A 121936-nucleotide genomic window follows, 5' to 3' on the forward strand; every position below is an offset into this window, starting at 1 on the left:
AAAACTGGGTCTCCCGGGTCCGGTAGTTGTATGGTCATGGTGGGGACTGGAGTAAGGGCTACTACCTTGGCTGCCTGGTCAGCCTTTAGATTACCTCTAGCTACTGGGCTATCAGCTTTTTGGTGCCCTTGGCAGTGGATAATGGCTAGCTTGGCAGGAAGCCATAAGGCTGTAAGCAGGTTAAGTATCTCCTGCTTATTTTTATAGTCCGTCCTTCTGCCGTCAGTAACCCCCTCTCCTGATAAATTGCCCCATGAATATGAGCTGTGGCAAATGCATAACGGCTGTCTGTGTAGATGTTAAGCCATTTTCCAGCTCCCAGCATCAGCGCCTTGGTGAGGGCTATGAGCTCTGCTCGCTGGGCTGACATTCCGGAGGGTAGAGCCTCCACCCATACGGTATCCGTTTCGGTGACCACCGCTGCACCCGCATACCTGTGTCCGCCCCGCACAGAGGTGCTGCCATCAGGGAACCAAGTAGCCTCGGCATCGGGGAGGGGCCGGTCGGTCAGGTCCGTCCGGAATCCATGTACTTGTTCCAGGATTCCCGCACAGTCATGTAGTGGGGCACCTAGGTCAGGGTCGGGCAGCAGGGTGGCAGGATTGAGGGCTGCACTGGGGTGGAACCGCCCTCGTGGAGGGTTGAGTAGGAGGCTCTGGTAATGAGTCGCACGTGTGTTGCTCATCCATCTATCAGGAGGCTGTTTCAGGACCCCTTCAATGGTGTGTGGGTCGTGATCCAGATCTCCTGTCCTAGGGTCAGTTTGTCTGCATCCTTGACTAGGAGTGCTGTCGCCGCAATAATTCTTAGGCATGGCAGCCAGCCGGCAGCCACTGGGTCTAGTTTCTTGGACAGGTAAGCCACCGGGCGGTTCCAGGGGCCTAAGGCTTGAGTTAGAACCCCTTTTGCTATTCCCTTATGTTTGTCTACAAAGAGGTGGAAGGGCTTCGTAATGTCTGGTAGGCCCAGGGCTGGGGCACTTAGGAGGGCCTTTTTTAACTGATTAAAGGCAGTCTCTTCTTTTTCAGTCCATTTAAATGTTTTCCCCTCTTTGGTAGCTTCATATAGGGGCCTGGCGATCTCAGGAAAACCTGGAACCCAGAGGCGGCAGTAGCTGGCTGATCCTAGGAATTCCCTCATTTCTCTTCGGGAGGTGGGAGTAGGTATCTTTAGGACAGTTTCTTTTCTGGCATCTGATAACCGCCGCTGTCCACCCTCCAGGATATATCCCAGGTAACTTACCCTCTCCCTGCATATCTGAGCCTTCTTCGCGGATGCCCGGTAACCTAAGGCCCCCAGGGTAGCCAGCAGGTCCTGGGTCCCTCGCTCACAGTCTTTGGCTGTGTCGGCAGCAATCAGGATGCCATCTATGTACTGTAGAAGGGTGAGGCCAGGGTGCTCCCTTCTGTACTCACCCAGGTCCTCGTGTAGTGCCTCGTCGAAGATGGTGGGTGAATTTTTGAATCCCTGAGGTAGCCGTGTCCAGGTGAGTTGCCCACTGTAGCCCTCCTCCGGATCATGCCACTCAAAGGCGAAGAAGGGTTGGCTCTGGGGTGCCAGTGGCAGACTGAAGAAGGCGTCCTTTAAATCTAGTACAGTATACCAGACCCTGGAGGGCACCAAGGAGCTCAAGAGAGTGTATGGGTTGGGAACAGTCGGGTGTATGTCCGCGACCCTCTTATTTACTTCCCAGAGGTCTTGTACCGGTCGGTAGTCATTTGTGTGAGGCTTTTTGACCGGCAGTAAGGGGGGTGTTCCAGGGAGACTGGCAAGGAACTAGTACCCCTAGGCTTCGTAGTCTCCGGATGTGTGGCTGGATCCCCTTCCGGGCCTCCTGAGACATGGGGTATTGTTTGATCCTTACCGGACTCTCTCCTGGCTTGAGCTCTACCAGGACTGGGGTCCTGTGGGTGGCTAGTCCCATCCCCCCATCTCTGCCCAAACCGAGGGGAATTCTTGTAGCCATCTGTCTATATTATCCTCTCTCAGGAGCGCCTCCTGGTGGAGGAGGTATTCATCCTCCAGTTTCATGGTCAGGACCTGGATGGGGTGGCCCTTGCCATCGGTGACCTGAGGCCCCCCTTGTCTGAAAGTTATCTGGGCTCCATTCTTGGTCAGTAAGTCCCGTCCTAACAGCGGGTAGGGGCATTCTGGTATTACCATAAAGGAGTGGGATACCCAGCCTGTTCCCAAATCTACTGTTCTTCGGGTAGTCCATGAATACTGGCTCATACCAATTGCCCCTTGTAGGGACTGGTGGAACCAGGACTGGTGGAACCAGGACTTCTTGCTGGCTAGTTTTCCTTGTGGGGTGCAGAGGACCGAATGTTGCGCTCCGGTGTCGACAAGGAAGTCAACAGGGGTCCCCTCCACTTTAAGAGTTACCCTGGGTTCGGGGAGAGGGTCCAAACCCCGACTCCCCTAATCACTTAGTTCATCTAGCTCTAGGACTTTTACTCGATCAGTCTTGCTTCCCTTCCCACCGGCCCTTTTTGGACAATCTCGGGCCCAATGCCCTATCTCCTTGCAGTATGCACACTGATCCTTCTGCAGCCTCTGCTTGCCCCCCTTGGTGGTTCCTTTACCTTTTCTTGCGTCGTCTGCCAGCTGCCGGAGACAGCGGTCTCGTTCCTCGGGGGAGTCAGCAGTGGTAGCTGGTAGTATTCTGGCCAGGTCTCGAGTCTGCTTACTGCTGGCAGCCGCCATGGCTCGAGCCTGCTTGTCCTCAGGAGGCTCCCGGTTATTATATACCGTTTTGGCTACCACCAGTAAGTCCTGCAGACTTTTTTCTCCTAGTCTATCTATTTTCTGTAATTTTCTCCTAATGTCTATGGCCGATTGGTTTACAAAGGCCATGATAACAGCTGCCTTGCTTTCCAGAGCCTCTGGATCCATGGGGGTATAGATAGGTACGGAATGCCTCCATGATCCGTTCTAAAAAGGCAGCAGGAGATTCATCTTTCCCCTGTTGTACATTTCCTACCTTGGCCAAATTGGTTGGCTTTCTAGCAGCCATTCGGAGACCCCCCATTAGAGTCTGGCGGTAGACCCGGAGCCTCTCCTTACCTTCTGCCGTGTTGAAATCCCACTGGAGCCAAGTTAAGGGGAAGGAGGCATCTATCTGAGCCTGGTTGGTGGTGGGATTCCCGTCTGCACCCAGAACTAGTTTTCGGGCCTCATTGAAGATTCTTTCTCTTTCTTCAGTTGTGAACAGGACCTGCAAAAGCTGCTGGCAATTGTCCCACGTGGGCTGATGGGTAAAAAGAACAGAGTCTAATAATCAATAAGCCCTGCCGGTTTCTCAGAAAACTTAGGATTCTGAACTTTCCAATAGTAGAGGTCACTAGTGGCAAAAGGCCAATAGTGATGGGGCTGATTCCCCTCTGCGTCTGGGGGTCCGGTGGCTCGCAGGGGCAGAATAGTGGAGTCAGCGGTGGAGGCAGATTGCTCCCTCTGAGCCCTTTGTCTGGTAAAGGGCGGGCTTCCCACTGGAGCGTTTCTGCCTCCCGCTCTCGGAACAGCATCTGCCTCCCCTGGAGGGGGAGGATGGTGTTCTTCTGGCATCCTAGAGGGGTTATACGGGGGAGGAAAAATTAATTCTTCTTCAGTACCCCCCTGTAGGACAGGGTAGAGGGGTGCTGAAGGCTGGGTAAGACTTTTCTTCTTCTTTGTCCCCTGCAAAGCAAGAATGGATTTTGGCTCTAGAGGGAGCAGGGCTAGGAAGGGCTTAAGCCAAGAGGGTGGGTCTTCTACAAGGTCCTGCCAAGTGATAATGTAAGGGAGCTGATCAAGATGGCCTGTCTTAGGCTGAGAGATGATACTTCTGACTCGGTGGATGGTAGGGAGGTCGAAGTTCCCCTCTGGTGGCCATCCGACATTGAAAGTTGGCCACTTGCTAGAACAAAAAAACTGCCACCGACCCTTTCGGACTTCCACACTGAGGTTGTTAGCTCTTCCCCTCACATCCTTAAAGTGATCAATCATAATACTTAGAGGAGTAGTCTGAGTCTGTCCCATAACGTCCATCCAGTAAGTCCACAGAACAAAACAGAGAAACACAAAAACAGACAAACAGAGGGCCCCTAGAAAGTCTTCCAACTCCATGGAAGCAAAACCGAAAGCTAGCTTAGACATTTGAGGGGATTCCACGTCCCTCCAAAACCGATGAGGGGATTCCACATCCCTCCAAAGACAACGGCCTCACGCCGACCAGTGGGAGCGACCCGCCTCGTCTCGGACCTTTGAGGGGATTCCACGTCCCTCCAGAAGGGAGGATCGGAATGTCTTCTGAAACTCCCAGCCCGTGGTCCTCCAGTGCGTCCACTTAGACCGCGTCGGGCACTACCAGAATTCCAGAAATTAGCTCACACAGAAAAGACAGAACAAACAGACAGACACTAACCATGGCCAGTCAGGCTCTCCGGGTCGGGGGTCCCTCGGGGGTCTTCGGGATCCCGGGCTGAGCCCCCAAATGTTATGCCCAGAATTCGTGATCCCCAAAGACCACCAGGGAGCCGAGTCCGATGCAAAAGCAAAAGAGCCTTTATTTGAGCTAGCTCGAGCTCAATCCCCTACCTGCACCGACGCAGCGGTGAGATACCAGGGAGAGAGAGCGAGTTTCAAAAGGACAAAGGTTTTATTGGGGCCTAGGGGCAGTTGGTGAGGTAATGGCTATGGCCTCAGCCGATTGGCTGGGGAAGGGTCCGAGTCCTGTTAGGCAGGTGAGGGGGGGGGTTACTCAAGGGGAGGAGGTGTGGTCAAGGTGAAGGACACAGAACAAGATGGAGTCGGCCGGCACAGGCCCGCCCTTTCAAAACACACCCTACACACACTGGACACACAGAAAACACACACACACACACACACACACACACACACACACACACACAGAGTTGTTGATCAGAAATACCCAAAGTGAGAGCAAATTCACACATGCAACCAATACACACACAGACACATAACACAGATACACACAGATACTCCCACAGGGACACATGTACCCAAGAGACAGATAGTATAGTCACAGATACAGAGATTTGCACAGTGGATATATGCTCCTTCAGAGACACAGACACAGATACACATGCATACAGACAAACAACAGAGATAAATGATGAGGGAAAAAAGGCAAGCTGCAGGGCCTCAAACCCCCGCCCCCACCCCCATGTGGGATCTGTGTGATATCCCCTGGGCACTGCTGGCTGCCCAAGAACAAAGGAAAAGGAAAAAAACAAATGGTTAACTGATAGAGATCATAGTCCTGCAGGGCCTGTCTCCATCTATTTACAAATAACTTAATAAATCATGAGAAAAACACACTCTTATTAATAGACTAATCTCCAGAAATCTATGGACTTGGTTTCCTAGAACCCCAACATCATCCCTCCATAGTGATGTAGGAAACAAAGGCAGAAGGAAATGGCAGAGAGAATTAAATTTCCTTATACCCTGCAGCCCATTGACAGATACTTGAGGCCTGCAGACTAAAACATTTCTCTAGGAACTCCCTTTGTCTTGATGCTAATGTTTTGCTAGAGGGCAAACAAACCTAGTTTGACAATAGATAGGCCTCCAGTGTCCTGGGAGTCTCCTTTAGCATATGAAAGTCTCATTGGAAACTCCCCTGGACTTGACCACCCACCCCCCCATCTCCATGTATAACTAGTCTCTCCTCATGGCGCCTGGCCAGCTCTTTGGCCAAGAGTCCTGTCCCAGAGCTTTGATGAAATCACCTTTTTGCAACAAAGATGACTTCAAGAATTCTTTCTTGGCTGTCAGCTCCAGACACTACGAACCCCACTGTCACCCAAAACGTCATCAGAAAACATGAAAACAACCAAATATTAGGAAATTCATGTCCACAGTCAATATACCCACAGTCACAGAACTCAGACTCACAGATGCAAAATGTAGATTTCTCTCTCTCTCTCTCTCTCCAGAACAGTTCTGGCACTCCACGACAGGCCATTACTAGAAGGGGTGCACAGAACCTGGCATGACGTGTCCCATCTAAGTTGACATGGAAGGGGGTGGTTTCCTGGTTCCATCTCTGGGCTGGGCATCTGCCCCATGTCACTGCTTTATGGAGGGTTGTGCCCAGGCCTAGATTCCAGAGAGTGGCCAGAGTAGGGTGGCCACAGGGACAGGGGCACAGGGTAGAGACAGGGTACACTTAGAGTGGGGGTGTTGCATGGAGCCAGGTCAAGTGAGGGAGACAGGGGATCTTCTCCAGAGTCCTTGGGTGTGTCAAAGAGTGCTGCGCCCTCTCCCACAACACTAATAGCACTAATGGCATCATCAGGACTAGTATATGATAGCATTATCATCACCACAGAGATGAATGACCGTCAGCCTGAGGTGCAGGAACCGGGCTGTGACCTTGCCCTCTGGTTTGACCTCAGCTCTGTACAGGGTGACCTGGAGCAAAGCTGGGCTATGGGGCCAAGCATCTTTGTGGCCCTTGCTCCCTCTGGATTCTCTAGGCTCCAGCTTCCCACTCTCCCAACATCCCCTTCCAGACCCAAATCAGCAGTGAGCTTTTTCTCAGCCTGGGTCCAGCCTGCCCCTTGAGGGCTCTGAGCCTGGTTCTCCATCTGTGCAAGGGGTTAGAGATGGTATTGCCGCTGGGTCCTGAGCGCTGATGGCTGCAAAGGCAAAGGCTTGACACCGGCCTGAAACTGAAGGGAACTGTGGTTTTCCCCTTTGTTGCCTTTAACAGCTATGCAACTTCTAAGGCACCAGACTGGGAAGACATGCCCCAGGGAGGTGATGACGCTGATATCCACTAGTGCTCAGCACATGGCTTCATCTTGTCCTCAGCACAGTTCTGGACACAGACATGGACACTCCCATTTTACTGAAGGAAACCAGCCCAGGCTCACACAGCTGGTAAGCAGCACACTGGGTCTCAAACTTTAGGCTCCTGGCCCTGCCGCCAGGGGCAATGAAAGGCTCCCAAGATGGGAGGCTGACATTGGCTTTGGGGACACCTCCATGAATGATCTCACTTGTTCAAGGCCGCCAAAACTCTGTTCACTGCCTCTTCTTTCCCTGGTCCCTGCTCCCGTTATAATCAGGGTGACCCCGGCCACCCATCTTGGAATTCCCTAGGTCCACTTATAATCAATCAGGGCCTCTCTACCATTCTCTTTTGGGCCAGTCGGACTCCACCCCCTCTGGAGCTGGCCTCTCCTTGTATAACCTGGACAGCCCAACACTGGGGCTCTTTATCTAAAGGGAACGTAATACTATTGGTTTTTCACTCCTGTTTTGTTTCGGTTTTGGTTTTCGTTGTTTTGTATGATTTCTTTATACTTAGGTTGGAGACCTTGCTTGGCTATTTTAGCATTGCCAGAGTGGTTCCTGATAGAACTAATTCACATAAAAATGAAAGTGAAGGGATTTAGAACAATGATTTTCAGATGGCTAATCATTGAGTCAATCATGTAGAGAAACTATTTAGGAAGCTCAGCTCAGGACAGCCCAGGAGAGATGATCACAGTAGGTTTGTCTAGTCCCCTGGGTCCCTGGACCCTGCCCACCTGCTTGGCCCTCCCCACCCAGCACACCTGGCACTGCCAACATTCTGGGTGTTGTTGCGGGTCCCCCAGGAGAGACACGGATGAACTATTTCTCTTAAAATGCTGTCATTCCTGGAGATCGCAGGAGATCCCTATTGAGTCAGCTGGATTTCTTCTCTGACGACCCCCGCCCCTGTAAGTTCATAATGTACAGCCCATGCCAATAGGTAGGAGAGTCACACAGATCAGTGACAGATCTACCACTGTTTGTGGTGTTAAAATGTCTAGGTCAATTAGAGATGATATGGGGACCAGACAATCTTCTCCCACCAATATTCCAGGATATTGCAGGCCAGGAGACATTTTGGATTACAATTTTATCATGTTCATGTTAAAGTCAAATATAGCTCTGTTTCTTTGGGATTTCTTGACTCATATTCTACTTCTAGAGGAACTTCTCAATTTCTAAACATACGGGAATCTCTTTTTTTTTCTATATTTTTTATGAAATTTATTGTCAAATTGGTTTCAATACAACACCCAGTGCTCATCCCAAAAGGTACCCTCCTCAATACCCATCACCCACCCTCCCCTCCCTCCCACCCCCTATCAACCCTCAGTTTGTTCTCAGTTTTTAGGAGTCTCTTATGTTTTGGCTCCCTCCCTCTCTAACCATTTTTTTTCCTTCCCCTCCCCCATGGTCTTCTGTTAAGTTTGTCAGGATCCACATAGGAGTGAAAACATATGGTATCTGTCCTTCTCTGTATGACTTATTTCACTTATCATCACACTCTCCAGTTCCATCCATGTTGCTACAAAAGGCCATATTTCATTCTTTCTCATTGCCACGTAGTATTCCATTGTGTATATAAACCACAATTTCTCTATCCGTTCGTCAGTTGATGGACATTTAGGCTCTTTCCATAATTTAGCTATTGATGAGAGTGCTGCTATAAACATTGGGATACATGTGCCCCTATGCATCAGTACTCCTTTATCCCTTGGGTAAATTCCTAGCAGTGCTACTGCTGGGTCATAGGGTAGGTCTATTTTTAATTTTTTGAGGAACCTCCACACTGCTTTCCAGAGCGGCTGCACCAGTTTGCATTTCCACCAACAGTGCAAGAGGGTTCCCGTTTCTCCACATCCTCGCCAGCATCTATAGTCTCCTGATTTGTTCATTTTGGCCATTCTGACTGGTGTGAGGTGATAGCTGAGTGTGGTTTTGATTTGTATTTCCCTGATAAGGAGCGACGTTGAGCATCTTTGCATGTGCCTGTTGGCCATCCGGATGTCTTCTTTAGAGAAGTGTCTATTCATGTTTTCTTCCCATTTCTTCACTGGGTTATTAGTTTTTCGGGTGTGGAGTTTGGTGAGCTCTTTATAGATTTTGGATACTAGCCCTTTGTCCGATATGTCATTTGCAAATATCTTTTCCCATTCCGTTGGTTGCCTTTTAGTTTTGTTGGTTGTTTCCTTTGCTGTGCAGAAGCTTTTTATCGTCGTAAGGTCCCAGTAATTCATTTTTACTTTTAATTCCCTTGCCTTTGGGGATGTGTCGAGTAAGAGATTGCTACGGCTGAGGTCAGAGAGGTCTTTTCCTGCTTTCTCCTCTAGGGTTTGGATGGTTTCCTGTATCACATTCAGGTCCTTTATCCATTTTGAGTTTATTTTTGTGAATGGTGTGAGAAAGTGGTCTAGTTTCAACCTTCTGCATGTTGCTGTCCAGTTCTCCCAGCACCATTTGTTAAAGAGACTGTCTTTTTTCCATTGGATATTCTTTCCTGCTTTGTCAAAGAGAAGTTGGCCATACTTTTGTGGGTCTAGTTCTGGGGTTTCTATTGTATTCCATTGGTCTATGTGTCTGTTTTTGTGCCAATACCATGCTGTCTTGAGGATTACAGCTTTGTAGTACAGGCTAAAGCCTGGGATTGTGATGCCTCCTGCTTGGTCTTCTTCTTCAAAATTACGTTGGCTATTCAGGGCCTTTTGTGGTTCCATATGAATTTTAGGATTGCTTGTTCTAGTTTCGAGAAGAATGCTGGTGCAATTTTGATTGGGATTGCATTGAATGTGTAGATAGCTTTGGGTAGTATTGACATTTTGACATTTATTCTTCCAATCCATGAGCAGGGAATGTCTTTCCATTTCTTTATATCTTCTTCAATTACCTTCATAAGCTTTCTATAGTTTTCAGCTTACAGATCTTTTACATCTTTGGTTAGATTTATTCCTAGGTATTTGCTTCACAATTGCTTCTTGGTGCAATTGTGAAAGGGATCAGTTTCTTTATTTGTCTTTCTGTTGCTTCATTGTTAGTGTATAAGAATGCAACTGATTTCTGTACATTGATTTTGTATCCTGCAACTTTGCTGAATTCATGTATCAGTTCTAGCAGACTTTTGGTGGAGTCTATCGGATTTTCCATGTATAATATCATGTCATCTGCAAAAAGCAAAAGCTTGACTTCATCTTTGCCAATGTTGATGCCTTTGATTTCCTTTTGTTGTCTGATTGCTGACGCTAGAACTTCCAACACTATGTTAAACAGTGGTGAGAGTGGGCATCCCTGTCGTGTTCCTGATCTCAGGGAGAAAGCTCTCAGTTTTTCCCCATTGAGGATCATATTAGCTGTGGGCTTTTCATAAATGATTCTATGACGTTTAAGTATGTTCCTTCTATCCCAACTTTCTTGAGGGTTTTTATTAAGAAAGGATGCTGAATTTTGTCAAATGCTTTTTCTGCGATTGACAGGATCATATGGTTCTTCTCTTTTCTTTTATTAACGTGATGTATCACATTGATTGATTTGCGAATGTTGAACCAGACCTGAGGCCCAGGAATGAATCCCACTTGATCATGGTGAATAATTCTTTTTATATGCTGTTGAATTCGATTTGCTAGTATCTTGTTGAGAATTTTTGCATCCATATTCATCATGGATATTGGCCTGTAGTTCTCTTTTTTTACTGGGTCTCTGTCTAGTTTAGGAATCAAAGTAATGCTGGCTTCATAGAATAAGTCTGGAAGTTTTCCTTCCCGTTCAATTTTTTGGAATAGCTTGAGAAGGATAGGTATTATCTCTGCTTTACATATCTGGTAGAATTCCCCTGGGAAGCCATCTGGTCCTGGACTCTAATTTGTTGGGAGATTTTTGATAACCGATTCAATTTCTTCGCTGGTTATGGGTCCGTTCAAGCTTTCTATTTCTTCCTGTTTGAGTTTTGGAAGTGTGTGTGTGTTTAGGGATTTGTCCATTTCTTCCAAGTTGTCCAGTTTGTTGGCATATAATTTTTCATAGTATTCCCTGATAATTACTTGTATTTCTGAGGAATTGGTTGTAATAATTCCATTTTCATTCATGATTTTATCTATTTGGGACCTCTTCCTTTTCTTTTTGAGAAGCCTGGCTAGAGATTTATCAATTTTGTTTATTTTTTCAAAAAACCAACTCTTGGTTTCATTCATCAGCTCTACAGTTTTTTTTACAATGTATATTGTTTACTTCTGCTCTGATCTTTATTATTTCTCTTCTTCTTCTGGGTTTGTGGTGTCTTTGCTGTTCTGCTTCTATTTTCTTTAGGCATGCTGTTAGATTTTGTATTTGGGATTTTTCTTGTTTCTGGAGATAGGCCTGGATTGCAATGTATTTTCCTCTCAGGACTGCCTTCGCTGCATCCCAAAGCGTTTGGATTGTTGTATTTTCATTTTCATTTGTTTCCATATATTTTTTAATTTATCCTCTAATTGCCTGGTTGACCCATTCATTCTTTACTAGGGTGTTCTTTAACCTCCATGCTTGGAGGTTTTCCAGACTTTTTCTTGTGGTTGATTTGAAGCTTCATCTCATTATGGTCTGAAAGTATGCATGGTATGATCTCAATTCTTGTATACTTATGAAGGGCTGTTTTGTGACCCAGTATGTGATCTATTTTGGAGAAGGTTCCATGTGCACTCAAGAAGAAAGTATATTCTGTTGTTTTGGGATGCAGAGTTCTAAATATATCTGTCAAGTCCATCTGATCCAGTGTACCATTCAGGGCCCTTGTTTCTTTATTGATCCTGTGTCTAGATGATCTCTCCAATGTTGTAGTTGTAGCATTAAAGTCCCCTGCAATTACCACATTCTTATCAATAAGGTTGCTTATGTTTGTGATTAATTGTTTTATATATTTGGGGGCTCCCGTATTCGGCGCATAGACATTTATAATTGTTAGCTCTTCCTGATGGATAGACCCTGTAATTATTATATAATGCCCTTCTTCCTCTCTTGTTACAGCCTTTAATTTAAAGTCTAGTTTGTCTGATATACGTATGGCTACTCCAGCTTTCTTTTGGCTTCCAGTAGCATGATAAATAGTTCTCCATCCCCTCACTCTCAATCTAAAGGTGTCCTCAGGTCTAAAATGAGTCTCTTGTAGACAGCAAATAGATGGGTCTTGTTTTTTTATCCATTCTGATACCCTGTGTCTTTTGGTTGGAGTATTTCATCCATTTACATTCAGTGTTATTATTGAAAGATATGGGTTTAGAGTCATTGTGAAATCTATAGGTTTCATGCTTGTAGTGATGTCTCTGTTACTTTGTCTCACAGGATCCCCCTTAGGATCTCTTGTAGGGTTGGTTTAGTGGTGATGAATTCCTTCAGTTTTTGTTTGTTTGGGAAGATCTTTATCTCTCCTTCTATTCTAAATGACAGACTTGCTGGATAAAGGATTCTTGGCTGCATGTTTTTTCTGTTCATCACATTGAAAATTTCCTGCCATTCCTTCTGGCCTGCCAAGTTTCAGTAGACAGATCCGTCACGAGTCTTATTGGTCTCCCTTTATATGTTAGAGCATGTTTATCCCTAGCTGCTTTCAGAATTCTCCCTTTATCCTTGTATTTTGCCAGTTTCACTATGATATGTAGTGCAGATCGATTCAAGTTACATCTGAAGGGAGTTCTCTGTGCCTCTTGGATTTCAGTGCCTTTTTCCTTTCCCAGTTCAGGGAAGTTCTCAGCTATGATGTCTTCAAGTAACATATGGGAATTTCTAGTTACCTCTTTGTTAGTGATTTCTAGCACATTGTATTACCAAACCATGCTTTGTTTGATTTCCTTCCTCTCAAATCATTACATTCCTTTGAAATTTCCCTTATGACCATAATAAATATGGTGAATGTTTATAACTGTATCCTCTGTGCCTAAAGTGAATGTGTCCTTTACAGTGTATGATATGGATACAGATGGATATAGATACAGATACAGATATAGATATAGATATAGATATAGATATAGATATAGAGAGAGAGAGAGAGATAGCTGTGGGACTCAGATGGTTTGCTATCAAGATCTCTGTCTTATGGATGTTCTATCTGCTTTGACTTACTGAGAGAGGGTTAAACTTTCCTGTCTCCTTGCATATTTGATTGTTCTTGCAGTTCTGTCCTCCTTTGCTTTCTCAGTTGTTCAGCTATGGCCCATGGGAGATGGGAGTTCAGAAAGGAAGGAGAGAGCACTCAGAAGAGGTGACAGGGAACTGGGTTAGGAGGCCCAGAAATCAGAAGGCCAGCCAAGTTTCCAGAAAGGAACTGTAGTTGGGATGGCGCGTGGTGGTGCACCAGGTGGGAAGTGGCTTTTTAAAAATGAGGTCAAATGGGGTGTCTATATTTCTCTACCAGGGCTGAGGGCAGCTGGTTGGTCGAGAGAGAGTATAAAGGTTCTGGGTTGCTAAGGCAACACCCAGACAGGTGAGGGCTTGGAAGAAGGATCTTCCTCTGCTCCACCTGCTCCTGAGAGTCCACTTAACCTGCTGTTTGTGTCCTGCTCACCAAGTGATTTACTGACCTGCTAACCTACTAACCTGTCTGAACCCTCCTCCCTCCCCTCTTGTACTTGATCTGATCCTGGTACTGTCTCTGACCTCCTCTTCTCCTGACACTCCCCGTTCCTAAACCCACCCCATCTTTATACTCCTCCTGCAGCCCCAATTACCACCCTTCCCCCTTTCCAACCCCTCTCCACTCCTCCCTTGCCCACCTACACCCCATCCCCCATGTCCACCTCCTGTCAAGAATCGGGGCTTCCTGAGTTACCATAATTTGATATTTGAGCCCTTTTGGTCATTGGGTGAATTGAGCCCCTCAACCTTCCATGCTGTTCACTGCTATTTCAAGCAGTAACACCACAGTACCTCTTTTAGGTAGGAGTGAGGCAGAATTTGTTTTCATGACCCTGGCTTAAGTTTTATATCATTCAGTGTTGCCAGAGAGAGCACTAGAGGTTTCTCACCATGTTGAACAGTTGTGTTCCTCTTAATTCAGAGAATTTTGAAAGTGAATCTGGTGACAGTATTACTCTTCCATAAAGAAAAGTCATTCATTGGAGCAGTTTGGTTTGAAAGATTTTACACCTTCTTCACTTTTTCATTGTCATCCAGTCACAGATCCATTGTCTTGAAACCAAGATAGTTGCTCTGAAATACTGACACCATCCTCCATTCTCTTCACCTTTATTTCTTTATGTGTCTGGCTTTTCTGGCCCAAACTGGATCGACTGTTTTTAATGATACAGGGACTGACTGTGGGGTATGTTCTATTGACAATGCTTCTTTGTGACACATTATCCAGTATTTGTTTGGAAAGCCTAGTACACATTTTGTTTCTATCTTACTTGCAAATCAGGGAAAGGAAAAATCTACAAATAATTTGAAAGGTGCTATTTTCGTAAACATTTGAGAAGTTTCAGAAGTAAATTGCCTCTATTTCCTGCAGGATATCCATTGTACACTTTAGCTCTGAAGAAAAACAAATCTTTATGTCTTAGAATATTCGATTTACATGTTATCAACTGAGTGATCCTCTTCTTGGGAAGAAGTCACTAAAGAGAATGTTTTGCTCAGGTTCACCTCTCCCTTAATAAAGTTGATACCAACGGAGTGAAATCAAAGTTTGAAAAACAGACGCTCATTCAATTTCATGAAACTATGGGTGTAATGCCTGAGGCTGGGAGATTGGCAATTCCTGTTTCAAAAGATACAACAAAGACCCCTGTGTTTTTTCTATTAAAATTCAGGTCCTGCTTTACAAAGAAGGAAAGATAAATATGAGAATGTGTACATTCAGGGATCTACATCTAAGATCTGCAGATAATCCTCTTCCATTACAGGTAGACACACAAATGCAGCCACACAAATGTGTGCTCATCCAAGGCCACAGATGTATTGTAGAAGACAAATGCATAGAGGAGAACAGAAGATCCCTTTGCAATAACTCAAAATCACTTTGACATAGAGGGCAATCCGTTTGAAATTTGAAGAGGACACTGAACCATTAGAAACCAGCTGTGGTTATTATATATTTAGAGATGGTGTCTAATCTGCCCCTTGGTCTGAATGCTTTCCCTGCCCATCCTGTCCACTCCACTTTGTCCTTCCTAATGTCCCCTAATACACTTGTCACAGTTGTGTTTCTGTGTCAGCGTCTGCTTCCAGGAAGTTCGACACTCATTCCCCGTCAAGTGTATACTTTGGTGTTCCTGAATATGCAGTTAACCAACACATAGTATGTACAGGATTGGTGGAAGAAGACAGATCATTCTTTGGGGTTGTATTGCCTGGAAGGAACCTATAGTTCCATCTGAGGAGTTGGATACGTCCTTTAGGGAGCTCTGGTGGTGGTGGTGAATTCTGTACATAGCTACTCATGAGCACACGGCATGCATACTAGTAGATGGGGTTTGTGCTGATGAGCAGGGCAGGTATCTGTCTCCAGGAAAGGGTCTATTTTGATGGTGAGGAATGGATTCAGGAGACCAGTAAGGAGGCCCTGCATTAATTCAGCTCTTGTCCCCTTGTGCACCTTACCAGCTGCCCCCAATAGCAGCAATCCAGGTGGCCTCCAAGGGGGCAAATGGCGCAACTTTTGTGGTGAATCACATGATGTCCCACAAAGCTTCCCCTGTTGCCTTATTGAGGGATGGGGAGGGCAGAGGTCCATGGTCTGAGATAGGTTCCTTCGACACCACCCAGGAGAGTGGTGTGTAAGCCTATGGCTCCTTCTACATCGGCAAATCCAATCCACTTTGCCCCAGGGACCCTGAACCCTGTGAGCCCTTCTCCTCCCAGCTTAGGGAAGCAGACAGCCGTCCAGCAGGTTTTGGATCATGGCTGGGCCACCAAAGGTAAATGTCTGGCTGTCCACATGATACCAGCATTGCTATAGCAAATGTCAACGTGAGCAACTGCTGTACAGAGGATTCTCCTCCATTGTGATCGGAGCCTGGGACAAAACATGACAGGAGAAAGGGAGAGACAGGAGTGCCCTGTGCTCCTGGACAGGGCTGCATGCACATAGTAGATAGCCTGAAGCCTGGGGAGAGGTGGAGAAAGAGGCAGGCAGGGAGAGAGACACTGGATGAGTGATAGGGGATTTGGGCAAGTTCTAGACAGTGAAAGGAAGAAACAGAGAGAGAATTAGTTAGAAATAGAGACAAAGAGGAAGTAAAAGGAGGAAAGTAGAGACCTGGTCCAGGAATGTGGATGGGGTGAGATGGGCTAGGGGAGAGGGGATGTATGAAGTGGCTCTGAGTGCTGGGGCAGAAATGGCTGATATCATGGGCATCAGAGTTCCGTGACTCCAAGACTCTAACATCCCTGGGGCCAAGCTTTGCAGAAGCCATTGCATTTGAAAAGATGGGTATCCCTCATTTCTCCTGGAATTGTGACGCTCAGCCTCATGTTCTGTCATGGAGAGGGATGTCTTGAGGCAGAGTGTGCTGCTCTTTGGCAGGTAAACTCCAGAGCCTGCCCTGTGGGGAGGTGACCCGGAGCCATCTCCCTCACTGCCCCAGGCCCTGTTGGATTTCCCTCCTGGCCCCCACCAGCTGGTCTTCCTCATGTTCTGAACCGAGGCATCAGTCATTGTATTGCCCCCAGGTCCTGCAGTCTGGACCTGGCAGAATTGGACTGATAATATTGATAAAAGGTATTTGACAATAAGGTCCGTATTCTCCCTCTGGAACTAGCAATGTGCTAGTTCTTGGAACCCACAAGATCGTGGGTTGCTATCCTCCAGTCCTCTGCCAAACTGAGGATGCCAGATGGTAGGTGAACCCTTTAAAACCATCGTCTTCTCTTACATCAAATTCAAAGACATTTTCTTCTCCCAGCTTTCTTTTAATTCTGAAGAGATGGCAATTAGTAATTGAAGGCATAATGGTCCTATAGGAATTTGCCCTATATGACCAATGGACACTATTTCATCCATCTGTATCCATAAAGCACATTTCATTGGAAATATTAGCCAAGGGTACATAAATTCATAACAGATGTGTAGATCCCTGTAAGTTGTATTCTGACCTTGTCACATATGTGTCATCAAAGATATTATTAGTGACTTTTTAGATAAGCTCTCAACATCAAGATGGTGATGTTAGACACTCTGGAATAAATGGAATTTCACAGATTCTAAATTAGGAATGCTTTTTTCATTTATAATGTTTCTTTCTTTGTTTTTTTGAGAGACCCTGAACAGGGAAGGTGGGGAGAGAGCAGGAGACACCAAATCGGAGGCAGGCTCCAGGTTCTGAGCTGTCAGGACAGAGCCTGGCGCAGGGCTCAAACTCATGGACTGCAAGATCATGACCTGAGTGGAAGTTGGACGCTTAACTGACTAAGCCACCCAAGCGCCCCAGGAATGATAGTTTATTAAGAAGGAAGACATTAAAGATAGCATAAATGAATGTCGACTTTTAATTGAAGTATTGTTCACACATTTGTTGTATTAGTTTCAGGCATACATTGTAGTCATTCCATATGTCTATAAATTATGTTGTACTTAAGCACAAGTGTAGCTATCATGTGGAAGCATGCAACAGTATTATTACAGGATTGACTCTATTCCATTGGCTATCCCTTGTATCCCTAGGACTCATTCATTCCATAGCTGGAAGCAGTTATCTCTCTCTCAAAGGTGTCAATCCTTTATTTAACCTAAACACTTCGGTGGTAAACACAATTACCTCTTGTTCAGCATGTGTAAATTGGCGGCCTATTTTCTTGTGAACATTGCTTAAAGAATTACAAATGATGTCATTACGTTCATAAATTCGGTTTCATTCTTCACTCACAAGAAGGTGGAAGGAAAAGATTTCTTTGTGTCCTAGGCCCTGTCACTAAGACCCTTCCCATTGTGGAGAACAGGCTTAGTTGCCCAGAGCACCTTTAGTCCCTCAGCTGAGCGACCAGGGCTTTCAACATTGCAGGAATTCCCATGGTGGCCAGCAGAGAGAGCTCGAGCACCACACACCCGGAGGGCGGTTTCCTCTACCTGGGCAGTGATGGCCAGCAGAGGGCGCACCATCGGCTTTTCTGACCCAGGGCACCTCAGAGCAGGAAGGGCTACTATTTATTCCAGAGAACCCAGGGCGTCTGCTGCTGCCTCAGGACAGAGAGCAGAGCTGCCTTCCCAGCGCGTTCTGCCGCCCACCCCAGGGGAGACCTGGGGAGCTTTGCAGCAACTTGGCATCTCCTGAGTCACCGGAGAGAAGCTGCCTTGTTGTACTGAGTGCTGAGGAGGGGGTGCTGGGTGGCTTCCCTGGGCAAGCTGGTTGCTGAGCAGCACAGGCCCTTGCATTTTCTGGGCTGTCCGCATGTTTCATTCTTCCCCTTCCCAGACAGTATTTGAACAAGACGTATTTTACTAAAGGACTCATGGATTGCGGGGTCCCACGACATCACCTCATAGATGCAGTCGATGGTTTGTTCCAGATTCAGGCTCGTTTCCGGGAAGAAACCCTGACAGAAATTCAGAAGAACGGGAGCTGCATTCAGTTAGGACGTGAATACATGAAATGCTCATCTCAAGACCTTCTAGAAGAATGAGCTGGGAACCATTTTCCGAGTCCTGCTGGAACCAGAGACCAAGGTAAGGGCACAAACTGTCCCCCACATCATACATGCTTTTTAAAAATTTTCATGGTTATTTTTCCAATCTAGTGAAGTGATTGAAAACTACAGAAAACCTGGTAGGTCCCTGTCATTAACCTTATGTTATCTTTTAATGTAAATTCCAGTGAGTAAAGATACAGTGTAATATTAGTTTCAGGTGTACAATATAGAGCAACACTTCAACACGTCACCCGGAGCTCATCCCAGGTGCACTTCTAATCCCCAGCAGCTGTTTCACCCATTCCCTCACCTCGCTGTGGAAGCCCTCAGTTTGTTTCCTAGTTAAGAGTCTGTTTGTTTGTCTCCTTCCCCCCAACCCCTTTGTTTTGTTTCATTTCCACGTGTTAGTCAAATCATCTGGTATTTGTCTTTCTCTGACAGGCTTATTTCACCCAGCATAACATTCACTCGCTCCATCCACCTCGTGGCAAATGACAAGATTTCCTGTTTTTACAGCTAAATAATATTACATTCCATACACTACATCTCAGCTTATTCATTAGTTGATGGATGCTCGGGCAGTTTCCATAATTTGGCTGTTGTAGAAAATGCTGGTGTAAACATCAGGGTGCATGTATCCCTTTGAAGAATTATTTTTGTATTCTTTGTGGAAATACCTCGTAGTGAAATTGCTGGATTGTAAGGTACTTGTATTTGCAGGGGATTTTGGGGTTTTTTTTCTTTTGGTGTTTTTTTTTTTTTTAACGAATCTCCATGATGTTTCCCAGAGTGGCTGCCCCAGTTTGCATTCCTACCCACAGTGCAAGAGGGTTTCTCTTTCCCCACATCCCTGGCAACACCTGCTGTTTCAACATTCATTGATTTTAGTCATTCTGACAGATGTGATGTGTTATCTCATTGTACTTTTGAATTGTATTTTCCTGAAGATCAGTGTTGTTGAGCATCTTTTCATGTCTCTCTTGCCCATGTATATGTCTTCCTTGGGAAATGTCCATTCGTGTCTTCTGCCCATTGTTAATCGGATTTCTCCTTTTTTGGGTGCTGTATAACTTTATATGTTTTGGACACTAACCCTTTATCACATGTCGTTTGCAAATATCATTCTGTAAGTGTTTTAGTTTTGTTGATTATTTTCTTGGTGACAGAAGCTTTTCATTTTTAAGAAGTCCCCTTACTTTTGCTTGTGTTTCCCTTACCTCTAGAGATATATCTACAAAGATGTTTGTACAGCCAATGTCAAATAAGATACTGTCTATGTTAGTTATCCTCTGGGATTTTTATGGTTTCAGGTTTCACACATAGGTCTTTATCCATGTTGGATTTATTTTTGTGTATGTTGTAAGAAAGTGGTCCGTGGTTTTTGTTTTGTTTTGCAGGTTGCTGTCTAGTTTTTCCAAAACCATATGTTGAGGGGACTTTTTAAAGTTTGATTATTTATTTTTGAGAGAGAGAGAGAGCATGCAGAAGAGGGGCAGAGAGAAAGGAGAGAGAGAATCCCATGCATGCTCTGTACTGCCCTGATATCATAACCTGAGCTGAATTCACAATCACACGCTTTGTTGACTGAGCCACCCGTGTGTCCCAAGACTATCTTTTTTTCCACTGGATATTCTTTCCTGCTGTGTTGAGAATTAATGGACCATATATGTGTGAGTTCATTTCTGCGTTTCCATTCTACTGATCTCTGCGTCTGTATTTTTGTTGTTGTTGTTTTGCCAGTACCATACTGTTCTGTTCAGTACAGCTTTGCAATATAACCTAAGGTCTGGAATTGTGATGTCTCCAGCTTTGCTTTTCTTCAATTTTGTTTTTGATATTTGGGGTCTTTGTCATTCCATACAAATTTTGGGATTATTTCTTTAGTTCTGTGACAAATGTTTTGTTTGTGGGATAGGGATTTCATTACATGTGTAGATTGTTTTGTGGAGTGTAGACCTTTTAACAGTATTTTGTTCTTCCTATCCATGAACATGAAATGTATTTCCTTTTCTTTGTGTCCTCTTCCATTTCTTTCATCAGGATTTCATAGCCTTTAGAGTACAGGTCTTTCACCTCCTTGGTTAGGTTTATTCCAGGTATCTTGGGGTATTTGGTGCACCTGTCAATGGTATTGATCCCTTTTCTCTTTCTGTTAATTCATTATTCATCTATAGAAATGCAGATTTATGTAAATTGATTTCTGTATATTGTGATTTGTCGAATTCATGTATCAATTCTAGCAATTTTTATGGGAGTCTTTCATGTTTCTTATAGAGAGCATCATGTCAGTTCCAAGTAGTGAAAGTTCTACTTCTTCCTTGCTGATTTGGATGCCTCTTATTTCTTTTTGTTGTCTGATTGCTGTGGCTAGGACTTCTAGTACTATGTGGAATAACAGTGGTGAGAGGGATCATCCCTGTCTTGTCCCTGATCTTGGAGGAAAAACTTTCAATTTTTCCCCATTGGGGATGAGATTAGCTGTGGGTTTTTCCTAGATGACCTTTATTATGTGTATGTAGGTTGAGTCTCAATGTACTATGCTGAGGGGTTTTATCATGAATGGACGTGGAATTTTGTGAAATGGTTTTCCTGCATCTGTTGAAAGCATCATATTTTTCTTATCCTTTCTTCTATTACTGTGGTGCATCATGTTGATTGATCTGTGAATATGGAACCACCCTTGCAGCCCAGGAATATATCCCACTTGATTATTGTAAATGATTCTATTAATGTAGACTTTAATTTGAAGGTATTTTAATGAGAATTTGTGCATACATACTCATCAGGCTATTGGTCTTAAGTTTTATTGAAAAAATTTTAGCATATTTAAAATGTTTATTTATTTACGTGGAGCGATAGAATACATAAAAGAGAGGGAGGGGCAGAGAGACCGGGAGAGAGAAAATCCTGGCCATGCTCCACACTGTCAGCGCAGGGTCCAACATAGGATTCGAACCCACACACCGCATGATAATTACTTAATCCGAAATTAAGAGTTGGACAGTAAACCGACTGAGCCACGCAGGCACCACTGCAGTTTTTGGTTTTAGTGGATGCTTTCTCTCATTCTGGTATCAGGGTACTGATGGCCCCATAAGATCAATTTGTAAGTTTTCCTTCTTTTTTTATTTTTTTCATAATTTGAGAAAAATAGATATTACCTCTTCCTTAAATGTTTGGTAGAATTCATCAGTGAAGCCATCTGGCCCTGAACTCTTGTGTTGGAGGGAGAGGGCTTTTTGCTACTGTTCTGATTACTTTGTTTTAAGATTTTGTGTATCTTCCTGTTTCAATTTTGGTAGTTTGTGTGTTTCTAGAAATTTGTCCTTTTTTCTCAGAGTGTCCAATTTGTTGCATATAGTTTTTCATAATATTATCTTCTAACTGTATTTTTGTGGTGTTGACTGTAATTTCTCCTTTCTTATTTGTGATTTTATGTGAGTCGTTTCTCTCTTCTTTGTGAAAAGTCTGCCTAGGTGGTTTTCATATTGATTGCTGTTTTCCAAAAACCAACCCCTGGTTTCATTTATTTGGTCTAGTGTCTTTTTGGTTTCTTTATTCCGTATTTCTGTATTAATCTCTATTATTTCCTTCCTTCGGCTGTTCTTTTTCTTATTCCTTTAGTTGTAAGTTAGAATTGTTTGAGATTTTTCTTGCTCTTTAAGTTAGGCTTGAATTGCTATATACTTCCATCGTAGACTACTTTTGCCACATTCCAAAGGGTTTTACCAGTGTATTTTCATTTTCATTTGTTTCAGTGTATTTTCTCAGTGATTTCCTGTTTAGCCCATTCATTTAGTAGTATGTTATTTAAACTCCCTTTATTTGTGGCCTCACCCCCACCTTCTTTTTGTGGTTGACTTCAAAAACAACAGGTTTTGAAGGTTTGCTAGCTTTGCAGTCAGGAATGATGCTTGGTGTGATCTCTGTCTTTGGGTACCTCTTGAAGCCTGATTTGTGACCTAGAATGCGATCAATTCTGGAGAATGACCCATGTGCACTTGAAAAGAATGTGTACTCTGCCATTGTAGTATGGAGTGTTCTGAATATATCTGTTAAACCCATCTGGTCCAGTGTGTCATTCAAAGCCATTGTTTCCTTGTTGATTTTCTGTTTACAGTTTCTGTCCATTGATGTGAGTGATGTGTTAAAGTCCTCTACTATCGTTATATTATTATAAATCAGTTCCCTTATGGTTGTTGTTAAATGTTTTATATACTTGGTGATTGAATGTTGGGTGCATCAAAATATACAATCATTGGATCTTCTTGTTTGGTTGTCCCCTTTGGTATGAGATCGTGTCCGTCTTCATCTCTTGTTACAGCTTTATTTATTTTTTTAATTTAAGTCTTAGTTGACATACAGTGCATTCTTGGATTCGGGAGTAGAATTCAGTGATTCATCCCTTACATACAACACCCAGTGCTCATCACAAGTGCTCCCCTTAATACTCGTCCCCCATCTAGCCCAGCGCCAACCCATCTCCCTCCATCAACCTTCAGTTTTTTCCTCTAACATTAAGAGACTCATGTGGTTTGTTACCACGCTTCTCTTTTCCTGCTCCCTTCCCATGTTTTCATCTGTTTTGTTTCTTACATTCCACATGAGTGAAATCATATATTTGTCTTTCTCTGATTGACATATTTCACTTAAAATAACACATTCTAGCTCCATCCACATCGTTGCAAATGGCAGGATGTCATTCTTTTTGAAGCTGAGTTATATTTCATTGTATGTACATATGTATGTATGTATGTATGAACATACACATATGTATATATGTACATATGCGTATACATACTTATACACACACACACAACACACAACTTCTTTATACTTTCATCAGTTGTTGGATACTTGGGCTTTCTCCATACTTTGGCTACTGTTGATAATGCTGCTATAAATATTGAGTCATGCAATTTCACTAATAGGTATTTACCCAAATGGCACCAAAATAGAGTCTTGGTTTTAAAGTTTATTTTGCCTGCTATAAGTATTGCTACTGGCTTTCTTTTGACATTATTGGCATGATAAATGTTTCTTCATTCCCTCACTTTAAATCTGCAGGTGACTTAAGTCCAAATAAGGCTTTGTAGGCAGCATCTAGATAGGTCTTGTTTGTTGTTTGTTTGTTTGTTTTCTTTTTTTTTCTTTTGTCCATTCTGACACCCTATCCAATGTCTTTTGATTGGAGCATTTAGTTGATTTACATTCAGAGTAATTATTGATAGGTATGTATTTAGTGCCATTCTACTAATTGTTTTGCCATTGTTTCTTGATGTTTTCTGTGATCCGTTCTTGTCTGTAACACTTTTGGTCTTTCATTTCCACTCAAAGACTCTGATTTAAAAAAATTTTTTAATGTTTATTTCTGAGACAGAGACAGAGCACGAGTCGGGGAGGGGTGGAGAGAAAGGGTGACTCAGAATCAGAAGCAGGCTCCAGGCTCTGAGGTGTCAGCACAGTGCCCGATGCGGGGTTCAAACTCACAAACCATGAGATCATGACCTGAGCTGAAGTCAGTCTCTCAACCAACTGAGCCACCCAGGTGCCCCAAAGAGTCCAATTTAAATATTCTTTGCTTTTCACTGGTAGTACATTTCTTTACTTATTTTTAATATTTCTTCTTTTTAAAATTTAAGCCCAAGTTAGTTACGTTATAGTGGAATACAGTCTCAGGAGTAGAATTTAGTGATCCATCAAGTACTAAATATACCCAGTACTCATCTCAAGTAACCCCCCTAAATGCCTATCACCCATTTAGCCCATACCCCTATTCAGTTACCCTCAAGGAACCCTGAGTTTCTTCTCTGTATTTAAGAGTCTCTTAGGGGCGCCTGGGTGGCTCAGTCGGTTAAGCGTCCGACTTCAGCTCAGGTCACGATCTCAGAGTCCGTGAGTTTGAGCCCTGCGTCGGGCTCTGGGCTGATGGCTCAGAGCCTGGAGCCTCTTCCGATTCTGTGTCTCCCTCTCTCTCTGCCCCTCCCCCGTTCATGCTCTGTCTCTCTCTGTCTCAAAAATAAATAAATGTTTTAAAAAAAAGTCTCTTAGATCATTTGAATCCCTCTCTGTTTGTATCTTATTTTTGCTTTCCTTTCACTATGTTCATCAGTTGTATTAAATTCCACAGATGAGAGAAATCATATGATATGTGTCTTTCTCTGACATATTTTGCTTGGCATAATAAAGTCCGATTCCATCCACGTTGTTGCAAATAGCAAGATTTCATTGTTTTTGATCGCCGAGTAATATTCCATTGTATGAATATACCACATCTTCTTTATCCATTCATCTGTCAACGGTCATTTGGGCTCTTTGCATAATTTAGCTATTGGTGATAATGCTACTATAAACATTGGAGTGCATGTGCCACTTCGAGTCAGCATTAGTGTATCCTTTGGGTAAATACCTAGTAGTGCAATTGCTGGGTCTTAGTGTAGTTCTATTTTTAGTTTTTTGACGAATCTCCATACTACTTCCCAGAGTGGCTACACCACTTTGCATTCCCACCAGCATTGCAAAACCGTTCCCTTTCTCTGCACCCTTGCCAACATCTGTCGTTTCCTGAGATGTTAATTTTAGCCATTCTGATAGGTGTGAGGGGATATCTCACTATGGTTTTGATTTGTATTTCAGTGATGACGAGTGAGATTGAGCATCTTTTCATGTGTGACCATTCTGGATGTCATTTTTGTTAATGTGTCTCTTCATGTCTTTTGCCCATTTCTTCAATTGGTTATTTGGTTTTTGGGTGTTGAGTGTGATAAGTTCTTTTTAGATTTTGGATACTAACCCTTTATCTGATATGTCACCTGCAAATATCTTCTCCCATCTCATTCAGTTCTCTTTTAGTTTTCCTGATAGTGTCCTCTGCTGTGCAGAAGCTTTTTATCTTGATGTCCCAATAGTTCATTTTGGTTATTATTGCCCTTGCTTCAGAGACATGACAAGCAAGAAGTTGCTGTGGCCAGGATCAAGGAGGTAGATTGCCTGTTTTCTCCTCTAGGATTTTGATGGTCCCTTTCTTACATTTAGATCTTTCATCCATTTTGAGGTGTGTGTGTGTGTGTGTGTGTGTGTGTGTGTGTGTGTGTGTGTGTGGTTTAAAAACATAGTCCAGGTTCATTCTTCTCACTGTCCAGTTTTCCCAGTACCATTTGCTGAAGAGACTTTTGTTTTTTCCATCGGATATTCTTTCCTGCGTTATCAAAGATTACTCGGCCATATGTTTGAGGGTCCATTTCTGTGTTCCCTATTCCATTCCATTGTCGTCTGTGTCCGTTTTTGTGCCTGTACCATACTGTCTTGATGATTGTGGCTTTCTAATACACCATAAAGTCCAGAATTGTAATGTCGCCACCTTTGTTTTCTTTTTCAACATGACTTTGGCTATTTGGGGTCTTTTCTGGCTCCCTACAAATTTTAGGGTTGTCTGTTCTAGCTCTGTGAAGAATGTTGTTGTTATTTTGATAGGGATTGCATTGAATGTGTCGATTGCTTTGGGTAGTACTGACATTTTAACATTATTTGTTCTTCTAATCCATGAGCATGGAAAGTTTTTGCCTTTCTTTGTGTTTCTTCAATTTCTCTCATAGACGTTGTATGGTTTGCTCCTTTATTTTTTTTTTAATGTTTGTTTATTTTTGAGAGAAAGAGAGACCACATGAGCAGGCGAGGGGCAGAGAGAGAGAGAGGGAGACACAGACTCTGAAGCAGGCTCCAGGCTCCGAGCTGTCAGCACAGAGCCTGTCGCGGGACTCTAACCCACAAATGCGGGATCATGACCTGACCTGAAGTCAGTGTTTAACCAACTGAGCCACCTAGGCGCCCCTCTATTGTTTTTAGTGTACTGATCTTTTACCTCTTTGGTTAGGTTTATCCCTGGGTATTTTATGGTTTTAAAGCAGTTTTAAATGAGACCAGTTCCTTGATTTCGCTTTCTGCTAATTCATTATTAGTGTATAGAAATGAAACCAACTTCTGTATATTGATTTTATATCCAGAGACTTTCCTGAATTCCTGTATCACTCCTAGCAGTTTTTCGGTGGAGTCTTTTGGATTTTCCATGGAATGTATCACGCCTGTGAAGAGGGAAGGTTTGACTCCTACTTGCCAATTTGGACACCTTGTATTTCTTTTTGTTGTCTGATTGCTGAGGCTAGGACTTCCAACAGTATGTTGAATAACAGTGGTGAGAGTGGACATCCCAGTCGTGTTCCTGACCTTAGGGGGAAGGCTCTCAGTTTTTCCTCGTTGAAGATGATATTAGCTGTGGGACTTTTGTATCTGGACATACTGATATTGAGGCAAGATCTTTCTATCCCTCCTTTCATGAGTGCTTTCTTTTCATCAAGAAAGGATGCTGCATTTTGTCAAATGCTTTTTCTGCATCTATTGAGAGGATCATGTGGTTGTTATCCTTTCTTTTATCAATGTGATGTATCACATCAGTTGATTTGCAGATACTGAATCGGTTGTGCACCCCAGGAATAAATCCAATTCATTGTGGTGAATAATTACTTGTATGTATTGCTGGATCCGGTTTGCTAATTTTTGTTGAGAATTTTTACATTCAGGTTCATCAGGGAAATTGGTCTGTAGTTTTCCTTTTTGGTGGGGTCTTTGTCCAGTTTGGACTCAAGGCCAAGCTGGCCTCATAGAATGAGTTTGGAAGTGTTCCTTCCATTTCTCTGGCTATGACCTCATCTTGTTCTTTCATTTGGGATGCATTCCTCTTGTCTTGGAATTTTGGCTGAGTATTTGCTTCTCTGTGTTACAAAAGCTCATTATGTTACCTGCCTGTGAGATGAATGGCTTTATGAAGAGGAGGTCATCTAGTGTCCAGGGCCTGACACATCAGGGAGTGTCTGTGGTGTGTGTTGCATGCACTGTTTTGTGTTCTTGCTGCACTATTCTTCAGGCCAGTTGTATGGGCAATGTATGGTCCTTGGCCAGAATGTGCTGAGATTTATCTAGGTCTGCTCCGATCCGCTCGTTAAATGAGACTTGAAACGACTGCCACTCGAAGTGAAGCCCTGCAGAACTGTCTAGTCAAGAGAGGTGGTGTGGTCACGGGCTTCCACCGGTCTTCTGGGGAACCAGAAGGGGACACCTCCATTGGGACTGAGGCAAGCCTGATTGACCTAGAAGGCCAGTCTCACCAGAGCACAGGAATGTGGGGTTGGTGTAAGCAGCTTAGGCAGCCAGTGTGGGGATGGAACTGTTTCCAGCAGATGGCTCTGTGTTTATGCTGTGGGGAAGAGGAGGAAAATGGCGCCACCCAGCTCCTCTGTCCTAGCTCCTTTGTCCCCTCATTTTGAATACTGCCTCTTAGGGATGCTCTCCATGATCAGTGTATAATCTCCCCACTGTGTGCACCAGGCAATGTACAGACCACTGTTTCCATGCCATCTGCCTGCAAGTAGTTTGCTGCCTTCTCTCAAGGAGTAGGCCAGTGACCTCATGGCTGTATCCCAGCCAAGCCTGCTAAATTTTGAAACTCCACATCCTCGGGGTGTCTGGATGGCTTGGTTAAGTGTCTTACTCTTGGTCCTGGCTCAGATAATGACCTCGTAGTCGTGGAATTCTCTCTCTCCCTCTATTCCTGCCCCTACCTTGCATGTGCTCTCTTTCTGTCTCTCTCAAAATAAATAAATTTAAAACAAATTTAGTGGCATGGAATACCTTATTTAGGCAGGATTTCCTCCCTGAGGGGAATGGCAGGGGTCTATCAGTTAAATTTCCAGCACTGACTAGGAAATTCTTTGCTGACTGGTTAAAGGTTACATTCCTGCAGGAATGAAATTAGGTTTAGTGACATGGGGCCTTAACATAAGTAACTCCATGGTGGGCCTGTGATTTTTCTTAATGTTCCAAAACCAAATTTTTACACATCCATTTTTTTATTAAAATATAGCCCTAAGGGGCACTCGGGTGGCTCAGTCGGTTAAGCGTCCGACTTCGGCTCAAGTCATGATCTCACGGTCCGTGAGTTCCAGCCCCGCTTCGGGCTCTGTGCTCATGGCTCAGAGCCTGGAGCCTGTTTCAGATTCTGTGTCTCCCTCTCTCTCTGACCATTCCCCGTTCATGCTGTCTCTCTCTGTCTCAAAAATAAATAAACGTTAAAAAAATTTTTTAAATATAGCCCTAAATAATATTTTAGCCATCTACTACCGGCCTGATGATCATATCTTGTAAAACTGTAACCATCTCCTAATCACAGATGAAAATCAACTCTGGGCTCTAAGCTCTTTGTGGCTCTAAGTTTCTTTGATCTATGTTACTAAGATCTTTGTGATCTAGGTTACTGCTGGTCTTTTTGAAGTCTTTGACCCAGGGACCCCCAGCAGGTTGCTGAGCCATCACTTAGGCACAGAAGTATCCTTTCCAAGTCACCTCCCCCTAAAGTGTTCTTTCCCTCTTGTACTTCTGGGTCTTACCCTTTTGCAGATCATATGCTGTGATGGACATCCCCTCATGCAAACCTGTCAAAGTGGACCAGAGAAAACTGCTTGCCTGTGACTGCCACTTCATGGTCACATCTTTTCCTTCTGAAATCCTTTGAACACCGTGTCATTCTTCCAGTCTTTGAATATCTCTTTGATTTGGAATAATTTTATTCTCTTATACTGCTGCTAAAAATATGCGTGAAAATATTAAAGCAAGGATTATTTACAATAATTGAGCCAGTCACAGTTATCCATCTGGCTGTGTGTACATTTTTTTTTTTTTGACAATGTTCAGGCATGATGTGAAGTACATCCTGTAAAATCTCAGTATCATTCCTTATCTAGGATAACCACCTTTATGGAAAGCCATTCAATGACATGCTCGTTCAAGATGAGAAAAACACTTAATTTACATACCACATAATACAGTGGTATATACATACATTATTATCTTAAAATATGTAAAGTAGATGTTTCTATGAATCGTATATCAGTATTCAGTTTTCTGTAACATGAATGCTATTATTTAAATTAAACAATAGTAAGAACAACAAGAATAGGTACATGGCCATCACTAGTAACTAATACTAGAACTGGTCATATATATATGTGTTGAAAACATAAAACCATGATTACTAATAATCTGTTCATTCGTGATGGGTTTCTAGTTTCCAAGAAAATTGGGAAGATATTATTGAGTCTCCACATACATCAGACTGTCTGCTCACTATTGATGTCATATGAATTGGTACATGATCACAATCAGTATCCCAAAGAGATAGGGTAGTATTAACTAAAGTTTATATTTGTATTCAGATTGCTTCGGTTTGAACCTCTTCTGTCCCAGACTCATCCCAGCTGGCACATTACAGTCATCCTGTCTCCTTAGGCTCCACTTGACCATGACGATGTTTAGATTTTTCCATATTTTTCATAATCTGCAAAGTTTTGAGGGTACATCTGTAGAATGTATTTTGTAGAATGATCCCTGGTTGGGATATGTCTACCGTTTGTTCAAATGCTTAGGCCAGAGTTACCGTGTTTTGGAGCAGAAGATCCAGAGGCATAATGCCATCCATAATTATCACTTCACATAAAGGTTGTTTACTCTGAAGCCTGGGGTCTTTTGTGGTCCCATACAAATTTTAGGACTGTTCTAGTTCTGTGAAAAATGTTATTGGTATTTTGGTGGAAATTGCATTAATTGTGTCAATTGCTTTGGGAAGTATAGACATTTTCGCTATATTTGTACCTCTGATCCATGAGTATCCATTTCTTTGTGTCATCTTGAATTTCTTTCACCACTGTTTTATAGTTTTCAGAGTATAGGTCGCTCACCACTCTGGTTAGATTTATTCATAGATACCTTATTATTTGGTGTACAACTGTAAATGGGACTGTTTTCTTAATTTCTCTTTCTAATGCTTCATTATTGTTGTTTAGAAATGCAACAGATTTCTGTATAATGATTTTGTATCCTGTGACATTGCTGAATTCATTTATCCGTTCTAGCAATTATTGGGTGGGCTCTTTAGGGTTTTTTATATACAGTGTCATGTACTCTGCAAAGTGTGAAAGTTTCACTTCTTCCAGATTTGGATTTGTTTTTGTTTTATTTTACTTTACTTTACTTTACTTTACTTTACTTTACTTTACTTTACTTTACTTTACTTTACTTTACTTTTGTTTCTTTCCTTTCGTTTTGTTTCATTTATCTGCTGGCTGTGGCTTGGACTTCCAGTACTATGTTTATTAAAAGTGGTAAGAGTAAACATCCTTCTCTTCTTTCTGACCTACAGGAAAAGCTCTCAGATTTTCCCCATTAAGGTTGATTTTCACTGCAGGGTTTTCATAGATAACTGTTATTACATTGATGTATGTTCCTTGTAAACCTATATTAGGGGGTTAAAATCATGAATGGATGTTGTGGTGTGTCAAATACTTTTTTCTGCATGTATTGAAATGACCGTATTGTTCTTTTCTTTAAACGTTTATTAATTTTGAGAGAGACAGAGCGTGAGGAGGGGAGGGGCAGAAAGAGAGTGGGAGACACAGAATTCGATGGAGGCTCTTGGCTCTGAGCTTTCAGCACGGAGTCCAATGAGGGACTTGAACTCACAAATCATGAGGTCATGACCTGAGCTGATGTTGGACTGTTAAAAGATTGAGCCACCCAGGTGCCCAGATCGTACGGTTCTTATCCCTTCTCCTGTTGATGTATTGTATTGCATTGATTGTTTGCGAATATTGAACCACACTTGCACGTTGGGAATAAATCCCATTTAATTTTGCCCTTTACTGTTATATAGTGTCCTCCTCTGTCTCTTGTTATGTACTTATTTTTAAGTGTATTTTTTCTGATACAAGTATTGCTACTCCAGCTTTTGTTTTTTCATCCATTCTTACACCCTACGTCTCTAGATTGGAGCATTCATTCCATTTACCTTCAAAGAAATGATTGATATGTATGTATGTATTGCCATTTTATTACCTGTTTTCTTGTGGTTTCTAATGATTTTCTCCGATCCTTTCTTGTCTGTCTTTCATGTTTTGCTTATTTTCTTTGGTGATACATTTGATTTCTTTATCTTTATTCTTAGCATATTTATGACTGGTTTTAGTATATGGTTACTGTTAGGTGTTTATATAACCTCTTCTGCATTTAGCAGTTTGTATTAAGTTGATGGTCATTTACCTTTGAACCCATTATTTTCTCCTCCCTAGGCTTTTGGTAGATGTTATTATATTTCAAATCCATTTCTCTGAGTTCCTTAACTGATTTTTTACAGAAATATTCATGTTTTACTTGATTTGTGTCTTTTACCTTTATGCTGTCACTTTTGGTCTCTCCTTTCCACTCAAAGAGTCCCTCTTAATATTTCTTGCAGGATTGGTTTACTGGTACAAACATCTTTAGTTTTTGTTTGGGAAATCTGTGTCTCCTTCCATTCTGAAGGATAGCCTTGCTGGATAGAATATTGTTGGCTGCTGATTTTTCCATTCAGCACTTTGAATATGTGATGTCACTAGCTTCTGGCTTGCCAAGTTTCTGTTCAGAAATCTGGTAGCTAGCCTTATGGGTCTTCCCTTCTAAGTTAAGGTCTCTTTTGTCTTGCTCCTCTTAAGAGTTTTTCTTTATTGTCATTGTAATTTGCAAGTTTGCTTACAATATGTCTGGGTGTTGGCCTGATTTTGTTGATTTTTATGGGAGTTCTCTAGTCTCTGGGATGTGGATGTTTGTTTCCCTCCCCCAATTAGGGAAGTTTTCAGCTATTATTTCCTCAAATAAATCTTCTGCCCCCTTTTCTCTTTCTTCTGGGACTCCTACAATATGAATATTATTACGTTTGCTGTAGTCACTGAGTTCCCTTAGTCTCATCTCACGTTGCAGAATTCTTTTCTCTCTCTTTGGTTCAGTGTGATTAATTTCCATTACTCAGTCTTCGAGGTCACTGGTTTGTTCCTCTGCTTCTTCCATCCCTCTATTCGTTCCATCAAGCATGTTTCTCCTTTATTGTGTCCTCAGTGTCTACTGTGTTATATCTTATCTCTATGTCAGGGGTCTCATTCTTCTACTCATTTTGCAACTCCAATGAGTATCCTTATGATCATTGCTTTAAATTCTGTATCAGGTATATTACTTATATCTCTTTGGCTTAGATCTCTGGCTGTGGCTTTGACTAGATCTTTCATTGTGGATAAACATCTCAGTGTGTCCAGTATGTTTTCCCTCTGGCTCTATTTCTCTGTGTTAAGAAAGTCAGTTGTGCCTTCTGATCTTGAAATTAATGACTGTATGAAGAAGAGGTCCTGGAGTCCTCAGTAGTGCACGTCTCCATTTATAGGACCTGGACCTTCAGGAGGATATTGTATGGGTATTGTTCACGGCCTGCTGTTGTGTCTGAGTTTCTTTTCCTTTCAGTGCAGGTGTCTGCACTGATTGCATGCCTGTTGTGGGCTGTGCTTGCTCTCAGTGGTATTAGTGGGACCCAGGCAGGCCAGCTGTGGGGTCATATGCCCACTGGGTAACTTGGGAGCAGGGCAGGAGTGTTAGCAAAATTGCACAAGGCTACCAGTCCTATGCCAGATTTCCCAATATCCTTTGGTGGCTGGGGGCTGTGGACCAGCGGTGGAAGCTAGAGGCTTGAGGATATGCACAGAGCATGTCTGTGCCTGGGGACATGTGGCTGGGTGAGACAGATGAGGATGCCTGGATGTGCACAGCTGGGTGAGGTGCACATGTGCACAGTGTACTGTGGCAGCTATGCATGCTTGTCGGACAGGGTGCCATTGTGGTTTTAAGAATGTTTGCCCTGAGATCGGGAGGCTTGGTGTGGTGAGTCCCCCAGTGAACCCCTGGGACTGGCGCACTGCTAACAGGTTAGGTAGCAAGTGTCGGTGCAGCCTCACCCACTGGTAGGTGCTTCTATGCTTATTGTGGGAGGCTGGGGGAGAAGAATGGTGCCTGTGAACTCCCTCATTGTTGAAGTCCTCCAACACACTCAGGAATCAGCATGAATACATCTGTCTCCTGTTGCCTCGGCATTGTGTAAAATGCCACGTTTACATTGCCTCTCTACACAGGCAGGGACCTGGCTAGCACTCATCCTCCTGGATCACCCAGTGCTGGGTCAGCTGACCTCCAAAGCTCCTGGATCTAAACTCAAGGAAATTCAGCTGCTCTGGGTTTTAATGCCAAATGTTAAGGAGATTAGTCTTCTCAGTGTGAGCTCCCTGGTGTGAGGGCTCACTTTCTCTGCCCTCTCTGCAGGCAGCCAGCCTCCACCTTTCTGACCTTCCTAACCTTTCTGATGCAGCTTCTCTCTACTTCGGTGTGGAGTTTGTTCTGCCAGTCTTTGGATCGCTCTCTGGTTCATGGACTTGGATGTGGATGTTATGTAGTTGAACACATGGGACAGGGTGAGCTCAGGGTCCTCTTACTCTGCTATTGTTAAGTTTTTAAATGTCTTATTATTTTGTATTTTTGAGACATGGGCAGGCAGACTCATATCACCCATGCACTTCAGGATTTGAAAGGAACTTTCCAACATGTGCTTCTAGTATTTTATGTTTTGAAACTCTCTTTAATGAAGGATAATTTACATATAACAAATAGCCTCAAGTTAAAGGGTATAATTTGGTGAGACATGAGGGTACAGGACCATGTGTACAGGACCATGAAATCATATGGTTTCTCCCTAAACCTTCCATCATGATCCCTTTGTGTCTAACGTCATGTTGCTTTTGAAGTAAGGACTACTTTTTTTTTTTTTTTTCAGATATTGCCCAGGTGTCCGAAAGCCTGCATTGGGGTACCTCCTTTTCCAATAGTCTATATTCCCATAAGTTTTGCAGTCGGTCTACTTTGGACTTTTGCTTCTATTGTATCTCTCTGTATGTTCACATACTTTTGTTGCACCACTTTAATGATGAGGGCTTCATCATCACTTTAATTTTCACTAAATGGTATGAGCTGCAGTTCCACTTATGACAAAGTGCAGGCTTCCTGTGTTAGGTATTCAAGAGCAAGCCAGATATCCTGAGCACTTGAGCTGAGAATGTCACTCTGTCTTTTTGCCAGCCCTCTTCCCATCCCTTGAAGACAAGAATCTCCTTTTGTTCACACAGAAATGTGGGTGAAGTCAGTAGAAAACACTGCCTTCTCTCCTCTTCCCTTTATCTCTCAAACTCCTCTTCACTATCTTCTGCCTTTCCCTTTCTCTGACTCAATCTCCCAGGCCCACTGCTCCACTCCAGCCATGATCAGGGTGTCCTCCAGCTGCTGGCCTCTGCCCTATCCATCCCTCAGTGAGAAATCTGGAGTAGGATTATGGAGTTCACAGGACTGATCAAGAAATATGTAATCCTCAGAGCCCTCCTGCACAAGGTTGCTGTCTGTGGAGACATGGCATCCTGGGTGAGGATCTGACTCTATGTGTAGCCTCCTCACTCATCTCCCACAGTCACTGCTGGTCCCTGATCCTTACCCACCATTACAAATCAGCCATATTCTAGGGTCAGGAACCTGTCTATCTGACCCGAAGCACCAGGAGTCAGTATTTCTAAAATAAATGAGCACAAGGACTCCATGCATCTAGATATAGGAAGTTACCATCACCCCAGAAAACTCTCTCGGGCTCCTCTGCACAAAGGGTGATCTTGCTACTATCCTCCATCACATCAATTTCTGCTAGTTTGTTACCTGTGTGTATAGGAACCGCACTGTGTGCGTTCGATGGGGAGTGAGAGTAGGTCCTCCTAGAAGCAAACACTGAAACAGAGACAGAACAGTGAAAGTACTATTAAGGGATACTAAGAAAAACAAAGTGGAGAGCACCGGGTGGGCAGAGAAAGCATGCAGGCAGATCTGACACATTTTTAAGATATATAATCACCATACTGTCACCTCACACAGTCCTCTTCAAATTTCAAAATAGTTGTTGTATAAGGCAGTGAGATTTATGAGATTTGGGGTTATTTCCCTATGGTCTTATGTTTTCCTACATGCATTCCCTCTTCGGTACTTAATCTGTGGCCTCAGATGAACACTTTAGAGTGTGGATGCATCTGCGAGTCTATATGTAATGGAATATGATTGTCTTCAGACCTCAGATGTAGAACTCTGATATACACATTCTCGTAATTATCGTTTTCTTTCTTTGCCTGGTAGGGCCTGAATTTTAATAGAAAAAGCATGTCTTTGTCTTATTGTTTAAAATGGCGATTCCCAATCCCTTGGCTGAGGTGTTAACAGTCTTAGTTTAATGAACTTCCGTGACCATCTGTTTTTTTCTCCTGAAGTATCAAAATGAACTTATTATTTCACTTGTAGGCAGGTTCTACAGAATGGAGTCAAAGTAAAACAATAAAATGCATATTCAGTGCATGTGAAATAGGTACATATTCTACATACATTCATGCAAAAACATTAGTTAAAAAATTAAAAGTCTGATCTAAAATGAAATCAGTCTGTGATTGCCTAGTAGAAATGCTTAGCTCCTACTATGTAAATATCATGAATCTATATGAACTATTAAAATTTGACAGTAGACAACTGTGTCCTACATTTATGTTTATTAAAAACTGACATAAACAAAGCCTGTACAAAAAATATTCCAAATCACGTATCACTTTGAAATAGTAATCTTGAGAGACATTATCGCCTAGGACCCCCTCTTCCTCTACCCCAACCACGTCCTCTTCCTCTTCCTCGGCCTCAGCCTCTTCCTGCAACAGCTTCCCTTTTCTTGGATTTCACCTTCGGTTCAACATCCACAAGTAGTGTATCCAGAGGTAAGCTGTCTGGCAGTATAAAATATCAAATGTTATTTCCTCGAATACTCAGTGTTTCCAGTTATACTGGTTCTCTATCCTTCAAAGCCATTTTCACTGCTTTAAGATGTGTATTCATGCTGACATCTACATCTGTGATTGTTCCATGGACCTGTGTTCCATTCTTTAATTCAATGGTTACGGTTTCATGACTCAATTTCATCAAAAATCTTATGAGCTTCATCCTAGTGGTGCCGGCACTCTTTCGCAATCACCCAAGTCCAAAAAGCCTAGGAGTATGACCGTGACCATCTGTTTTTGATGATCATTTGTGTGGAGATATCTTAATTGAAACTGTGAGAAGGGTGAGTGGACATTTCACAGACATTTTGCAGATGCATTCTGTGTTCAATGTCTTCTTTTTATTATGCCCTTAGAAACAAATATTACCTCTGTTTCACAGATAACATAGCTCAGGCTCTGTGTAGGTCCCAGTGAGAATTGGTATTCTGGCTGAGACAGCAGAAACACAAGTAAATCCTCGGGATATTGTGAGAAAAGTTTAAGGAGATAGATGCAAAGCTGTAGTCAGGGTGATGTCAGGGGTCCAGCAGGGGTGGCATCTGGCCAGCCCTGAACTGTAGGTTGACCGAGGCTGAGGGCTAATGCAGGCTCTCAGCTGATCTAGATCCTGTCTTCACTTTTAGTCTCACTGAGGGATGTGAACTTAGGCAGACAAGGATTCCCTTAAGACCAAGCTAAATTTCCTATATGTCCAGGGCACTTTCTCACCCATAAATATCCAGAACCTTCAGACAACATGGGGAGACAACAACCTTTTTAGATGATCACCTAGGTGCACTTTGACAAAAATGACATTTCGGAGATGAACCCTGCACTGTGCACTGAGACTGATCCCACATAGCAGCTCCATGTGGAACTCATGCTTCCTGCTCAGGCTGTGGTCAGGAATGGCCTGCAACTGCATCTCACTGACCCCAAGACCCTCCCCTTTTCACCTCCTCAAACTCTGCTTACTGTCCTCAATTTCCCTTCTATTCCTGTGTGGTTCAAGTTTCCCCCATTCCTTCACTGGTGCTTCCAGGTGGTGAACACAAGGTCTGTGTTATATAATGCATGTGCCCCATTTCACACAGGACACCTGAGGCACCTACACTTAGGGTTGCATCTCATCCTTCACAGAACTCAAAACATGTGTAAAGTGTGCACAACTACTCACGATACATCTGCCTTTGTGTAAAAATCCTCTTTCTTTTTGACAAGAGAAACCTATAGCTGACCTCATTACATGGAAATGACACAGCACATTGTACATACATCCTGAGAAGCTGGAGATATGTTACACTGTCCTCAGGCAGGTTTGCAATTGAATTGCCAAGCCCTCAAAACCATCTCTATGACATTCCCACCAAGTCTTTCCTGAAAAAGATGAATATGCTTTACAAGTCCCTCATCCACTTCAGGTCATCTTACCAAATGGAGGAGGTGGGGGGGGGGGGAGGTCATAGCCCATGACTGGTGATGAAGGATGGTCCATAGGGTAGGACATGCAAAGCGGTCGTGGGTAAGGACCAGGTTCTCTTGTATACATAATGGCCCACAGAACATAAATTAAAGGTATAACGTTTACGAGGCTGTGTCATCCCCCTCTTTCCGAATAGTAGGATTAGCATTCTCATTTTTTCAGTAGAGCATTTAGGTGCTGAGCCTTAAGAGAGAAGTTTGGAATTCAGTTTTGAGAGTAGACAGCCATCCAAGAAAGCCTTCTAATTGGCTCTTAGTTTTAGGTTGTGAGAGATTGTGGATGCCTTCAGTCTGCCTGGGTCCAGATGTGGGCCTTGTTCTGAGAACAGGTGAGCTAAATACCTAACCTGAGTTTGAGCAAACTGCAGTTTTTCTTTGGAGACTTTATGGGCTTAAGTTGTAAAACAAAAAGTTTTCCCAGGGGGGTGCTGTCTTCGTGTGAAGAGGCATGAGCAGGGAAGCAGAGAAACAAATCATCTACACATTGTAACAAAGTAGAGCCTGCAGAACACTTTCCATCATCCAAATCAGCCTTTAAGGTTTGTGGGAAACATGAAGCACTCTGTGAAATCCAGGGAGGTTGCAGTCCAGATGTATTGTCATTCATTCCCTGCAAGTGAAGGCAAAAAGATACCGGCTATCCTTATAAACTGGAATGCTAAAAACTACACCACATAGGTCAAGTACATTGAAAACTTTGCTTTCAATGGGAGTCGATTGTAGGTAGAGTGTGAAGTTTGGGAAGAAGGGGATGTCGAGGGATTACAGTGCTATTTATTTCTCGGAGGTCTTGGACAAAATAATATTCTCAGCAGTTGGGTTTTTTCACAGGTATAACAGAGGTGTTATATGGACTACTGCAGGGGATTATGAGGCCATGAGCCTTGTAACATTCTATTATGGTGTTGATGCATTGGAGGCCTTCTTAAATTATAGGATATTGATTAATTCTAGGGAGAAGTTTTGCAGGATCGATTTGAATCTTGACGGGGGGTACACGGTGGATTCTGTAAGATCAGTTGAAGATGTTGCCCATAATGAGGATGGGAGCTGATCCAATAGGAATAAATGATCAGTACCTCCAGACTCAGCTATAGTACAAGCACAGACACGGCACAGAAAAGGTGCCAAAGGATCCTGTTACCCCTTTTTGCTATTTTGGTTACTGTTGTCAAATTCTAGAATTATTTTTCCCTTTTGGGCAAAAGAAATTCCAGCATGGTATTTTTCTAAGATATCTCAGTCCAGGTAATCAATACGGGTCGAAGAACTAAGTAGAATAGGGTGTATATCTCTCAAAGGGCCTTGATCAAAGGGAATAGGTTCAGAGGTAGGAACGTGTTGAAATCTAATAGATCCCCCCTAATTGAGCTGTTTTTGTACCCCGAGGCTAAGGCTGCTTTATAGCACTCGGGTTAGTTGCAGCTTCAGTAAAGACAGAGATACATTCATTCCCAATCTGGAGAGTAGTTTCGCCAAAGAGATTAAGACGGAGGCTTGGGAAGGGCTCCGTGGTTCCTTGGAATCCCATCTTTGGGAATTGGGAGGACATTGAAAAGGTTGGAAAGAGGGCTGCAGGGCCTTGAAGCTCTTACATTTATAACCATCGTTTTTCAATGTCCTAGTTCTTGCGGTCACAGCAGGAACTAGACTTCTAGTTTCGGGGGTGTCTTTATTTGCTGGAGTTGAGCATTGAAAATTTAATAGTCTTTCCACTAGATGACTAATCTTGGGTCTGAGCAAAGTGATTTTCCAGGTTAATTAAACCTGGAGTGGACATAGTTTCCCATTCTATTCTTGGTCCTTTTAACTAAAAGGGAAAGGTCCCAGACTAGCACATTAATAAACATGGATCTAAAGGAGGAGCAGAGTTAATTAAAGACAATTTAGAGTCAAAGGTGATAATCGTGAACAGATTCATGAGGCTTTTTTGGTATAAGACTGAACTTTCTTTCAACCTTCAGGCTTAGGAAAAGCCGTTAAAATTGTTCAGTGGAGGGGCATCTGGGTGGCTCAGTCGGTTAAGCTCTTTATCTTGTTGAGGTCCCAATGGTTCATTTTTGCTTTTATTTCCCTTGCCTCCAGAGACATGTCAAGTTAGTAGTTGCTGTGGCCAAGGTCAAAGAGGTTTTTGCCAGCTTTCTCCTCTAGGATTGTAATGGCTTCCTGCATTACGTTTAGGTCTTCCATCCGTTCTGAGTTTGCTTTTGTGTATGGTGTAAGGAAGTGGTCCAGTTTCATCTTTTGCATGTCGCTCTCCAGTTTTCCCAGCACCATTTGCTGGAGAGACTTTTTTCCATTGGATCTTCTTTCCTGCTTTGTCAAAGATTAGTTGGCCATACGTTTGTGTGTCCATTTCTGGGTTCTCTATTTGTTTCCATTGATCTATGTATCTGCTTTTGGGCCAGTACCATACTGTGTTGATGATTACAGCTCTGTGATACATCCTTAGGTCCGGACTTGTGGTACCTCCATTCTCCTTTCTTTGTCAGGATTGCTTCGGCTATTTGGGGTCTTTTCTGGTTCCATATAAATTTTAGGGATTTTGTTGTAGCTCTATGAAGAATGCTGGAGTTATTTTGATAGGGATCACATTGAATATGTAGATTTCTTTGGGTAGTGTCAACACTTTAACAATATTTGTTCTTCCAATCCATGAGCATGGAATATTTTTCCATTTTTTGGTGTCTTCTCCAATTTCTTTCATAAGCTTTCTACAGTTTTCAGTGTATGGATTTTTCACCCCTGTGGTTAGGTTTATCCCTAGATATTTTATGGGTTTTGATGCAATTGTAAACGGAATCAATTTCTTGATTCTCCTTCTGCTGCTTCTTTACTGGTGTATAGGAATCCAACCGATTTCTGTACATTGATTTTATATTCTGCGACTTTGCTGAATTCATGGATCAGTTCTAGCAGTGTTTTTGGTGGAATCTTTTGGATTTTCCACAAAGAATATCTTAGCAACTGCAAAGACTGAAATTTTGACTTCCTCCTTGCCAATTTGGCTGCCTTTTATTTCTTTGTGTTGTCTGATTGCTGAGGCTAGGATTTCCAACACTACGCTGAATAAGAGTGGTGAGCATGGACATCCTTGTCAGGTTCCTGACCTTAAGGGGAAAGGTCTCAGTTTTTCTGCATTGAGTGTGATATCAGAAGTGGGTCTTTTGTATCTAGCTTTCATGATCTTGAGGTATGATCCTTCTATGCCTCCTTTCTTGAGGGTTTTTATCAAGAGAGGATGCTGTATTTTGTCAGATTCATTCTCTGCATCTATTGAGAGGATCAAGTGGTTCTTTTTCTTTCTTTTATTAATGTTATGTATCATATAGGTTGATTTGCAGATATTGAACCAGACTTGCATCCCAGGCATAAATCCCACTTTGTCGTTGTGAATAATTCTTTTAATGTATTGTTGGATATGCTTGGCTAGTATCTTGTTGAGAATTTTTGCATCCATGTTAATCAGGGAAATTGGTCTGTAGTTCTTTTAAGTGGGGTCTTTGTCTGGTTTTGGAATCAAGGTAATGCTGGCCTCAGAGAATGAGTTTGGTAGCTTGTCCTCCATTTCTATTTTTTGGGAAAGCTTCAAAAGATTAGGTGTTAACTCTTCTTTAAATGTTTGGTAGAGTTCCCCTGAAAAGCCATCCGGCGGCCCTGGACTCTTGGTTTGGGGAGATTTTTTATTAATAATCCACTTTCTTTACTGGTGATGGGTCTATTCAAATGTTCTATTTCTTCCTGTTTCACTTTTGGTAGCTTATATGTTTCTGGGAATTTCTCCATTTCTTCTAGATTTCCCAATTAAATGGCATATAATTACTCATCATATTCTCTTAAGATTGTTTTTTTTATTTCTGCAGTGTTGTGATCTCTTCTCTTTCATTCTTAACTGTATTTATTTGGGTCCTTTCCTTTTTTTGTTGTCATCAATCTGGCTAGGTTTTTATCAATTTTGTTGCTTCTTTCAAGGAACCAGCTCCTGGCTTTACTGATCGGTTCTGTTTTCTTGACTTTGGTATCATTGGTTTCTGCTTAAATCTTTATTTTTTCCCTTCTTCTACCTGTTTTGGGCTTTATTTTCTGTTCTTTCTCCAACTCTTTAATGTGTAAGGTTAGGTTGTGTATTTGAGACCTTCCTTCTTTAGGAAGGCCTGGATTTCTATATACTTCCCTCTTATGACTGTCTTTGCTGCATCCCAGAGGTTTCAGGCTGTTGTATTATCATTTTCATTGGCTTCCGTGTACGTTTTAATTTCCTCCTTAATTTCTTGGTTAGCCCATTCATTCTTTAGTAGGATGTTCTTTACTCTCAAAGTTTTTGTGGGGTTTCCAACTTTTATCTTATGGTTGATTTTGAAATTCATAACATTGTGATCTGAAACTATGCATGGTATGATCTTGATCCTTTTATACTTGTTGAGGGCTGATTTGTGACCCAGTAAAGTAATCCATTCCAGAGAATGTTCCATGTACACTGAAGAAGAGTGTGTATTCTTCTCCTTTAGGAAGAAATGTTCTGAATATGTCTGTTAAGTCCATCTGGTCCAGTGTGTCTTTCAAAGCCATTGTTTCCTTGTTGATTTTCTACTTAGATGATCTGTCCACTGTTGTAACTGGGGAGTTGAAGTCCCCTACTATTATGGTATTATTATCAAAAAACTGTCTTTGTGTTTGTGATTAATTGATTTATATATTTGGGTGCTCTCACGTTGGGGGTTTAAATGTTTACATTTGTTAGCTCTTCTTGGTGGGTAGTCCTCTTAATTATGATATAATGCCCTTCTTCATCTCTTTGCACAGTCTTTATTTTAAAATCTAGTTTGTCTGATATCAGTATGGCTACTCGCTGTTTCTTTTGGTGACCATCAGCATGATAGATCCCCTTACTTTCAATCTGAAGGTGTCTTTAGGTCTAAAATGAGTCTCTTGTAAACAGCCTATACAGAGATTTTATTTTCTTACCTGTTCTCTTACCCTACGTCTTTTGATTGGAGCATTTAGTCCATTGACATTTAGAGTGAGTACTGAAAGATATAAATTTATTGCATTGTGTTGCCTGTAGAGTTGGAGTTTCTGGTGGTGGTCTCTGGTCCTTTCTAGTCTTTGTTGCTTTTGGTCTTTCTGTTTCATCTTTTCTCCCCTCAGCCCCCCTTAACATTTCTTGCAAGGCTGGTTTAGTGGTCACAAACTCCTTTAGTTTTTGTTTGTCTGGAAAACCCTTTATTTCTCCCTTATCTTGAATGACAGCCTTGCTGGAGAAATAATTCTTGGCTGCATATTTTTCCGATTCAGCACGGTGAATATATTCTGCCACTCTTTTCTGGCCTGCCAAGTTTCTGTTTACAGGTCTGCTGTCAACCTGACCTGTCTTCCCTTGTAGATTAAGGACTTTTTTTCCCTTGCTGCTTTCATATTTCTTTCCTTTCCTGAATTTGACTATGATATGCCTTTTTGATGGTCGGTTTTTGTTGACTCTAATGGGAGTTCTCTGTGCTCCTTGGATGGTGATGTCTATGTCCGTCCCAGATTAGAAAAGTTTTCCCCTACAATTTGCTCACATAAACCTTCTGCCCCTTTTTCTCTCTTTTCATCTTCTGGGACTCCTATGATTCGGATGTTATCCCTTTTTTTCTTTTTTAAGACTGATTTCTCTACTTCTTGCAGTATGCTCTTTTGCCTTTGTTTCCCTATTTTTTTCATGCTTAATTATTATCCATAATTTTGTCTTCTGTAATGCTGATTCACTACTCCGCTTTGTCCACTTTTTCCACCATGGCATCCATTCAAGATTGCATCTCGGTTATAGTACTTTTAATTTCATCCTAACTAGATTTTACTTCCTTTATCTCCACAGGAAGGGAAATGGATTCTATGCTTTTCTCAGCCTGTGCTAGTATTCTTATTATTGTGGTTCTAAATTCTAGTTCAGACATCTTACCATATCTTTGTTGAATAAGCCCCTGGCTGCCATTTCTTCCTGTTACTTCTTTTAGTTTGAATTCCTTCACTTTGTCATTTTGGAGGAAGTAAAATCATTAATTAAATAAAAATTAAGTTAAAAAATTAAAAACACAAAAAATCAAATAAAGGTAGCTATATCCTACGTGTGTTTCAGTCTGGTGGTTGAAAGAAGTTTGATAGAATAGAGGAATAAAGGAAATAAGTGAAAAAAATTTAAAAATTTAAAAAAGTAAGAAAAAGTTTAAAAATTTAAAACAAATAGATACAACAAAATAGAATAAAATTAAATGAAAAAATTAAATAGAATAAAAATATTTACCAAAAAATTTTTTAAAACATGGTAAAACTATTTTTTTTTAAAAAAGGAAAATAAAAATATTTTTTTCCTTTCTGTATGCAAGAAAAAGAAAAGAAAGATGGAAAAGGGAAAAAAAATCGAACACATGCACCAGCAGACAGAATGAAATCTGCATCAAGTTACATCCAGTTTCCCCTAGAACTCAAACTGTGAAGCACTCTATAATCCATACTCTAAGCAGGCAGAGAGGTTTGTGGTCATCTTCTAGGGCATGAGCTTAGAGGGCACAGCTGGGCAGGGCTTGATATAATGGCTCCATTTTCCACTAGGTGGTGCTGCTTTGCTTACTGGGCTGGACTGTTGTGGCATGTGAGCACATGCATGCACATGCATGAGACAGGTGAAACTGGCATCACCCAGCTTCCTAGTTTCTGGCACAGGAACCCTATGCTCTCACCCACCCGCAGTCAGGTACTCCTCCTTTGTCTCTGGCTTCCATCCACTCACCGCTTCTACACTGTCCATGTCCAAGCGGTCAGCCTGCCAGGTGGCACCTTTCTCTGTCTAATTTTATCTCAGATGGGGTTGTGTTTCCAAACCCCTCACTTCTGAGAACTCTGCTGCTTGGACCCACTCCGACCATCTGGGGAAGGGTCTCACTGAGCAATGGCTGGATGCTAGCTTACCCCAGAAAATGTTCATGCGATCCTTGTAGTGGCAAAGGTTCAGAGATTATGGCAAATTACAACACATAGCTGGCACCAGGTTTCACTCCACTCTGGCATCTTTGTTCCAATACCAGGAAATATGGCTGCTCTCCAGGGTCTGCTAGGACCTTTGCCTGTGGGGAGGCTGTATGCCCTCTACCAAATGCCCTCCAAGCAGGGGAACCACTTCTCCACATGTGGCCCACAGACCCCTCGGGCCTTGCTCTCTGCTATTGGGGATTCACCCATCCCACCAGAGCACCGCCAGGTATTCAGCTCTGGAATTTCCAACTCTGTGCTCCCCTGTTTATAGAGTGCTAATGGTATTGAAACCCTCTCCTTTCTCCCCATCAATGGGGAGCAGATTTCTGTTTGGGGAACAGATTTCTTGTTCAGTCCCTTATGGGTGTTTCCACTCTTTCTCTCAAGCACCTTTCAGGGGAGTGTTTTCCTGTTCTTTCCCAGGGCACCACACTCTCCCCCAGTTTCTCTGTCCTCTCTCCCCCAAAACAGCTCCTTACCATCCGCGGCTTCTCTCTCCCCCACATAACCTCTATGCGCCACGTACCTGCCAAGTCCTGTGGCTCAAATAATGCACATTGTTGTGTTAATCCTCAGATCAATTTCCTAAGTTTGCAAAAATGGTTTGGTGCTGATCTTGCTGCATTTCAAGGATGAGAGAAGCTGAGACCTTCCATGCTACTCTGCCATCTTGGCCCCACCCCGAGAAGTTTCTGTTTCTCTAAATCTAGTTCAGGATGTTACCAGTGGGAGAGTTTTATGCAATATTTGGCCTAGCCCTCAGCAACAAGCATGTGAGCCAACTGATAAAAATCTGAGAAACCAGGTTGGTAAGTTGGAATGAATATGTTAAATTGTTCAGCTAATGTATCATGGTCTTCAGTCACTTTAGGGTATGCTCTAACTCTGGCTTGAAATTCAGCTTTGGTCTTATGCACATAAATTACTTGGGGTCTGTTTATTTTGATGAATTCCAATAGCTTACTTTTGCTTTTGATTCCTTTGCCTTAGGAGATGTATCTAGAAAATTGTTGCTGTAACTGATGTCAGAGAAATGACTGCCTGTGTTTTCTTCTAGGATTTGTATGGATTTAGGTCTTTAATCAATCTTGAGTTTATTTTTGTGTATGGTGTTAGAAAGTAGTCCAGTTTAATTATTTTATATGTAGCTGTCTAGTTTCCCCAGCAGAAGTTATTAAAAAGGCTTTCTTTTCCCTATTGTATATCCTTGTCTCCTTAGTCATAGATTGGCCATCTACCTGTGGGTTTATTTCTGGGTTCACTATTCTGTTCCATTGATCTATGTGTCTGTTTTTGATCTAGTACCATCCTGCTTTGATTACTACAGCTTTATAGTATATCTTCAAATCTAGATTGTGCTATCTCCAGCTTTCTTCTTCTTCTTTCTCATTATTGCTTTGGCTACTTGGGGTTTTCTGTGGTTCCATACGTATTTTAGGATTATTCTAGTTTTGCACAAAAATCCTTTTGCTATTTTGATAGGGGTTGCATATGGACGTCCCAACAATGCTCATTATTCCAATCCATGAGCAGGGAATATCATTCCATTTGTGTTATCTGTGATTTCATCAGTGTTTTATAGTTTTCAGAATGCATGTCTTTCACCTCTCATAAAGACCTTTTGCACTACAAAGGATACCATCATCAAAACAAAACACAACCTACTGAATGGGAGAAGGTATTTGCAAATGATACTGTGATAGGAGTTAATATCTAAAATATAAAAAGAACTCCTACAATTCAACACCAAAAAACAACCCAATTAAGAAATGGACAGAGGACCTGAAAAGACACTTTTCCAAAGAAGTCATACTGATGGTCAACAGACACATGAAAAGATCAGATGCTCAATATCATTCATCAACAGGGAAATGCAAATCAAAACTGCATGGATACCACCTCAAGCCTGTTAGAATGGCTAAAATCAATAACACAGAAAACAAGTGTTGGTGAGGATGTGGAGAAAGGAGAACCTCATGCACTGTTGTTGGGAATTTAAGTTGTTACAGCCGCTGGGGAAAACAGTATGGTATTTACAAGCAAAATTAATAACACAAATACCACATGACCCAATAGTACCCCTCTTGATCTTTACTCAAGGAAAAGGAAAACACTAACTAGAAAAGATACACACCGTTATGCTTATTGCAGCACTATTTACAATAGCCAAGATATGGAAGCAACCTCAGTGCCCATTAGTAGACAAAAGGATAAGGGAAAATGGCATACATACATGATGGAATAATATGCAGCTTTAAAAAGCATGAGATCATGCCATCTGAGACAACATCGAAGGACCCGCAGGGCATTATACGGAGTGAAATAAGTCATGCTTAGAAAGACAAATACCACATGATTCCACTCATATACAGAATCTAAAATAATGAATAAGAAAATAAGCAGAATCAGAACTATAAATACAAAGAATAAAATGGTTGCCAGATGGCTGGGGGTCCAAAATGGAAGAAGGGGAGAAGGAGATACAGGCCTCCATTTGTGAATGGAGTAAGTCATGGGAATAAAAAGCAGAGCATAAGGAATACTTATTATGATATTAATATAATATGTAATATAATATATAATAATGTGATACTGTAATAGTGATGTAATGAGATAGGTGGTAGCTATGAGGTAGAGTCCCTCCCTAAGGAATGTGGTAGAGGACTTCTCAGAACAAAGGAAGGCAATATGGCCCCATGAACTCCCACACACATATGCATAGCTCTGACATAACTTTGTAACTTGGACTGGGTCCAATCAGACTATATGTGTCAGCACATATGGGAGACAAAGAAGTAGAAATTGCATAAAAGGCTACACCCCACTGTATTCGGGGTTCAGTTTTTCGAGTATGAACCCACTGAGTCTGGGCAAGCACGACGCAAAAAATTGCTTCCAGGACGAAGAAAGCCTCAGTGTCCTGTCTCTGTGCGAGAATCCTGCTATATTTCTTGGGGGCTTGCTTACAGGACTCAGGGATGGTGTGTTTCCACCTCCTTTATCACTGGGGTATGAACCTTGAATCACCAGGAGAAGTGACCTCGCCTGGTGCCAGCAGACCACTTGATTCTTAGGAGACTAGCCCCTCCCGACCCACTGGGGCAAGGACCCCAGATGCACAACAGAACCTGGTGAGGCCCAGGAATCAGCTCAGGGAGTGCGAATGGTCACACTGGTAAAAACCCAGGTTCGTTTGGTAGCCCTGCCCCTAAGAGTCAAGGGGAGCCTGATCACATCCCAGAGATGCCTGAGTAGTTCCTTAACGAATAAGGAATGAAGCCACAACTCTAAGGCCCTGGGCACCGGGCAACAGGCTGGAGTCACTCTATGACTGTGTGTGAATGAGACGGACAGTGGAAAGCTTCCGACCTGATGAGGCAGCTAAAGCGAGTGCTGAATCCCAATCCGTGGTTCTCTGGTGACCAATATGGCTTAAGGCGGTGTCAGAATTTCTCGGGAGTCTTATCTGGGTCAGGACTTGATATTGGACCTGCCAATGCCAAGAGGTGCCTGAAATACCTTCTGGAGAACGGAGATTCCTGGTCTCCTGAGGCAGGCATTCAGTGAGTACTATCTTAAAGTTCAATCTATATTGTTAAAGGGAGGGTAAATGGTCAAAATTTCCTTAGGTAAGCGTTGTAAGTTAAGTGCCAATCTTCTGGCCCATAAAGGGGCTGATAAAAGCAAGTTCTTGCAGACTTGCCCTCTGAGGGCTCTTCTCAGGAAAAGCCACCTGTGAGACCCTCATGCCCTCCTTATCCAGGATTGTCAGAGATGAAAAATCTTCCCCTCGAAAGGAAGACACATTCAATGTGTCTGTTGACTAAAATGCTTCATGGTGAATTTGATCCCATGAAGGTTCCATTTTCGTTGGAGTATCCTAAGCAAATAAAAAGACCTGAGAAAAGGTGCAGACAACCCTGATCAATATATAGAAGTGTTCCAAACCTATCCCAGGGTGTGGGGGAAGAAAAAGACACAGGCCATCCCTCGTAAAGAGGACTCTAACACTCTTTCACTGTTTTTCCTAATAGATTCCAGTTACTGTAACTGCATGTGGGGGCCTCTCGCTCATTCATTTCCTGGGTCAATGACTATGGTGATTAGAGCCAACTGTCTCTAGTTAGTCTACCTCAGATTGGAGGCTTTCAGGAATATTCCCAAGCCGCTGCCAAAACTCCTTTTAATCGGTGGAAGTTCTCGGTCTTCTCTAGCCCTACACGGACTGCCTAATTCCACTTGTTGGTGGAAAAAACCCTGACATCTGCTCATCTGTTCAAGTTGACAGACTTGAGGACCAGGAGACCTCTCTCTCTGCCCTCTAGGCTTTTATCTGCCTCAGGCTTTTAGGCAGAACCTTGCCTCTTCTGCCTTCCCCCCCTCCTCCTGTATCTGCACCACCTTCGGTGAGGCCTGCATAACTGGCTCCTATACCATCCTCAGTGCCTCAGGCACCATTGGTTTCGCCTCCCACCTTCTAATGTCAGGGAGTGAAGAGCATTCCCTTAGGCCACCCAATTCAGATCTCCCCACCAGTGTCCCAGGTAAAAACTGACAATAGGGAACAATTGAGTGTCTTTTAAGTGGATGCAAGAGAAACTTAATTAGGTATATAAATGTAAGTTTGTTGGCTTAATTAAAAGTAGAGTTATGAGCATTAAATAGAAAACTTTATCTAGGTTTAATAAAGGTCAAATACGCTCATGTTATCTGTGTTGCAATTTGTTGGAGAAAAGGTAACTTAAAATGATGGTTAATTCTTTCTCAAAATTTTCATGGATAATTGTGAAGATAGCTTCCAAAGTATTTGGTAACCTGAAATGTATCAGTTTTGCTAGGATGAAAAATTGAAATAGAATTCATTGGACATCTAGGTCTTTTCCAAACGAGATAAAGTGCTAAAGTGTTGACAATAGTCTTTGGATTCCAAGGCCAGATAAATATATGGGCCAACCTTCGGGTAGGCCTCAAGAAGCCTCTCAGGCAGCCCCCTTCTGCAAGGACATCTGGGCTTTGGATATTACATGGTGATATTCCACGTTCCGGGCTGAGTAATCTTGCCCCTCTTCTGGACACCAAGTGTAGGGTTAGCGTTCGAGATAGGGTTAGGGTTCAGTTGAGGGATCTGGTTAGGGTTAGGTCCTAGGAGAGCCCAGGGGCTGAACCCACAGCAGTGCACTTGTCTCCCTGAAGGGCTGAGTGGAGGGCACAAGGGAGGGTGCCGGTCAAGATTAGTCTTTGGGTTCCAAGGCCACACAACTCTATGGGCCACTGGTCGGGTAGGCCTCAGTAATCCTCTCGGGCTGCTGCAGCTGGGCCTTGGAAATGACATGGTGATGTTCCAGGTTCTATGCTGAGTGATCCTGCATGGATTTATGACACCAGGCATGTGGTGTTGTCAGACTTTGGTATTGGGTCCCCGTGGGGAGAGAACCTTAGCTAGGGTTAGGATTTGGTCCAGGGATGTTGCCAGGGCCAAAGTGACTCCAGTCTCATGATCTCCCTCGAGGGATGAAGTGAGGGCCCATGCGATGGTGCGGGTCAAGTGTAGGGTTCGGATTGGAGATGGGGTTAGTTTTCGGTTGAGGGTTCTGTGTAGGGTTACGGTGGGGTTACGATTAAGTCCCAAGAGGCTCCTGATCCTGAATCCTCAGCAGTGCAGTTTTCTCCCCAAAGGGCTGAGTGGAGGGTACAAGGGAGGGTGCCGGTGAAGATTAGCCTTTGGGTTTGAAGGCCACACAACTCTATGGGCCATGGTCGGGTCGGCCTCAGGAATCCTCTGGGGCATCTGCAGACGTGCATTGGAACGATATGGTGATGTTCCAAGTTTTATGCCGAGTGATCTTGCACCGCTTCTGGACCCCAGGAGTGTGGGGCTGTCAGACTTTGGTATTGGGTCTGCCTGGGGAGAGAGCCTTAGCTATGGTTAGGGTTCCATCCAGGGACATCGCCATGGCTGAAGCGACACCAGGCTCGTGATGTCCCTTCAGGGCTTAAGTGAGGTCCCATGTGACATTGTGGGTCAAGTGTAGGGTTAAGTTTTGAGATAGTGTTAGGTTCGGTTGAGGGTTCTGATTAGGGTTAAGTTTAATGTTAGGTCCCATGAGACTCCAGACGCTGAACCCACAGCAGTGCATTTGTCTCCCTGAAGGGCTGAGTGGAGAGTACATGGAGTGTGCCAGTCAGAATTAGTTTTTGGGTTCCACGAACCGACAACTATATGGGCCACTGGTTGGGTAGGCCTCAGGAATCCTCTCGGGCAGCTGCAGCCAGGCCTTGGAAACGACATGGTGATGTTCAGGTTCATGCCGATTAATCCTGCACTGGACCACAAGGGGTGTGGTGTTGTCAGACATTGGTATTTGTTCCCCATGGGGAGAGAACCTTATCTAGCATTAGGGTTTGGTCCAGGGACCTCACCAAGGCCATTGCGACTTCAGTCTCGTGATATCCCTCGAGGCCTCAAGTGAGGGCCCATGTGATGGTGCGGGTCTAGTTTAGGATTAGGTTTTGAAATAGGGTTACGATTCGGTTGAGGATTCTGGTTAGGGTTAGGGTTAGGGTAAGGTTAGTATTAGGGTTAGGGTGAGGTCCCAGGAGGCTCCAGGCGCTAAACCCACAGCAGTGCAGTTGTCTTCCCGAAGGGCTGAGTGGAGGACAAATACGAGGGTATGGGTCAGGATTAGTCTTTGGTTTCCAGGCACACAAATCTATGGGCCAATTTTCGGGCAGGACTCAGGACCCTCTCAGGCATCTGAAGCCAGGCCTTGGAAAGAACATGGTGAAGTTCCAGGTTCTATGCCGAGTGATCCTGCACCTCTTCGTGACCTTAGGCATGTAGTGTTGTCAGACTTTGGTATTGGTTCACCATGGGGAGAGAACCTTAGCTAGGTTTAGGTTTCAGTCCAGGGACGTCGCCAAGGCTGAAGGGAACACAGTCTCGAGGTCTGAAGTGAGGGCCCATGTGACGGTGCAGGTCTAGTTTAGGGATGTTTTCGAGATAATGTTAGGGTTTTGTTGAGGGTTCTGGTTAGGGTTAGGGTTAGGGTTATGTTCCAGGAGGCTCCAGGCACTGAACGCACAGCAGTGTAGTTTTCTCCCAGAAGGGCTGAGTGGAGAAAATGATGTAGGGTGCCGGTCACCATTAGCCTTTGGTTTCCAAGGCAAGACATCTCTATGGGCAATTGTCGGGTAGGGTCAGGAATCCTCTCGGGCAGCTTCAGCTGGGCCTTGGAAAGGACATGGTGTTGTTCGAGGTTCTATGCCGAGTGATCCTGCACCTTTTCATGACCCCAGGAGCGTGGTGTTGTCAGCCCTTGGTATTGGGTCCCCATGGGGAGACATCTTTACCTAGGATTAGGGTTCCTTGCAGGTATGTCCCCAGGGCTGAAGCGACTCCAGTCTCGTGATCTCCCTTGTGGGCTGAAGTGAGGGACCATGCGAAGGTGCGGGTCAAGTGCAGGGTTAGTTTTCAAGATGGGGTTAGGTTTCGGTTGAGGGTTCTCTTTAATGTTAGGGTAGGTTTACAGTTAAGTCCCAGAAGGCTCTAGGTGCTGAAACCACAGGAGTGCAGTTGTCTCCCCGAAGGTTTGAGTTGAGGGCACAACAGAGTGTGCCCTTCAGGATTAGTCTTGGATCCCCAGACCAGACAACTCTATTGGCCAGTGGTTTTGTAGGTTTTAGGTATCCTCAAGGGCAGGTGCAGATGGGCCTTGGAAACACATGGTTATGTTCTAGGTTCTATGCCGAGTGATCCTGCACCTCTTCTGGATCCCAGGCCCATGGTGTTGTCAGACTTTATTATTGGGACCCATGGGGAGAGAGCTTTACCTAGGGATAGGGTTCGGTCCAGGGATGTCGCCAGGGCTGAATTGACTCCTGTCTCGTGGTCTCCCTCGAGGTATGAAATGAGGGCCCATGCGATGGTGTGGGTCAAATGTAGGGTTATGGTTCCATATTGGGTTAAGTTTTGGTTGAGTGTTCTAGTTAGGATTAAGATTAGGGTTAGGGTTAGGTCCCAGGAGGCTCCAGGCATTTAACCCACAGCAGTGCAGTTGTCTCCCTGAAAGACTGAGTGGAGGGTACAAGGGAGGGTTCTGTTCAGGATTGTTTGTTTTCCAATGCCACACAACTCTATGGTCTACTAGTCCGGTAGGCCTCAGGAATTCTTTCAGGCAGCTGCAGACGCACCTTGGAAACATGGTGATGTTCCAGGTCTATGCTGAGTAATCCTGCACCGCTTCATGACCCCAGGCGTGTGGTGTTGTCAGACTTTGGGAATGGGCCCCCATGGGGAGAGTACCTTAAGTAGGGTTAGGGTTTGGTCCAGGGACATCGCCATGGCCCAAGAGACTCCTGTCTCATAATGTCCCTCGAAGGCTGAAGTGAGGGCCCATTTGACGGTGCAGGTCAAGTGGAGAGTTATAGTTCAACATGGGGTTTGGTTTCGGTTGAGGGTTCTGCTTAGGGGTAAGTTAGGTTTAAGATTACGTCCCAGGAGACTCCATACGGTGAACCCATACCAGTGCAGTTTTTTCCCCCAACTCGAGTGGAGGGCACAAGGGAGGCTGCCTGTCAGGATTATTCTTTGTGTTCCAAGGCCAGACAACTCTTTGGGTCACTGTTCAGGTAGGCCTGAGGAATCCTCTCGGGCAGCTGCAGCCGGGCCTTTAAAACGACATGGTGATGTTCCAGGTTTTATGCTGAGTGATCTTGCATCGCTTCTGGCCACCAGGTGCGTAGTGTTGTCAGACATTGGTATTGGGTCCCAATGGGGAGAGAGACTTACCTAGGATTAGAGTTCGGTCCAGGGAAGTCCCCAGGGCCAAAGCGACTCCAGTTTCGTGATCTTCCTCGAGGGCTGTATTGAGTGCCCATATGAGGGTCCCGGCCAAGTATAGGGTTTGGGTTAGAGATAGGTTTAGATGTAGTGTTAGGGTTAGGGTTAGGTCCCAGCAGGTTCCAGGCATGGACCCTACAGCCGAGCAGTTGTCTCCCCAAAGGGGTTAGTGGAGTACACAAGTGAGGGTCCACATCAGAATTAGGCTTTGGGTTCCAAAGCTAGAAAAATGTATGAGCCACCCTTCGGGTAGGCCTAAGGATTTGTCTCGTGCAGCTGCAGTCACGCTTTGGAAATGACATGGTGATGTTCCACGTTCCATGCCGAGTATTTCTGCACCGATTCTCAAACCCGTGTGCGTGCTGGTGTCAGACTTTGGAATTGGGTCCTCCTGGGCAGAGAATCTTAGCTACGTTTAGGGTTCGGTCCAGGGAAGTCGCCAGGGATGAAGTGACACCAGTGTTGTGAATTCCTTGGAGGGCTGAAGTGAGGGTACATGGGTTGCTGTGGGTCTGGTGTGGAATTAATGTGCTACATACGGTTCAGTGTAAGGTGAAGGTTATGGTTAGGGTTACGTTTAGGGTTTGGATAGGTACCAGGAGACTCCAGGCACCTAACCCATAGCAGAGCATTTGTCTCCCTGAAGGGCTGAGTGCAGTGTAGAAGAAAGGGTGCCAGTCAGCATTAGTCTTTTTTGTCCAAGGACAGACAAATGTATGGGCCACCCTTCAGGTAGGCCTCAGGAATCCTCTCGTGCACCTGCTGTCGCGCTTTTCAAATGACATGGTGAGTTTCCACATTCCATGCCGAATATTTCTGCACCAATTCTCGAACCCATGTGCGTGCTCTTGTCAGACTTTGGAATGGGGTCCCCATGGGGACAGAGCCTCAGATAGGGTTTGTTTTCAGTCCAGGGATGTCCCCAGGGCCAAAGCGACATCAGTGTTGTGAATTCCTTGGAGGGCTGAAGTGAGGGCAAGTGCACGGCTGTGGGTCTGGTGTAGCTTAGTGAGATTGATAGGGTTAGGTGTAGGGTGAGCATTATGTTTAGGATTAAGGTTAGGGTTAGGTTTACGTCCAGGAGGCTCCAGGCATTGACCCCACAGCAAAGCAGATGTCTCCCTGAAGGGCTGACTGGAGTATACAAGGTAGGGTACCAGTCAGGATTAGTCTTTGGGTCCAAAGCCAGACACATGTATGTGCCACCCATCCCATAGGCCTCAGGAATCCTCTCGTGCAACTGCACTTATGCTTTGGAAATGACATGGTGATGTTCTACGTTCCATGCCGGGTATTTCTGCACCGATTCTCGAACCAGTGTGCCTGCTCTTGTCAAATTTGGAATTGGGTTCCCATGCCAAGTAATTCTGCACCTATTTTCGAACCCTTGTGCATGCTGTTGTCAAACTTTGGGTTTGGTTCCCCATGGGGAGAGAGACTTAGATACAGTTTTGGATCATGGACGTCACCAGGGCCTTAGTGGCACCAGTCTTGTGAAGTCCATGGAGGGCTGAAGTGAGAGCAAATGCGCAGCTGTGGGTCTGGTGTAGACTTAATGAGATAGATAGGGTTCGGTGTAGGGTGATTTTATGGGTAGGGTTACTGTTAGGGTTAGGTCCCACGAGACTTCAAGCACTGACCCCAAACAGAGCAGGTGTTAACCTGAAGAGCTGAGTGTAGTACACACGGGAGGGTGCCCGTCAGTCTTAGTATTTGGGTTCCAAGGCCAACCAGATGTATGGGCCACCCTTTGGGTAGGCCTCAGGAATCCTCTCGTGCAGCTGCAGTCACGCTTTGGAAAAGACATGGTGATGTTCCAGGTTCTATGCCGAGTTTTCCTGCACTGCTTCTGGAGCCCAGGCGTGTGGTGCTGACAGACTTTGGTATTGGGTCCCCATGGGGTGAGAGCCTTAGCTATGGTTAGGGTTCCCTCCAGGGATGTTGCCATGGCCAGAGACTCTAGTCTCGCGATCTTGCTGGAGGGATGAATTGAGTGCCCATGCGAGGGTGCGGGTCAAGTGTAGTGTTCGGATTAGAGATAGGGTTAGGTGTAGGTTGAGGTTTACGGTTGGGTTACAGTTCGGGTTAGTGTCAGGTCCCAGGAGGCTCCAGGCACTGAACCCACAGTAGAGATATTGTCTCCCCGAAGGGCTGAGTGAAGGACACAAAGGAGGGTGCTGGTCAGGATTAGTCTTTGGGTTCCAAGGCCAGACAAATGTATGGGTTACTCTTCCGGTAGGCCTCAGGAATCCTCTCGTGCATCTGCAGTCGCACTTTGGAAATGACAAGGTGATGTTCCACATTCCATGTTGAGTATTGTTGCACCGACTTTCAAACCCATGTGGGTGCTGTTGTTAGATTTTGGAATTGGGTCCCCATGGGGAGAGAGCTTTAGCCAAGCTTAGGGTTCAGTCAAGCGACACCGACAGGGCCGAAGCAACTTCAGTCTCGTGATCTCCCTCGAGGGCTGAGTGAGGGCCCTTGCGAGGGTGGGGTTCAAGTATAGGGTTCAGTTAGAGATAGGGTTAGGTGTAGTTGACGGTTAGGGTTAGGGTTAAGGTTAGTGTTGGGTCCCAGGAGGTTCCAGGCACTGAACCCACAATAGTGCAGTTGCCTCCCTGAAGGGCTGAGTGGAGTACATAGGGAGGGTGCTGGTCAGTATCAGTTCTTAGGATCCAAGGCCAGAGAGATACATGGGCCACCCTTGGAATAGGCCTCAGGAATCCTGTCGTGCAGCTGCAAACGCACTTTGCAAATGACATGGTGATGTTCCACGTTTCATGCCGAGTATTCACCAATTCTTGAACCTGTGTGCATGCTGTTGTCAGACTTTGGAATTGGGTCCCCATGGGGATAGACACTCAGCTAGGGTCAGGGTTTGGTATAGGGAAGTCACCAAGGCCAAAGTGACACCAGTGTTGTGAATTCCATGTAGGGCTGAAGTGAGGGCACATGCGGGGCTGTGGATCTGGTTTAGTGTTAGTGTGCTAGATAGGGTTAGGTGTAGGGTGAGGCTTATGGTTAGGGTTATGGGGACGTTTAGGGTTAGGTCCCAGGAGGCTCTCCATCCACGTAGTTTCAAAGGACAAATTTTATTCTTTTTGATGGCTATATATATATATATATGTGTGTGTGTATATATGTATATATATATATACATATACACACACACATGTATATATAATTACACATATACATGGTATAAATATGTAAATGTATATATATGTATATATGTATATGTGTGTGTATATATATATATGTATATTTGTAAATATATGTATGTATCTATGTATACCACATCTTTATTCATCCATCGATGGAGATTAGGGCTTTTTCCATACTTTACTTATGGTTGATAGTACTCCTATAAACTTTGGGGTTCACGTGTCCATTTGAAATAGCATATCTGTATCCCTTGGATAAATACCTAGTAGTGCAACTTCTGGGTTGTAGGATAGTCCTCTTTTTCATTTTTTGAGGAACCTACATACTGTTTTCCAGAGTGGCTACACCAGTTTGCATTCCCACCGGCAGTTCAAGAGTTCCTCTTTCTCCATTTCCTTGCCAACATCTGTTGTTGCCTGAGTTGTTAATGTTAGCCATTCTCACAGGGGTGAGGGGGTGTTTCATTGTGGTTTAGTTTGTATTTCCCTGATGATGAGTGATGTTGAGCATTTTTTCATGTGTCGGTTGGCCATCTGGATGTCTTCCTTGGAGGAGTGTTTGCTTATGTCTTTGCCCATTTCTTCACTGGATAACCTTTTTTGGGGGTGTTGAGTTTGGTATGTTCTTTATAGATTTTGAATACTAATCCTTTATCTCATATGTCGTTTGCAAATATCTTCTCCCATTCTGTTGGTTGCCTTTTAGTTTTGTTGATAGTTTCCTTCTCTGTGCAGAAGCCTTTTTATTTTGATGAGGTCCTAATCATTCATTTTTGCTTTTGTTTCCCTTGCCTCTGGAGACGTGTTGTGTAAGAAGTTGTGGAAGCCAACATTGAGAGGCTTTGCCTGCTTTCTCCTTGAGAATTTTGATGCCTTCCTATCTTACATTTAGGTCTTTCATCCGTTTTGAGTGTCTTTTTGTGTGAGAAAGTGGTCCAGACTCATTCTTCTGCATATCACAGTCCAGTTTTCCCAGCACACTTGCTGAGGCGACTGTCTTTATTCCATTGATATTCTTTCTTTTTGTCAAAGATTAGTTGGCCATACATCTGTGGGTCCAATTCTGTGTTCCTATTCTGTTCCACTGATCTGAGTGTCTGTTCTTGTGCCAGTACCATACTGTCTTGATGATTACAGATTTGTAATACAGCTTGAAGTCCAGGATTGTGATACCTCCTACTTTGGTTTTCTTTTTCAAGATTGCTTTGGCTATTGAGGGTCTTCTCTGGTTCCATACAAATTGGAGGATTGTTTGTTGTAGCTCTGTGAAGAATGTTGGTGTTACTTTGAGAGGTATTGCATTGAATATGTAGATTGCTTGGTACTATGGACATTTTAACAATATTTGTTCTTGCTATCCAGGAGCATGGAATGTTTTTCGTCTTTGCGTGTTTGTCATCTTCAATTTCTTTCATAATCTTTCTATAGATTTCAGTATAGATTTTTCACCTCTTTGGTTAGATTTATTCCTAGGTGTTTTATGGGTTTTGGTGCAATTGTCAACGGGATTGATTCTGTGATTTCTCTTTCTGTTGCTTCATTGTGTACAAGAATGCAACTAATTTCTGTGCGTTGATTTTATATCCTGCCACTTTGCTGAATTCATGGATCATTTCCAGCAGTTTTTTGGTGGAATCCTTTTATCAAGAAAGGATGCTGTATTTTGTCAAATGCTTTCTCTGCATCTACTGAGTGCATCATGTGGTTCTTGTCCCTTCTTTTATTGATGTGATGAATCACATTGATTGTTTTGTTGATATGGATCCAGCCTGCATTGCAGGTATATAAATCCCACTTGGTCGTGGTGAATAAAGTTTAAATGTATTGTTGGATCTGGTTGGCTAATATCTTATGGAAGATTTTTGCGTCCATGTTCATCATGAAAATTGGTCTGTACTCTCCTTTTTAGTGGGGTCTTTGTCTGGTTTTGGAATCCAGGTAATGCTGATTCATAGGAAGAGTTTGGAAAGTTTTCCTTCCATTTCTGTTTTTGGGACAGCTTCAAGAGAATAGGTATTAACTCTTCCTTAAATGTTTGATAGAATTCCCCTGGAGAGACATCTGGCCCTGGGCTCCTGTTTTTCTGGGAGATTTTTGATTACTAATTCTTTACTGGTTATGGGTCTGTTCAATTTTTCTTTCTTCCTCTTTCAGTTTTCGTAGTTTATATATTTCTAGGAATTTGTCCATTTCTTCCACATTGCCCATTTTATTGGTATATAATTGCTGATAATATTCTCATTATTGTTTTTATTTCTGTTGTGTTGGTTGTGATCTCTCCACTTTCATTCTTGATTTTATTTATTTGGGTCCTTCCCTTTTTCTTTTGGATCCAACTGGCTGGTGGTTTATCAATTTTATTAATTATTTCAAAGAACCAGCTTCTGGTTACATTGATCTCTTCTACTGTTTGTATGTTGGGGGGGGGGGGTATTGTTTGTTTTTGTTTTCAGCTTCGATAGCATTGATTTTTGCTGTAATCTTTATCATTGCTTGTCTTCTGCTGGATTTGGTTTTTATTTGTTGATCTTTTTTCCATCTCTTTAATGTATAAGGTTAGGTTGTGTATCTGAGACCTTTCTTCCCACTTTAGGAAGGCCTGGATTGCTATAAACTTCCTCTTATGACTACATTTACTGCATCCCAGAGGTTTTGGGCTGTGGTGTTATCAGTTTCACTGGTTTCCATGTACTTTTTAATTTTCTCTTTAACTTCTTTCACCCATTAATTTTTTTTAATTATAGTTTTTATTATTTACAATTAACATCCAAATTAGTTACCATATAGTGCAATAGTTATTTCTTGAGTAGATTCCTTAGTGCCCCTTACCCATTTAGCCCACCCCCCCCAAACCCTCCAGTAACCCTCTGTTTGTTCTCCATATTTATGTGTACGCTTCTGTTTTGTACCCCTCCCTGTTTTTATATTATTTTTGTTTCCCTTCCATTATGTTCACCTGTTTTGTCTCTTAAAGTCCTCCTATGAGTGAAGTCATATGATTTTTGTCTTTCTCTCACTACTAATTTCACTTAGCATAATACCCTCCATTTCAATCCATGTAGTTGCAAATGGCAAGATTTCATTCTTTTTGATTGCTGAGTAATACTCCATTATACACACATACACACACACACACCACATCTTCTTTATCCATTCATCCATCAGTGGACATTTGGGCTTCTTCCATATTGAGTTTTACCATAATTTGGCTTTGGAGGCTTTTTGTTCATTGGGTGAAGTGAGCACAGCATATTTGCTTGCCCTTTACCACAGTAGAGAGGGGGCCTCTGGGAGCCAAACCTCTTTGTGACCAATGAGATTCCAACTGGCTGTTGTTGATAGTGATGCTATAATCATGGGGGTGCATGTGTCCCTTCTAAACAGCACACCTGTATCCCTCGGATAAATACCTAGTATTGCAATTGCTGTGTCATAGGGTAGTTCTCTTTTTAGCTTTTTGAGGAGCCTCCATACTGTTTTCCAGAGTGGCTGCACCAGCTTGAATTCCTCCATTCAATTTTTAGTGGGATGTTCTTTAGTCTACAAGTATTGGTTATCTTTCCCAATTTTTTCTTGTGGTTGATTGTGAGTTTCATAGCATTGGGGTCTGAAAATATGCATGGTATGATCTCTTTTTGTACTTGTTGAGTACAAGGAAACATAAAATTATTTATGTTTATTTTAGACAGAGCGTGAGTGGAGGAGGGGCAGAGAGAGAGGGAGACACAGAATCCAACACAGGCCTCAGGCTCTGAGCTGTCAGCACAGAGTCTGACACAGGGCTCAAACTCACAAACCATGAATTGACCACCTGAGCTGAAGTTGGATGCTCAACTGACTGAGCCCCCAGGCACCCACTTGAATGAAATTTTAAATGATACCCTTCAAAGTGCACTTGCTACCTTGCAAACTCAAAGAAATGTGAAGAATCAGGAAGTGGTAAGGGTTGGCTGCTGAGTTTTACCGTAATTTGGCTTGGGAGGCTTTTTGTTCATTGGGTGAAGTGAGCACAGCATATTTGCTTGCCCTTTACCACAGTAGAGAGTGGGCCTCTGGGAGCCAAACCTCTTTCTGACCAATGAGTTGGAATTTTACTGGGACTGCCAAAATGAGTTTTGTTATTTCAGGGACTACGAGTTATCTTTTATTTTCACAACTATGTAATTATCACATCATTCAACTCTGCCCTCCAAGATATGTAGAAAATACGCAAATATAGTTGAGAGATAAAGGGTGATAGCCAAAGTGTACAATCCTTTCCCTTTTAAAAAAATATGTTTAAATTATTCTTCATGATTTTTTTTTTAATTTTAGTGAGGGGGGCATGCAAGCAGGGGAGAGGGGCAGAGGAAAAGAGAGAGACTCTTAAGCAGGATTCACGCTCAGTGTGGAGCCCAATACAGGTCTGGATCACATGATCCTACAATCATGACCTGACCCAAAATCGAGTCTGACGCTCAAATGACTGAGCCACCCAGGTGCTCCATAATCTCTTTCTCGCTGAAGGCTGAATAGTGAGTTTTCAATGTGAATGGGGGGATAAACATGCACACATACATATGTATACCACTAAGAAAGCCATTTATGAGTTGTTAGACATGAACTATTTTCCACCATCTTTGTCTTCTAGTTATATTCATGCCTCAAGGTCTTTGTTCATTGCAATGCACGATCTTGCTGTGTGAGGTACAAATTGTTGTGTCATCAGTTTTCCGTGAAAGTCTTTCCTCATATCTGCCTTACCCACAAGATGCAAATGTTGAATTCGAGGATGTAGAGCTAAGACCCTTGAGGTCCAATAACTGTCAACTAGAAGTTATATTTTCTGTTGGGGAGAAATCCCCATATGATGGCAATGACTTTGCATTGGTAAGGGAAAGAATACTTTCATGCCTTCATGGTTCTTGCCTTTTTCTGGCTCACCAAAATCAAGACTCAGGTCATCTGCACATTTATCAAGAAAACACCTTTTTCTTTTTCCAGAAAATAAAAAGGCCCTGAAAGACAAGCGTAATGCATTGAGGTCTGTGAAAGCTACAAAGGAAGCAAAAGTCAAACAGCTGAAGGAGAAAGCACATTACCTGGAAGAATTCGATGAACAAAGAAAAGTGCCTACTAAAAGTAAGATGGGGGCGCCTGGGTGGCTCAGTCGGTTGAACGTCCGACTTCGGCTCAGGTCATGATCTCACAGTCCAATAACTGCTAGAACTGATAAATGAATTCAGCAATGTCACAGGATACAAAATCATTGTACAGAAATCTGTTGCATTTCTAAACAACAATGAAGCAGTAGAAAATTAAGAAAACAGTCCCATTTACAGTTGTACACCAAATAATAAGGTATCTATGAATAAATCTAACCACAGTGGTGAGCGACCTATACTCTGAAAACTGTAAAACAGTGATGAAAGAAATGAAGGATATTCCATACTCATGGATCAGAAGTACAAATTTCATGAAAATGTCTACACTTCCCAAAGCAACTGACACAATTAATGCAATGGCCATCAAAATAGCAACAACATTTTTCATGGAACTAGAACAGTCCTAAAATTTGTACGGAACCATAAAGACCCCAATCTTCAGAGTAAACAACCTTTATGTGAAGTGATAATTATGGATGGCATTATGCCTCTGGATCTTCTGCTCCAAAACACGGTAACTCTGGCCTAAGCATTTGAACAAACGGTAGACATATCCCAACCAGGGATCATTCTACAAAATACATTCTACAGATGTACCCTCAAAACTTTGCAGATTATGAAAAATATGGAAAAATCTAAACATCGTCATGGCCAAGTGGAGCCTAAAGAGACAGGATGACTGTAATGTGCCAGCTGGGATGAGTCTGGGACAGAAGAGGTTCAAACCGAAGCAATCTGAATACAAATATAAACTTTAGTTAATACTACCCTATCTCTTCGGGATACTGATTGTGATCATGTATCAACTCATATGACATCAAGAGTCAGAAAACAGTCTGATCTATGTGGAGACTCAATAATATCTTCCCAATGTTTCTGGTAACTAGAAACCCATCACGAATGAACAGATTATTAGTAATCATGGTTTTATGTTTTCAACACATAATATATGACTAGTTCTAGTATTAGCTACTAGCGATGGCCATGTACCTATTCTTGTTCTTACTATTGTGTAATTTAAATAATATCATTCATGGTACAGAAAACTGAATGCATGATATACACTTCATAGAAACATCTACTTCACATATTTTAAGATAATGTATGTATATACCACTGTATTACATGGTATGTAAATTGTTTTTTCTGATCTTGAACAAGCATGTCATTGAATGGCTTTCCATAAAGGTGGTTATCCTAGATGATGAGTGATACTCAGATTTTACAGGATGTACTTCATATCATGCCTGATCATTGTCAAAAAAACAAAAAAAAAACATGTACGCACAGACAGATGGATCATTCTGACTGGCTCACTTATTGTAAAGAATACTTCCTTTAATATTTTCATGCATATTTTTAGCAGGAATACAAGAGAATGAAATATTTCCAAATCAAAGACATATTCAAAGACTGGAAGAATGATAGGGTGTTCAAGGGGTTTCAGAAGGAAAAGATGTGACCATGAAGTGGCAGTCACAGGCAAGCAGCTTTCTCTGGTCCACTTTGACAGGTTTTCAGGAGGGGATGTCCATCACAGCATGTGATCTACAAAAGGGTAAGACCCAGAAGTACCAGAGGGAAAGACAACGCTTTAGGAAGAGGTGACTTCGAAAGGGTGCTTCTGTGCATAAGTGATGGCTCAGCAACCTGGCTGGGGGGTCCCTGGGTCAAAGATTTCAGAAGGCCAGCAATAACACAGACTCACAAAGATCTTAGAGCCACAGAGTTGACCTTCATCTATGATTAGGAGATGGTCACAGTTTTACAGGATATGGTCATCGGGCCGGCAGTAGATGGCTAAAATATTATTTAGGGCTATATTTTAATAAAAAAAATGGATGTGTAAACATTTGGGTTTGGAATGTTAAGAAAAATCACAGGCCCATCATGGAGTTACTTATGCTAAGGCCCCATGTCACTAAACCTAATTTCATTCCTGTAGGAATGTAACCTTTAATCACTCAGGAAAGAATTTCCTAGTCAGTGCTGGAAATGTAACTGATAGACGCCTGCCATTCCCCTCAGGGACGAAATCTTGCCTAAATAAGATATTCCATGCCACTAAATTTGTTTTAAGTTTATTTTGCGAGAGACAGCACATGCAGGGAGGGGCAGGATTAGAGGCAGAGAGAGAATTCCACGACAACAAGGTCATGATCTGAGCCAGGATCTAGACTCAGACACTTAACCAAGCCATCCAGACACCCCAAGAATGTGGCGTTTCAAAATTTAGCAGGCTTGGCTGGGATATAGCCCTAGGAGCACTGGCCTACTCCTTGAGAGAAGGCAGCAAACTACTTGCAGGCAGATGGCATGGAAACAGTGGTCTGTACATTTCCCGGTGCACACAGTGGGGAGATTATACACTGATCATGGAGAGCATCCCTGAGAGGCAATGTTCACAACAAGGGGACAAAGGAGCTAGGACAGAGGAGCTGGGTAACGCCCTTTTCCTCCTCTTCCCCACAGCATAAACACAGAGCCATCTGCTGGAAACAGTTCCATCCCCACACTGGCTGCCTAAGCTGCTTACACCAACCCCACATTCCTGTGCTCTGGTGAGACTGGCCTTCTAGGTCAATCAGGCTTGCCTCAGTCCCAATGGAGGTGTCCCCTTCCCCAGAAGAGCAGCAGAAGCCCGTGACCACACCACCTCTCTTGACTAGACAGTTCTGCAGGGCTTCACTTCGAGTGGCAGTCGTTTCAAGTCTCATTTAACAAGCAGATCGGAGCAGACCTAGATAAAACTCAGCACATTCTGGCCAAGGACCATACATTGCCCATACAACTGGCCTGAAGAATAGTGCAGCAAGAACACAAAACAGTGCATGCAACCCACACCACAGACACTCCCTGATGTGTCAGGCCCTGGACACTAGATGACCTCCTCTTCATAAAGCCATTCATCTCACAGGCAGGTAACATAATGAGCTTTTGTAACACAGAGAAGCAAATACTCAGCCAAAATTCCAAGACAAGAGGAATGCATCCCAAATGAAAGAACAAGATGAGGTCATAGCCAGAGAAATGGAAGGAACACTTCCAAACTCATTCTATGAGGCCAGCTTGGCCACCAAAAAGGAAAACTACAGACCAATTTCCCTGATGAACCTGAATGTAAAAATTCTCAACAAAAATTAGCAAACCGTGTCCAACAATACATACAAATAATTATTCACCACAATGAATTGGATTTATTCCTGGGGTGCACAACCGATTCAGTATCTGCAAATCAACTGATGTGATACATCACATTGATAAAAGAAAGGATAACAACCACATGATCCTCTCAATAGATGCAGAAAAAGCATTTGACAAAATGCAGCATCCTTTCTTGATGAAAAGAAAGCACTCATGAAAGGAGGGATAGAAAGATCTTGCCTCAATATCAGTATGTCCAGATACAAAAGTCCCACAGCTAATATCATCTTCAATGAGGAAAAACTGAGAGCTTTCCCCCTAAGGTCAGGAACACGACTGGAATGTCCACTCTCACCACTGTTATTCAACATACTGTTGGAAGTCCTAGCCTCAGCAATCAGACAACAAAAAGAAATACAAGGTGTCCAAACTGGCAAGAAGGAGTCAAAGTTCCCCTCTTCGCAGAGATGATACTTTCCATGGAAATCCAAAGACTCCATGAAAAAACTGCTAGGAGTGATACAGGAATTCAGGAAAGTCTCAGGATATAAAAATCAATATACAGAAGTTGATTGTATTTCTATACACCAATAATCAGCAGAGAGAAATCGAGGATTGATATACTTTACAACTGCACTGAAAAACATAAAATACCCAGGGATAAACCTAACCAAAGAGGTAAAAGATCAGTACACTTAAAACAATAGAGGGGCGCCTGGGTTGCTCAGTCAGTTAAGCGCTGACTTCAGCTCAGGTCATGATCCCTCACTTGTGGGTTCGATCCCGCAATGGGCTCTGTGCTGACAGCTCGGAGCCTGGAGCCTGCTTCCGAGTCTGTGTCTCTCTGCCCCTCCCCTGCTCATGTGCTCTCTTTCTGTCTCTCTGTCGCTCTGTCTCAAAAATAAACATTAAAAAAATAAAGGAACAAACCATACAACATCTACAAAAGAAACTGAAGAAATACAAAGAAATGGAAAAACATTCCATGCGCATGGATTAGAAGAACAAATATTGTTAAAATATCAATACTATCCAAAGCAATCGACACATTCAATGCAATCCTTATCAAAACAACAACAGCATTATTCACAGAGCTAGAACAAACAACCCTAAAATTTGTAGGGAGCCAGAAAAGACCCCAAATCGCCAAAGTCATGTTGAAAAAGAAAACAAAGCTGGAGACATTACAATTCTGGACTTTATGGTGTATTAGAAAGCCACAATCATCAAGACAGTATGGTACAGGCACAAAAACGGACACAGACATCAATGGAACAGAATAGGGAACCCAGAAATGGGCCCTCAAACATATGGCCGAGTAATCTTTGATAACGCAGGAAAGAATATCCGATGGAAAAACAAAAGTCTCTTCAGCAAATGGTACTGGGAAAACTGGACAGTGAGAAGAATGAACCTGGACTATGTTTTTAAACCACACACACACACACACACACACACACACACACACACACACACCTCAAAATGGATGAAAGATCTAAATGTAAGAAAGGGACCATCAAAATCCTAGAGGAGAAAACAGGCAATCTACCTCCTTGATCCTGGCCACAGCAACTTCTTGTTTGTCATGTCTCTGAAGCAAGGGCAATAAAAACCAAAATGAACTATTGATACATCGAGATAAAAAGCTTCTGCACAGCAGAGGACACTATCAGGAAAACTAAAAGACAACTGAATGAAATGGGAGAAGATATTTGCAGGTGACATATCAGATAAAGGGTTAGTATCCAAAATCTATAAAAAATTATCACACTCAACACCCAAAAAACAAATAATCCAGTGAAGAAATGGGCAGACGACATGAAGAGACACTTTAACAAAGATGACATCCAGAATGGTCACACATGAAAAGATGCTCAATCTCACTCATCATCACTGAAATACACATCGAAACCACAATGAGATACCCCCTCACACCTATCAGAATGGCTAAAATTAACATCTCAGGAAAGGACAGATGTTGGCAAGGATGCAGAGAAAGGGAATGTTTTTGAAATGCTGGTGGGAATGCAAAGTGGTGTAGTCACTCTGGGAAATAGTATGGAGATTCGTCAAAAAACTAAAAATAGAACTACACTAAGACCCAGCAATTGCACTACTAGGTATTTATCCAAAGGATACACTAATGCTGACTCGAAGTGGCACATGCACTCCAATGTTTATAGCAGCATTATCAACAATAGCTAAATTATGCAAAGAGCCCAAATGTCCATTGACAGATGAATGGATAAAGAAGATGTGGTATATTCATACAATGGAATATTACTCGGCGATCAAAAACAATGAAATCTTGCTATTTGCAACAACGTGAATGGAACCTTACTTTATTATGCTAAGCAAAATATGTCAGAGAAAGACACAGATCATATGATTTCTCTCTTCTGTGGAATTTAATACAACTGATGAACGTACTGAAAGGAAAGCAAAAATAAGATACAGAGAGGGATTCAAACGATCTAAGAGACTCTTAAATACAGAGAAGAAACTCAGGGTTTCAGGAGGGTTACTGAATAGGGGTATGGGCTAAATGGGTGATGGGCATTACGGGCAGCACTTGGGATGAGTATTGGGTATATTTTGTACTTGACGGATCACTAAATTCTACTGCTGAAACTGTATTCGACTATAAGGTAACTAACTTGGGCTTAAATTTAAAAAAGAAGAAATATTAAAAAGAAGTAAAGAAATGTACTACCAGTCAAAAGAAAGGAATATTTAAATAGGGCTCTTTGAGTGGAAATGAAAGACTAAAAGTGTTACAGACAAGGATCAGAGAAAACATCAAGAAACAATGGCAAAACAACTAGTAGAATGGGACTAAATATATACCTATCAATAATCACTCTGAATGTTCTAGGACTAAATGCTCCAATAAAAAGACATTGGATAGGGCGTCAAAATGGACAAAACAAATAAACAAAAACAACACCTATCTAGATGCTGCCTACAAAGCCTTATTTGGACTTAAGTCACCTGCAGATTTAAAGAGAGGGAATGAAGAAACATTTATTATGCCAATAATGTCAAAAGAAAACCAGTAGCAATACTTATATCAGGAAAAATAAACTTTAAAACCAGGCTCTATTTTGGTACCCTTTGGGTAAAAATACCTAATAGTGACATTGCATGCACCCAGTATTTATAGCAGCATTAACAGTAGCCAAACTATGGAAAAGCCCAAGTATCCATCAATAGATGAAGGTATAAAGTTGTGGTGTGTGTGAGTGTATACACATATATATACGCATATCTATGTTCATATATACATATATACGTATATACAATGAAATATAACTCAGCTTCAAGAAGAATGAAATCTTGCCATTGGCAACGATGTGGATGGAGCTAGAATGTATTATGCTAAGTGAAATATGTCAATCAGAGAAAGACAAATATATGATCTCACTCATGTGGAATGTAAGAAACAAAACAGATGAAAACATCGGGAAGGGGGCAGGAAAAGAGAAGAATGGTAACAAACCACATGAGTCTCTTAATGTTAGAGAAAAAAACTGAAGATTGATGGAGGGAGATGGGTCGGCGCTGGGCTAGATGTGGGACGAGTATTAAGGAGAGCACTTGTTGTGATGAGCACTGGGTGTTGTATGTAAGGGATGAATCACCGAATTCTACTCTTGAATCCGAGAATGCACTGTATGTCAACTAAGACTTAAATAAAAATAAATAAATAAATAAATAAATAAATAAATAAAGCTATAATAAGAGATGAAGACGGACACTATCTCATACTAAACGGGACAGCCAAACAAGAATATCCAATCATTGTAAATTTTGATGCACCCAACATGCAATCACCAAGTACATAATACATTTAACAACAACCATAAAGGAACTCATTTATAATAATATAACGATAATAGAGGACTTTAACACATCACTCACATCAATGGACAGAAACTGTAAACAGAAAATCAACAAGGAAACAATGGCTTTGAATGACACACTGGACCAGCCAGGTTTAACAGATATATTCAGAACACTCCATACTACAATGGCAGAGTACACATTCTTTTCGAGCGCACATGGGGCCTTCTCCAGAATTGATCACATTCTAGGTCACAAATCAGGCCTCAAGAGGTACCCAAAGACAGAGATCAGACCAAGCACCTTTTCTGACCACAAAGCTAGGAAACTTGAAGTCCACCACAAAAAAGCAGGGGGGGAGGGGGGAAGGGGGGAAAGGCCACAAATAAAGGGAGGTTAAATAACATGCTACTAAATGAATGAGCCAAACAGGAAATCACTGAGAAAATACACTGAAACAAATGAAAATGAAAATACACTGGTAAAAACCTTTGGAATGTGGCAAAAGCAGTCTACAATGGAAGTATATAGCAATACAAGCCTACCTTAAAGAGCAAGAAAAATCTCAAACAATCCTAACTTACAATTAAAGGAATGAGAAGAAGAATGGCAGAAGGAAGGAAATAATAGAGATTAAGGCAGAAATAAGGAATATAGAAACCAAAAAGACACTAGACCAAATCAATGAAACCAGGGACTGGTTCTTAGCAAGCAGTAATCAACTTGAAAACCTCCTAGGCAGACTTTTCACAAAGAAGAAAGAAAGGACTCAAGTAAATAAAATCACAAATAAGAAAGGAGAAATAAGAGTCGACACCACAAAAATATAATTAGAATAATTATAGAATAGAACAAAATAGAATAATACTATGAAAAACTATATGCAACAAATTGGACACTGAGAAAAAAGGACAAATTCCTAGAAACATACAAACTACCAAAACTGAAACAGGAAGATACATAAAATCTGAAAACAGAAAGAAATCAAATCAGTAATTAAAAAAATCTCCCCCCAAACACAAGAGTTCAGGGCTAGATGGCTTCACTCATGAATTCTACCATCCATTTAAAGAAGAGGTAATGTGTATTCTCCTCGAATTATTGCAAAAAATAAAAAAGAAGGAAAACGTACAAATTCATCTTATGAGGCCATCACTACCCTGATACCAAAACCAGATAAAGCCTCCACTAAAACTTAAAGCCGCAGAAGCACCTGTGTGGCTCATTGGTTTACTGTCCAACTCTTAATTTCGGAATAGGATATTGTCTTGCGGTGTGTAGGTTCCAGTCCCACACTGGACCTGCCGTGACAGTGTGGGGCATGGCCAGGACTCTCCCTCTCCCTGTCTCTCTGCCCCTCCCTCACTTTTATGTACTCTAAGTAAAGAAATAAACATTTAAAAAATGTTAAAAAAATGTTTAATAAAACTGCAGACCAATAGCCTGATGAGTATGTATGCACAAATTCTCATTAAAATACCTTCAAATTAAAGTCAACAATACATTAGTAGAATCATTTACCGTAATCAAGAGGGATATATTCCTGGGCTGCAAGGGTGGTTCCACATTCACAAATCAACATGATGCACCACAGGAGTAGAAGAAAGGATATGAACAATAGGATGCTTTCAACAGATGCAGGAAAACCATTTGATAAATGTCACATCCATTCATGATAAAAACCCTCAGCAAAGTACATGGATACTCAACCTACCTGCAAATAATAAAGGTCATCTAGGAAAAACCCACAACTAATCTCATCCTCAATGGGGAAAAATTGAAAGTTTTTCCTCCAAGGTCAGGGACAAGACAGGGATGACCCCTCTCACCACTGTTATTCCACATAGTACGGCAAACCCTCGCCACAGCCATCAGACAACAAAAAGAAATAAGAGGCATCTAAATCGGCAAGGAAGAAGTAGCACTTTCACTATTTGGAACTGACATGATGTGCTCTATAAAAAACATGAAAGACTCCCTTAACAATTGCTAGAATTGATATATGAATTTGACAAGTCACAATATTCAGAAATCAATGTACATAAATGTATTGCATTTCTATACACGAATCATGAATTAACACAGAGAGAAAGGGATCAATCCCATTGACAGGTTCACAAATACCACAAGATACCAGGAATATACCTAACCAAAGAGGTGAAAGACCTATACTCTAAAGGCTATGAAACATTGATGAAAGAAATGGAACAGGACACAAAGAAAAGGAAATACATTTCATGTTCATGGATGGGAAGAACAAAACACTGTTAAAATGTCTACACTCCTCAAAACAATCTGCACATGTAATGAAATACCTATCACACTAACAAAAACATTTGTCAAAGAACTAGAACAAATAATCCCAAAACTTGTATGGAACGACAAAGACCCCAAACAGGCAAAACAAACTTGAAGAAGAAAACTAAAGCTGCAGACATCACACTTCCAGACTTTAGGTTATATTACAAAGCTGAACTGAATATAACAGTATGGTACCGGCAAACAAAAACAACAAAAATACAGACGCAGAGATCAATAGAATGGAAACCCAGAAATGAATTCACACCTATATGGTCAATTAATTCTCAACACAGCAGGAAAGTATATCCAATGGAAAAAAAAAAGATAGTCTTGGGACACATCGGTGGCTCCAAAGCGTGTGATTGTGGATTCAGCTCAGATCATGATCTCAGGGCAGTGCAGAGCATGCGTGGGATTCTCTCTCTCCATTTCTCTCTGCCCCTCTTGTGCATGCTCTCTCTCTCTCTCAAAAATAAATACATAAACTTTAAAAAAGTCTCCTCAACATATGGTTTTGGAAAAACTAGACAGCAACCTGGAAAACAAAACAAAAACAACAACGGACCACTTCCTTACAACATACACAAAAATAAATCCAACACGGATAAATACCTATGTGTGAAATCTGAAACCATAAAAATCCCAGAGGATACCTAACACAGGCAGTATCTTATTTGACTTTGTCTGCAAACGTCTTTGTAGATATATCTCCTGAGGTAAGGGAAACACAAGCAAAACTAACGGGACTTCATAAAAATAAAAAGCTTCTGTCACCAAGGAGATAGTCAACAAAACTAAAACACCTACAAGAATAATATTTGTAAATGACATCTGATAAAGGGTTAGTGTCCAAAATATATAAAGTTATACAGCACCCAAGAAATGAAAAATCCAATTAAAAATGGGCAGACGACATGAATGGACATTTTCCCAAGGAAGACATACACAGAGCCAAGAGACACATGTAAAGATGCTCAACATTACTCATCTTCAGGGAAACACAATTCAAAACTACAATGAGATAACACATGACATCTGTCAGCATGACTAAAATCAATGAATGATGAAACAGCAGGTGTTGCAAGGATAAGGGGAAAGAGAAACCCTCTTGCACTGTGGGCAGGAATGCAAACAGGTGGAGCCACTCTGGAAAACATCATGGAGATTCATTAAAAAAAAATGGAAATAGAACTGCCTTACGATCCAGCAATTTCACTACGAAGTATTTCCACAAAGAATACAAAAATAATTCTTCAAAGGGATACATGCACCCTGATGTTTACACCAGCATTTTCTACAACAGCCAAATTACGGAAACTGCCCAAACATCCATCAACTGATGAATAAACTGAGATGTAGTGTATGGAATGTAATATTATTTAGCCGTAAAAACATGAAATCTTGTCATTTGCCACGAGGTGGATGGAGAGAGAGAATGTTATGCTGGGTGAAATAAGCCTGTCAGAGAAAGACAAATACCAGATGATTTGAGTAACACGTGGAAATGAAACAAAACAAGGTGGGGGGGGGGGGGGGGAGACAGTGACAAACAGACTCTTAACTGGGAAACAAACTGAGGGCTTCCACAGCGAGATGGGGAATGGGTGAAACAGCTGCTGGGGATTAAGAATGCACCTGGGATGAGCACGGGTGACGTGTGGCAGTGTTGCTCTATATTGTACACCTGACACTAATATTACACTGTATCTTTACTCACTGGAATTTACACTAAAAGATAACATAAGGTTAATGACAGGGACCTACCAGGTTTTCTGTAGTTTTCAATCACTTCACTAGGTTGGAAAAATAACCATGAAATTTTTTAAAAAGCATGTATGATGTGGGGGACAGTTTGTGCCCTTACCTCGGTCTCTGGTTCCAGCAGGACTCGGAAAGTGGGTCCCAGCTCATTCTTCTAGAACGTCCTGAGAGGAGCATTTCATGTATTCATGTCCTAACGGAATGCAGCTCCCGTTCCTCTGAATTTCTGTCAGGGTTTCTTCCCAGAAATGAGCCTGACTGCATGATGAGGTGATGTCGTGGGACCCCGCAATCCATGAGTCCTTTAGTAAAATACGTCTTGTTCAAATACTGTCTGGGAAGGGGAGGAATGAAACATGGGGACAGCCCAGAAAATGCAAGGGCCTGTGCTGCTCAGCAACCAGCTTGCCCGGGGAAGCCACCCAGCGCCCCCTCCCCAGCACTCAGTACAACAAGGCAGCTTCTCCCCGGTGGCTCAGGAGATGCCAAGTTGCTGCAAGGCTCCCAAGGTCTCCCCTGGGGTGGGCGGCAGAACGCGCTGGAAAGGCAGCTCTACTCTCTGTCCTGAGGCAGCGGCAGAGGCCCTGAGTCCTCTGGGAGCAACAGCGACCCTTCCTGCTCTCAGGTGCCCTGGGTCAGAAAAGCCGATGGTGCGCCCTCTGCTGGCCATCACTGCCCAGGCAGAGGAAACCGCCCTCCGGGTGTGTGGTGCTCGAGCTCTCTCTGCTGGCCACCATGGGAATTCCTGCAATGTTGAAAGCCCTGGTTGCTCAGCTGAGGGATCGAAGGTGCTCTGAGCAACCCAGCCTGTTCTCCACAATGGGAAGGGTCTTAGTGACAGGGCCTGGAACACAAAAAATCTTTTCCTTCTCCTTTCTTGTGAGTGAAGAATGAAACCGAATTTATTAATGTAATGACATCCTTTGTAATGCTTTATGTAACGTTCCCAGAAAAATAGACCAGCAATTTACACACGCTGAACAAGAGGTCATCGTGTTTACCACCATAGTGTTTAGGTTAGATAAAGAATTAACACCTTTGAGAGAGAGATACCAGCTTCCAGCTACGGAATGAATGAGTCCTAGGGATACAAGGGACAGCCAATGGAAGAGAGTCCATCCTGTAATAATACTGTTGCATGCTTCTACATGATAGCTACACTTGTGCTTAAGTACAACATAATTTACAGACATATGGAAAGACTAAAATGTATGCCTGAAACTAATACAACAAATGTGTGAACAATAAACTATCATTCCTGGGGCGCTTGGGTGGCTTAGTCAGTTAAGCGTCCAACTTCCACTCAGGTCATGATCTTGCAGTCCATGAGTTTGAGCCCTGCGTCAGGCTCTGTCCTGACAGCTCAGAGCCTGGAGCCTGCCTCAGATTTGGTGTCTTCTGCTCTCTCCACCCCTTCCCCACTCAGGCTCTCTCCAAAAAAGAAAAACAGAAACATTATATATTAAAAAATCATTCCTAATTTAGAATCTGTGAAATTCCACTTACACCAGATTCTCTAACATCACCATCTTGATGTTGAAAGCTTATCTGAAAAGTCACTAATGATATCTTTGATGACACATACATGACAAGGTCAGAATGCAACTTACAGGGAGCTACACATCTGTTATGAATTTACTCTATGTATCCTTGGCTAATATTTCCAATGAAATGTGCTTTATGGATACAGACGGGTGAAATAGTGTCCATTGGTCATATAGGGCAAATTCCTATAGGACCATTATGCCTTCAATTACTAATTGCCATCTCTTCAGAATTAAAGCTGGGACAAGAAAATGTCTTTGAATTTGATGTAAGAGAAGACTATGGTGTTTTAAAGGGTTCACCTACCATCTGGCATCCTCAGTTTGGCAGTGGACAGGAGGATAGAAACCCACGATCTTGATGCACACCGCTAGTTCCAGAGGGAGAATATGGACCTTCTTGTCAAATACTTTTTATCAATATCAGCAGTTCAACTCTGCCAGGTCCAGACTGCCGGACCTGGGGTCAACACAATGCCTGATGCCTGGGTTCAGAACATGAGGAAGACCAGCTGGTAGGGAGCGGTGGGGAAATCCAACAGGGCCTGGGGCAGTGAGGGAGATGGGTCTGGGTCCCCTCCCCACAGGGCGGGCTCTGGAGTTTACCTGCCAAAGAGCAGCACACTGTCCCTCAAGACATCCCTCTCCATGACAGAACATGAGGATGAGCCCCACAATTCCAGGAGAAATGAGGGATACCCATCTTTTCAAAAGCAATGACCTCTGCAAAGCTTGGCCCCAGGGATGTTGGAGTCTTGGACTCACAGAACTCTGATGCCCGTGATAGCAGCCATTTCTGCCCCAGCACTCAGAGCCACTTCAGACATCCCCTCTCCCCTGGCCCATCTCACCCCGTCCACATTCCTGGACCAGGTCTCTACTTTGTCCTTGTACGTCCTCTTTGTCTCAGTTTCTCTCTAACCACACCTCTCTCTGTTTCTTCCTTTCACTCTCCAGGACCTGCCCAGTTCCCCTATCACTTACTCAGTGTCTCTCTCCCTGCCTGCCTCTTTCTCCACCTCTCCCCAGGCTTCAGGATATCTGCTCTGTGCATGCAGCCCTGTCCAGGAGCACAGGGCACTCCTGTCTCTCCCTTCCTCCTGCCATGTTTTGTCCCAGGCCCCGATCACAATAGAGGAGAATCCCCTGTACAGCAGTTGCTCACGTTGACATTTGCTATAGCAATGCTGGCAGCATGGGGACAGCCAGACATTTACCCATGGTGGCCCAGCCATGACCCAAAAGCTGCTGGAGAGCTGGCTGTTTCCCTAAGCTGGAAGGAAAAAGGGGCTCACAGGGTTCATGGTCCCTGATGTAGATTGGATTCGCTGATGTAGAAGGAGCCGTATGCTTACACACCACTCTCCTGGGTGGTGTCAAAGGAACCTATCTCAGACCGTGGACCTCTGCCCTCCCCATCCCTCAATAAGGCAACAGGGGAAGCTTTGTGGGACATCATGTGACTCACCACAAAAATTGCGCCATTTGCCCCCTTGGAGGCCACCTGGATTGGTGCTATTAGGGGCAGCTGGTAAGGTGCACAAGGGGACAAGAGCTGAATTAATGCAGGGCCTCCTTACTGGTCTCCTGAATCCATTCCTCACCATCAAAATAGACCCTTTCCTGGAGACAGATACCTGCCCTGCTCATCAGCACAAACCCCATCAACTAGCATGCATGCCGTGTGCTCATGAGTATCTACAGAATTAACCACCCTAAAGGATGGAGCTCCCTAAAGGATGCATCTAACTCCTCAGATGGAACTATAGGTCCCTTCCAGGCAATACAACCCCAAAGAATGATCTGTCTTCTTCCACCAATACTGTACATACGATGTGTTGGTTAACTGCATATATGGGAACCTCAAAGTGTACACTTGACGGGGAATGAGTGTCGATTTTCCTGGAAGCAGATGCTGACACAGAAACACAACTGTGACAAGTATATTAGGGGACATTAGAAAGGACAAAGCGGAGGGGATGGGATGGGCAGGGAAAGCATTCAGACCAAGGGGCAGATTACACACCATCTCTAAATATATAATAACCACAGCTGGTTTGTAATGGTTCAGTGTCCTATTCAAATTTCAGGGGCGCCTGGGTGGCTCAGTCGGTTACATTTCCGACTTCGGCTCAGGTCATGATCTCGCAGTCCATGAGTTTGAGCCCCACGTCGGGCTCTGTGCTGACAGCTCAGAGCCTGGAGCCTGTTTCAGATTCTGTGACTCCCTCTCTCTCTGACCTCCCCCCGTTTGTGCTGTGTCTCTCTCTGTCTCAAAAATAAATGTTAAAAAAAAATCTTAAAAAAAAAAATTTCAAACTGATTGCCCTCTATGTCAAAGTGATTTTGAGTTATTGCAAAGGGATCTTCTCTTCTCCTCTATACATTTTTCTCCTACAATACATCTGTGTCCTTGAATGAGCACATATTTGTGTGGCTGCATTTGGGTGTCTACCTCAGATCTTAGATGTAGATCCCTGAATGTACACATTCTCATACTTATCTTTTCCTTCTTTGTAAAGTAGGACCTGAATTTTAATAGAAAAAACACAGGGGTCTTTGCTGTCTCTTTTGAAACAGGAATTGCCAATCTCCCAGCCTTAGGCATTATACCCTTAGTTTCATGAAAGTGAATGAACATCTGATGATCTTCTGTGTGCAGATACATTCATTTCCACCCTGAGAAGGGTGAATGCCCACTCATCCCATACATTTTACAAATTCCTTATGTGCTTAACCACCTCTTCATCGCACTGACCTCAGAGACCAACACTGTCCCTGCTTCTCAGATTACAAAGCTGAGGCTCTGAGATGGCCCCACTGAGAAGTGGCATTAGGGCTGAGACAGCAGGATCCCAGGCAATGCCTCAGGAAATTGTGAGGGAAGTTTCAGAGATGCAAAACTTCATGGAGGGTGGTGACAGGAGGGTCAGGAGTGCAGTGGCAAGAGTCCAGCAGGGGAGTTTCCTGATCAACCCTGAATTCCCCGCTAAGAGTCTGACTCGGGCTGAAGGCCAAGGAAGCCACACAGCTGATCAACCTTTCGTCCCATTTAGTCTCACAGAGGCACACAAACTTAGGCAGACAAGCATCCCATAAGAACCAAGTTAAAATACAATTCTCCAGGGCATTCTTTCACACAGATCCAGAACCTTCAGAAAACCAAGGGAAACAATAGTCTTTATTTAGATAAGAACTAGGTGCACTTTGGCCACAATGACATTTCAGAGACGATACCTGCATGAACTGTCCTTGAACCCATGCAGCAGCTCTGTGTGAACTTCATGCTGCACTCACTCTCCCTGCCCAGGTTGTGGGCCCTGCCAGAAATGGCCTCCAACTCCATCTCACTGAATCTAATACCCTCCCCTCTGCACCATCTCAGCTCTCCCTTCTCATGCACAACCTCCAATTCATTCCCATGAGATTCATGTCTCCATCTTTTGTACTTGAGGACCCATTACTGGAGCTTCCACTATTGTAGATCAGAAGTTCCATGTCATTTAATGCATGTGACTCTCTCCCCATTAGGACACTTGAAGCCCCTGATGGTAAGGGTTTGCCTCATCTCTCACAGAGCCAGGGACATGGACTGTGTACAAGGCACATATACAGAACTGATATGCCTGCTTTTCTATTAAAAGACTCTTTCCTTCTCCACAAGAGACATATATAGCCCAGCTCAGCAATGGAAAATGACACAGCCCAACATATGTATGTCCTGAGAAATTTGAGGAATTTTAACAGTGTCCTCATCCAGCAACACCCTTGCATTACAAAGCCTGTGAGGCCATCTCTACATCTTCTCAAAGACTCAACTACACAGAAGCTGAACATGTCAACTCATACTGTTCAGATCATCTCACAAATAGTCGAGGTGGAAGTGGTGAGTCCTGTCCATGAGAACACCAAAGAGCTGGAGGTGGCTCATGGAGCCATTGAACAGTGATAAAGGGGATCTGTGGGGAAGGGCCTGAAGAGTGGACCTGGGAAAGGAGGAGGTCCTCTTGAATCCATAGGGACCTACAGAACAGAAGTGACAGGTATGTTGGTATGACAGACAGAAGCAGAACGCCCACAGGAGCTGAAACACAATGAAGCAGGTGTCAGCACCTGGCCCCTTGTTCATTCACGGGTTCTAGCAGAATGGAGCATCAGTGCCAGAAAACTCTACCCTCCCACGAGGTCCCACCTACAACCCGAAGGTACCAGATAGCACAAGGAAAAACTACTGTCGCCACACGTCACTGCCCATGTCTACAAATGCAGAAAGCCAAGGAGTCCTATTCTAGAAGATTGATGGCAGTAATGCCAGTCTAATAAAGGAGCGTATTCCAGGAGGCAGGCATCTGTGTCCAGGACCCCTCTGGTGTCCTCTTCCACCAGATATGCAGACTTTTTATTTTCACACTGAGAACAGACAGAACATGAAGGAATGAAAGAAAAGCCCAGCACCACACAGAGATTCAGGGCCACCCCAGGGTCAAAGCTCAACCTGCCATCCCATGCCTGTCCTCACTCTGCTTCCCTCCCTGACAAAGACATCTTCTGTGCAAGGCCACAGAGACCTCTGAGGAGATGGGGATTCCTGGAGTCCTGCAGGGGGCCTGAAAATGTGTTTTCTGAGAGAAACACATTACCTGTGCACATTCATTGGTCTCCAGTATGTTTATCTTAATTCACAGGTAATTCAGCTTTTAAATACAATATGAATTGCAGAGCTATTTTGTCCCATTGTAAAAGGGAGGTAGAAATTCTACATAAAAGAATGAACAGAAACATGTCTCGATTTCAGGTGTAAAACTCCCATAAGGTAACATGAGACAAAGTACCAATTACAACTGCTCCCGGGACACAAGAGAACCTGGTCATATAAACACAACTGAAGAACTCTGTGAGATACTGGCCCTGCAGGTAATCACTGATTCTCTCCCTTCATGACTACAGTTCCGTATACATTTTTAATTACATATGCTGCTTCTAAAAATTCAGAGTATTTCCACGAAGGGGACAACTGGAGAAATTCTCCATTGTATGTTTACCAACACAGAAGGACCAGTAATGAATTCTGAAATTTTTCTAAAAACCCTCAGCACTGCACAAAGCAGACAATATAATGTTGGAAAGAGTTTTTATCTATTCCAGTCACGAGGCTCATAGCAGACATTCTGAACAAATTCATCACCTACACTAAAATAGGAAAAAATGAAAATAATAAGGATAATCCCATGTAAAGAAGGTGTGGAAGGAGTCAGATGCTCCAGAAGACTTGAGGGTGCAATGAAGTGTCACCCTCCTCAAGTTATTTCCAAAAACACAAAGTGAGAGCCACGTGGTCCTCAGCCTCCATGCACTTGTGGCTTCCAGAGGCTCTAGCTAACATGATGATCTTAAACTGGAGAAGCCTGGAGGCTTGTGAGGATGTAAGTCAAGCAGTAAAGACACTAGAGGACATAGAAACCCAGACAAGGCCAGATAAAATTTTCCAGAAATCATTGCAACTGAAACAGGCAACAGAATTTACCTTGTCTTTCTCTGCATCCTTGGTAGAGACACAACTGATATTCCCCATGGGAGCTGCACCACGTCCTAGGTCTCATAAAGGATGGAGGTAGATGGAGGTTGATTCTGATCTGCATAGACTGTGTGGAAGAAAAACAAACCATCCTGAACATGTTTCATTATATTCAACTCATTCACACTCTCGGGTCCCTTACCAGGGGCAGAGGGTTTTTCAGGTGTCTCGGGTGACCCTTGAGGACAAGAGGGAGATCTGATCCTGTCTCTTGAGGAAGGTTTACAGGACCCTGGTTCGGGTGTTTTTATAACTAATCAAGCAGCTGTGAACAGCTCAGGTCTCAACTCACTAGAAACTAAGTTAGTGGTGTGTCTCATCCCTCAGAGAGCCCAGCACATGGTCTCTGTACAAGCGACATCCTAGGGAGTGCTATGTCTGTCAGCATGTATAAGGCCTCTTTCCTTCTCTATCAGAGACATGTGTTGCCCAGCTCACTATGTGGAAATGACTGCCCATTTCATGCACGTCCTGAGAAACCTGAATCACGTTACAACATCCTCACTCAGGCTGGCCTGAAAGCCCTGTGGTGCCATCACTGCATCTTCTCCAAACACATAACAAGTAAAAGACAAAACGTGTTTTATAAGTCAACTCATACTGGTCATATCATCTTTCCAGATGGTGGAGGTGGAAGGTGAGGTCCCAGAGGACCCCAATTTGGTGAAGGTGGAGGTGGCCCAAAGCCCACAGATAGTGATAAAGGGCAGCCCATGGAGTAGGACATGGAGGACACTTCTGGGAAAGGAGGAAATGTTCTGGAAACCACGTGGACCTACAGGACAGAAATTAAACTTTTGAGATGTGTTAGGGTAAAAGGTGAAAAATCCAACACCAATACTAACATACCTGAACCCCAATGAAGCTGGAATGGTACCTGTCTCCTTCCCCTCCATCTGGCTTCAACAGGGCATCATTGGTGCCACTAAACTCCACCCTTCCCACTGGGTCCCACCTAGAGCTTTTAGGAGTTGGAGGAGACAAAGCAGTGCATTGCTGGCAGCATGCATGGTACTAGCTGTGTCTGCAAACGTAGGGAAGGAAGTGGCTAGTCTTAAAGGATCAGAGGGATAACTCCAGACTACTAAAGAAAGTCTGTTCTACACACACAGTCTTCTATTTCCAGGACTACTCTCCACCCAGCCCTTCACCACCTCAACAGCTCCATGTTGGCATAGTAAGAGCTGAAATGATGAGGAGGAATTTTGTTTCTGTATCATTCATTTACATCTTTAATCCATTTCTAGTTAATTCTTGGAGTGGTATAACATAAGGTGCTAAGCTTTACACATTACACATGTGAATATCCATTTTTCCCAGCACCAGTTATTCAAGAGACTACTCTTCTCCAGGGCACCTGGGTGGCTCAGTCGGTTAAGCGTCCGACTTCGGCTCAGGTCATGATCTCGCGGTCCGTGAGTTTGAGCCCCTCATCAGGCTCTGTGCTGACAGCTCAGAGCCTGGAGCCTGTTTCAGATTCTGTGTCTCCCTCTTTCTCTGACCCTCCCCTGTTCATGCTGTCTCTCTCTCTGTCTCAAAAAAAAATAAACGTTAAAAAAATTTTTTAAAAAAGAGACTACTCTTCTCCACTGTGTATTCTTGACTCCCTTGTCAAATACTAGTTGACTGTGCATGAATGTGTTTAGTTTGGGCTCTCAATTTCCGTTCCCTTGTCTTGTGTGTGTGCTTATGCCAGTGATATATCTGATTTCTTTGTGTTAGAATGCAGCTTGAAATCAAGAAGTGTGATGCCTCCTGTTTTGTTCTTTCTTGCATTGGCTACTTGGGGTCTTTTTGTGGTTCCAAATACATTTTAGGATATGATTTTCTAATTGCATACAAATTGCATCGGAGTCTTAATAGAGATTGCACTGAATCTCTAGATGGCTTTGGGTAGTATGGACATTGTATCTATATTAATTCCTGCAAAAGATGGACGTGGGATGGCTTTTCACTGACTTGTGTGTTCTCCTGTTTCTTTCATCCAAATTGAATTTCTTCCATTTCTGTACACAGGTGTTAGAGTTTTCTGTAGAGAGATCTTTCACTTCCTTGGCTAAATTTATTCCTATAAATTTTATTGTTTTTGATGCTATTGTAAATGGGATTGTTTTCTTTACTTCTTAGATAATTTGGTTAATGTATAGGAATGCTATAGAATTTGATATGGTGACTTTCTAGTTTGGAACTTTACTGCCTTTCTTGGTTAGATATTAACAGGTTCTTTTACATTAAACTTTTTATTTCATTCCTTTACCTTACTTTAAAAAATCATGTTATTTGGGAATAGCTGACACACTATGTTACATTACTTTCAGATGAACAACATAGTGATTGGACAAGTGTATACATTCTGCTGTGCTAACACCGGTGTAGCTGCCACCTGTCACCATGCATCACTATTCCAGTACCATTCTCAATGTTCCCTATGCTATACCTTCTATCTGTGATTTATTCATTCCATACCCAGAAGCCTGTATCACCCAATCCCCTTCACATGTCTAGGGCATCCTTGTCTTGTGCCTGATCTTAGAGGAAAATCTTTCACAATTTCACTACTGAGTATGATGTTAGCTGTGGGCTTCACATACATGGCCTTTCTTATGTGGAGATATGTTCCTTCTACACTGAATTTTAAAGAATTTTTTAGCACAAATGGATACCAAATTTTCTGAGAACTTTTTTTCTGTGTCTATTGACATCATCACATGAGTTTTCTTTTTAATTTTTAAAATGTATGAGGTGCCTGGGTGGCTCAGTCAGTTGAGCATCAGACTTTGGTTCAGGTCATGATCTCGCAGTCTGTGGGTTTGAGCCCCGCATTGGACTCTGTGCTGACAGCTCAGAGCCTGAAGCCTGCTTCGGATTCTGTGTCTCACTCTCTCTCTGCTCCTCCCCTGCTCATGCCCTGTCTCTCCTTCTCTCTCTCTCTCTCTCTCTCTCCCTCTGTCAAAAATAAATAAACATTAAAAAAATTTTTAATGTATTTATTTAGTTTAAATTTATGTATTTCTTTAGTATTTATTTCTTCAAGTTTTTATTTAAATTCCAGTTGGTTGACATACAGTGTAATGTTAGTTTCAGGTATAGAATGTAGTCATCCATCACTTACATACAACACCCAGTGATCCTCACTACTAGCGCCCTCCTTAGCCCATCACCGATTTAACCCATCCCCTGTCCACCTCCCTTCTAGTTACCCTCCCTTTGCTATTTATACTTAAGAGTCTGGTTTCTGGTTGATTTTTCTTTCATTCAATTATGTGAGGGGTCATATTTATTGATTTGCATTTCTGAAACATCCTTCCTTTACAGGGAAAAAACCCTTCATCATGGTCAATGATCCCTTTAATGTGATGCTGAATTTGGTTTGCCTGTATATTATTGAGAATTATTCATCTATATTCATCACGGGAATACTGGCCTATAGTTTTCTGTTCAGGTAGTATCCTTTTCTGGCTCCTACCAGGGTAATTCCAGTATCATGAAATGAGTTTGGTGGTGTTCATTCCTTTTGAATCAGTGAGACAACTGCTGTTAGTTTCTTCTACAAACGTTTATTCACATTCACCAGTGAATCCTCCTGGTCCTGGGCTTTTCTTCCCTGAGAGAATTTCGATTACTGATTCAATATACTTGCATTGGTTATCTTCTTGTATTGATGCAGTCTTCCTTTAATGGGTCTGTGCAAACCTTCTATTTCTTCCTGATACAGTCTTGGTAGGTTGTGTGTTTCTAAGAATCTATCCATTTCTTCTAGGTAGGCGGTTTGCTGGCATCTAATTTGGCCGTAGTCGCCTCTTTGTCTCCTTTATGTTTCTTTGGTATCAGGTGTAATGTCTACTCTTTTATTTATAATTCTTTTGAATAAGGTCCTCTGTCTTAGCATAGTCTATGTATAGTATTGACAATTTTGTTTCACTCTTCAGAAAACCCACTTTTGATCTTCTTCATATTTTCTATTGATTTCATGATCTCAGTTTCATTGGTTTCTACTCTCATATGGATTACTTTGTCCCTTTTGAGAACATTGGACGTAGACTGTAGTTTTTTTCTAGTTCTTTGAAGTTAAAGGTAGGTTATTCATTTCAGTCCCAAATCTATCCTCCACACATGCAAATCTAGTGATTCATCAGAGAACCTTCAATAGGTCTTTCCTGTCCTATTTCTCATTCTCAGAACTCCAAGAAATAGAACCAAAAAATTTATTTGAAGACACAATAGATGAAAATTTCCCTAGTGCGGGAAGGAAACAGATCCAGAAGCAGGAGGCACAAAGAACCCCCAATATATTCAACAGAAGCAGATCCGCACCAAATCATATAGTAATTAAAATGCAGAATGTCGTGATAAAGCAAAATTTTAACAGCAGGAAAACAAAAGATGACAGTTACCTGCAAGGGAAACCCCATAAGGCTATCACTGGATGTTTTTCAGAAGAAACTTTGAAACCGTAAGTGAGCAGCACGGTATGGTAAAGGTGCCAAATGGAAAACATCTGCAGCCAAAGAGAGTCTATCCAGCACAATATTACTCAGATGGAAGGAGAAATCAAGATGTTCCCAAATAAATACTAAGCGAGTTCATAACCAACAAACCACCCCTGCAAGAAATGTTAAAGGGGACTCTTTAAGTGGAAAAGAAATACCTAAAGTGACAGTATTAAAATGCGAAACGCACAAGCAATAAAAATGAGTATATCTATAAAACATCAGCCAAGGTATTCGCGATATGAAACGTTTTGAAATATGACACTACATATCTACAACACGGGGAGGAGAGGAGTAAAGAACTGGTTCAAACTTAAACAACTATCAACTTAATATAGACTTCTATATGAAGAAGTGGTTAGGTACAAACCTAATAATAACCACAAATCAAACACCACTAATACATATGCAGTGTATAAAGACAAGCAATTTCAACTGAGCTACTAAAGAAACCCAGCAAACCATAAAAAAGAGAAAAAGAAGAAAGGATCAGAAAGATTCAGAAACAACCAACATCAAGTAATAAAAGACAAGTACATGTCTATCAATTACTTTGAATGGAAACAGAATAAATGCTCAAAAAAAAGGCCCTGGGTGACAAATAGGGGCACCTGGATGGCTCAATAGCTTGAGATTTCTAATCTTTTTGTTTTTAAAATTTTTTTAACGTTTATTTATTTTTGAGACAGAGAGAGACAGAGCATGAATGGGGGGAATCTCAGAGAGAGAGGGAGACACAGAATCGGAAGCAGGCTCCAGGCTCCGAGCTGTCAGCACAGAGCCCGACGCGGGGCTTGAACTCGTGAACCACGAGATCATGACCTGAGCCGAAGTCGGACACTTAACCAACCGACTGAGCCACCCAGGCACTCCGAGATTTCTACTCTTGATTTCGGCTCAGGCTACGATGCCAGGATCATGGGATTGAGCCCCAAGTGGACTCTGCACTGAGCATGGAACCTGCTTAAGATACATCCTCATTCTCATTCTCTCTCTTTCTATCTTCCCCCATTCCCCCACCCTGCCCTCCCATGGCTGTGCTCTCTCTCCTCATAATAAAAGGCACTGGGTGATAGAATGAATAAGATATAGGACCCATCAATCTTCTACCTAAAAGAGACTAATTATAGAACTAAAGTCTCAAAAGAAAACAGCAGTAGCCATACCTATATCAGACAAAATAGATTTAAAAATAAATCTGCAACAAGAGACAAAGAAGGACACTATAATACTAAAAGGTACAATCCAACAAAAAGATCCAATTGTGAACATAAATGCGCTCAACTTGAGAGCATCCAATACACAAAAAAGTAAAAACTTAAAGACTTGATAGTCATACAATCATACTAGTGCACTTTAACACACGAATGACATCAATGTAGATATCATTCCATCAGAAAATATACATTTGTATATTTTCCACCAACAGCACACACATGGTTTAGAGAATCGGTGAAGAAATACTCGGCACAGAACGTGGAATATCAACAGGTCATTTCCAAAGCGCGACTGCAGCTGCACGAGAGGATTCCTGAAGCCTACCCAAAGGGTGGCCCATACATGTGTCTGGGCTTGGAACCCAGAGATTAATCCTGACCAGCACCCTCCCTTGTGTACTCCACTCAGCCCTTCAGGGAGAAAATGGCTCTGCTGTGGGGTAATTGCCTGGAGCCTCCTGGGACCTAACCATAACCCTAACCAGAACACTCACCCTACACCTAACACTATCTATCACACTAACTATACCAGACCCACATCTGAGCATGTGCACTTACTTCAGCCCTCCATCGATTTCACAACACTGATGACAATACAAACCTGGAGATGTCCCTGGACCGAACCCTAATCCTAGCTAAGGATCTCTCCTCATGGGGACCCAATTCCAAACTCTGACAAGAGCACACACACATGTTCGAGAATCAGTGCAGAATAACTCAGCATGGAACTTGGAAAATCACCATGTCATTTCCAAAGCACAACTGCAGCTACAAGAGAGGATTTCTGAGGACTAATCGAAGAGCGTACCAAAAAGTTGTCTGGCCTTGGAACCCAAAGCCTAATCCTGACTGGAACCCTTCCTAGTGCACTCAACGCAGCCCTTCGTGGAGACAACGGCATTGTTGTGGGTTCAGTGCCTGGAGCCTCCTGGGACCTACACCTAAACCTAACAATAACCCTAACCATAACCCTGAACGTATACCTAATCCTGTCTCTAAACCTAACCCTACAATTGACCCACACTCTCCCATGTGCCCTCAATTCAGCCCCTGAGGGAGATCACGAATCTGGAGTCGCTTTGGCCCTATTGACTTCCTGGAACCGAACCCTAAACCTAGCTAAGGCTATCTCCCCATGGGGACCCAATTCCAAAGTCTGACAACAGCACTCACAAGGGTAAGAGAATCGGTGAGGAAATACTCGGCACGGAACATGGAACATCTCCATGCCATTTCCAAAGCATGACTGCAGTTGCACGAGAGGATTCCTGAGGCCTACCCAAAGGGTGGCCCATGCATTTGTCTGGCCTTAGAACCCAAAGACTAATCCTGACCGGCACCCTCCCTAGTGTACTCCACTCAGCTCTTCAGGGAGACAACTGCCCTGCTGTGGGTTCAGTGCCTGGAGGTCCTGGGACCTAGCCCTAACCCTAACCATAACCCTAACCATGACCCTCAACCTACACATAACCCTATCTATCACACTAACCCAGACCCACAGCCGCACATGTGCCCTCACGTCAGCCTTCCATGGATTTCACAACACTGGTGTCGCTTCGGCCCTGGCAATAAGCCTGGACTGAACTGTAACTCTAGTGAAGACTCTCTACCCATGGGAACCCAATTTAAAAGTGTGACAACAGCACGCATATGGGTTCGAGAATCGGTGCAGAATTACTCGGCAAGGAACCGGGAACATCACCATGTAATTTCGAAAGCGCGACCTCAGCTACAAAGCGGATTTCTGAGGCCTACCCGAAGACTGTCTCATTGTGGGGGGCCGGGCCCCGACGCCAGGCTGAGACCGGGTCGAGCAACGTTCTCTGTTGACTCACGCCAACCCGGTGGTTCCCCCTCCCATTCCCCCACTTTCAAGGGCATACGAAAGCCTTGTCAAGGCTGAGAGAGTTAATTCCTGAAGACTGTGGTCTGCAGGTGTTGGCAGTAATGCTACCTCCCTTTTTCTACCCCGAGTCAGATAGACACAAACATGGGAACTGTGTTTTACTAGCAATCTATCAACAAGGTCTTGTGACCCGTTCACAAGGTTCACAAGGTATACAGAACTAAATGTTTTGGCTGGCAGTGATCATGTGAAACCTGTTTATTCTTAGAATGACCTGATCCATAAGAGTCTTATATTATAAAAGATTGTGTACAGCAACAATAAAGCCGTCACTTGGGCCATCAGCCCAGGGGACCCTCCTGTTCCCAAACTTTCTCTTCTCTCTTTTTTCTTGCATTCCCCTACCCTCAGGACCCTGACCTCGGTGTTTGTCGGGCCATCAGCCCAGGGGACCCTCCTGTTCCCAAACTTTCTCTTCTCTCTTTTTTCTTGCATTCCCCTACCCTCAGGACCCTGACCTCGGTGTTTGTCGTGCCGGTCGCGACATCTCACACACTTCTCTGGCTTGGACACAAAGAGTAATCCTACCTGGCACCCTCTCTAGTGTACTCGACACAGCCATTTGTGGAGACAACTGCACTCTTGTGTGTTCAGTACCTGGAGGTTCCTGGGACCTAACCCAGACCCTAACCATAACCCTCAACCTAGACCTAACCCTACCTCTCACCCTAACCCTACACTTGATCCACACGCTTGCCTGGACCCTCAAATTCAGCGCTCCCGGGAGATCACGAGACTGCAGGCACTTCAGCCCTGGCGACATCACTGGACCGAACCCTAACCCTGTTAAGGCTCTCTCCCCATGGGGACCCAATTCCAAAGTCTGACAACAGCATGCAAATTGGTTCCTGAGTCGGTGCAGAAATACTCGGAATGAACCTGGAACATGACCATGTCATTTCCAAAATGCGACTGCAGCTACAAGAGAGGATTTCTCAGGCCTACCTGAAGAGCGACCCATTAAGTGTCTGCCTTGGAACCCAAAGACTAATCCAAACTGGCACCCTCCCTAGTGCACTCGATGAAGCCACTCTGAGAGACAACTGCACTGCTGTGGGTTCAGTCCCTAGAGCCTCCTGGGACCTAACCCTAACCCTAAACATAATCATAACCCTCACCCTACACCTAACCCTATCTGTCACACTACAACTAAACCAGACCCACAACCGCTCATGGGCCCTCACATCAGCCCTCCATGGAATTCACACCACTGATGTCGCTTCAGCACTGGCTACGTCCATGGACCGAACTCTAACCCTAGCTAAGGCTCTCTCCCCATGAGGACCCAATTCCAAAGTCTGACAACCACACGATCGACGGTTCGAGACTAGGTGCAGAAATACTTGGCAAGGAACGTGGAACATCACCAAGTCATTTGCAAAGCGTGATTGCAGCTGCATAAGTGGATTCCTGAGGCCTACCCAAAGGGTGGCCCATATATTTGTCTGGCCTTGGAACTGAAAGACTAACCCTGACCGGCACCCTCCTTCTGTAGTTAACTTAGCCCTTCAGGTAGACAACTGCTCTGCTGTGGAGTCAGTGCCTGGAGCCTTGTGGGACCTACCAATAACCCTAACCGTAACCCTAACCATAAACCTCATGCTACACTTAACCCTATCTCTACTCCCAACCATACACTTGAACCGTACCCTCGCAAGGGCCCTCAATTCAGCCCTCAAGGGACATCACGAAACTGGGGTCGCTTTAGCCCTGGCGACGTCCCAGGACCAAACCCTAACCCTAGTATAGGCTCTCTCCCCCATGAGGACCCAATTCCAAAGTCTGACAACAACACGCACATGGGTTCGAGAATCAGTGCAGGAAACTTGGCATGGAACATGGAACATCATCATGTAAGTTGCAAAGCGTGACTGCAGCGGCACGAGAGGATTCCTGAAGCCTACCTGAAGGGTGGCCCATACATTTGTCTGGCCTAGGAACCCAAAGACTACTCCTGACAGGCACCCTCCCTTGTGTCCTCCACTGAGCACTTCATGGAGACAACTGCTTGGCTGTGGGTTCAGTGCCTGGAGCCTAGTGGGACCTAACCCTAACCCTAACCCTAACCTTAACCCTAAACCTTATCCCTCAACCTACACCTAACCCTATCTCTAACCCTTAACCTACACATGATCCACACAATGGCATGGCCCCTCGATTGAGCCCATGAGGGAAATCACGAAACTTGAGTCGCTTTGGCCCAGGGACTTCCCAGGGCCGAACCCTAACCCTAGCTAAGGCTCTCTCCCCATGTGGACCCAATTCAAAAGTCTGAAAACAGCACGCAACACGGGTTCGTGAATCAGTGCAGAAATACACAGCAGGAACGTGGAACATCCCCATGTCATTTCCAAAGCGCGACTGCAGCTGCACGAGAGGATTCCTGAGGCCTAAATGAAGGGTGGCCCATACATTTGTGTGCTTGGAACCCAAAGACTAATCCTGACTGGCACCCTCCCTTTTGTCCTCCACTGAGGCCTTCGGGGAGAAAACTTCTCTGCTGTGGTTTCAGTGCCTGGTGACTCCTGGTACCTAAATCTGACCCTAAACATAACCCTAAACATAACCCTAAACATAACCATCAGCCTACACCTAACCCTATCTGTCTCACAAAATCAACACCAGACCCACAGCCACAAATGTGCCCCACTTCAGCCCTCCATGGAATTCACAACAGTGGTGTCGCTTCAGCCCTGGCGACATCCCGGGAATGAACCCTAAACCTAGCTAAGGCTATCTCCCCATGGGGACCCAATTCCAAAGCCTGACAACAGCACATACATGGGTTCGAAAATCAGTGCAGAAATACGTGGCATGGAACGTGGAACACCACCATGTCTCTTTCAAAGCGCAACTGCAGCTGCACGAGAGGATTCCTGAGGCCTCACCGCAGGGTGGCCCACACTTTTGTCTGGCCTAGGAACCCAAAGACTACTTCTGACTGGCACCCTCCCTAGTGTCCTCCAATAAACAGTTCGGGGATACAACTGTGCTGCTGTGGGGTCAGTGCCTGGAGCCTCCTGGAACCTAACGCTGGACATAACACTAACCCTAACCGTAACCCTAACCATAACCCTCACCCTACACCTAACCCTATCTCTAACCCTAACCCTACACTTGATCCGTACCCTCGCATGGGCCCTCAATTCAGAACTTGAGAAGATCAAGATACTGCAGTCGCTCGGCCCTGGCGACTTCCTTGGACCAAATCCTAACCCTAGCTATGATTCCTTCCCCATGGGGACCAAGTTCAAACATCTGACAACAGCACACACACGGGTTCAAGAATCGGTGCAGATATATTCGGCATGGAACTTGGAAAATCACCACGTCATTTCCAAAGCACGACTAGAGCTGCACCAGAGTAATCCTGAGGCCTACCTGACCAGTGGCCAATAGAGTTGTCTTACCTTGGAAACAAAGATTAATCCTGATCGGCACCCTCCCTTGTGCCCTCAACTCAGCCCTTCGAAAAGCCCTCTGCACTGCTGTGGGTTCATCGCCTGGAGCCTCTTGGGACCTAACCCTAACCCTACTGGGAACTAACCCTAACCCTAGCCCTAACAGTAACCACAACCCTCAACCAAAACCTAACCCTATCTCGAACCCTAACCCTACACTTGACCTGCACCGTAGCATGAACACTCACTTCAGACCTCGAGGGAGATCACGAGACTGGAGTCGATTCAGCCCTGGTAACATCCCTGGAACGAAAACTAGCCCTATTTAAGGCTCTCTCCCCATGGGGACCCAATACCAAAGTCTGACAATACCACGCGCCTGGGGTCCAGAAGTGGTACAGGGTCACTCGGCATGGAACCTGGAACATCACTATGTCGTTTCCCAGAGCATCCTGCAGCTGCCCGAGAGGATTCCTGGGAGCTACCAGACCAGTGTCCAAAATATTTGACCTCACTTGCAATCAAAGGACTATTACAGACCTAAACCATCCCATATAACCTCCACTCAGCCCTTTAGGTACACAACTGAACTGCTATGGATTCAGGGCCTGGAAACTCAAGGGAGGTATCCCTAACCTTAACCTCTAATGTAATCTTAAGACATAAAATCTAAACCATAAATACTAACACTAAGCCCTAATACCTAAACCGAACCATCACCCTGACTCAACACTAACCCTAACACTAACCACTAATCTTAAACCCTAACAATAACCCCTGACACTAACCCAAGACCCCTGACTCAGAAAATCACCTAAACCCTGAAATTAAACCTACCCCTAACCATAACCCTAACCCTAAATCCAAACCCGAACCCTAACCACGAACCTTCTACCCCTAACACCTATCACTAACCCTAACCCTCCAACCCTAAGACTATAACAATAACCCTAACCCTAACCCTAAACACTAACCTAAACCTAACCCTAAACCCTAACCCTAAACCTAAACCATAAACCCTAACCCTAACCCTAAACTCTTACCCTAACCTGAATCCTAAACTGGAACCCGAAACCTAAACCCTAACTCTAAACCCTAACCTTAACCCTAAACCTAACACTAAACCCTAACCCTAAACCCTAAACCAGAACCCGATCCCAACCCGAACCCGAACCCCGAACCCAAACCCGAATTCCGAACCCCGAACACTGAACCTGAACCCAAACCCCAAACCTTAACACCCTAACACTGAACCCCAAACCCCGAACCCTAACGGCTCACCCTAACCCCAACCCTAAAACCCTAACTCTAATCGAAAAAATCAAAGGTAGAAGCGCATACTTCCCCATTTCAGATCTTCAAAACAAAGCAACAATAAATAAACAGTGTGATACTGTCATAAAGATATACATACAAATCAGCGGGATTTAAACGAAAACCCAGAAATATACCCTTTCATCAATCATCAACTGAATTTTGACAAGGGTGGACAACATGATGTTGGGGGAAACGATGGTCTTTGCAACAAAGGGTGCTAGACAACTGGCTATCCATGCGCAGAGGAATGAAATTGGACCCTTACCCTCACACCACATAAAAACATTGACTCAAAGTGGACCAAAAGCTTGACTGTAAGAGGTAAACTTACATAAACTCTGGGAGAAATAAATGGAGATACATGTTCATGACCATTGACTTTAACAATGCTCTTAGAGCTGACACCAAAGCACAATCAAGGAAAGAAAAATAGATGAATTTAATTTCCCCCAAATTAAAAACCTCTGGACAGCAAAAGGTGCTACCCCAAAAGTGAAAAGACAATGTCTAGAATGGAAGAAAATACATGCACATTATTTGTCTGGTAAGAGTCTGTTTTATAGGATACGTAAATAGTTTGTACAACTCATCATCATCAACCACAACAACAAAACACCCAGTTTTTAAAATGGACAAAGCACTTGGATACACCTTTCCCCAGGGAGATCATAGGACTAGTGATTAGACATGGAAAGATGTTAAACATCATTAATGCTTATGGAAATGAAGATTTAAACCAGTTCCTCTTTTACACACACTAAAATTGCTATAATCAGGAAAACTACAAAATAACAAATGTTGGCAAAGATGTTGACAAACTGGAACCCTTAAACCGAACTTGTGGAAACCTAACAGGGTGGAGCCTAGGTGTAAAATAGTTTGGCATTTCCTCAAAAAGATGAAGACGTAGAATTACCACGTGACTCAACAACTCTACTCCTAGATGTGTATCCGGATGAATTGAAAACAGTAGTTGGAAAAAAGAGCACGTGCACAAACACACACAGCAGCACTGCTCACAGTTGCCGAATGGTAGAAAGTATGCAAATGACCCTTGGGGGCGACGGGATAGACAAACTGGGGCAGACCCACGAACCCCAATATTATTCTGTCCTAGAAAGGAATGAAGTAACATGGCGCGGCCGCAGAGAACAGCACGTGGCTCCTCAGGAAACTAACACAGACTCCACCTCTGCACACACGCCCGGAAACTGAAAGCGAAGCCCTGAGCCGACATTCCTGTTCCGTGTTCCTTGCAGCCTCTTTGTGAAGAGGAAGCAACCGAGCGACCGCGGCCGGACGAATAAGTAAACACGATGCGGTCTCTACGCGACGGAATGGGCTCGGCCTCCCCAAGGGCGGGAATTCTGACACCTGCCACGACACGGACTGAACCTTGCAGTCGTCGTGCCGAGGGAAATAGGCCAGTCACAGGGGGGGTTAATGCTCTCTTCTTCCCAAATCAACCCATTTTTGCTGGTGGGAACCGGCGGCGTTCTATTTAAGGGAAACGGAACTAGTAAGTAAGCGCACCCGCAGGACACGAGAGCAACACACAAACACCACGTGCACATCGACACACTCCCGACGACCCGTGGGAAAGAGAAGCGAAGAGAGGGTCCCATTTACAACCGCATCACAAGGAACGACGTGCCGGCGGGGGGCGGGGGTTGGGGGGGTGGGAGTCTAAGCAAGCAGGTGACAGACCTGCTCTCTGAGGACAGGACACTGGGGACAGAAACGGAGGAAGACGCACAGGGATGAAAAGCCAATCTGTGCTCCCGGACGTGGAGGAATCGACCCTGTGACCGCGTCCGCCCCGCCCGGAGCGATCTGCCGATCCGGGGCCATCGCACCGAACTCCCCACGACGCCGTCGCAGACACAGGGCCGACACCCCGAGCCGCGCGCGGAGGCGGGACGGACCCCGCGCGGCCAGAGTGGCGGGAGCGCGAGCACCGCCCAGACACCTGCTCCCGGACCGCGAACCGCACGTGAGGACGCGGCGGGAACGGAGTCGGCGTGGAGCAGGAACACGCACGCGCGGCCCCGCGGCCCCGGAGCCCGGAGCGGGAAGACCCGACGGCCGCGAGCACAGCCCCGCGGGGGACAGAGTGTCACCGCGCGCCAAGCCATGCCGGGCCCTTCCCCGCCGCGTCCCCTGAACACCGACCCGCTCAGCTTCCCCGCTTCGGAAGCTCCTCCTCACCGGGCCTCGCTTTCTCCTCACCTGCTCCTCCCGCGGCGGGTCCTGAGGAGACGGGTTCTTGTCGGCGTGGACGCGGCCCCACGTCCTCCCGAAGCCTCCACAGCGGGTCCTGAGGAGACCGGGTTCTTGTCGGCGTCGACGGGGCCCCATGTCCTCCCAAAGTCACCAGCGCGGGTCCTGAGGAGCCCATGCTCCCCTCAGCGTGGGCGCGGGCCCATGTCCCTCCAAATCCCCCACAGAGGATCATGAGGAGTCCGGGCTCCCGTCAGCGTGGACGCGGCTCTCCGTCCCCCCAACCTTCCACAGGGGGTCCTAAGGAAGACTGAATTTCTGTCAGCGTGAACACGGCCCGACATCCTCCCAGAGCCTCCACAGCTGGTCCTGAGGAGGCCGGGGTCCTGCGAACGCAGGCAGAAGACGCCGGCAGAGCGCGCATGCCCGGCGTGAGTCCTGGAGCCGGACTTGGGCGCCCCCTGCGGGCGGTGGAGGCAGTGAAGGATGCGGTGCCCTCGGTTCCATGGAGGCACTGACCCATCCACCGCCCCATTACATTTTTCTTTTTTTTTTTTTACATTTATTTATTTTTGAGAGACAGAGCACAAGCTGGGGAGAGGCAGAGAGAGAGAGAGAGAGAGAGAGAGAGAGAGAGAACCCAAAGCAGGCTCCAGGCTCTGAGCTGTCAGCATATAGCCCTACACGGGACTCGAACCCACACACATTGAGATCATGACCTGAACTGAAGTACGGCGCTTAACCCACTGAGCTACCCAGGCGCCCCCCCCCCCCATTACATTAGAGAAAAAAAATTAATATTTCTCTATTTTTGAGAGAAAGAGAGTGAGAGCAGGTGGTGGGAGGGGCAGAAATAGCGGGAGACAGAGGATTTGAAGCGGGCTCCGTGCTGTCAGCGTACGACCAGACATGGCGCTTGAACTCGGGAACCCTGAGCTGAAGTCGGGGGCTTAACGGACTGAGCCCCACATTTTGGAAATTTTCAAATGAATGGAGTCTCCAGTCAAATGCTGACTTCTCCAGAAATATAATATAATATATATACACATATATATATTTATAAATATAAATATAATATAAATAATTGGAAAACACATAAAATGCAATGTGGACAAGAACTTTATAACTTACACCACAATTCACTCAAACTTTTATATACATTTAAAATACACAACTACCAGGCACCTGGGTAGCTCATTCGGTTGAGCGTTGGCCTCTTGGTTTTGACTCAGGTCATGATCTCACCGTTGGTGAGTTCGGCCCTGCGCTGACAGCAAGGAGCCTGCTTGGAATTCTCTCTCTCCCTCTGTCTCTGCTCCTCCACATGCTCTCTCTCCCTCTCTCTCTCTCTCTCAATACATGAACTTTAAAAAAATAAAATACAACTGTCAAAATATCAAAAAGAAAACATGAAAGAAATCTACATGGCCTTGGGTTTGGTGATGAGTTTTAACACACAACACCAAACGCCCATCCACAAAGAAAACTAAATGAAAATGTGAGGTTTATGAAATTAAAACTTCTACTCTGACAGACCTTGTTCAGAGAACTAAAAGACAACCTACAAACTGCAAGAAAATTTCTGCAACACACACATGTGATCAAGCATTTGTATTCAAAACATACAAAAGCCTCTCAGAAGTCAACAATAAAAAAAAAAAAAACCTAATTGATAATGGGCAAATATCTGAACAGACACCTGGACAAAGAAGGTATACACATAGTAAATAAGCATTCAAAAATATACTCCACATCCTGTATCATTAGAAAGTTAGAAATGTAAACAACAGTGAAATACTACTGCACACCTATTAGAAAAGCTAAATTCCAAAAGATGAGAACAACCCCTGGTGAAGGGTAGGGAATGACAGGAATGCTCCTTCACCCTGGGGGATGCAAATACCGTGGCAGGATTCTTTACCTCAATGACGGGGGTTCCTTGTCTCGCCTCCTCGAAGAATGAAGAAGTGGTCACAGAACTAAACGAGCAGCAGGCAAAAGTTTATTAGAGTATAAGATTAGAAAGTAAGAATAGTATGGAATCTCTTTACAGCAGAGAGGGGGCATTCTAAAGTGAATACCCTCAACTACAGGCAAGGGACTTTGTTTTAGAGGGTTTGGGTCAGCCCCTTTCCTTCCCCTTTGTTCCTTCTCAGGTTCTACCTTATAGGCTAGGTAACTCTAAATGCCTGGCCATTCCTTTCTGAATGACTCATTTCCATTGTATGAGGGATGGTCTATGGCCCTGGGGGTCATATGTTTTACGATCTACTTACCTTTACTCAGGTCTTCTGTCAAATTCCGGAAGGAAACTGGGGGGGGGGGGGGGGAGTATGTGGTGTTTGTTACATTCTTTTTTAATTTTTTTAAGTATAGTTATTTATGTTGAGAAAGAGCGAGAGAGAAAGAGAAAAAAATCCCAAGCAGTATCCACACCATCGGCATGGAGCCCAAGATGGAGCTTGAACGCACAAACCCAGAGATCATGACCTGAGCGAAAACCAAGAGCCCACCGTCTAGCCAGCTGAGCCACCCAGGTGCCGCTCGGTTACATTCTTGAGAGGAACTTTACGCCTGAGGGAGTTTGCTCGAGGTCACACGTTCCCAGAAAAATGTCTTTGAAAATATGTGTTCTTCCCCATCCAGGGACCTTCAAGGCCTCACCTCTCTCCCTTTCCGCCTCCTGAACCCTGTCTTTCCCTATCAATAGTGCCACAGTGGAAGACAGTTTTGCTTTTTTTTCCAACGCTTATAGGTCCCACCTCAGCATCCAACAATTGTGTTTCTGGTATTTAGACAACTGCTTTGAAAAACTATTTCCAAACAAACACTAGCAAGTGGTTATGCACAGCAGCTCTATTCATAGTAGTTACAAATCTGAAGAAATTAGATATCCTTCAGTAGATGGATCCATAAGCAAACAGGTACATCCGTGTGAAGCAAGCAGAATATGCCACCCCAAGATATGCCTATTTGCAACAAGGATTACTTGGGCTGATTAATTTTAAGTAACAACAGACACAGGAGAATCTCTGACAACCCGGTAGAAGTTGTCCCTTGGTGAGAGAAATTTACACCTATAAAGGGAAGCTCCATTTGTCTCTCAGTACCAGGAACAGAAAGACTAAATCTCAAGAAATCCATATCAAAAGAGAAGGCACAGACTTAAACCTGCATAACAACCATACCTCATTTACTGTGCTTGGCCTGGTAATGTCCCTTAACTGGCTTTCCCATTACCCAAGATCTTTCTTTTGTCTTTAACTGAAGATGATACTTAAAGTGATGGCTTGATTGGGATGAGCACTGGGTGTTGTCTGGAAACCAATTTGACAATAAATTTCACACTAAAAAAATAAAATAAAGTGATGACTTGAGCCATATAGGAGAGTTATTCCATTTTCCTAGGTATCTCCCACATGCACAGGACGTATACATGTTATTAAACTTTTGTTTGTTCTTCTCCTTTTAATCTTTTATTTGTTGGGGGGGGGGGGTGGGGTGTCTCAGCCAAGAACCTAGAAGAGTACAGGGAAAATTATTTGTGCTCACCTGCACATGTAAAGCAATACTATTAAAAAATATAAAAGAATGAATGACCAACCCATGCAAAGGCATGGATAAATTTTACGTGGATTTTGCTAAGTGAAAAAAAAAATCAGTCTGAAGAGGCTACATAAAGCATGAACCCATTTATATGACATTATGGAAAAAGCAAACTAAACAGATGATAAACAGATTATGAGATTGAGGTTCAAAGTTTTGCATCGAATAGTTTAATGATGGATACCTGCCTTTGTGCATTTGTCAAAACTCATAGATTTCTATAGCCCAAAGAGTAAATCATATTCTATTCAAATACAGTAATCTAAAATGTGTGATTGTCACAGTATGGAATAGATTGTGACAACCTAACTGTACTAGAAATGTATGGGGGGGGGGGGGACCTGACTGTAGCTGCTGGGCAAAAGTGCTGATCTTGATGTGGAGAACAAAGGCAAAAGAAATAAAAAATTAAATTTTCTTTGCAGACCATTGACAAGTACTTAATGATGTGGAGAACAAAGGAAAAGGGGGAAAAAAACTAAATTTCCTTACCACTTGCAGCCCATTGACAGGTCCTTGAGACAGGCAGAATGACCTTCTTCTGGGAGCTCAGCTGCCTCAATGTTAATACTTTGGTAGGGGCAAAAGGCAACCTTATCTTGACATTAGTCCAACCTCCAGGATCCTGTAAGTCTCCTTTAACATATAAAAATCTCTTTGGAAACTTCTTTTATCTCTACTTCCCCACCACCAAGATATGTATTAGCAATCATCCTCCAAATATATGGCCCGCTGATATACATATGGAGGGTCTCAAGGTTTTACTAGACAGTAGTAAATGACCACACAGGTTCCTGGAAACCTTGTTTCCAAATTCCTTACAGACTTACACTAACCCTAACCCCCTCCCAACTTGAAAATGTATAACCAGTCACTCCTCACAATCTCAGTGCAGCTCTTTCTGCCCACAAGATCTGTCCCCGTACTTTAAAAGCAACTTTTCTGCACCAAACACGTCTCAATAAACCCCTGTAACCCAATATTTGACATCAATCTGACCTGAGAAACTTTGGAAATAAAGGGCATCTATAGACTAAATACAAAAAATGTAGGGGCACCTGTGTGGCTCAGTCGGTTAAGCGTCCTACTTTGGGTCAGGTCATGATCTCGTGGTTCATGAATTCAAGCCAGCGTCGGGCTCTGTGCTGACAAGCTTGGAGCCTGGAGCCTGCTTCAGATTCTGTGCGTGTCTCTCTCTCTGTCCCTCCTCCACTCACGCTCTGTTTCTCTCTCTCTCAAAAATAAATAAACATTAAAAATAAATAAAAATAAAAAATAAATAAATACAAAAAATATAGTTTACAAAGTTCTTTCCGGTGGGGATAGTAGCTAACAATTCCGAAACCATTACATCTGCAATCTAGAATGGAGCAATGAATTAAATAAACAAAAAAAGGTGGGAGCCAAGGGTGAAAAAGAAAACCACAGGACAAAAATGGACTGACCAGGAGATTTATGAATATACCCCTCTATTTTCCTTAGGAAGACTATCTTGCCTAAAACACATTCATTGCCAATAATTTCTTTTTTTCCATGTTTTCCCTTCCTTTTGTTGCATCCACACGACTCCTGAAGCAGAATGCTACGGGCACCAGTGACAGTCACAACAAAGTTTATTACAATGAGAAGCAAGGCCGACCGATCGGGACCAACACTCTTGATAAGAGTGCGGCCCCGAACAGCCGGGGTACAGAGTTTTTAAACCCAATCACATCGTTTTATTAATTCCTGGGAACAGTACAGAGGAACAGTTCCCAGATGAGTTAGAAACAGTTGCCAGATGAGTTAGAAACAGTTGCCTAATGAGGTGTTTATTTTAGACTTTCTGCCTCTAAGTTGCAACCAGTGGATCTCCTTGACCTTGTCTTTGATGCTCTTTTCTTTGAACTTTTGTTTCCTTCATTGGTAAAGCCTGATTTACCAGAGCAAAAGCAAGGCTGTTATCTTTTGACCTTCAGTGTTAGAACAAAGCTGTTATTTTTCAAGCTAAGCCTTAGCCCTACACTACAATTTAACCCTTACACTTTAAAAGCCTTTCCTTTTCTACAGTTTGATGGAGATGCTTTTTATTTGCTAGGTCAGAGGCTGCCAGATTCATGAATCATTAAATAAAGCCAATTGGGGGCACCTGGGTGGTTCAGTCAGTTAGGCATCCAACTTTGGCTTAGGTCATGATCTCACATTTTGAGTTCAAGCCCCGCGTCGGTCTCTGTGCTGACAGCTCAGAGCCTGAAGCCTGCTTCAGATTCTGAGTCTCCCTCTCTCTCTGCCCCTCCCCTCCCCTGCTCTTGCTGTCTCTCTCTCTGTCTCTCTCGCAAAAATAAATAAATTTAAATAAAGCCAATTGGATCTTAAAGTGTACAGATGGATTTTGTTTCTCTTTTTTTGTTAACTGTTTAACTTTGAGAGAGAGAGAGAGAGAGCACAAGCAGGGGTGGGACAGAGAGACACAGGGAGACAGAATCTGAAGCAGGCTCCAAGCTCCAAGCTGTCAGCTCAGAGCCCACTGCAGGGCTCGAACCCACAAACTGTGAGATAATGACCTTGTTGGATCCACACGACTCCTGAAACAGAATGCTACGGGGAGCAGTGACAGTCACAGCAAAGTTTATTGCAACCAGAGGCAAGGCCGACCGATGGAGACCGACACTCTTGATCAGAATGCGGCCTCGAACAGCTGGGGTATGGAGTTTTTATAGCCGACCACATCGTCTTATCATCACCTGGGAACAGAACAAAGAAATAGTTCCCAGATGGGGGTGGAAACAGTTCAGACCTTCTGCCGCTAAGCTGCAAGCAGTTGACCTCCTTGACCCTGCCTCTGGCGCCACTTTTCCAAAGTTCTCAACGAGCCCTTGCACCAATCCAACCAATCACCAATCCAGTTGATTTTCCGTGAACTTTTGTTCCCTTGATTGATAGGACAAGGCTGTTATCTCTTAACCCACAGTGTCAAAACAAAGCTATTATTTCTCAAGACTACAGGTTAGCCCTACTACAATTTAACCCTTACAACCTGAGCCAAAGTCAGAGGCTTCACCGTTGGAGCTGCCCAGGTGCCCCAGGTGGATTTTGTTTCTTAATGACAGGTTTATCACCCTCGGAGTGGGAAGTTATAAATAAGTAAGAGGATCAGGTTACCATATACATGTGATAGTGGATGCAATTGGAGACATCAGCATAAACTCATCTTTAGCTTAATATGGAAACTGACACGGGGCGCCTGGGTGGCTCAGTCCCTTGGGCATCTGACTCTTGATTTCAGCTCAGGTCATGAACCCAGTTGGGGATCAATCTACGTGCGGAGCTCCGTGTTGAGCGTGAGGCCTGCCTCTCTCTCTCCCTCTGTCCATCTCCCCTGCTTGAGCTCTCTCTTGCTCTTTCAAAAAAATAAAAGAAAAGAAAGAATAGAATTGCCATTTACTTTACCAGCAACATGAGTTTCTTTGGGAACGCCTGAGGAATCGCAATTCAGGACAAGAAAACTATGACAAACCACAGACAACTCCAAAAAGACAAAGGAAAGGTCAGTTTGTGTTGGGTTTGTAGAGGAAGTGGGGGTGGGGGTGGGGAGGGGGGCATCCTGGTGGCTCAGTCGGTTATGGTTCAGGTCATGATCTCACAGATCGTGGGATGGAGCCCTGTGTCTCTCTCTGGGCTGATAGCGCAGAGCCTGCTTGGGATTTTCTCTCTCCCCCTCGCCCTCTCACACTCTCCCTCTCTCACTCAAAATAAGTAAACAGGGGCGCCTTGGTGGCTCAGTTGGTTGAGCGGCCAACCTCAGCTCAGGTCAGGATCTCACGGTCCATGAGTTCGAGCCCTGCGTCGGGCTCTGTGCTGACAGCTCAGAGCCTGGAGCCTGTTTCGGATTCTGTGTCTCTCTCTGTCTCAAAAATAAATAAACGTTAAAAAAAATTTTTTTAATAAGTAAACATAATAATTTTAATTAAAATAATAAATAACAAATATTTAAAAATAATAATTAACTGATTGATTAGGAAATTTCAGAGTATTGTTATGAACTGTTAAAAAGAAACCCCTGGGGAGGAGGGGTGGCACCTGGGTGACTCAGTGGGTTGAGCATCTGACTTCAACTCAGATCATGATCTCAGGGTTCATGAGTTTGAGCCCCACACTGGGCTCGTTGCTATCAGCATAGAACCTGCTTCAGACCCTCTGTCCCCCTTTCTCTCTGCACCTCCCCCACTCACACGCTTGCTCTCTCTCAAAAATAAATAAAACATTAAAAAATAAATAAATCATTAGAATAAACATCACTTGTGATTAAAAAAGAAGAAGAAGAAGGAGAAAAGAAAACCAGAGGCCCAAAATGATGTCACTTTGACCAAGTTCTTTCTGCTGGCTGTGTTGCTGGATTCTTTACCTCAATACCCGGGTTTTGTTGCCTCAAATAAAGAGGTGGACACAGAAATAAAACGAGCAGCAGGCAAAGCTCTATTAGAGTATAAGGTTACAAAGTAAGAATAGTATGAAAGCTCTCTTGGCAGACAAGGGGCATTCAAAAGTGAATGCCCAGGACTATAGGCAAGGGTCTTTGTTGTGTAAGGTTTGGTTGGCCCCTCCTTCTCTTCTCCCTTGTTCCTTCTCTCGTGTTTCTTCTCAGGCTCTACCCTTATTGGCTAGGTAACTCTAAATGCCCAGTCATTCCTTTTTGATTGGCTCATTTCCATTGTATGAGGGGTGGTCTATGGCCTTACCGTTCCTTGTGGGTAATAGGTTTTATGGTCTACTACTTATTTCTAGTTAGGCCTTTTGTCAAATTCCTGAGGGAAACCTGAGGAGGAGTAGGTGGGGTCTGTTACATTCTTAACGGGAACCTTACACCCGAAGGAGTTTGCTGTGGTCAGACGCTCCCAGCATCGTTCCAAAACATGTGTTTTTCCCCACCCAGGGACCTCAGGTTGTAACCTTTCCCTCTCTGCCTACTAAATCCTATCTTCCTATTATAGTTGTATCCCAACTGATGTTACGTGTGTGAGAGCTCCCCCTTCGGGCTTCCTGGCTCCATTTTAAGGAAGGATTCCTTTCTTTATTATACACAAAATATTTTAAATTACATGTGTAGACATAAGCTGGAATACATACATACATTTCCTGGCATTGTCAACTGAGCAGATTGAGTTCCCACAGTGTATAAGTTTTTTGTGCCATTCTCTATAAAAAGGGGCTCTTAGAAGAGATATCTGGCACTAAGGGCTGAGACAATGAATACGGGAGCCGGGATAACCCTGAAGTATCAGAAAGGAAGTGAGTGCCAATAATAAAAATCCCACCCAAGTTGAAATTATGTCAGTGGAAACAGAGGGCAACAGATAGAGCCACGACAGGAATAAACTGATCAACCAAACGCCCTACTGCTGGAATAAAACCAAACACTACATTAACTACTCAGGTGTCCACACTGGTAAAAAGAACTTATTACATACATTTCTTTTTGTAATTAGTAGAAAGCAATGTACAAGAATTCCAAATGCTTGATGTAGACACTCAGCCATCCATCACAGAGGTGGAACTAACTTTACAAAACACCTGACCATTCCTCCTCAACACTGTCAAGGTCACTGAAACCTGCATGGGATCCTAGAGCACTGAAGGTAGAACAGAAAGAAACTAGATACAATCTGGACTTCAGTTAATCATAAGATACCAAGGGGCACCTGGGTGGCTCAGTCCATTAGGCACCCAACTCTTGATTTTGGCTCAGGTCGTGATCCCAGGGTTGTGAGATCGAGCCCCATATTGGGCCTGCACTGAGCGTGGGGCCCACTAAGATTCTCTCTCTCCCTCTCTCTCTCCCTCTCTCTCTCTCTCTCTCTCTCTCTCTCTCTCCCCCCCCCCCACTATCCCCTGCCCATGCTCTCTCTCTCTGTCTCTAAAAAATAATAACAAATAATATCAATATTGGCTCATTAACTGTAACAATTCTGAAAAGAACCAGAAAGAGAATAGAAATTAAAGGTCAAATAAGACAGCGGGGTGCCTGGCTGGCACAATCAGTTGAGCATCCAACTCTTGACGTCAGCTCAGGTCATGATCTCATGGTTCATGGGATCAAGCCCAGTGTGGAGCTCTGCACTGTCAGCACAGAGCCTGATTGGGTTCCCTCACTCTCCCTCTCCCTTTCTGCTCCTCCCCAGCTCATGCTCTCTCTCTCTCTCTCTCTCTCTCTCTCTCTCTCTCTCTCTGTCACATGCATGCTCAATATAAATAAATGCACTTCTTCAAAAAATCAAAAGAGAGAAGACTGAAAGACTGGAAGAGATGGGTGGTTTCCAATTACAAATGCACATTAACAAAATGGACTTTGAAATAATGAAACATAGAAATGGACGAATGAGCAAAGATCACAGTAATGTTTAGACATCTCCCACCGGAAAATTCCCTAGGAACCGATGGGCTCATAGTAAACACCTGAGTGTTAACCAACCTTTAACAAATTCTGATTTTAATATTAAAGACATAAATATAATAATAAATACACTATTGACATATTTTCGTAGTTCATCTAATGTAGGATGCCAGTGATTCCAAAATAAACATTTTAATTTTTTTTTTAACGGTTATTTATCTTTGAGACAGAGAGAGACAGAGTATGAATGGGGGAGGGTCAGAGAGAGAGGGAGACACAGAATCCGAAACAGGCTCCAGGCTCTGAGCTGTCAGCACAGAGCCCGACATGGGGCTCGAACTCACGGACTGTGAGATCGTGACCCGAGCCGAAGTCGGACACCCGACCGACTGAGCCACCCAGGGGCCCCAGGGACTCACAATAAACATTTTATGTACCATCACAAACGTGCTGCCAATTCAACTGTGAGTTTCCCAACAAAAGGAAAATAAAGTGATTGATGAGTTTACTTCCATTAAAGCCAGAAATTTTTAATTTTTAAAAGTTAATAATTTTAATTCAGTTTTGGTATAAATAATGTATTTAAACTTAAATAATGCGGGTTTTTTTTTTAAGTTTCTTTATTTTGAAAGAGAGAGCACATAAGCAGGGGAGGGGCAGAAAGAGAGGGAAAGAGAGAATCCCAGGCAGGCTCTGTGATGTCAGCCCAGAGCCCGATGCAAGGCTCAAACTCAGGAACCATGAGATCCTGACCTCAGCCGAAATCACAAGTGCAACACTTACCCGACTGAGCCAACCAGGTGCCCCTAACACACCTACTTTTCAATGTGCATCCAACTGTGTCAACACTGGAACAGAGAGGACCCCGGACAGGCCCAGGGTGGCCAAGCGGCTAGCATCATGCACACCTGCTCCCGCCCTACAAGCATCTGCCGCGGCCCCTAGCACACCTGCAATTAGATGCTCCAGGTGCTGCTCCACTCCAAGAACCACAACCTTCGCTCTACCCCTCCCATACTCTCTCTCTTTCTCTCCCTCCCTCCCTCCCTCTCTCTCTCTATCTCAAAATTAACGAATAAACATTTTAAAATGGTACACGCACATATTTTCAAATGCAAACCTGTGAAAATTAAAGATCTACATAACCTTGGATTCAGTGATGAGTTTTTAAATAGAACACGAAAAGCCAGTCCATGAAAGAAAAAATTGCTGATGTTTACCATAGTAAAATGTAAACTATCTGCTCTGTGAAAGATCCACTAAAGAGAACAAAAAGAAAAGCCACAGATGGGGAGAAAATGTCTGGAAAACACATCTAAAAAAGGACGTTTATGCAAAATATACAAAGAAACTCCAAAATTGAAAAATGACCAACAACCCATAAATATGAGTAAAGATCTAAACACACCAAAGCAAACAAGATATACAGATGAGGGACGCTCAGTTGGTTGAGCGTCCAACTCTTAATTTCAGCTCATGTCATGATCTCAGGGTTGTGGGATGGAGCCCTGCCTTGGGCTCCACACTATGCATGTAGCCTGCTTAAGATTCCTTCTCTCCCTCTCCCTTTGCTCCTCTCCCCCTCACCTCTTGCACACTACCTCTCTCTTTCTCTCTGTCTCAAATAAAAGCAATAATAAAAATTTTTTAAAGGATGCACAGATGAAAAATAAGCATACAGAATGTTGCTCAACATTACTTGTCATGAGGGAAAAGCAAGTTAAAACAACAAGCACTGCATATCTATAGAAGTGCCTAAAGTTTTGGGGCACCTGGGTGTCTCAGTCGGTTAAGCGTCGGCCTCTTGGTTTCGGCTCAGGTCATGGCCTCGAGGTTCGTGAGTTTGAGCCCCACGCTGGGCTCCACTCTGACAGTGCAGAGCCTGCTTGGTTCTCACCCTCTCTGCCCCTCCCCTGCTCGTGCTCTCTAAATCTCTCAAATAAATAAACTTTAAAAATAAAAAAAGAAGAGGCTAAGGTCTTAAGAAAAACTAATAGCGATAGCAACAGGAACTTGAATTCGTTGCTGATGGAACGTATACTGGTACAGCCATTTTGGAAGACACTTTGGCGGTTATTTCCCAAACTAAACATAGTCTCACCATATAAGCCGATAGTCACATTCATGGGTATCTGGACAAGTGCTCTGAAAACATGTTCAAGCAAAAACCAGCCTGCAGTTATGTACAGCATCTTTCTTCAAAAGGGCCAAGTATTTTAACAAAACAGGATACCTTTCAATAGGTGAGTGAATAACCAAGAGAGATGCATGCATGCAATGGAATATTAGTCATCAACAGAAAGGAATGATCTATCGAGCAAGGCCAAGACAAGGATGAGGCTTACATGCATGCTACTGAGGAATAGAAGACAATCTGAATACACGACACACTCTACAATCCCACTTGTATGACATGTGGGAAAGGAAAAATTACAGACATAGTAGACAACAGTGATTGAGCGTCTTTTGGGGGCAAGTTGACCAGGAGAATGGGTTGATGAAAAGAGGTGCCAAAGGGCCAGGTGGGAATGTTCGCCTCTGCTTGGTGAGATCTGCTTGGTGCGTGTGAGCAAATCTGGTCTGAAGTAGCAGTGTCCATAAGGAAAGTCCTTCTCAGTCTTCCTCCATCACAAGTGTCACTATTTCAGGACCAGTTCTTAGGGAAATTTCTTTGAGGGTGTGATAACAAAAATAACATAAAATTTTCTTTCATTACTTTTTATTTTTAAACATAGTAAAATATACATAAAATTTACCACTTTCACCATTTTTAATTTATTTTTCTTATTTCTTTCTATTTTAGAGAGAGTGTGTGAGTGGGGGAGAGGGGCAGAGGAAGAGAGAGAGAGAGAGAGAGAGAGAGAGAGAATCCCAAGCAGGCTCCACACGAAGCTCGGAGCCCAACACAGGGCTCGATCTCTGGGCTTGACTCTGGGATCACGACCTGAGCAGAAATCAAGAGTCAGACGCTCAACTGACTGAGCCATACAGGAGCCCTTCACCACTTTTTTAATGTTTCTTTATTCATCTTGAGAGGGAGAGTGTGGGGGAGTGAGGGAGATGGGCAGAGGGAGAGAGAGAGAAAGAGAGAGAGCCCCAAGCGGGCTCCCTGCCCAGTGCCATGGTCTGAGCCGAAATCAAGAGTCAGGTATTTAACTGACTGAATCACCCAGGTGGCCCATTTTCACCATTTTTAAATGAATATTCATAACGGTGTATAACCATCACCACTATCATTTTTCATTTCCGTCGGCAATGCATGACAGTTCTCACTTCTTCACATCCTCACCAAAACTAGCTTCCAATTTTTAGATAACAGCCATTCTAATGGGTGTGAAGTGGCAACTCAGTGTGGTTTTCATTTTCGTTTTTCTGATGTCTAAAGATGTTCAGCATAATTTTATGTGTTTATTGGGGTTGGATTAGGCAATAATCTATTGTGTATGACACCAAATAACATGCAGCATGTAAGAAAATATTTGCAAATGGAATATCTGATATGAGTTTAGTGTCCAGAATAAAGAAGGAGCTCCTACAACAGCACAGGGACAAGCAACCCGATTAGAAAATAGGCGAAGGACTTGAACAAGTTTGTCTCCAAAGAAAATACACAAGCAGCACATGAAAAGATACTCAACATCACCAGCCATCAGGGAAATGCAAGTCAAAATCACGCAGAGGTACCACTTTGTACCCATCAGAAGAGCGACTTAAAAAAAAAAAAAAAAAAAAGGACGCTACCAATAGTTGGTGAGGATACGTAGAAATTGGAACCGGAGTACATTACCGATGTAAAATGTTGAAGTCACCGTGGAGAACAGTTCAGTGGTTCCTCAAAAAGTCTAAACATAGTTAACACGATCTAGCAATGCCACTCCAAGAAATATACACAAAAACCTAGACAACGGGTATAGGAACAAAAACTTGTACACGGATGTTCACAGCGGTACTGTTCACGACAGTGAAAGAGTGGAAACAACCCAAATGCCCTCCAGAAGGATGAATGAACTACATGTGGTCTACCCACACAATGGAGTAATATTTGGCCACAATAAGGACTGAGGTGCCCATTCTCTAAAGTGGATAAACCTCAAAAACACTATGCTGAGGGAAAAGGCTGTGCAGAAAGTCACATATTATATGACTGTATTTATACAAAGTGTCCAGAATAGGCAAAGCCACAGAGACGGGAAGCAGGCAAAGAGCTGCACAGGGCACAGTGTCGGGGGTGCGGGGGAACCGCTTAATGGGAAGGGGATTTCCTTTGAGAGTGATGACAGTTGGACAATGTTATGCATGTACTGTCACTGAATTGAACACTTTAGAAGAGTTATGTTTAGATTATGTGAATTTCACCACATTGAAAATTAAAGAAAGAGGGCCACCTGCCTGGCTCAGTCTCTGGAGCATGCGAATCTTGATCTTGGAGTTATGGGTTCTAGCCCTACATTGGGTGCAGAGATTACTTAAAAATAAAAAATCTTGAAAGAAAGAAAGAAAAGAAAGAAAGAAAGAAAGAAAGAAAGAAAGAAAGAAAGAAAGAAAGAAAGAAAGAAAGAAAGAAAGAGAGAGAAGCCACTGTGCATCCTCCCTCGCCAGGGAGAGTCCCCTTCCCTCACTGCTCTCAGCCTGGCTTTCCAGACCCTCTGCAGCCCAGCCGGCCAAATTTTCGACATCTGAGCTCCAGCCCATGCCGTGCGGCCAATCCCTCAAACCACCAGCTGTGTGAGGGCTCCAGTTGCCAGCCGCCTGCTCTCTGACTCCTTCAGTGCCCAGCGCTCAGCGACTTCCTCATCCCAAGGTCTTCAAACCTTGCTCTGCTGGAAACCGGATCACAGCACAAGCGTCCAAGGGTCATCTCATCACAAAAAAGGGAAACGCGTTTTCTGGGCACCAAGATACGCAGGCAGCTTGCTCAGGTGAACTCACAGCAACACTTACGAGGTACTGTTAGTCCCACAGGCTGAAGGGGCAGGAGTGTCTCACGTACCATCACACAGCCTCTAAGGCTGCACACTCCCAAAGCCAGGTCTCCGGGCGCCACCGAGAGAAGATGTGTGACTCACAGGAACAATGTCTCCGGCCACGCACAAGAGGCATCCCCGCTGTGGGGGTCACTCGTCATATGCAGGTGGCCCAGGTTCCCTGTGAAGCCACAGAAGCCACGCAGATGCTGCTATAATAATACCCCAGGCCAGGGCTCCCCAAGGGGCGGGTGACTCATGCTATTTTTTCTATCCTTGGTTAGAGCTGAACATGCCTACACCTCACTTCCGTCCACACCCCTCCTCTCTCTACACGCTAAAAATACATTCTGGGTCCTGCCTCACCCCTTCTGACCATGATCTGGCTCAGCTGAGGCTCCCCACAAAACCCCAGGGGCCTCCGCAGGCACGCAGAGGGGAGGGGGATGCCTGTCTGAGGCAGAGGAAGCCTTTGCCTTTGGGAGCCTGGGTCCACAAGTGTGTTTTTTGTTTGTTTGTTTTTTTGTTTTTTTTTCTGTACAGGCCTCAGGGGACACCAGAGACTCATGCAGAGGTGCCCTCTCTGGTTGGTCACCCAGAGAGGGACAGGTCTCCATTTGGATGCTAACTTCAAAATGTCAGCATCTCCAACCCCAGAAAACCCGAGAATAGACAGACCCCCACCCCCTGCACTTCCTGTGGGCCCCTCTCCCAGTCAGCAGCAGTTTGAAACAACCACTGAATCCCTTTTAATCTCAGTAGCAGAGGTACCTCAGGGAGGCACAGAAAGACAACACTCCGCCTGGTCACAGCACCTCATCTGTGTCTGTTGGGTGCCGGCTGGCCCTTTAAGGGAGTGAGGGCAGAACAGGCTGTGGAGCCAACAGCCCCACTTCTGTGAGGGACCAGGGTGGAGCCCAAAAGCAGGGAGGGAAGTGGCGAGCCCGGGAGTGGGAGCTGCGTGGTAGGATGCTGAGGGGAGGGGAGAGAGGAGGGGTTATCGGCCTCCATCTGGACAGGGTATCTGTGCAGGGGCTTCATTCTCAGAGACTGTAGTCCATTTTCCACATGATGGACATTGTGCAGCTGGCCCCGTCAGGGTTCTAAATCAAAGCCAGCGTCTGCCAAGGGTAGGAGCGAAGAAAGTGCCCTGAGGGCCTCATGCGACACATTCACCAGGGTCTTGCTCCTCTCTGTGACCGACTCCCACACAGGTCCCTCCTTGCGTGGCATCCAGGCTCTGCTGGTCACGGGAAAGGCCACAGGCCAAAGCCAGGCTGGGCCCAGAGCTCTGCATGCGTCCTGGGAAGGTCGAGGGGTGGCACGCCCCGGGACAGCCCAAGGCACAGTAGTCACCACTGCTGCCCTCTGCCTGTGGGAGAGCTGGCCTGGTGGGGCTCCCAGGGACCCAGTCCTCCTGTGGCAGGTAGGCAGGTGGCTGCTCTCCCTGTGCCACACGACCTGCTAACAACACAGCCTCTGGGAGGCCAAGACATGGGCCTTTCTCCTCTTCCTCCAGGACCACTGACTGCCAGGCAGGATCCACTGGGCCATAGGTCAGCCACGCAATGGCCTCCTGGACACTAGACTCCGAGGCTCTTCTCGGGGAACCGACACAGTCCTGGCTCGGCAGCAGACCGGTTCTGTGGGCCCCTATCCAGGTCTAGAACAGAGCATGGGGGGTGGGGGGAAGGGCTCAGGCAGCATGTTCAGGACTCTCCCTGGAAGGAGCTTCCCCTGCTCCTCCAAGAAGCTCTCCAGACATCCTCACCCAGAGTCCAAGCAACGACTGTGCTTGGAACATGTTGTCTCACCCTCCATGTGCCAGCCCAGCCTCAGCACAGGACCCTGAGTCTCTTCAGGACCCTCAGTAATCCGTGCTGGTGACAGGTGTCGAGGACAGAGAGAATCCCTGACCGCTGCTCTAGGCACTTCCATCAGCTACAGAGACTGGGCACCCCCTCTTGAACCCCCATCACACACACATTGAGATGCTGTTGGAACCAGCACTTTTGGGCTAAGGGCAGCAGACCTGGACCCATCCGTGGAGCCACAGGAGGCCCCCACCTCCTACAGGAAAGTATTTCCTATGTGGGACTAGGAATCACCACCAAATGGACCACACATACCTCACCCTCTGTTACTGCCCTGCTCCCTGGACAGCCGACCCATGGCTCCATATCACCACTGGAGGGGTCTAAATACCCTGGCTGGTGACATGGGTCTACAGAGGAGGGCTGGGTGCCCATGACCCAGAAGATACATTCCAGGGTGATGGAATCTGCCTTCATGCCCAGACACCCCAGGGGTCTTGACAGTGATGGCCACTGCCTGAGAAAAGGGGGTGGCCTCCACCAAGGACAAAATGCTCAGCTTTAAGCTTGAGTTATACTTTTGGGCAACAATCTTGAGAACTGGGCTCCCTCTTTAATTTTTTTTTTTTAATTTTCTGGGCTCCCTTTTGAGAAACACAAGGACTAGGCAGAGGGAAACCCGGCAACGGCAAGGGCACCAGGGAAGAGCAGGTCCGAGGGCACCAGGAAGCATCACCTCCCATCCACCACCCACAGTGGGGAACCTGAGACCACCTGCTGGGGCTACTCCCTGCCCCCCTCCTGCCCGGCGAGGGGCAGGAGCCTCCAGGCCAGTGGGGGGCTGGGGGGGGGAGGGGGAGGTGTCGGATGCGACCCTCCAGGTGGTACTCACCGTGGCACCACAAAGAGACACGTGTGGAGTGTACTCAGTGCTCATGGTGCCAGCATGCTACCCAGGGGAACAGGAGAGGCCAGGCACTCCACAGTGGCCACCAGAGCGGTAGCCCATAGACCACCGAAGGCCCCAGGGATAGTATAAGCACCAGATCCTCCCCGCAGAAACCTTCAGAGAAGAAGCGGGGACGAGACATGTGGCAGCTGCAGACAGCACCATTGTTTGCACCTTAAACTGACCATACACCTCACAGGGGCTGCTACTCAGAAATGAAAAGAAACCCACAACAGAGAATAAAGCTAATTGTTCTGATGCATTTGAGACACAGCGTGTAAATGTAAACCGACTACATACACCAAAAAAAGCTCAAAGCACTGACAAAGGCCCCCATGCTAGCCCCCAACTCTCACCAGAAGTCCACATCTTTGTCGGGTCAGAATGTAGGCAAGCCCAGACTCTCCCTCAACCCCTGCCGTGAGCTGTGCACGCACCTGGAAGTCCCCATTGTGCACACTGTACAGGGACTGGAAGAAGGCCACTGGAGACGGCACGTTCTGGTAGAAGCTTCTCTTCACCCTGGGGCCAAGAGAGGACACCTGGAGGCCTATGCACGCCCAAGGAGGGGCCCTTGGAGGCCCAGCTCCAGGAGGCATGATGTCCCCGCAGGAGCTTTGCTCCCTTCCAGCCAGAGGTGGCCCTGCTTCACCTGGGCTGCTGCCATTCTTACCTCTTGTTGGCTCCAAGACCCGACACTTGCCCCTGTGGCCTCCCTGGCTAAGGGCCCCATAGAACTGACTTATACCAAGACACGTGTCCTTTACAGGGTGAGCTGTCATGGTGGGTTCAGGGCTACAAGGTGACCGCTTGTGTCCACAGCCCACAGAGGGAGCTGGCACCTTCGGGAACCACACTTGTGCTCCTGGCAGACAGGGGGCAGCTTCCTACCCCACCTGACTCCTCACTGAGCAACAGACCCACTGGCCCTGCCACGAGGATGTGGCACAGGGCTCCAACACAACAGGTCCCCAGCAGCCTCACCAGCCTCCCAGGGGAGGAAGTGGCCTCTCCAGCTCCCCACCTCAAGAGTCCCCAGTCCCACCTCATCTGACCCCTAGGTTTCTCTTCCTAAGACCTGGCAATTTCCTCCACTTTGCTCCCCCTCTGCTTCTCTCTCCTCCTTCCGGACACCACCACTGGCCTCCCAGCAGGTCCTCTCCATATCCTTGTACCCCCAAAATGTATTCTCAAAATATAAACCAGATCTTGTCGCACACAGTTTCACACACTTCAGGCATTTTCTTATGCTCCCAGGTCGAGCCTGGCCTTCACAGCCCCACCAAGCACCCGCTTCCTCACCTGGCAACTGAGGAACTCCCCCACAGGTCCAGGGCAGAGAGTTAAAAACCCCCCACCCCATCCAGGGCCAGAGGTTTGGCCCGAGATGCCCCACCTACCACACACCTACACACAGACATACTGACTCACATGCACACACATTGACATGCACACGGAAACTCACCCAGAGTCACATGAACACATGCGCGCGCACACACACACACACACACACACCCCTTGGCTACCGACCTGGGTGAAAGCTTGAACAGGAGGCAGGTCAGGCTGGTCAGTAGCAGAAAGACAGGTACAGCGACAAGGGTGCCGTCAGGCTGCCCCCGAGGTGATAACAGGGGGCCTGTGGGTAGGAAGGGCCCAGGGTCGTGAGCCTCCTTGGCACCAGGATGTCCTTCCCAGTCCACATGGCAAAGCACCCCTGGGAGCGCCCCGGGCCACAGTGGAAATTTTCTCATAGGCCACAGAGGTTTGCGTCATGCCTGCTAACGAATCACCTACCCCTGGGTCTCACCTCCTCCATCTGCAAGGTCATCAGTGTCAGCCACCCTTCCTAGCAGGTTACAAAGGTCAGCCCAGCCCTTCCTAGGGAGATGAGACCATGTCCAGCCTCCAGAGCCAGAAGCATAGGCCTGGTGGGCCACACTCACTCCCAGTGACAGACAGTAACCATAGTTTCCAAGAAGCCCAATGCTTGGCAAGTTAAAAATCTCAGATTTCCAGGGGAAGGTGGTCAACCGGGGTATAACTGCCTCAGGGAGGAAGTTCCAGGGGGGTGAAAAGGTGGGAGGGTGTGACAAACATAGGAAGGGAGGCGCTCTGGGAGGGAGACCCCCACCTCGGGCAGAGGTCTGGGGAGAGGGAAAGCACACAGGCTGGCTCCAGTCACTCCACTGGCCCACATAGTGCTGTTCCTCCGCCAGGTCATCCTCCGGCGAGGCCATCTGGACGCGCAGCCTGGCCTCGTAGCTGGAACCAGGGTCCAACTCGATGGCTTCGAGCCTGAGCCAGGTCACCCCAAAAATGTGATCCCTGTGCTGGGCCTGCTGTGGGGTAGAGAACAGTTATCATTTGCTGAGGGTGACAGGGTCCATCAGCCCTCAAGAACACACATGCACACACACAACCACACACACAGGCACACACGCAGGCACACGTACACACACTGACACTCATCTACCCCCATGTGCGCTTGCACACACAAACACGCTCACTACACTCACACTCATATATGTAGGCATACCCGGTGCTCATCACACATATAAAGGCACATATTCACGTACACACAGGTACACTCACATACAAATGCACACGTGCACAGTCACACTCCTGACTCTGGCCACCTCCCCTCCTCATTATTCCAAGTTGGCATCTCCCGAGTGGCCCTTGGCTGCTGCTCCCAGAAGAGAGAGGCCCCTGGAGTAGTCAGCCCAGCGTTACCTCCCAGGTCTCCCCCTGCCTCTTGAAGGCCAGCTCATAGCTGAGCATGGAGATCAGAGGCTCCAAAGCAGGACTGACGCTCCAGGTCAGGACACAGTAGTCAGAGCTGACATTGCTCTGCAAATCAGAGGGAGGGTCCAGCTTCACTGAAACAGAATGAGGCCACGTGAGGGTGTGCGTGTCAGCGTGCCCAGCACCGGGGGTCCGAAAAATGCTGGGGGCAGGGAATGGTCAAGGCCCTTCCAGACAAGGGGCCTCACTGGGAGGCAGGTCTCCGTCTCCTCCCTGCTGCTGTCTCCCAGTAGGCCTCAGGTGGGACGAGATGACAGTGAGTTCCTATGGCCCCTGCAGCCATAAGCTTCCCAGGGTCTTACTGGACTTCTTCCTACTGTGACTGAAGTGTATTTCAAGTGACTCAAGTTGTACCCTTGCCCCGACTTACGGCCCTGAGTCTTCGTCCTCCTCCTGAACCCTACCTCTCCACTAACCAGTGGGCCCCTCCCTCCCAGGGGCCCTGCTCGCTCATAGCCCTGGGTGTCTCTTAGCAGGGACAGAGAGCACCCGCTGAGCCGTGGAGGTTAAGGGCAATGGGACCCTGCCCCCAACCCCCATGAAGCCAGGATGTTCCCCACCAAAGCACCCTACCCAGGCCTCACCATGTCTCCGGGGCAGGTACTGTGGGTCCACCAGGCTGACCTGCTCCTTCCCAGAGACGTAACGGTGGAAAGTGATGGTGAAGTTGTCAGAAGGCACAAGCACCTCCTCAGGCGGCAGCACCAGAGTGCACTCGCTGGCCCGGAAGACACATCTGTGATTGCTGCCCACGGCGTGGTTGCTGGAAAGGGTACATGTCGCCACCAAGGGGCCACTGCACCAGCCCAGCCCCTACTGCTGCTATTATGGGGACCCATTCTCACCACTGGCCCCTGGCCCCTGCCCAGGTGGGCCTGGCCCTCCAGCCTCACCTGGTAAAGAGGAGCCAGGGACTGGGGCCCTGACCCAGCTCTACAGCCGACCAGTGGCAGTCGATCCTTAGGATGTTGTTGTTGAGGCAGATGAAAGATCCAGCCCCGAGCCCTGGGAACAGTGACGTTTGGGAGCTCACGACGGCTGCTTCAGGGCAGGATTAGTACCTAGCAGCTGACACTCTGACAGGGCAGTCCCCTGAGAATGATCCCAGGACAATGCATCAAGGGCAGGGCTGGGAGGTGATGGGCTCTGACCCATGGTGCATGGGTGGGAATGAAGTCCAGGGTGGTCCCTGGAGGACAGCCCCAAGCACAGCTCGAGCCAAAGCCTTCCCTGGGGAGTGAGACAGATGACAGCCCTGCCCCCCAAGCCCTCCACCCCCTGGCCTCACACAGACACCAGTGCCCAGCCCTCACCTCCTCCTTCCCCATGGATGGAGACTCCCAAGCCAACCCAAGGGCTGACGCACGTGCAGATCAGGAGCCAGGTACTCAACTCCCGCATCAGGGCCTCAGTCTCCAAGGTCCATCCTGCAAGGAACTGGGCTGAGAGCACCCCCCTGGGGACACTCACCATGAGGGCTGCTCTCTGTGGGGAGAACCCCCCTGATAGGTACTCACCGTGAGGGCTCCCCCTGTGAGGCATGCTCCCCATGAGGTCCACTCCCTATGGAGTGTGCTCCTCACTGACAGCTCTGAGTGGGTCACCACCAATACCCTCACCATGTCTCATGACAGGGATTGGACACCACTGCCTGAGCTGCTCCCATAAGAAACTGAAGCTCAGAAAGATACATCGGCCAGACCAAAGATTCGTGGCTACAGCATATAGCATGGTGCCCTCCAACCCAGATCTTCTGGTGGGTTCTGGACTCTGAACCAGCTATGTGTCTGAGTCTGCCTACACGTTTCTTCTCTGGGACAGGCATCCTCTGCCAATACAGCCCCCTGTTGCTGGGCCCAGGTCCTGTCGTGCAAGGAAGGCAGGGTAAGGGTAACTTGTGCCGACTGCGTAGCTTGCCTCATACACTTGAGTTCCCACAGCAGCCCTGCGAGGTAGAAAGACCGTCCCTACACACAGACAAGCAAGCTGAGTCCCAAGGAGGGGAAATGCCTTGCCCAGGGTCACACAGCCAACGTCTACACATCCTGTCTCCTTAAACAAAGACCCAGGATTAGGTAGGAGGATCGCAGTGGCGTGTCCTTGCAACAAAACTGCACTCCCTAAGCTCTGCCGATCTCATCCCCGTTTAGAAGGTGCCGGTCCTGCGAAGGAGAGCACCCCAAGAGAGGAGTGCCAGCCTGAGCAACAGGATCCCTGGGGGGACCAGGGGTAAGCTGGAGACGAAGGGACTGGGTGTTCACAAGTGCCTGGGTGCTGGGAGGCTGTTGACTTCCTATCACCCTATTTGTAGCTCCAGATGGTGCGCTGATAGTTCCTAAGCAGGAAGCAGGGCCAGCCTGGTTATGCAAGCCTGATGGGTGATAAGGAGGCAAAAAAGCAGCACAGACCACAGCACGTAAACCTTGAAGGAGCCTGCACACACGCAGGGGGGCAGACACCACCCCAACACCCCAGCAGCCTAGCCATGTACCCACAGGACTGACCCCTGTTAAGATCCATGCTCAGGAAGACTGCACCCTTTCCTAGCAAGCAGCGTCACCTAGCAGCCCCAGCCACAGCATGGGAGGCTGTAGCGAGTTTACCCCCGCCCCCCAGCGTCTGTCCCCTCCTGCACAGTGATTGGGTGGAGACGGGGGAGCAGCCGGACAACAGCCCATGGTCAGGGTGTGTAGTGACAGGATCAGAGCGAGCATCAGGTCGGGGGGCCTGAGGCACAGCAGCCACTTCAAGCTGAAGAGCTAACCCAGGCCCCAGTGGAAGGAGCCCTCCGTCTACGCGGAATTGGGCCAGCTGGACCAGACCATCCCAGATGGTTCAAGAGCACAGGGTAGGGTGGCTCCAAGCTCAATAGGCCCCAGAGCAGGGACAACTGAGAGCTACCAGGGCCAGGACCCACCCTGTGGGAGCAGCGGAGACCTATGCAGGGCCACCTGGGGGGATGGTCCCTGCTTCTCCTCCGAGAACTCTTCCCACAGAGAATGCTTCTGTCTCTACAAAGTGAGCTGGGCAGGGTGGCGTGCCGCCCCACACCTGGCACCTGGCACCTCTGTTCTTAGCATGTGTCCGGCCAGTTGCCACGAAAGCCTGGGCACCACTGGCCTCTGTCTCCTCTGGGCTACCCACGTCCTTGACAACAGAAACTGGGCCAGGCAGTGTAGAAACCCCCATCCGCATACTCCGCGGTCCTGGAACAGGCACTGGGATGACACGAGGGAGATCTAATCACAGCTCAGACAACCCCGGACCATCTCACAGGATGGCTGTCAGAGCAGGAGGAGGGAAGCCAGTGTCTGCCCCTCGCGCCAATCTTGCCAGGGAGCGCGGCTGACGCCAGCCCCCAGCCCTGCCCCTCCCCCATCAGGTCTGCGGCCACCGCCTTCAGCCCACAAGCACTCTGGTCCCTTCTCAGGACACATCTCCTCCATGACCCTCCTCAGGGTCAAGTCCATGAGGTCTGACCACTAGGGCCTCCCAGATTTCCTGCCCTGGTTTCCTGGCCCGCCACCAAGTTAAGGGCTGCCTTATAGCTGGACTCCTGCATCAGAACCTTCACACACTGCCACAAGGAAGTATGCTGCGGGGAAAGGTTTCCAGACAGACTCAGACCCTCACCTTCCCTGGCCCTCACACCCCGAGCACTCACCTGATGCCGAGGAATCCCTGCCAGATGAGGGTGCCTGCAGACCATCCTCCAAGTTGGCTTCATGCAGATTACTGCATCCACTTAGTGTCCCCTCTTAAACAGTCTATATTTTTATTTTTTTAAGTTTACTTATTTATTTATTTGGGGGGAGGGAGGGGGGAGAGAGAGAGCGAGCGAGAGAGCATGCGAGCGAGCAAGGGAGGGGCAGAGAGAGAGAGAGCGAGAGAGGGAATCCCGAGCAGACTCCACACCCAGTACAGGCCCCAACATGGGGCTCCGTGTATCAACTGTGAGATCATTACCTGAGATAAAACCAACAGTCAGATGCTTAACCAACTGAGCCATCCAGGCTCCCAGACTATATATATATATATATATATATATATATATATATATATATTTTTTTTTTTTTTTTTTTTTTTTTTTTTTTTTTTTTTTTTAATGGAACTCACTCTAGGTCTCCTGCTGGTCTAATCCACCTCACACTGTCTCCTCTGCCCGACTTCCTTCCGTATCACATGCCCCCTCCTTCATGAAGCACTCCCCAAGCTCCCTAGGGTCTCTCTGGCCAGACCAGACATGACAAAGCAAAGCCAGTCAGCTCATGACAGAAGCAGGGTAGCAGGTAGTGCTGTGGGAGCAGCACAGAATAAGGGTGTTGACACAGTTCTCTTTGGGGGGCCTGGGGGTTAAATGGAGCAAAACGAGGCACCTTCTCTTCCTGCACGTGTTAACTGACCTCCTCTGCCCAGAAACTCCCTCATAGCACCTTTGCGGCCATGTCAGCAAACCTCACTGCTAAGCTGCCTCTTTACACAAGGCTCTTCCAGGGTGAGACACTGTCTGATTTATGTTGTGCCCCCTGCACCTAGCCCCAACAGGGTAAGAAATGCATCCCGAATCTCCCTACAGACACTGACCTTGCCTTGAAATGGTGTTGATGCTTTGGGCCCCTGGGAGCAGGACTCTGGATGTTACTTGAGCACAAATCCTCATCTCCCCTTCTTCTGCTTGGCAGAGTTGATCCTCCTTCTGGAACCCCACCCTCACATGCTGCCACCCATAGCTCCAAAGGAGCGATCCCAAGACTCTGGCTTCTCTTCTGCCCGAAGGCCCCCCAAGGGCATGGGGGTTTGAAGAGGTTTTGCCAGCCGCAGGGCCTGGTCTTCATCTCCACTCATGGCCATCGCAATCTCAGACCATCTGGCCCCAGAACCACCCCTCGCTCAGTTATTGAGGAAGCAAAGTCTTCCATACCTAAAACTCAACGTGACAAACTCAGATCCTTCCCTCTGCCCAATGGTACTCAGGCCAGGTAGTGATAGCCTGTCATTCTTCAGCAAATACTGCCAACATGCTGTCTCTTGGAGACATCCAAGACCAGGACACCCGAGGAGGTAAAACTAGGGCGATGCTCCCAACCGCTTCAAAGTCCATCCACAGGCTCCTCCCAGGGCCCAGGGATGGCCTGCTGTCTGCCACTCTCTGCCATCCACTCATGCTGACTTGAGTGTTGAGAAGTCCAAATCACAGACTCACCTTCCCAGATGCATCTGCTGGGTCCCATGGCAAGTCGGAGGGCCCCCCCCACCACCAACCTCCAGACCTGGAGGTGACCGCTCCTGTGTTTGCAGCGACGTCTCTCTGCCTGATTCAGGATATAACTGCAGTGAGCAGTGACGTGAGCCTCCCACGGCAGGCTGACACAGGCCGCCCACATCTGAAACCACGATGCAGATCAGAGCAGCTGTCCCAAGTGGGGTTGAGAGACAACTGCTACCACTAATCATAAACCCGGGAACTAGAAGGTGGGATGATCCTTCTTTCCCCATGACACCAAAGGTAGGCTTTGGTGATTCGACCTTTGATTGGTGGGGTGTCTGCTGCATTCCTCCCAAGAAACACCACTGGAGAGATTGTTAAACACAAAATTAATATCTTCTCAGTTAAAGAAAAACAAATGATACAAAAGAAAAGTAAGAACAAGACTCCCCTTTATTTCACCCCAGAGGGAGCCTCTGCGAGACGTTAGGCACAAGTCCTTCCAGACAAAGCTGAAGCTCAAACAAATGGACATTTTTAAAGATTTTTTATTTTCAATGTTTATTTATTTTTGAGAGAGAGAGAGAGAAAGAGAGAGCATGAGCAGGGGAGGGGCAGAGAGAGAGGGAGACACAGAATCCGAAGCAGGATCCAGGCTCTGAGCTGTCAGCACAGAGCCCGACACGGGGCTCGAACCCACGAAATGAGAGATCATGACCCGAGCCAAAATGGATGCTTAACCGACTGAGCCACCCAGGACATTTTTAATGAATTCATACTGTGCTGAGCTTTGCAGGCTCTTTGTTCCTCTGGCTATTCTCAACATCCTTCTAGGTCAGCACATAAAAGCCTTTCATATGCCTTTAAGGGTAGCACATGACATGGCTCAATAATCCCGCTGATGGACCTGTGGATTGCTGCCTATATGTTTTTTGTTTCTTGAGATATATACCATTATATTAATTTCCAGTGCACATATGCAACTTTAAACAAGGCAGTGAACAAGTCTGGGCATGGACCTTAACTCATCAGAATGAGTACTTCTATACAAATCATTGCTAGAGGTAAGGGGTGCCTGGGTGGCTCAGTTGGTTAAGCGTCTGACTTCAGCTCAGGTCATGATCTCACGGTTTGTGGGTTCAAACGCCACGTCAGGCTCTGTGCTGACAGCCCAGAGCCTGGAGCTCGCTTTGGATTCTGTTGTCTCCCTCTCTCTACCCTTCCCCCGTTCATTTTCTCTCTCTCTCTCAAAAATAAATGAACACTAAAAAAAAAAAATTATAATTGCTAGAGGTGGAACTGTGAGGTCTTAGGTTCAGCATTTAAAAATACTGATCCTGCCAAGTGACATTCCAAAAACATACCAACTTCTACTCACAACAGAAATGTAAGAATGCCTGTCGCCAGCCGTGTACATTATCAATCTTTTAAATCTTTGCCTGTCTGATAGGCAAAGATACCTCAGGGTTGCTTTCATTTACACTTCACTGATTATTAGTGAAGATATGCATCTTTTCATTTACTTATCGGGTCTGTGCTCCTTGGGGTACCAAATAAGGTCACAGTTCAACATGCAGCATGTGTGTGCTCTGTGCATCAAAACATCTTGGGCAAGTTTCAAATACCCCAGAGCTACAGCTCTGGGGTCTGAGGACACCAGGACCCACAGAGAGATGAACTCAAAGGCTCC

General features: G+C 44.8%; 1 protein-coding gene, 2 long non-coding RNA genes and 1 pseudogene across 7 annotated transcripts; all 4 read right to left on the reverse strand.

The window, feature by feature from the left end:
• Positions 1-31129: 31129 nt before the first annotated feature.
• Positions 31130-36372, reverse strand: LOC128313659 (small nuclear ribonucleoprotein Sm D1-like; annotated as a pseudogene).
• Positions 36373-59070: 22698 nt separating this feature from the next.
• LOC128313661 (uncharacterized) lies at positions 59071-73114 on the reverse strand. The gene is made up of 2 exons (XR_008294662.1): positions 72966-73114; positions 59071-63361 (listed from the first exon to the last, which is right to left on the reverse strand). It is a non-coding gene; the product is annotated as an uncharacterized LOC128313661 (long non-coding RNA).
• Positions 73115-73126: 12 nt separating this feature from the next.
• LOC128313660 (uncharacterized) lies at positions 73127-95041 on the reverse strand. Its single transcript, XR_008294661.1, has 3 exons — positions 94542-95041; positions 79931-80048; positions 73127-73164 (listed from the first exon to the last, which is right to left on the reverse strand). It is a non-coding gene; the product is annotated as an uncharacterized LOC128313660 (long non-coding RNA).
• A 12091-nt stretch (positions 95042-107132) lies between these two features.
• IL9R (interleukin 9 receptor) lies at positions 107133-121489 on the reverse strand. Of its 5 annotated transcripts, none has more exons than XM_053213402.1 (9): positions 120244-121489; positions 116354-116467; positions 115934-116045; positions 115625-115803; positions 114969-115114; positions 114367-114574; positions 113766-113871; positions 112673-112757; positions 107133-109653 (listed from the first exon to the last, which is right to left on the reverse strand). In XM_053213402.1, exons 1-9 carry the CDS (start codon positions 120422-120424, stop codon positions 109630-109632), a joined length of 1155 nt encoding a protein of 384 aa, XP_053069377.1. In that variant the 5' UTR covers positions 120425-121489; the 3' UTR covers positions 107133-109629. The 5 variants fall into 5 exon arrangements, with proteins under 5 accessions (XP_053069377.1, XP_026899596.2, XP_053069375.1 ...); XM_027043795.2 differs by having other exon boundaries at positions 107134-111135; positions 114367-114571; XM_053213400.1 differs by having other exon boundaries at positions 107134-111135; positions 119625-121489.
• Between the last annotated feature and the right edge of the window lie 447 nt (positions 121490-121936).

The sequence above is a fragment of the Acinonyx jubatus genome, chromosome E3 (assembly GCF_027475565.1).
Source record: "Acinonyx jubatus isolate Ajub_Pintada_27869175 chromosome E3, VMU_Ajub_asm_v1.0, whole genome shotgun sequence".
Classification (NCBI taxonomy): Eukaryota; Metazoa; Chordata; class Mammalia; order Carnivora; family Felidae; genus Acinonyx; species Acinonyx jubatus.

Bases quoted from the DNA above. Each gene is read 5' to 3' on its own strand.
- IL9R (XM_015074846.3), bottom strand. From the start codon at position 120,424: ATGTGGGCGGCCTGTGTCAGCCTGCCGTGGGAGGCTCACGTCACTGCT. The intron at 115,804-115,933 runs GTGAGGCTGGAG...TACCCTTTCCAG, and splicing joins CCCTGGCTCCTCTTTACCAG to CAACCACGCCGTGGGCAGCA. The intron at 113,872-114,366 runs GTGGGGGTCTCC...TCCTACCCACAG, and splicing joins TCCCCAGACCTCTGCCCGAG to GCCCCCTGTTATCACCTCGG.